This window comes from Lithobates pipiens, unplaced genomic scaffold, assembly GCF_037356315.1.
Source record: "Lithobates pipiens isolate NorthernLeopardFrog02 unplaced genomic scaffold, aLitPip1_a1.2 Scaffold_19, whole genome shotgun sequence".
NCBI lineage: Eukaryota > Metazoa > Chordata > Amphibia > Anura > Ranidae > Lithobates > Lithobates pipiens.
The window spans coordinates 115,668,411-115,812,589 of NW_027507764.1; positions in this window are offsets into that span (position 1 = coordinate 115,668,411).

The window sequence follows — 144,179 nt, forward strand, 5'->3', positions numbered from 1 at the left end:
AATTCACTAGAAAATTTGGGAAAATCCAATGAATCCTGAAATGGTTCTATTTTATTTTTAAGGTCTACAATTTGTTTAACCAATAGTTTTATTTTCCTTTACTTCCGAACTAGTAAAAGATCTATTAATTCCTGACCTTTGTTTCAAAAAAATGTTGCCATTCTTGTATGGATTCACCATTGACAAGACCATCATTAGGTGGGAGACCCCAGCTCAATCTTCTGGGAATTAGTTTGCACTTTGTGTATTGTTCAAAAGATGCAATGTTCCACCAAGCTTTAGTTTTCTTTTTGAAAATATAACCCAACTTCTTAAAACTGATAGACAAATCATCTGAACTATTACAAGTACTCATTGACTATAATCCATGACAACTTGGTCTTCACCAAGTCAAATGCATTTGTGGGGGACCTCCATGACCTGGTAATAGAGATTCTGGCTGCCCCAAAAATAAATGCTATGAGTCTCCTAGCGTGTCTCCGAGCCCCCTTCACCAGATGACCCAGTAGTGACTGTCATGGCAACTTAATGAGGTTCACTTGTGTGAGGGAGTAGATAAAATTGTATATGCGATTCCAAATCGCTTCACTTTTGGGCAGGTCCACCAGACATAAAACATTGTGCCATCCATATCACACCCTCTAAAGCATAACAGGGAAGCACCCGGGACACAGGAGGCCACTCTCGCTGGCACCACGTACCATCGTAATAGCACTTTATAGTTTGCTTCGATCAGAGATGTATTGTTGTATGATTTCGAAGCGAGTTGTGCCAATTTAAACCAATCAGCCATCTCAAGTGTTTCGCCTAAGTCTTGTTCCCATTTGTCCACTTAGAACAACTTATTAGTGCTAGAAGTCAATATAGCATAGGGCTTAGATATATGACTGGTAGTCCCATCAAAAGTCCTACAGAGGTATTCCATCACCATGGAGGAAGTAAGATCAGAGGCGTGGCTTAGAGTTGCTAATAAATGTGTGATCTGAGCCTATTGATAAACTTCTAAGTTGATACTTTCCCTCTAGGAATTTGCCTCGATAGGATACCTCTATGATCGCACATATTGCCTATGCATAAGAGGCCTTTGTCCAGCACATAAAAGTTTGGGGATTGAGACCCTAGGTGAAGGCAGGGTTATGAACCAAGGGTGCCAATGGAGTGTGGCATGATTTGAAACCATACGTGGTTGTTAATCGGTTCCTTAATTGTATAGGGATTAGGGGATAGCATACATTTGGACACACAGTATCTATCTTTAGGTCATAACCACATCAAATGATTTATCGGTCTAGTTGGATGAAGAGAAGATTCTATTTTCATCCACAAAGGATGAGACTTTGTTGAATGATATTTTATTAATTGTGCCAGCTGCGCCACATTATAATGTTTTTTCTAGGCCACCGCTCAACTTAGGTGTATATAGTGTACGTTTGATTCACACTAGGTCTCTTATGCCCCCAAGATATATTTGAGCAATTTCTATTGAAACATTTTTAGATCAACCAAATTGATTGATATAGGTAAGGTTCTATATAAGTATAAGATACTCAACAAAAGATTATTTTTTTTTCGAGTACAGTCAGCCCAACCATGAGCATGGGTTGTTTGTCCATCTGTTGAGTTCCTTTTTTTGTATAAAGGAGGATAATTATTTTGATACAGTGTGTTTAGAGAGTGGGTGATGAAGATTCCCAAATAGGGTAGGGCTTCCGTTTGCCATTGAAAAGGAAAAGAGGTCTGTATGGTACAGACTGTGCATACTTCAAGATTTAAATTTAGTGCCAATGATTTAGAAAGGTTGGCCTTCAGGCCTGAAATGGCTGTAAAATGCCTCAATGTCAAAAAAACGGTTGGGTAATGAAGTGATTGGACAAGAGAGGATCATCAAGATATCATCCGCGAATAGGGCACATTCACGATCCTCACAAGAAATGCCTTTGATGTGGGGGTTACATCTGAGTTTGATAGCCAGAAGCTCCAAGATCAATATAGATGGGATAAGAGATAGGGGTAAGCCGTGTCATGTACCTCTATGTAAAGTAAAGTGTTGTGAACTGCAGCCTTTTACAAATGGGGAGTCAATAACTCCAAATATTTCCTATAATAATGGCCTGTAAATCTGTCATACCTGGAGCTTTTGATGGATGGAGATTTTTGATGGCCACTTTAACCTCTCCCTCAGTAAATTGTCCTCCATTAACTCTGCATGGGCTTGTACCACTTTCGGAAGTGGGAGATCATGGAAAAAGTTTTCTGTTCGGGTCGTGGTTAATAGTTCAGAAGGAGCATAGAGCTTAAACTAAAAAGAATTCCCACAAAATTAACTTCAGATTTTGGGTTGTTTCACAAACGTAATTTCGGCAACCCTGGATTGTACAGTCATGGGGTAAGTTCCTTTGCCAATAACGTAGGTATCTTTCCGCTTTTTAATTTGTCTTTTCATTCTGAAATATTCTAGGTAATAGTTTTCTAGATAACAGACCCACTATCTATTGAATACACAATGTTTGGCATAAACTGATTGTTTGTATTGAAGATACTTTCAGATAGCATTTCCCTGTACAGCGCAAAGATGGAATACAACAATTAATTAAAACTATTAGCAGGTGATACAAAAAGTTCATCCTCATAATAATTCCAAACACATTCAATATTTTCTAACCTGAATGTATTAAATTTGAAGCAGCGAATGTATTAATGCTGTTAAATCAAGCTTATGTGCAATGATTGGTATTTGACATTAGTTTCAACAATACGTTCATTTGAATGCTCTGTGGTTAAGAATTCATTTAAATAATAATGATATGAAATTGTAAGATAATTATTAGCAGTTTAATGTATCTGAATTAAAGCTGACTTTACAAAACAGTAAAGAAAACAGTGCAGATATATTACAAATTCTATTAGAACTCACGTGTGTTGCTACAAAATTCAAAAGGTCATCTATCCGAAATGAATTTTAATCAGAGGAGCAAAAGAGCAAGAACAAAGAGTCAGACAGGTTGAATATAGCAATTAATAAAATAAGATGTGGTCTACTTACTACTTGAGAAGGATAGAGCTGGGTAATATATTGCTACAGGAGATGAAGACTAAGGCCAGACCCAGGTGCTAGGTGGTGTAATATTGGTCAATGGTCAGATCAAGCCTGATAGTGTTGTCAGCCCATGGTGCTGCATGTGTGGACATTCCCAGCAACTTCTATACTTCCCCAGGATGCTCTCAGCTATGTATGTGGAACTCCAAATTTTTACTTTCGGAGCATTATGTGTGATAAGATATGTGTGAGCTCCTGTCAGAAATCATGAAATCAGACCAACACAGAAGTACAGTTAAATCACACTTGTGTAATATTAAAAGTAAAAAGAACAAACATGGTCAAAACTTAGCCAAAGTTCAGTAACCGGAACAGATAGTCAGTCAAGCCAAAAGTAAGGGATCAATGTAGTGGAACAGCAAGCAGGATCTGGTGCCAAAAGGGATGTCAGCAAACCAAGTGTTTAAACAGAAATGCAGGAGATGTCTATGTGATGTTGACCAAGGCGAAGACAGAGATCAACTGGGCTGAGCGGCTTAAGTAGGCAGGACTGACGAGCAGGATATCATCAACAGCTCAGTAACTGTGGAGAGATAGGAGCTGGCAATTAGCCGACAGCTGAGCGGCCAGCTCTGAGAAGGAAGGGCTAAGCCCAGTCCTAACAGGACCATTGTAAGGCTGGCCATATATGGTCAAATTTTGAAAGTATTTTCTTTTGAAATTCAGAAAATTTGTGCATTTTGTGATCCAATGGTGCCACCATTGATTTTGAAATTCAGCCAACCAAGCCTTCAATTTCACCTCATGTTGCTACAGAAAATAATTTTCATGGCTGGGAATCTTCTTTTCTTTCCGGGAATTTTCTTTTCTTGCACATGCGCATTTCTTTTTTGATTACATTTCTCGCACGATTCTCCCATCATTAATTAGAAAAAAAAAATTGTTTTTCAAAAAATTTCCAACATGTCCAATTACTCAAATTCAATGGCCACACGAAAATCGGCTGTTGTTGCAGCCCACTAATGGTGCAAAATACGAACAAAAATTCTTAGATACGATTTTCGAATGAAAATTCTTTCGAAATTTGACCCATGTGTGGCCTGCCTAGAAGTCTAGAAACAGCTGAATGTCTTCATCTGCAACAGTTTATTAGCTGACTGAAATTGTGCTTGCAATCAACTTTTAATTAGAACTATAGGCAAAATAAAAAATTACATTTATGATGCAGTCTGTCCTTAGCATTGACACAGCAATTTTTGTATTCTTACTTATTAAAACTGCTAGTACATCCATTGATTTTCCACTTTCCACTTTTCTTTCATTTTCCACTTAACATTGTAACAGACCAAGCTGTCAAGCAAAAGTGTTAAAGTTATAGTTTGGAAAAAACTGTTGATGTAATTACATAAAAGTGTCAGCTGTGGTTAGACTTTAGTTTGTTTATTTACTACATAAAGTTCCTTTAAAAGTACAGCAAAGAAATCACCCCAATCCCCAAAAGAAGAATGTGGGGAGAGGCATGGGAGAGAGTACATAAAATATAAAGTAAATTACAATAAATCTTTATTCATAGCATTCAAAACAAGACAAAAGCTTTTATATGTTACGTGCATGTATACCTTTTTATCGTAATTAGGGATGAGCTTCGTGTTCGAGTCGAACGCATGTTCGACTCGAACATCGGTCGTTCGTGCGTTCGCCGAATTCCGAACGTTTGGGAAGTTCGCGGCAAAATTCGTGTGGCCCACAATGCACTGCGATGGCGCAATGCATTGCTGTCTCACGATTGGCCAAGCATGCACTGTGACCCCGCATGCTTGGCCAATCGCAGCGCCAGTAGCGAGGAGAGCAATGGTTGGCCACAGGCATCCTGCCTGTGGCCAATCATAGCTCAGACTGTGTAGTGCACGCCCCACACTATATAAAGCTGCCTTTTAGGCGGCCTCGTGTAGTGTTTGTTAGCATCTGAAGCAGTGGGTGTTCTGTGTACCTTCAACACAGTTACACACCAATCGTTTTTGGCTGATTTACTATTTTGCTCTTGTGTAGTGGTTACTGTCTGTGCCCGGACCGCAGTATACACCACTATATTCACCTCACCTATATAGCTAGTGATCTAGCTTTAATAATAGAGCTTGCAGTCAGTAGTGTTAGTGCGTGCTGTCTGCGTGCTCTGTACCCAGTACATACCGCTATTATCCACCTACATAGCTGTTCTCTATTTGGGCCCGATTGACATCTGCTGGAGTTATTGGAAGTTGTGTGTGCTTCCAGCACAGCACAGTATACATCTGTATATACCCCTTTAACTCTGCTGTTTTCTTGTTATTGTCTGCGTGCCCTGACCGCAGTATACACCGTGATATTCACCTCACCTATATAGCTAGTGGTCCATCTTTAACAATAGAGCTTGCAGTCAGTAGTGTCACTCAGGAGATAGTGCGTGCTGTGTGCCTGCTCTGTACCCAGTACATACCGCTATTATCCACCTACATAGCTGTTCTCTATTTGGGCCCGATTGACATCTGCTGGAGTTATTGGAAGTTGTGTGTGCTTCCAGCACAGCACAGTATACATCTGTATATACCCCTTTAACTCTGCTGTTTTCTTGTTATTGTCTGCGTGCCCTGACCGCAGTATACACCGTGATATTCACCTCACCTATATAGCTAGTGGTCCATCTTTAACAATAGAGCTTGCAGTCAGCAGTGTCACTCAGGAGATAGTGCGTGCTGTGTGCCTGCTCTGTACCCAGTACATACCGCTATTATCCACCTACATAGCTGTTCTCTATTTGGGCCCGATTGGCATCTGCTGGAGTTATTGGAAGTTGTGTGTGCTTCCAGCACAGCACAGTATACATCTGTATATACCCCTTTAACTCTGCTGTTCTATAAAAAAGGCATCTGCAGGAGTTAGTGGGTGTTGTGTGCCTCCAGCACAATATAAACTTCCCAACTACTGTTTTACCCAACTCCCTTCAGGCCATTACCATGTCTGGAAGGCCAGCAAGGAGAGGCAGACAGGCGCGAGCCGATAAAAGAGGGCAAGCAGGCTCTGTGTCTAGAGACAACAGTGCTGGTCGTGGACGCGGTGCATTGTCATCAGCACGTGGCCATGGGACATGCTTGTCCTTCTTTTCTGCAGCTGGACATGTTGAACCGCAACATGCCAACGACTTGGTAGAGTGGATGACCAAGCCCTCTTCATCCTCCTCATCCTCTCTCACCCAGTCTCAGGGTAGTAGAAAAGCAGCTGCCAACACATCGTCGTCCCTCCTCTCAATGTCATCATCAGTGACTCCTTCCCTAGACCCACCACGTCCTCCTGAGGAGTCTCCTGAACTCTTTGAGCACAGTGTTGGGTACATGCTCCAGGAGGATGCCCAGTGTTTGGTGGGCTCTGATGATGACACTCAGCTAGAGGAAGGCAGTAGCGTGAGCACAGAGAGAGGGGATGCTCAAGAAGGACAGCAATCTGGCAGTCATGTTCCACAAGCTGCAGCATACTGCCAGGTTTGCTACAGCGATGAAGAGGGAGGGGATGATGAGGGCACTGACTCCACGTGGGTGCCTGGAAGGAGGGAGGAGGATGAGGAGGAGGAGGAGGAGGAGGCACATGTCCAACGAGGCAGGATGCCCTCCGGGGGCCAGCTTAGGGGCAGCACACCGACTGAATCACACCGCAGAGCTCCGCCTGCGCAGAGCGCTTCCTCTGCGCAGAGCGCTTCCTCTGCGCGTTATTCTAAAAGTTCTTTGGTGTGGGCCTTTTTTGAGACGAGTGCATCAGATCGCACCGCTGCTATTTGCAACATATGTCTCAAGCGTATCTCACGTGGCCAAAACATCAGCCGCTTGGGCACCACATGCTTGACCAGACATATGTTGACCTGCCATGCAGCTCGTTGGCAAGCATACCTCAAAGACCCACACCAAAGAACAAAGCGGACCTCTCCTTGCTCCTCATCAGCTGGCATCTCCAACCCCACTAGACCTTCAGTCCTCTCTGAAACCTGCTCTGAGAGGAATGAAGGTGTAGAATTAGGTGTGTCACAGCCAAGTGCTTCCGGGAACTCTGCTAGTGGTACATCCACGTCCGATTATAGCAGACAAATGTCCCTGCCCCAGCTGCTGGACCGGCGGAAGAAATTTACTCCCAGCCATCCACATGCCCAGCGGTTGAATGCTAGCTTGGCTAAATTGCTAGCACTTCAACTGCTGCCTTTTCAGTTGGTAGACTCGGCCCCCTTCCGTGAGTTTGTACAATGTGCGGTTCCTCAGTGGCAGGTCCCCAAACGCCACTTTTTCTCACGGAAGGCAATTCCGGCTCTCTACCGGCATGTGGAAGGCAATGTCCTTGCCTCGCTGGACAGGGCGGTCAGCGGTAAGGTGCATATTACCGCTGACTCATGGTCCAGCAGGCATGGACAGGGACGTTACCTGTCTTTCACGGCCCATTGGGTCACTCTTCTGGCTGTTGGGAAGGATGCAGGACAAGGTGCAGTAGTATTGGAGGTTGTTCCGCCACCACGCCTCCAAAATGCTACTATTGGTTGTGACACACCTCTCTCCTCCACCCCCTCCTCTTCTTCTTCCTCCATGGCCTCTTCCAGTGCTCTGTCCTCAGAACCAGCGGTGCTCCGTAGGCGTTGCAGGGGCTACGCAAGTACGCAGGCAAAACGATGCCATGCCGTGCTTGCGCTGGTTTGTTTGGGGGACAGGAGCCACACTGGGGCGGATGTTTTGTCAGCTCTGCAGGGGCAGGCCGAGAGGTGGTTGACGCCACGCCAGCTTAAGCCAGGAATGGTGGTTTGCGACAATGGCACCAACCTCCTCTCCGCCCTCCGACAGGGACAACTGACCCATGTGCCCTGTGTTGCTCACGTCCTTAACCTGGTGGTGCAGCGGTTCTTGGGCAGGTACCCCGGCTTACAGGATGTCCTGAAACAGGCCAGGAGAGTCTGTGTGCATTTCCGCCGATCATTTAATGCCTGTGCTCGGCTGGCTGAGCTCCAAAAGGAGTTGAACCTGCCCAAGAACCACCTTATATGTGACATGCCCACCAGATGGAACTCAACATTGGCCATGCTGCAGCGGCTGCACACGCAGCAGAGGGCCATCAATGAGTACCTGTGCGACTACGGCACCAGGACAGGGTCAGGATAGCTTGGTTTTTTCTCACCACGCCAGTGGGGCATGATCAGGGATGCATGCACTGTCCTGTCACCGTTTGAGGAGGCCACAAGGATGGTGAGCAGTGACAGTGCATGCATCAGTGACACTATACCTCTTGTCCACCTCTTGGAGCATACGCTGCGTGGAATAATGGACAGGGCACTTGAGGCAGAACAGAGGCAGGAAGAGGAGGACTTCCTTGCCTCTCAAGGCCCCCTTTATCCAGACAGTGTTCCTGCTGTGCCACCCATCACACAGGAAGAGGGTGAGGAGGAGGAAGAGGAGGAGGAGGATGATTGTGTCAGCATGGAGGTGGAGGCTGGCACTCAGCAGCAGCAGTCTTATAGGGATGATTTACAGTCCCAAGAAACACGTGGACTTGTACGTGGCTGGGAGGAGGTAGCTGCGGATCATGTTGTCCTTAGTGACCCAGAGGACTCCGGACCGAATGCCTCAGCTAACCTACGCTGCATGGCCTCCCTGATCCTGCAAAGCCTGCGGAAGGATCCTCGTATTCTTCGGATCAAGGAGAGGGACCATTACTGGCTGGCCACTCTCCTTGATCCACGGTACAAGGGTAAGGTTGCCGACCTTATCTTGCCATCGCAGAGGGAGCAGAGGATGAGACATCTCCGGGAGGCCTTGCAGAAAGCTCTGTGCAACGCGTTCCCAGAGACTGGGAGGTCACAAACTCCTGGTCCTGGACAACGTGTTGCTGAGGCATCAGTCAGAAGGAGCGGTGGAGAAGGTGGCCGTCTGACTGATGCTTTCAGACAATTTTTTAGTCCGCAGCCCCAAGGTATGATTGGTTCCAGCACCCATCGCCAGCGTCTAATTTACATGGTGCAGGAATACCTAGGGGCAAGGTCAGACTTGGACACCTTTCCCACTGAAAATCCTCTGGCTTACTGGGTCTTGAGGATGGATCACTGGCCAGAGCTTGCACAGTATGCAATTGAGCTACTGGCCTGTCCTGCATCCAGCGTTCTTTCGGAACGCACCTTCAGTGCTGCTGGTGGCTTTGTTACCGATCACAGGGTGCGCCTGTCCACCGAATCAGTTGATCGACTGACCTTCATCAAGATGAATCAGTCTTGGATCACCCACAGCTACCAAGCACCTGAAGCTGATGTAACCGAATAATTTTTTTTGAAATACCACATCCCTTCAAGACTGCCTATGCTGATGCTGAGTGACTGTCCTGTTATGTTGATTGTCTATCCTCTTCCTCCTCCGCTGATATGTTGGAAGAACATTTTTGGTTCTGGGTGATGCCAGCAGCCCAATTTTTCTGCCCCTGTTTAACAGGGGCGTTTAAGTACAATTTTTGATGCAATGCTTTGCAGCAGGGCTAATTCCTGCAAAAAAACTAGAGTGTATGGCAGAGGTTGCAGTGTGATGGCACCAGTGCCTAAGGCCCAATTTTTCTGCCCCTGTTTAACAGGGGCGTTTAAGTACAATTTTTGATGCAATGCTTTGCAGCAGGGCTAATTCCTGCAAAAAAACTAGAGTGTATGGCAGAGGTTGCAGTGTGATGGCACCAGTGCCTAAGGCCCAATTTTTCTGCCCCTGTTTAACAGGGGCGTTTAAGTACAATTTTTGATGCAATGCTTTGCAGCAGGGCTAATTCCTGCAAAAAAACTAGAGTGTATGGCAGAGGTTGCAGTGTGATGGCACCAGTGCCTAAGGCCCAATTTTTCTGCCCCTGTTTAACAGGGGCGTTTAAGTACAATTTTTGATGCAATTCTTTGCAGCAGGGCTAATTCCTGCAAAAAAACTAGAGTGTATGGCAGAGGTTGCAGTGTGATGGCACCAGTGCCTAAGGCCCAATTTTTCTGCCTCTGTTTAACAGGGGCGTTTAAGTACAATTTTTGATGCAATGCTTTGCAGCAGGGCTAATTCCTGCAAAAAAACTAGAGTGTATGGCAGAGGTTGCAGTGTGATGGCACCAGTGCCTAAGGCCCAATTTTTCTGCCCCTGTTTAACAGGGGCGTTTAAGTACAATTTTTGATGCAATGCTTTGCAGCAGGGCTAATTCCTGCAAAAAAACTAGAGTGTATGGCAGAGGTTGCAGTGTGATGGCACCAGTGCCTAAGGCCCAATTTGTCTGCCCCTGTTTAACAGGGGCGTTTAAGTACAATTTTTGATGCAATGCTTTGCAGCAGGGCTAATTCCTGCAAAAAAACTAGAGTGTATGGCAGAGGTTGCAGTGTGATGGCACCAGTGCCTAAGGCCCAATTTTTCTGCCCCTGTTTAACAGGGGCGTTTAAGTACAATTTTTGATGCAATGCTTTGCAGCAGGGCTAATTCCTGCAAAAAAACTAGAGTGTATGGCAGAGGTTGCAGTGTGATGGCACCAGTGCCTAAGGCCCAATTTTTCTGCCCCTGTTTAACAGGGGCGTTTAAGTACAATTTTTGATGCAATGCTTTGCAGCAGGGCTAATTCCTGCAAAAAAACTAGAGTGTATGGCAGAGGTTGCAGTGTGATGGCACCAGTGCCTAAGGCCCAATTTTTCTGCCCCTGTTTAACAGGGGCGTTTAAGTACAATTTTTGATGCAATGCTTTGCAGCAGGGCTAATTCCTGCAAAAAAACTAGAGTGTATGGCAGAGGTTGCAGTGTGATGGCACCAGTGCCTAAGGCCCAATTTTTCTGCCCCTGTTTAACAGGGGCGTTTAAGTACAATTTTTGATGCAATGCTTTGCAGCAGGGCTAATTCCTGCAAAAAAACTAGAGTGTATGGCAGAGGTTGCAGTGTGATGGCACCAGTGCCTAAGGCCCAATTTTTCTGCCCCTGTTTAACAGGGGCGTTTAAGTAAAATTTTTGATGCAATGCTTTGCAGCAGGGCTAATTCCTGCAAAAAAACTAGAGTGTATGGCAGAGGTTTGCAGTGTGATGGCACCAGTGCCTAAGGCCCAATTTTTCTGCCCCTGTTTAACAGGGGCGTTTAAGTACAATTTTTGATGCAATGCTTTGCAGCAGGGCTAATTCCTGCAATAAAACTATAGTGTATGGCAGAGGTTGCAGTGTGATGGCACCAGTGCCTAAGGCCCAATTTTTCTGCCTCTGTTTAACAGGGACATGTAATTACAATTCTTGATATAATATTTCACAGGAGGGCCCCTTCCTGTGCCCACCCAGAGTAACTGTGAGGACTTATAGTGTTGTGGCACCAGCACCACAACCACCAAAGGTCAATTTTTCTACCACTGTTCAACAATGGCATGTAATTACAATTCTTGATATAATCGTTCACAGCAGGGCGCTCCAGCGCCCACCAAGAGTCACTTTGAGGGCTTACAATGTTGTTGCAAAACCAACACCTTGTTCCGCCATTTCTGCAGAGCATATAGGGCAGGCCCCTACTTTCAAACATCCAACTTACAAACATCTCCTACTTGCAAACGGAAGGAGACAACAGCAAGTGAGATGAAAAAAGATGGACGACAAAACAAATTATACAGGGGTGATAACCCTTCCCTATGTTTTCCAAAAAACTTAAAAATATTTTTTTTGACTGGAGCTACACTTTAAAAATGTACCAGTTGAAAATTACAAACAGATTCAACTTAACACAACAAACCTACACAGTCCCAGTCTTGTTTGCACCGCCTGTATACTGCTGTTCTGAGTATATAGGGCCTGGGGGCCACACGCATTTCCTTTTTTTTAATATGGGTACAGGGTTCCCCTTAATATGCGTACAAGACCCAAATAGGCTGGTAATGGGCAGGGAGGGATACCCATGCCATTTTTCTGAATGATTTTCAACCATATTGCAGGAACCAGATATAACATTAAAACCGCAAGCAGTTTTAAATGGTGTTATTTCCGCTTAATGTCATTTTGTGCAGGGACTGTTCTAAACACGGGAAACACGTGGCACTTCACAGGCATACTACAGACACCCACCAGGCACCATATTTAAAGGAATATTTCACTTTTTTTTTTTCACTTTAATCGTCATTAAAATCAGTACTCCCACCAAAACGGTAGTTTTTAAAACTTTTTTTTGCAGTGACCCATGTCCCCTGAGGCAGGAGGCAGGTCGCCAAACCCTTTTTAGGACACTATCTTGCATATTAGCCGTTAAAATTAGCACTTTCCAATTCGAACGTTCGAGTCCCATAGACTTCAATGGGGTTCTAACGTTCGTACCGAACGCGGGGGTCGTTCGCAAGTTCTGGTGCGAACCGAACCGGGGGGTGTTCGGCTCATCCCTAATCGTAATTAGCGTAATGTGGATCAATGCTTTTAGCAAGAGACTTGTTTCATCAGGATCCACGCTACTTGTACATGTTGACAGAGAAATGTTTTCATCTCAGCAGAGCTAAGATTTCTATTAGGCATGTTTAGACACAATAACTAAACAATTTAACGTCCTATAAAGGACTAAAATGTTTCTAAAACATGAAAACAAGAGTATCACTGTCTCCTTTTGGAGGTGCTAGATTTTGGGGTCCCCCTACCGCTCTATAAGTTGACTCTTAACTCTTAACCTTAACTGGATTCACTAATACACCAGTACTGATAAACTGGGCTTTATTAGAGTAGGAATTACCCCTGCAAACAAGTTTAACAATCACAGGATTAACCCGATATCAAACACTGAAGCAATTATCTGAGCAATAAAGTAAGTGCCATCCATTCCTCTGGCTGCCTGTGAAGCCCCACCAAAACATACTAGGATAGCAAATAAGGAACAACTTTAGCACAGTAATAACAATGGTACATATAAAGAGAAAATCCTCATAATATAGGATAATATAGCCTAATTATAGTTTTCAAGTCCTGTCTAGCTACTAGTCAGAGGAATAATAAAGCCCATCTGCTGGCAGTGGAGTTGTTCATCTTGTATTGGAGGCATCACCCTCAACGAGAAGGTTTTATAATTCACTGACTATGGAGGGAAAAATTTGCAAAGTTCATCAAAGTTCCAAAGTCAGCAAGCAAGTGTAATTTAAATATAGGCAGCCAAAAGGCCTTTCACCACATCAATGCTTATGTCCTCTTGACGGCATTGTAAAGCTCTCACTGCTGAGAGGTTGCTCTGTTCCTGAGTACTTCTATATTGCTCACACCTCTTCTGGAGCCAGCCAAGAAGGCCTTCATTCTCAAGCCTGCAACTATACATGGCACTCTGCCTTCGTACAGCCGTTCTACAAGATCAGTTGCTTTAGCAGTAGTGGAACTACCACTGACCAGTAGGAAAAGTACGCACGTAGTCACCCTCGTGAATGAGGCAGGCTCACCTGAAGTGCAGAGTCTAAGTACTAATGGGTGCTCCACTCTGTCCATATTGGAGAGTCTGTTGGATAGAAGTGTTCCACAGGAATTTCATCTTCTGCTCCCTCCACTGAAACAGAAAGAGAAATTAGGGTAGCTGAGTTCATATGCCCAAGCAGCATTCAAGTCCATTGTTCCACTGAAGAGTCAGTGGTGCTGGGGACATTTACTGGAACTCTTCCTCAAGCTCTCTGTAGCATTTTCATGAAGATGATTTTGAGGATAAGCTCTCTCCCAGAGTCTCCTCTGTCGGGTCTGCTTCTAATATGACAAGGAGTCCTGCCTGTTTACAACTTAACTTCACTGATGCCTTTCTCCAGGCTGTAAAACTCTTTCTGTCTTTTCAGTCACTATAATCTTCCTGCCCCTTCTGCCAGAGCCTTCTTCGTTTTAACTAAGTTTATACATGGCAGAAGCATGAATCAATACCCCTTCCACCTTCTAAGACTATTGGTCAGCAAAGCCACTCATTACAATAATGGGTCAATTTTAAGGTTTATTAGGCAGGAACGGTGGGTGGAGCAAGGCTATTTTAACCATAGACGTAGGAAGTATGCTCATATCAAAGCAGTTTAGAATTCCTTCCTCTGAGTCCTCTGACATGTGCCTGCAATGCACCAACTGCACTGGATTGCATTCAGGTTGTAAATGTTACGTTTAACCAAAAACAAAATCTGGGTTGCTGCTTTCCATAAATAGAGAGGCTTGACTTTTATTTTTTTTCACTTATCAAGCCAGAAATAGGAAGATAGGAATGTTTTTATTGCCAACAAAATCAAATCCCTAAATGTGTAGGGCTGTGAAGTACAGGCAAATTTACCTAGGATAGCCTGCCCATAATATTCAAAACTAATTTAGACGTTTACACCAAATAATAAACATATGGTTTATTTAAATATTTTTACCCAGTTGTGGGAAATCCATACAGATAGTACATAGTATAGGATGGCAGATCTGAAAGGGACTTGCTACCATCTGTCCTGCAAATAAATTCGGACTTATATTGGGGCGTAGCGTGCTTCCAATTAATATAGTAATAAAAAGAAGGAAGCTAACAACCAGTACATACTGTGACGAAGCCCACACCAGTTTCGCGCCATCACTTTTTTGTTATTTGTTATTTTTTTTGTTTTTGTCACAGGACATTTCATTAACGTGATTGTAACGCTTCAGTTTTTTCCCCTAAAATAATAAACATGTTGTAAATAGCTGCTCTGTGCAATGGTATTGCACAGAGTGGACCCTTTTCTCTACTTCTGGGTTTCCCTGTGGGCACTCTTATCTCATCCTCCTTTCCAAGTGTCCCTATAGCAAGCTGATTGCCTCAATCCCAAGCCAGGCTGTCTATTGACACACAGAGCAGCTTAGCCACGCCCTCTGCTTCCTCTTCACAGGATTTGATTGACAGCAGCAGAAGCCAATGGCTCTTGCTGCAGCCTCTGAATCCTGTAAAGAGAGAGAGAGCAGCACAGCTGCTCTTGGGTACAGCGCTGGATCGAGATAGCACTCAATTAAGTATTTAGGGGGTCTCTAGGGGGGAAGTGATCATGGAAGGTTTTTCACATTCATGCATAGAATGTATTAAAGTAGATGTAAACCCTCTCCTATATCCAGTGAATTGAACAGCCTCACATGATACACAGGGGTGAAACAAATCTCCCTATATAAGTTTTATATGCATATCTGCTGTCTTCAGTTTGCTATATTCTTTAGAATTCTTACATGTTAGAATTTTTATTTCCTCATTCTGCAGTAGGAGTGTATTCTTGGCTTACACTGTGACAGCTGATTGGAGGATAGGCACACACCCCATGAATCAAGTTTACATCCACTTTAACCACTTCAATACAGGGCATTTTCACCCCCTTCCTGCCCAGGCCAATTTTCAGTTTTCAGCGCTGTCCCACTTTAAATGACAATTGCGCGGTCATGCGACGTTGTACCCAAATAAAAATGTGATAATTTTTTCCCCTCAAATAGAGGTTTCTTTTGGTGGCATTTGATCACTTCTGTGTTTTTTTATTTTTGCACTATGAACAAAAAAATGAGTGACGATTTTGAAAAAAAAGACAATATTTATTACTTTTTGCTATAATAAATATCTCATTTTTTTAACTATTTTTTTCCTCAGTTTAGGCCAATATATATTCTTCTACATATTTTTGGTAAAAAAAAATACCAATAAGCATATATTGATTGGTTTGTGCATAAGTTATAGCATCTACAAAATAGGGGATAGATTTGTCATTTTTATTATAATTGTTTTGTTTTTTTACTACTAATGGCAGCGATCTGTGATTATTATTGTGACTGTGACATTGCAGCCAGATCGGATACTTTTGACACTATTTTGGGACCATTGACATTTATAAAGCGATTGGTGCTATAAAAAATGTACTGATTACTGTATAAATGTGACTGGCAGGGAAGGGGTTAACACCAGGGGGCACTGCAGGGGTTAAATGTGTGTCCTAGGGAGTGATTCTAACTGTGGGGGGAGGGGACTGATGAGGGGAGGAGACCAATCGGTGTTCCTCTGTACAAGGAACATACGATCAGTTCTCCTCTCCCCTGACAGTACATGGATCTGTGTGTTTACACACACAGATCCACGTCCCTGCTCTGTGATGAGCAATCGTGGGTGCCCGGTGGACATCGTGGCTGCCGGGCACGGGCATCAGGTCCCTAGTGATGCGGCGAGTCCACAATGCGAGTCCACAATGCTCCCCACAATGCCAGGAAGCCGAGGACATCATTTGACGCACATCCGGAGGGAGGAATGGTTCCTGTAACCATCATTTTACTATACGGCAGTAGGGAACAGGTGAAAGTAAAAATCCTTATGCCTTTACAACCACTTAACCACTTCAGCTCCGGACCAATAAACACCTTAAGGACCAGAGGTCTTTTTCCAATTTCGCACTGCGCTGCTTTAACTGGTAATTGCGCGGTCATGCAATATTGCACCCAAACGAAATTTGCGTCCTTTTCTTCCCACAAATAGAGCTTTCTTTTGATGGTATTTGATTGCCTCTGCGATTTTTTATTTTTGCGATATAAATGGAAAAAGAGCGAAAATTTTGAAAAAAAAAGATATTTTCTTCTTTTTGTTATAAGAAAAATTGAATAAACTAAATTTTAGTCATACATTGAGGGCAAAGTTTATTCAGCCACATGTCTTTAGTAAAAAAAATGTCAATAAGCGTATATTTTTTGGTTTGCGCAAAAGTTATGGCGTCTACAAACTAGAGTACATTTTCTGGAATTTACACAGCTTTTAATTTATGACTGCCTATCTCATTTCTTGAGGTGCTAAAATGGCAGGGCAGTACAAACCCCCCCCAAATGACCCCATTTTGGAAAGTAGACACCCCAAGGAAATTGCTGATAGGTATGTTGAGCCCATTGAATATTTATTTTTTTTGTCCTAAGGGATTGAATAATGACAAAAAAAAAACTAAATGATATATTGCTCACACATGCCATGGTTATATGTGGAATTGCACCCCAAAATATATTCCGCTACTTCTCCCGAGTATGGGGATACCACATGTGTGGGACTTTTTGGGAGTCTAGTCGCGCACGGCACCCCGAAAACCAATCACCACCTTCAGGATTTCTAATGCCCCGTACACACGAGCGGACTTTTCAACATCCAAAGTCCGAAGGACCGAGTCCGTCAGACTATCCGATCGTGTGTGGGCTGCAACGGACTTTTGATTCGCCAAAGTCTGACGGACTTTAGAAATGAAGCATGCTTCAAATTTTCCCGAAGGAACTCCGCCGGACCCGGTCCCCTTCGAAAACTCCGCTCGTGTGTATGCTACTCCGACGGACTAAAACCGACGCTAGGGCAGCTATTGGCTACTGGCTATGAACTTCCTTATTCGAGTCGGGTCGTACGTCATCACGTTCGAATCCGTCGGAGTTTAGTGTGATCGTGTGTGGCCAAGTCCGTTCGGCCGAAAAGTCTGTCAGAACTCCGTCGGAACTCCGGCGGAACTCTGGCGGAACTCCTTTGGAAGTCTGTCGGACATAAGTCCTCTCGTGTGTACGGGGCATAAGGGTGCAAATTTTTGATTTAACTCCTCACTACCTATCACAGTTTCGAAGGCCATAAAATGCCAAAATAGCACAAAACCCCCCAAAATGACCCCATTTTGGAAAGAAGACACCCCAAGCTATTTACTGAGAGGCATGTTGAGTCCATGGAATATTTTATATTTTGCCACAAGTTGCGGGAATATTACAAACTTTTTTTTTTTTGCACAAAGTTGTCACTAAATGATATATTGCTCACACATGCTATGGGCATATGTGAAATGACACCCCAAAATACATTCTGCTGCTTCTCCTGAGTACGGGGATACCACATGTGTGGGACTTTTTGGGAGCCTAGCCGCGTACGGGACCCCGAAATCCAAGCACCGCCTTCAGGATTTCTAAGGGCATACATTTTTTATTTTACTCCTCACTACCTATCACTACCTATCACAGTTTTGAAGGCCATAAAATGCCAAGATGGCACAAAACCCCCCCCAAATGACCCCATTTTGGAAAGTAGACACCCCAAGCTATTTGCTGAGGGCCATGTTGAGACCATTGAATATTTTTTTTTGTCCCAAGGGATTGAATAATGACAAAAAATAAAAAAAAATTTTTTTTTTACAAAAAGTTGTCACTAAATGATATATTGCTCACACATGCCATGGTTATATGTGGAATTGCACCCCAAAATATATTCCGCTACTTCTCCCGAGTATGGGGATACCACATGTGTGGGACTTTTTGGGAGTCTAGTCGCGCACGGCACCCCGAAAACCAATCACCACCTTCAGGATTTCTAATGCCCCGTACACACGAGCGGACTTTTCAACATCCAAAGTCCGAAGGACCGAGTCCGTCAGACTATCCGATCGTGTGTGGGCTGCAACGGACTTTTGATTCGCCAAAGTCTGACGGACTTTAGAAATGAAGCATGCTTCAAATTTTCCCGAAGGAACTCCGCCGGACCCGGTCCCCTTCGAAAACTCCGCTCGTGTGTATGCTACTCCGACGGACTAAAACCGACGCTAGGGCAGCTATTGGCTACTGGCTATGAACTTCCTTATTCGAGTCGGGTCGTACGTCATCACGTTCGAATCCGTCGGAGTTTAGTGTGATCGTGTGTGGCCAAGTCCGTTCGGCCGAAAAGTCTGTCAGAACTCCGTCGGAACTCCGGCGGAACTCCGGCGGAACTCCTTTGGAAGTCTGTCGGACATAAGTCCTCTCGTGTGTACGGGGCATAAGGGTGCAAATTTTTGATTTAACTCCTCACTACCTATCACAGTTTCGAAGGCCATAAAATGCCAAAATAGCACAAAACCCCCCAAAATGACCCCATTTTGGAAAGAAGACACCCCAAGCTATTTACTGAGAGGCATGTTGAGTCCATGGAATATTTTATATTTTGCCACAAGTTGCGGGAATATTACAAACTTTTTTTTTTTGCACAAAGTTGTCACTAAATGATATATTGCTCACACATGCTATGGGCATATGTGAAATGACACCCCAAAATACATTCTGCTGCTTCTCCTGAGTACGGGGATACCACATGTGTGGGACTTTTTGGGAGCCTAGCCGCGTACGGGACCCCGAAATCCAAGAACCGCCTTCAGGATTTCTAAGGGCATACATTTTTTATTTTACTCCTCACTACCTATCACTACCTATCACAGTTTTGAAGGCCATAAAATGCCAAGATGGCACAAAACCCCCCCCCAAATGACCCCATTTTGGAAAGTAGACACCCCAAGCTATTTGCTGAGGGCCATGTTGAGACCATTGAATATTTTTTTTTGTCCCAAGGGATTGAATAATGACAAAAAATAAAAAAAAAATTTTTTTTTACAAAAAGTTGTCACTAAATGATATATTGCTCACACATGCCATGGTTATATGTGGAATTGCACCCCAAAATATATTCCGCTACTTCTCCTGAGTATGGGGATACCACATGTGTGGGACTTTTTGGGAGTCTAGTCGCGCACGGCACCCCGAAAACCAATCACCACCTTCAGGATTTCTAAGGGTGCAAATTTTTGATTTAACTCCTCACTACCTATCACAGTTTCGAAGGCCATAAAATGCCAAAATAGCACAAAACCCCCCAAAATGACCCCATTTTGGAAAGTAGACACCCCAAGCTATTTACTGAGAGGCATGTTGAGTCCATGGAATATTTTATATTTTGCCAAAAGTTGCGGGAATATAACAAACTTTTTTTTTTTTGCACAAAGTTGTCACTAAATGATATATTGCTCACACATGCTATGGGCAGAAGTCAAATTACACCCCAAAATAAATTCTGCTGCTTCTCCCGAGTACGGGGATACCACATGTGGGGGACTTTTTGGGAGCCTAGCCACGTACGGGACCCCGAAAACCAAGCACTGCCTTCCGGATTTAAATATAAAATGCTACCAAAAAAACTGTTAGCGATCGCAGGGATCAGGCCTGACTCTGCGATCGCTGCAGTTATGTGTTTAGTGTTTTGTAAGTGACAGTGATCGATCAATACTGCACTTGGGTGGGCTGGCCAGAGGGGCAAAACGCAGGTGCTAGCAGGTATCTGGGCTGATCCCGCTAACAATGCGTTTTTTGGAACCCTGAACTGCTGGGGACGCTACTATAGATCTGATCAGATCAGATATTGATCTGTTCAGATTCTATACCACTACGGGAGGTGTATGCTTTGCGCGTGGGTGTTAGCGGTACTGACACTAACCTAGCGCTGCCTGGGGCGACGCAGACCCTGTCCCTAAAACCTAATTGATATCACCCGCCGGGTGATCAGGGGGTTAAACCTTTATTGGGTAATAAATGGTGGGTGCCCTGATGCTATAAAAAGCAAACTAACCAGAGTCACCCGTAACACTTATACGGTGATCAGTGGTGAAAGGGTTAACTAGGGGCAATCAGGGGGTTCAAATTTTTATTAGGTAGTATATGGGGGTCCCTGGCGCTATATAAAAACCTGACAGGGAACCTAAATAACTAACTGGCTAACCAGCGTCACCAGTGACACTTATACTGTGATCGCTGGTTAAAGGGTTAACTAGGGGCAATCAGGGGGTTAAAACCATTATTGGGTAGTATATCGGGGTACCTAGCGCTATAAAAACCTGGCGGTGAACCTAAAAAAATAACTAGCTACCTAGCGACAGTAGCGACACTGATGCAGCGATCAGAAAAATGATCGCTTAGTGACACTGGCAAAAGGGGGTGAAAGGGTTAACTAGGGGCAATCAGGATGTTAAAACCATTATTGGGTAGTATATCGGGGTACCTAGCGCTATAAAAACCTGGCGGTGAACCTAAAAAAATAACTAGCTACCTAGCGACAGTAGCGACACTGATGCAGCGATCAGAAAAATGATCGCTTAGTGACACTGGCAAAAGGGGGTGAAAGGGTTAACTAGGGGCAATCAGGATGTTAAAACCATTATTGGGTAGTATATCGGGGTACCTAGCGATATAAAAACCTGGCGGTGAACCTATGTGTACCTATGTGTCAGTGTAGTGTTTTGGTGCACTTACTTTTAGTCTTCTCCTCGTAGTCCGGTCAGTCAGACAGCCCCCCGAGGAGAATGACATCACTTCCTCCTTCCTGTGTAAACAATACACAGTGGGAGGAAGTTCGTCATTGGCCAGGAGCGATCGAGAGGGGGTGGCCAGAAACCAACGGCCATCCTCTCATCACGGATCGCTCCCGGAGGGAAACGGACCGCCGTATCCAGCGGGAGGGGGTCCGATCGGACCCCCCACCCGCTGGAAGGCAGGCACGTACATCTACGTGCTTGTGCCTGCCTGTGCCATTCTGATGACGTATAATGGCAATACGGCGGTCCTTAAGTGGTTAAAGTTCAATTGCCTGTCGTATGGTGAGAGGCAGTAGACTGCCTTCCACTACACTGCGCTGGAAAAAAAGTACTGCTCACAGTATTTTTTTCCAGCACACACCATCCACACACCACTGCAATGCAGTCATGATAACCAGGAATACCAGAGATGAGGCATTTTGCCTTATCATGTGATGGTACTGCTCTGGAATAGCTGCTAAATGCAATCCCACCACATCTGGTGTGACTATACCCTAAACATTTCGAGCACCCAGTTATATACCTCGGTAGACCCCACTGTCCAGCAGTAGAAAAAATTGCAGACCCAGTTCACTAAGCCATAATACAGGTGCTATTTACCATGACAATTACTATTTCAAGCAATTCGATTGCTTCATGCCTCCCAAGGTATGACAAAAATAGCAAAATAATATGAGTTTACAGGCCCCAGAGTGCCTGAGGGGCAGTTTCCTTGGAGGAAGCATCTAAATTACTGGGTCACCCTGATATCCTCAAAGACATTGTAGTTTATCTGGCTGATGGTGGGAGACAGTTCCAAGAAAATGGCAAAAGATATACCCTACAAGGGGAAACCTACTCTTTCCGTCCTGGTCAGGTACATTTACTTAACACTGCTCCTACTCTCTCCCTAAGTTAAGGACTTTTTCCTTGACCTACTCCCACATTGCAGGGGCTCCAAATGATGCGGAAACTGCACTTTAAGCACTTCTGTGTCAAAATGGCTACCCAAATCTCACTGGATTTTGGCATCCAATAGATGTCTGCCTCTAGCTCATAACAAGGGATAAGTGGTTTCCCACCAGCCTGAGAAAGCAGCATAGTCCCACCTTTTGGTTGGCAGACAAACTGCAGCCCAACAACTGATTATTAACCGCTTAAGGACCAGCTGCCCTCATTATATTGTGGCAGGTTGGCTCTCTTGGGTGAATCGCAGTAGTGTACTTCAGCCACTTTAAGAGCGATAGGGGGTGCAGCACCAGAGCTGATGCATGTAGCTGGCGGCCGCTATATTCACTGGCCACCCACATTTGCTCCACAGAGAGTAAAACAAATAGATCCCCTTTCTGACAGGGGAAGAAAGACAAATCTGCTGTTCCTAGTGATTAGGAACAGCGATCTCTCTCCTCCTCCAGTCAGTCCCATCCCCCCCACAATTAGAAACACCTCCCAGGGAACACATTTAACACCTTGTTTGCCCCCTAGTGTTAGCCCCTTCCCTGCCAGTGACATTTACACAGTAATCAGAGCTTTTTTATAGCACTGATCGCTGTATAAATGTCAATGGTCCCAAAAATGTGTCAAAAGTGTCCAATCTGTCCGCTGCAATATCGCAGTCCTGTTAAAAATCACAGATCCCCACCATTACTGGTAAAAAATAAAAATAATAATAAAAATGCCATAAATCTATCACCTATTTTGTAGACGCTATAACTTTTGCGTAAACCAATCAACATACGCATATTGCATATTTTTTTTACCAAAAACATGTGGAAATTGTTTTTGGGAGGATATTTATTATAGCAAAATGTAAAAAAAATTTTTTTTTTTTTTTTAAATTGTCGTTTTTTTTTGTTTATATCGCAAAAAAATAAAAACTGCAGAGGTGACCAAATACCACCAAAAGAAAGCTCTATTTGTGGGGAAAAAAGGACATATATTTTGTTTGGTTACAACGTTGCATGCAATTGTCAGTTAAAGCGACGCAGTGCCTTATCGCAAAAAATGGCCTGGTCATTATATGGGCAAATCCTTCCGGTCCTTAAAGCGGTTGTATAGTCTTAATTTGAACTTTTACCTACAGGTAAGCCTATAATAAGGCTTACCTGTAGGTAAAAAAAAAATCTCCTAAACCTTACAATGCGCCTTTGACTGCAGCGGCGCATGCGCACAGGGGATTCTGGGCTGGAAGCCCGGTAGACACCGGACCCTGCCGGAAAGAAATCTCCCGCGTGCATGTGCGGGAGTGACGATATCGCTGCTCCGGCCACTCACAGCGCCGGAGCCACGATATCCGGAAGACACGCCGAGGGAACGTGTCAGCTCCCTCGGCATGTATTGGGTGAGATGTCAGGGGCTCGTTCTAAGGTAATTATTTCATAATGAGCTAGTATCCGGTGCATACTAGCTCATTATGCCTTTTGCCTTGCAAGTGTGAAAAAAAAAAAAAAAACATGTCAGCATGTTTACTACTGCTTTAAGTGGTTAATTGTCCCACGTTTTAGTCAGATGGATAGAACTCTATTCATAGATGTTAACGTATATCTAAACCCAAAAACAAAACCAACATTTAATGCAGCTAAGCCATTTTTAAATGTGGTGGTTGCATTGCTTTTCTTTTTCAAAATTTTTTTTTTCAGATTTTTACCTGGTGAATCTGGATATGAAAGTCAGCAGGTGGCAGGTGGCTGCACAACATTGAAACAAAATTATGGATGTTAATTAAATTGTAATGGGTGCTGGGGATGGGATGGACGCATTTGCATTCCATTTCCTCTATGATTTATTTTTATGTACTGTACTGTTGAGTTTTATCTCAACTCAAATATCAACACAAGTGAACAAGTACCTTCACCTTCAAAATAAACGTGAAGCATTTTTTTTTTTTTTTGTGAACAGATATAGTGAGATAGTACAACATTCGAGTTCTGTGTATCTTCTCTTTATTTGATCTTCCTTTGAACCTTCAATAGAGCGGAGATCGCATTGCTGTTGTGTATGAATTACTCTCTTACTCATAAGAGACTTGCTATCACTCTGAAGTTTTTAAAGTAGAACACAATATTCCAAATAAATATGTCCAGTATTAGTTCCCCCCTTGAAAATTGTTGGCAGTCATGAGCATAGTAAATTAAAAACAGCATGTCCAAATAACCCACAGCTCCACAGAGGCTGCATCTGAATTAAAGCTGAACAAAAAGCAATTAAATAAAAGTGCAACTCTTTATTAGCGCAATTTGTAGAGACTTCAGGTGAAAAGAAATAATGAAAAAAAAAAGAATAAATAACAAACACAAAATTGCTCTTGATAATTTTGTTACAGAGATTAATGCAGATGAGGTCCACAATGAGGAAATTCAATTTGGCTCAGCCAAAGCTCACAGTTTGAAGTGATTCTCTGCAAAGAACAAGATGCTAAATGCGGGCAGTATACTGGAAAATGGGGCTAAATTGTGGATTAATTAGTGTGTAAGTTTTATTGTTTTTCAGCGGCCAAAATCTTAACACATGCAGCGACAGAGAAAGGGGCTAAATAGCATTCAGACATCACACAGGCATACTGAAGACCATATTCAGAGATCATACAGCTCTACATATGTGTGGAATAGGACACTTATTAACCACTTAAGGACCAGCATCGTTTTGAGATTGAGGTGTTTACATGTTTAAAACAGTTTTTTTTTGCTAGAAAATTACTTAGAACCCCAAACATTATTTTTCTAACAATGGCGGTCATTGCAATACTTTTTTTCACACCGTATTTGCTCAGCGGTCTTACAAGCGCACTTTTTTGGGAAAAAAATTACAATTTTTTGAATAAGAATTTTTAAAGCGGGAGTCCGCCGGGACTCCGCGTTTTTTTTTTTTTTTTAAAGTCAGCAGCTACAAATACTGCAGCTGCTGACTTTTAAAATAGTGACACTTACCTGTCCAGCGCGCCCGCGATGTCGGCACCCGAAGCCGATCTCTAGATCGACACTCGAGTGCTGCCGCCGCCATCTTGGGTATGGGAATCAGGAAATGGAGCCTTTCGGCTTCATTTCCCGGTTCCCTACTGCGCATGCGCGAGCCGCGCTGCGCAATGAGGACGGTCCCCGCTGCCTCTGGGATCTGTGTGTTTCCCAGCAGGCAGCGGGGCACTTGCGGAAGGGGGCGGGCACTTGCGGAAAGGGGCGTAATGTACGCCCCTTTTCGCAGAGAGCTAGCCCGGAAGTGGGTGCAGTTACCTGGATTATCCAGGTAACTGCACCCCCCTCCCCCCTGAAAGGTGCCAATTGTGGCGCCGGAGGGGGGGAGGAATCCGATGAGCGGAAGGTCCATTTTAGGGTGGACCTCCGCTTTAAGAATAAGACTGTAGTAAAATTAGCCCATTTTTTTATATATTGTGAAAGATAATGGTTCGCCAAGTAAATTAGTTCCCAACATGTCACGCTTCAAAATTGTGCCTGCTCGTGGAATGGCGACAAACATTTACCCTTAAAAATCTCCATAGGCGACGTTTAAAAAAATTCTACAGGTTGCATGTTTTACGTTAAAGAGGAGGGCTAGAATTATTGCTCTCGCTCTACCGATCGCGGCAATACCTCACACCATTTTCATATGCAGACGCTACACACGTATGTATCTGCTTCTGCGTGTGAGCTTGGCGGGATGGGCACATTTAAAAAAAATTATTATTATTTATTTTACCTTTTATTTTATTTTTTTACACTGTTTAAAAAAAATGTCACTTTTATTCATATTACAAGGAATGTAAATATCGCTTGTAATAGAAACAAATCTGTCAGGTCCTCTTAAAAATGAGATCTGAGGTCAAAAAGTCCTCAGATCTCATATTTAGACTAAAATGCAATAAAAAAAAATTGTAATTTTAAAAAATCATTTAAAAAAAAATTGGCCCTTTAAGAGCTATGGGCGGAAGTGAAGTTTTGACATCGCTTCCGCCCAGCAATTGTATGGAGATAGGTGGGGGCCATCTTCCCCTCACTTGTCTCCATACTGAACAAGCAGAAGGAGGTGATTGCCTCCGTCACGGCTGACAGCTCCTGTAAGCAGCGGAGGGCACCAGATAGCGGCGGGAGGGGGGGGCCTCTCCCGCCATCGAAAAAAGTGATCTTGCGGCGAATCCCCCCCAGGGACCACTTTTATCTTGTAGCGGACTGCCCGCTGAAGAAGAGGATACCAGGGTTATGGCAGCTAGCTGCTGCCATAACAAACGATATTCCTCTTCAAACAGCTGCCGTAAAACTGTGGCGGGCAGTCTGTAAGTGATTAAGAAATGCCCCACTGATTCTACAGGTTTTCATGTTTGGCACAGCAACAGTACAAGTAGTTGTCTCTCTGATAAACCTTAAGTGGATCTTCCATGGAAAATGAAAAGTCTTATGTTTTTACCAGCCTGCTGTTTACCCAGCAAAAATGACTTTAAAAAGCTGTAAAAACAGATGTAAAAATGTGTACTCAAACTGTTTGCCCTGGAAAAAAACAACAACTTGGCCCCAGTCTCAGATACTTCCAAGAGGCACAGATGATTTCACCATGTCTCCCAGCAGAGCTGTAAGCTTTAAATCCCCATTCTGCCTGACGTAATTTTTTGGGGGGTTTGGGGGTTGCACAGTTTGTTTATAACTGTCTTTTTAGGAAGTATACTTTAGTGAATTTATAACCGTTCATATCAAAATGAACAACAGATTCTGAGATATAGAAAGTGGGAGTTACGTGGAAAGCCAAACTTTTCTTGCAAAAGTGAAATTTGGTCCCCTCCTTTTATGCCTTTTGAGACTGCCTATTTGTCACTGAGCCTGTGCATTACATTACAGGGCAAATAGGAAGACATGAAAAGTAAATATGAAGTTAGGTCCACTCATAAGGGGATGATCCACTTATATGCCTCTTCCTCCCCCTCTGGTTCAATATTTGGCACCTTTCAGATGGGAGGGGGGAACGGGTACCTGGTTTTGACAGATACCCACTGACACTTACAGAAGATCTCACCACGACAAGCTCTCAGAAGTTCGGTTCCCCTCCTCATCCCCCGCCGATGGGCCATTCAGAAAGCAGCGTGCTTCATGCATGCGCAGTGGGGTACCAGCAGTGAAGCCGAAAGGCTTCACTGCCAGTTTCCCTTGGAGGCAATGGTGGCGATAGCACCCAAGAGCCAGTGGAAACATCGGCTGGGGTGCTGACTGGATTCCAGGACAGGTAAGTGTCCTAATATTTAAAAGTCAGCAGCTACAGAATTTATAGCTGCTGATTTCAACATTTTTTGTGGGCTGTGGACCTTCTCTTTAATTTCTATCCTTCAATCCAACTCCAAAATCTATCCCAATCCTCATCCTAACTGTACTCTTTTATATGGTATCAATTAGTTCCCTTAAACTTCTACCAGAGGAGTAAACTTTTCCTGAATGAAATGTGGTGGTTGCCATTACTGACTTCTTGAAACCCAGTTTGTCTTTGCTTCAATCCTCTGGCTTCAATACTGCATTCCCAAAGTCAGGGTTAATGGTGAAGACTTGGATAAGTCACCGCATCCTGGGAAACGCACCATACTTTGTGCTTGCTTTCTCACTCTGAGGTGTCACTACTTCAACTTTCTGTCCCGGGAATCCAGGCTGGGTCACTTTGTGCCAGAAAGTGGGGAGCCAGTCGCTAGTGAAGGTGCCAAGCACTTAACCCCTTTCACTACCAGAGTAAATATCACCTTGCCATGTCACCCATCTCCTGGCTGGTTTGCTACATTAGCATGGGGCACAGACACTGTAGTCATTAGCAATGACATACTAGCTTCCTCTGGACAGCATTCTGCTCGTTAGACCCATGTGTATCTTCTCTAACCCTAGTCCCATTTTGTTATAAGTCCTGTCCTTTTGATATGCTGTGCATACACCCTTTTAAGGGACTTTATACCAGGCAAAACAGGTGAATAAACAAACATCCTTTACTGAGGTCATTTGCAAATAACAAGTAACAGTTCTCAAAGACATCTTTCACAAAATTTCCTAAGAAAAGAAAGTGTAAAAAATGGTTAAATAAAACAAACACACTTTTGAAAAATTCCTTTATTAAAAATAAAAAAATTAAAAAAAGATTCCAGCGGCGGTAATCCACTCTTGCTATCCAGCGACGGACGATCATCTCTCCAGCGATGTCTCATGTCATCCAGCGCAGCGATCCATCCTTCTTCTGTCTCCGTGGAGGAGACACTGCAAGGATTCCGGCGGCTGACGTTTCTTATATACGAAGGGCGGGGCCACCCGTCACCTGACCCCGCCCCCCTCTGACGCAAGGGGAAACCCGGGGTTCCCCGTGACGTATAGGTGACCCCGCCCCCTCTGATGTAACGGAAACCTGCCTGTGTTACATCAGAGGGGTGCGGGGTCACCCATACGTCACAGGGAACCCCGGGTTTCCCCTTGCATCAGAGGGGGGCGGGGTCAGGTGACGGGTGGCCCCGCCCTCCGTATATAAGAAACGTCAGCCGCCGGAATGCCTGCAGTGTCTCCTACACGGAGACAGAAGAAGGATGGATTCGCTGCGCTGGATGAGATGAGACATCGCTGGAGAGATGACCGTCCGTCGCTGGATAGCAAGAGTGGATTACCGCCGCTGGAATCTTTTTTTTATTTTTTTATTTTTAATAAAGGATTTTTTCAAAAGTGTGTTTGTTTTATTTAACCATTTTTTACACTTTCTTTGTGAAATGGTAGGGGTACTTTTGTACCCCCTTACCATTTCAAACAGGGGGGGGCTGGGATCTGGGGGTCCCCTTGTTAAAGGGGGCTTCCAGATTCTGATAAGCCCCCCGCCCGCAGACCTCCACAACCACCGGCCAGGGTTGTGGGGATGAGGCCCTTGTCCTCATCAACATGGGGACAAGGTGCTTTGAGGGGTCACAGACCCCCAAAGCATCCTCCCAATGTTGAGGGCATGTGGCCTGGTACGGTTCAGGAGGGAGGGGGGGCCGCTCTCTCGTCCCCCCCTCTTTTCCTGCGGCCTGCCAGGTTGCGTGCTCGGATAAAGGGTCTGGTATGGATTTTTATGGGGAACCCCACGTCAATTTTTTTTTAAATTTGACGCGGGGTTCCCCTTAATATCCATACCAGACCTGAAGGGTCTGGTTATGGATATTTAGGGGGAACCCCACGTCAAATTTTTTCTTAAATTTGAGGCAGGGTTCCCCTTAATATCCATACCAGACCTGAAGGGCCTGGTAATTGAATTTGGGGGACCCCCACGCTTTTTTTTTTAATTTATTTTTTTATTTTTTTATCAATGACTTTCAATGAGTGTTCTCTGTATTACGGGAGCCGACAATTCATAATAGCTGCGAGTGATTTTAAAGGACTTTTTTTCCTGCATAAATGACACTTTGTGCAGGGACAATTCTAAGCACGGGAAACATGCGCCCCTTCACAGGCATACTATAGACAACCCCCCCCCCCCCCCACGAAATTTAAAGGAATATTACACTTTTATTGTTTCACTTTAATCATTATTAAAATCACTGCTCCTGAAAAAACGGCCGTTTTTAAAACTTTTTTTTGCATTGATCCATGTCCCCTGGGGCAGGACCCGGGTCCCCAAACACTTTTTAGGACAGTATCTTGCAGAATCTTTTCTCTCTGTCAAATCTTTTTTCTCTGTCGAATATTTTCTCTATATAATCTTGGACTAATAGACGTAAGGTTAGGCACATTCGAACACAGGTTCTATAGACACAGATTGTTGTCAGAGTCATGTCGAATCTCCTATTCTATATCGAACTGTTGTAACAATGAAAACGAAAATAAAGCATTTATTTATGTCGGATCTTTCGTTTTTCGGATTTTGTGCTTTCGTTATCGTTTGTCAAAACGAAAACGAAAATAGCTGAAATTCGGACGAAAATGCATTCGGACGAAAACTAATGCACATGTCTAATGATATGTCAAAAATCCACAAAGACAATAAAGTCCATACTGGCAGTTATAAGTCCATGAGGATCTTCCCCACTGGGAACCCCCTGACTGGGCTCCATCACCCCCCCCCCCCCCAAAGGGGTTGATCACTCCAACATAATAACAGCTATTTTGCCAATATTTTGACCCAGAGCCCTCCTAAGGCATTGGTGAGCCAATTTTATATGGTATGACCTGCAGGGGTTGGTAACCTTGCTGAAAAGTGCCGAAAATTAACCTTTTCTGTTCAGAAACCCCCAGCTCAGAAGGTCAAACCGAGGACACAGTTTAACATTAAGACATTGTAACAATTCCCACCTGGCTAGCCCTATTGACTCAAGGGCATGAACACAGACAGGAAAAACACATCAACCCTTCAGAACCCCCCCACACACACACACACACACACATACACACACACACACACACACACACACACACACACACACACACACACACACACACACACTCACACACACACAGACTGCTCTCTTACCATGTGGGAGCAAGGAGATAAATACCAACCTAGGAAAGTGGGCAGAAATGGCAAAATGTCCGGAAACCAAGCAAAATCCTCCTGGCTGGTTGCTAGGGGTGGGTCCTACCCCATGCTTGCACTAACAGCCAATCAGTGCTCAGTCCTTCCTCTTCGTGCCTCCAGCTGACGCTCATACAGGAAAGAAAAATTGGATAAATGTTTAAAGGTATTTTAGGCAAAAAACTTTATTTATAGTTTTGGAAAGAGTGAGGAGGTATTATAACTTGTCAAGTTTTTACTGCTATATGGAGCTCCATTAGTGAGGCTCCTCACTTCCTGTCTAGTGGTCAACATCTTCACCAGATGGGAAAATCCACAACATAAACAAAGACAGAAATCCAAATCTGACTGGAGTTTCAGCTTTCCCACTCTAATAAAATGAAAAGCATTTTTATTTTTGTTTATGGTGTTGTAGAGCTTTACACACCTATGTGGTAAAATAATGTCAGCAGAAAAGGGTATTGAGGGTATATTTCTCGAATTATCAATATTACAGAATGCCCTGTGCTTAGCTACCTACACCAATTATAAATGTTTTCTCCTTTTTCATAAGTGATTACATAACCTCTGTTCTCAGCTGCATAGAGAGCTGGGGGAGAAGAAGCAGCAGCACACTGGTCTTCAAAGTGAATGGCTGTGCAGTGAAAGTGAAAGTCTGATCATTGGAGGGGAGCAGACTGAGTTCTCAGCACAGTTAGAGAACTAATCCTGCTGTGCTCTCATGCCTAGTGTGGGTATTTTGCAATTGGAAAGCAGAGGGACTGGCAGGAACACCATGTATTTCGCACAAAGGAAGCAATACAAAGAAAACAAGGTACATTCATACAAGTACATGGTACAGCAGGCACATATCAGGAATGTGAATGTTGGGTTTACATATTCCTAAAATCCATCTAAATCTTCTAGCACCTAACACCACCCTTTCCCCAGTTTGACAATGCTGTTGTCCTAGGGTGGCTCTTTTGCACCTCCATAGAGTGGATCCACCCTAAGCCCTTGTACACGCGGTCGGACATTCCGACCACAGAATCCATCTAGTGTTGCATACACACGGTCTGACAAAGTTGTCGGAAAATCTGATCGTTCCGAACGTGATGACATTCGTTCATTATGGCGGGACTACGTTCAGGCTAGTAGCCAATAGCTTTGGTCTCGTAATTTGATCTGAGCATGCGTGGCACTTTGTCCAATCGGAATTCTCAGAATTTGTCCGAACGGATCATGTTGTCGGAAAATTTTATATCCAGCTCTCAAACTTTGTTGGTCCGACATTCCGACGGAAAAAGTCCAATGGAGCCCACACACGTTGGATTATCTTCCGTCGGAATGTCTGACCGTGTGTACAAGGACTAAGACAGGAAGTGTGCTACTGGCCAAATCACCAGGTCAAATAAAGAAAAAAAGGCCTAAAACAAAAGAAATAAAATGTATCCACCACCTCTAAAGTGATATTACATTTTTCTTATTTTTTTTTGTTTAAAAATAATAAACATGTCATACTTACCTGCCCTGTGTAGTGGTTTTGCACAGCTTCTGCTTTTCTCAGGTCACCTGCCGTCCCTCCTGGGCCCTCCCTCCTGCCAAGTATCCCCACAGCAAACAGCTTGCTATGGGGTCACCGGAGCCAAGCTGATGGTTTGTGTGTCCATTCAGACACAGAGCCGTGGCTCGACCCTCCCTCTCCTCATTGGCTCACTGACTTTGATTGACAGCAGCAGGAGCCAATTGCACTCGTTGCTGTCTCAGCAAATGAGAAGGCAGAATCCCGGACAGCTGTTGCTCTCATGCAACATTGCTGAGTCAAGATGGGGCTCACTTTAAGGATCAGTAAGCTGCACTATATTCAATTTTTGTTTTTGACTTTAATACCATTTTAATCTGTGCGTTTACTCTACATTGACCTAACACCCTAATACTAAGGGCCATTTCACATTGCCTTTATGTGCGTTATTTTGCATGTTATCATGTTTTGTAATAAGGCAATGCCTTCATCTGAATGAACAGCTAGTGGAACACAATGACAGACATGCACCATTCTTTTCAATACAGAACTCCACAACAATGCCTTGCACTGCAGTAAAGGTTCATTAGGATTCATTGGCATGACAATGCAAAAATGTGCTTACTTTGCATTACAACATTGCATAGATGTGAATGGGCCCTAACACCTCAAAGCTGAATACTGACTTTATTTAAGTTAACAATGCCCCGCATAGTACTTACAGTGGCGGCAATGAGATCTCACAGCACCAAAACCCCTTCACCAATGTGAAATGGCTAAAAAATAAATATTTGCTAATTTGTGGCAACCCTTATGCCCTGTACACACGGTCGGAAATTCCGACGGAAAATGTCCGATCGGATTATATTGTCAAAAAATCCAATCGTGTGTGGGCTCTATCTGACTTTTTCCATCGGAAATTCCAATGGAAAAAATTTGAGAGCAAGACCTCAAATTTTCCAACAACAAGATCCGATTGGACTTTTTCCAATCGTTTGTAGAGAATTCCGATCGGAAAAAGTGCCACGCATGCTCAGATCAAATTACGAGACCAAAGCTATTGGCTACTAGCCGCAACGTAGTCCCGTCGCAATGAACGAACGTCATCGCGTTCCGAACGATCAGGTTTTCTGATATCTTTGTCCGACCGTGTGTATGCAACTACAGTTTCGGACAAAATCCGTCTGGAAAAATCCGACGGATTTTGTTGTCAGAATGTCCGACCATGTGTACGGGGGCTTAGACCCTTCATAAGGGCATTACACATTTACCTTCTAAACAATACATTTGCATGTTGCGCTGTCTGCTTTCTTCTCTCTTTTATAAGGCTTACAAGCTTGAGTCACCTCCTCCACTTCTGTTTTCCTGCAGTAACTACAAATATTATTTACACATAGCTGCAGAAGGTACTGTTGTTCATTGCATAAAAAAATAATGTCGTCCCTTAACCAAAACCGTTGGATGAATTCATAAACAGATCATTAAGATTACAGATTGAGAATGAGCACTGTTTACACTCATCTCTGCCCCCTCCCGTTACTCCTTCTAAGGTGGAAGCTTTTATTTCATAACTTTTTTATGTGAATGTTTTATCATAACACATCCCATCACAAGGTGTCCCGTAAAAGTGATAAAACCGTGTCTGAGCTAAGAGCAGCATTTGGATAATGACAACATTAAGTTCCATGTGAAAACAAAGTGCCAAAAATGTTTTCAACATCATTAGCCACCAGCACACAAACTGTGTCAAGAGAATTTTCTTCTAATTGTAGAACAAACCCATCTGTATTTTCAGAGATATGATTCATTATGTTGGCTAGCTTAGAACATAGAATTTTTTTCCTTCAATTAAAGAAGTTCCAGAGATGAGACACATATAATTATGAGCACAGAACTTAGAACTCATAAAATATAATGAATACATTAAATATGATATAATGAAAGCTGAATTGTTGCCCTCCTTAACTCAGAAGTGCCCAGTCAGTATCTCAGCAGCTGCTTACAGCTTGACCTTCTTTCATTTTATATTATAAAATATCCAACAAAGGTTTAATAACAAAGTCGGTCATTTATTTACAACAGCATTTTTGGATAAATGTTAAAAGTATATTGTAAGCCAAATTTTTTTTTCTAATTTTGGAAAGAGTGAGGGTCCTTTGACGTGCGCTAACCTATCAGGTCCATCTGTCAGTTTTTCAGGCGGACCTGATTGGACTCTCCATTCATTCCCTATGGAGCACTGTTATCTGATCTGCTACTGTCTGCAAAATCCAGACGGATGGTGATCCTATTTTCCATCCATCTGGTGGATCCAATATGATTGGATAAAAATGGACAGGCAGTCCGTTTTCATCCGATCTCCCCATAGAGAAGAGCGGGACTGGGTTTGTCTCCGCTTACTGAGCAGAGAGCAGAGACAGACCCTGTTATCCGCCTGCTCAGGAGGGATCAGTGGAGCAAATCCCGGAAAATGGAGGTGCCCCACATGAAAGGCGCCCGAGGGAAGATTAGCACTCGTCAAGTTTTTACCGCTTTAGGGGGCTCCATTAGTGAACCTTTATTTTCTGTCCAGTAGTCAACATCTTCACCAGACAAGAAAATCTACAACATGAACACAGGCAGAAATCCAAATTTGACTGGAGTTTCAGCCTTCCCTACTCTACTAAAAAGAGAAAAAAAAAAATTATATATATGCTGTTTGCTCACCTGTCTGCTAAATTGTTGTCAGCAGAAAATGAAGGTAAATCTCTCTACGTATTATATTTGGGTAGGGAACCTGGGAAATGTAAGCATCAATGCAGAGGATGCAGGCTATCCAGCATACTTATTATTTTCCCTAAAGAAGTAAAGCATTACGATAGAATGGGCCCCTAGGCAAGGAAGCAGCTTTGCCACCCCCCCCTTCCAATTCTTCAACTATCTTTGAAGAAGCTCATTTGCACTGTCTGTACTGGCATGGCTCTCCCCATCAGACACCAACTACCTACAAGTACGTTTTTCTTGAAAAGTTACAGGTAGCGGCACAGCTTTGATCAATTTCACTGTCCCCCTAATTTGTTGCAGATGCATAGTTTCTATAGCTGGCCCCCCTGTACATTTACTGGGCCCTAGACTCCTGTCCAGGATGCCTTGTGAATAATTAGGCTCTGGCCCTAGGTGTAGAATTTCCACAAATCCAGGTCTAGTCTAGTAATGCAGAAGTCCTCATATGGTCAGGACCAGACAGAGGTTTATCGGCCTGTCCGGTATCACAGTAGGACATAAAATAGTTTTCCTAAACTACTTTAAAACTTTTTTTAACCACGCACACATTTTCTGCATATATATTTAATCATTACGGTTGCAGTGTTTGCCGCATGCTGTTTTTACAATAGAGGCTCAGAAAGCTATTCAGATTACATAAATATCACATATGGTGCGTTCGTGGGAGTCTACAAATGATCTCAATCGAGACAAAGTGCTCTTTTTCATAAACCATTTCACTTTTCAGCTTTGAGTTATAACTTGCCACACTTAACATAATGCGTGATTACACACTTGCCTGCCTCTCTAGTCTAGAATGCACCTTATATTTTAGCTAAATTGGGCTTCTAATTTGCCTATAAATTCCTGCATACCTAATGTTGAGCAGTCTGACATAACGAGCAAACCTCGGGGTGCTAATATATATGTATAATACTTGGTGAATGAATTTAAATTTATCAGAATCATGCTGTGCCAAATGATACAAAGAATAGCTGCTCATTTAATGAACGGCTCAAGAAAATGGAAATGGATAGTCCCATCTTTGATTTAACATTAATTGGAGCTTTTTTTTCTTTTTATCAGTAAACTTTATGAACACTGAAGCAACACAAAATGAGGATTATGCAAATCTTCAATTGATCTTTTTCTTTAAAATAAGCTGTAACAATGTTTCATAATGTTCCCAGTCGTCTAGGATAATTTTGCTCATTAGCTTGGCCGCTGATTAGATATATTATACCGTATAATGCGAAGCAACAGAGGCAGGATATAGCGGAAAAATCTTGAAATTCAGCGTATATAATAGCACAATGTGTAACCTTATAGGCTCTGCTACAGCTGTAAATATCATGAGTAGGAAGAGAATGAATTTCATCTGGAAGTAATGAGCACACTAAATATCAAAGAATCCATTAGAGGGAACCTGTAAGGAATAGAGCGATCTATGAATATCAGTCCTATTGAGGTATATTGCTAAGGTAAGATGTCTCTTCAAATTTAATCACTGACCTGATTTAAGAGCAACTCAAGGTAACAAGTAAATTAATTTGATTACTTGCAAATATTATCCTGGGAACATGGTGTGCCAAAGACAGGAAGCCCACTTGGTGTACTTTAATTAGAATTTTACACAATCTCCCTTTTGCTATTTTGGAGTTCCACAGTGCCTCTGGGAGGGGGTACAACATCTTTCCAGTCCTTCAATGATGAGCAACCTCTATGCATCTAGAGGACTGTATTGGAGAAGATTAGAAGTACAATTTATGTCTAAGCAGCGCGTTGGACTGGGAGTATCCTGGGATATCCTGTAGGGCAGCAGCCCCAAAGCTGTTTGGCACCAGGGACTGGTTTCATTGCAGCCAATTTTCCCAGGGACCGGGGGGAGTGGTATGGTTGTGTTTGGTGGATGGGTTGGGGAATGGGTTTTCAAAGAGCCTGCCCTCAGCCCCCTTCACACCACAACCCATCTTTATAGCACAGTCCTCCCTTTATATCAGTGTCCTCAGTTTTACTTCACAGCACAGCACTGTGATGTAAAGGTGATTTCTCTGCAAGGGGGCCAATGCAGACAGAACTCTGGCACCAAATGTTTTGGAAAACTGTTTCTTCAGAAAGTCTCATTGTAACTAAATAATTTTCAGATATCAAAAAAACTTGAGCCAGTGCAATCAAATCAATTTATAATACGATAATACATATGATTATGTTTAAGGTTTAGGTGTTATTTAACCCTTTGATTGCCATATAAGTAATACATCGATCATGGCTGTATTCTCTTTCAGGGGGCCAATGTTAAGTTGTTTTAACAATCAAAGAGTTAATACAAACTCACTTTCTTGATCATGCATCACGGGACACAGGTGCTCATTACATAGTGGGTTATATAGGCACCTCTGGTGATTGGACACTGGTTAACCCCAATTAAGGAGAATTCCTCCTCTATATAACCCCTCCCATATGGGAGGCACCTCAGTTTTTTCGCCAGTGTCTATGGTGGTTGGTCACGTAAAACATGTGCTATGAAGAAAGCTCTGTGCAGGTCCCTGCGGAGGCCTAAGGGCTACAACAAACCGGATCCATATCTCGGATCAATATTTTGACTCCCAAGATGGTATGGTACCCGGGCCTCATCATCCGAAGAAACGAGGTTTGGCCTGTAAGTCCTCTCCTATTGGAAGACTGGGCTCTGGGAAAACCAAACTTGGTGTACTATTTACATAGTGGCACGAAAGTTTCTGGCAGAGTCTTTTACATGGTCCAGGTAGGAGGTTCTTCTGAGAAAGAACCCAAAAAAAACCTGAAGGTTGGCACAACTCTGCCCGCTGTGATGGGTGAAGGCTGGAATCTGTCTGTTTTCAGCAATTCCTGCGGCGAGGACAGGTAAGGGAAGTTAATCCTATATATATTATGGATTTCTTCATTGAGTAGTAGTATGTCTTACCTGGTATCCACCACTAGAGGGAGTAAGAGCAGCCTGATGCATACTTTTTTTTATTTAATTACTCTTTATTGAAAAGAATCTTTTCTCTTTTTTTCCTTTTTATAACATAGGCATAGTTACAGAGAATTAACATATAGAGCAACAAAAAATACAAATTCTGCCATCATAAAATTTACCAAAATACGCAGGTGTAGCCGTATAGTAACATACTAATTATCCCTGACCCGCCTGCTAAGCCTCCCCCCCCCCCAAAACCCTATTCTAGGAACACGTGCTACTGGCGCCGGCCAGACCAATTCAGGCCGACCGGCTGGGCGGATGACAGATCACTTCGGGAGCAGAAATAGAGAGCGCCAAAGAGTCCTCAACCTACGCCAAGCCCAAACCAAGTGGGTACTCGCTAAGTCTTATCGTCCTCTGTCTCATCCAGGGGGTAGCCAATATCTCTCAACCATGGATTCCAAAGCGCCCTAAATTTTTTTATATTATTTTGTCTAACAAACATTGTTCGTTCACACCAAATTGTGGAGTTTATGGCGTTTACCCATGCTTGTAATACTGGAGGGCTTTTTGCCTGCCAGTTCAACGCAATTAGTCGTCTGGCCTGGTATAAGCACCTTAGTATAGATTTCTTTGTTGCAGCAGATATTCTACCCCCTTCCATAATCCCTAGTAGACAAGTCTTAGCTTCTGGTTTCAGGGCGGCGTTAAAAATCCTATTAATTCTATGTACAATTTCTATCCAGTACTGATATAGTTTTGGGCACTTCCATGCCATATGGAGAAGGTCCCCTAGTGCCCCACATCTGGGGCAATTGCCATTAGATTTTCTACTTATTTTCCACATTTTTTTAGGGGTATAGTATGCCCTATATATAAAGAGCTTATGGGACATGCGTTGTGATGGGGAAATAGATACCAGGTTCCCCTGTGCTAAAGTCTCGTCCCATTGCTCTTGCTTAAGTGGTCCCAAATCTGCCGCCCATCCCCTTCTACTCTTATCGGGTCCCTCTCCTTTCAACACTTTATCCTTAAGTTTTATATATAGCCTAGAGATCTGGCCCTTTGTTTGCCTTCGATCAAGGAGTTCCTGAAGTAGGGGGGACTTTGTCCTCTCAATAGTAAGTGTGCTATACTATGCTTGTATCCCATGCCTCACTTGCAGGTATGTGTAGAACGTTCTATTCGAAATGCCAAATTCCTGCCGAAGGGCTTCAAAAGATTTCATAGAATTCCCCTGATAGAGATGCACTAACCTACTAATCCCTCTTCTCTCCCACTCCAGTGGTCTACCTATACTGTTTAATTCAGCCAAGTCTCCGTTATTCCATAGGGGTGTATACTCAGTTACTCCATCATAGTCCAGGAGTTGCTTGACTATCTGCCATACCTTCCTCGCCAGTACGTTGGTAGGGCATTTACATGCAAATGAGTTGGCCTCCAAAACGTCAGCTAATGTTTTATGATATGCTTTGTCGATCATCAATTTATGGTTTGGGCCATCAATTTGTTCTTGGATGTGGTATCGCTACTCCTCCTTTTTCTGCAGAAAGCTGCAGTGTCTGCAAGCGAATGCGAGGCTGTCTCTTCCTCCATATTAATTCACGGATCAATACCTCCAATCTGGTGAACCACTTCTGGTTAATCCAGATTGGGGAATTATGGAGAATATATAAGATCTGTGGCTGCCAAATCATTTTTACTAGGTTACAACGGCCTGCCACAGACAGGGGGAGGCGACACCAGCTATTAACCTTTTGCTCCAGCTTCGCCAGTAATGGTACCAAATTCTCCACGACATACTGATTTATATCTCTAGGAATCCAGATACCCAGATATTTTAGCTTGGGCACCACTTCTAATCCCAAAACTGCCGATGACATTAAATCTCCAGATCCCGACAGTGGCATAAGGGCTGATTTACTCCAGTTGATGACCAAACCTGATTGTTGCCCAAATTCCTCCATCAGCTGCACTACATTGTTCAGAGTAGAGCCCGTGTCACCAATAAAAAACAGGACGTCATCTGCAAATAGGGCCACTTTCTCCTCCTCTGGTCCGCGCCGGAACCCCTGGATGTCCGGGCGCGATCTTGCCAGCACAGCCAGGGGTTCCATGGCCAGCACGAACAGGAGGGGAGACAGCGGACACCCCTGTCTCGTACCTCTTTCTAAATGAAATATATCGGAAAATCTGGTCCCCATTTTAATCTTTGCCCTAGGTCCCCCATAAAGTAACTTTACCCATTGGATAAATAACGGGCCAAAGCCGAAACGTTCCAGTACACCCCAGAGGTAACCCCACTCCAGGCTGTCAAAGGCTTTAGTAGCATCCAGGGCCAATATGGCACCTGGGCTTTCATTATCTCTGGGTATTTGTAGATTTAAAAAGACCCTCCTAATATTAGTGCTAGTTGTTCTGCCCGGGATAAACCCGGACTGGTCTGGATGTATTAATTTATGAATGTAGTTATTTAAGCGAGTTGCTAGGGCCTTGGCTAGAATTTTTACGTCTGAACATAGCAGGGATATCGGCCGATATGACGAGACCTCTTGTTGATCCTTCCCCTCCTTTAAAATGAATGTAATATTGGCCTCTAGCATTGAGGCAGGGAGCTTTCCCGCTTCTAGTGCATGGTTTAATGTCTCCAGCAGTGCCGGCATCAGCTGTTCGCTATAGCGTTTATAAACTTCTACTGGCAGCCCATCAGGGCCAGGGGATTTATAGTTAGGCATACTAGTCATCGCACTTTTTAATTCTTCCAACGTAAGTGGCAGATCAAGATTCAATTTGTCCTGATCTGAAAGCATGGGAATCGCTGCTTGATGTAGGAAATTAGTGGCCAGATTTCTGTAATAATCACTGAGTACCTTCATAATCTCAAGGGGTCTGGAGACGAGGTCTCCATTCTGTGTTTTAATTGCTTGTATTACTGTAGAGGGACCATTAGGTTGAACTAATAAGGAAAGAACTCGGCCCACCCTCTCTCCTTCACCAAAATAATATTGGCGTTGGAAGATGTGCTGGTATTCTGCCTTCTTTAAGAGGGCCATTCTATATATCTGCTGGCAGTCCACCCAGGCCTGTTGCTTCCCCGGCTTTGGGTCCTCCACAAACGCTCTCTCAGCCTGAATAACATCATTTCTAATTCCTTCCTCTTGCTCTCGAGCTTCCTTTTTGGTTATTGCAATTTTTTGTATAAGTATTCCTCTGAGAAAGGCTTTTAGGGAGTCCCAAACAATTCCGGGCGCCGCTGTCCCTCTATTGATTTGGAGAAATTCCCCTATCTGTGTCCCTAAGAGGTTAGAGCTATCAATTAGTTCCAACCAAGCAGGGTTTATTTTCCACTCTCTCTGTGGGGCACTCTCTCCCGTATTGAAGGTTATAACTAAGGGGGAATGATCTGAAATCCCGCGTGCCCCATATTCTATATCTACCACCAGACCTGATGCCTCTTTATTTCCCAAACCCATATCTATTCTCGATAGCGTCTGGTGGGTACTAGAGAAGCAAGAGTACTGCCTGTCCTCGGGGTGTCATATTCGCCAAATATCCTTTAATCCAACTTCTAATAAGAATTCGTGTAGCCGGCCGGTTCTGTTCCCCCCTGGGCAAGGAAATCTGTCCAGGCTCTTATCTATAGTTTCATTAAAATCTCCGGCTATTATCCATGGGGCACCTAGTTTACCCAAGCTGAACATAAGGAATTTGTACATAACCTCTAGCTTAAAGGGGGGAGGTATATCGATATTGGCCAAGACATATTCTTGCCCATCAATCAAGCAATGTAAAAAGACAAATCTCCCCTCCCCATCGATCTGGGACTCTTTACATAAAAAATCTGTACCCTTCCAGACTAGCATACTCACGCCACGAGAGTATGATGAATAAAAGGAGTGATAGTATGCCTGAAAATTCCGGTTGTGTAGATGGGGGGCCGTAGTTGGAGTTAGATGGGTTTCCTGTAGGAAAACCAAACCAGGTCCCTTCCTCTCCATCTCCAACATCACGGACCCCCTCTTCTTAGGATCTCCCAGGCCCCTCACATTCCATGAGATTATGTTCCACCTACCCATTGGTTCCAGTGATTGATATGCCCATGTAAGGGAGGAGGTGAGGGGGGAGGGAGCCGCTTCCTCCCCCCAACGCCGCCCCCCATCTCAACCTGCTCCCCGTCACCACCCTAATGTCAACAGCACATGTTCGAAAACTCACCCCCCTCCCCCCTCCCTCCCAACCCTGCCCATCAGAGCAACCCCTAGGGGTCTCGACTGTAGCCGGTATAATCTTACCCCATTCAAAAATACCCGTGCTCCCCGCCCCCCCCACATAATCCTACCAAACCCATTTGACGTAGATTCAAAGTGGGATCATAATCCCTCCATGACACCAGTTATGTCCCTAAAAAAGAAAAAAAAAAAAAAAAAGGGAGAGATGCTGATATGACTTCAAAAGCTCAATGGTTATAATAATATATACCCCTAGAATATAATTATATCCCCACTACTCCCACCCCCCCTCGAGTCTCACCCTCCCAGCTCCACTATAGGACCTTGTTTGCCACACCTAATGTAAAATGATATAGTATTTAATTTGTCCTTACAATGTCATAGTGCTCTGTGACCCATAGTGCTTGTCCAATCCCTATACCATTTATTATATCTTTATCCCTCTTCTCTCGGGTAGCAGACAGTGACATTATAACTTCCCATCCGTTCATTAACATAAATTCATAAATGAAATATTACTAATGATATTTATACTCAATTTTGTATTCATTCCCTCACACCCCCCCCCCCCCCCCACCCTCTCGCCCCAACTGTGGCTATGCCTTACATATACTTTATACACAGTGTAATTCACCATATGATGCGCAATAACCCGTGATACATTAATCCCCATTATAACCCCCTACTCATCCCCCTCCCTTCCCCACCCCATCAACCATTGGTAACATGTGACAAAAACAGTGCAGAGCAAAGCAGAACAACCAAAGCCCAAGGGGGAAAAAAAATAAAAAAAGGGGACCCACCCCTGCCCCCCCCCCCAGGAGCTGATACAAGAGGTAATACACAGTGGCTCTAGGTGCCACTAAAGAGACCCTTTATGTTCCTCCAGCCAGTTCATAGCCTCCAGTGGAGAACTGAAAAATAATATTGAGCCCAAGGCGGACACACGGAGTCGGGCTGGATACAATAAGGCGTAGGTTATCTTGTACTTTTGCAGGGTACGCTTAACAGGTACAAACTCCGCTCTCTGTTTCTGCAAGTCCGATGAAAAATCTGGGTAGAATGACACTCTAGTCCCTCTATAGAAGATGTCTCCCAATCCCCTAACTCTCTGCATCAAAATCATTCGATCGTTATAATTGATAAATTTCAGTATCATTGGCCTGCAGCGTCCCTCTGCTAGATACGATCTAGCAGGGACTCTGTGGGCTTTTTCAATGCAAGAGAGCGAAGAGAAGGAGACGTCTCCCAGTAATTCCTTAAACCAGTTCTCCAAGAAGATTATAGGGTTGGAACCCTCGCTTCCCTCTGGAAGACCAATTAGTCGCACGTTATTCCTGCGGCTTTTATTGTCCATATCGTCAATTTTAGATGCTTGTGCGACAATTTGTTTCTGGTGCGCAACAATTTTTTCCTGTAAGGGGGGTAGTTCATCTTCCACCATACTTAATCTTCCCTCTAAGGCATTTGTTCTATCAATGGTATTGCTTAATAGTCGGCTCATAGAGTGCAGTTCATTTTGGATATTTTTTAATTGGCTGTCAAGACCCAAGATAAAGTACCAGGGTCTGTTGCCAAGTAACCCGCACTTCTCCTATCCCCCAGTGTCCCCTGGGTTTTAAACTGGCCTGCTGACGGGTAAAGTTGTGTTTTCCTGCCTGGTGAAGTCGCATGTGCAAAACGTTCAAGTTTTGAGGCCGCAGAGGCTTGGTGTAGTTTTTCCTTGGCAGCGCGTGTTTTTTGGTTCCCCTCCCCTTGTGACATGTCCTCCACAGCTCTTTTGCTGAGCATAGTAGTACTTACAAAAAAAAAAAAGGGAGAAGACCGTGAGCCAGTGGGAGATAACGTATCTCCCCAAAACTTTCCAGCAAAAGAAATACACTTGTTACTAAAGGCACTTGGGGAAAAAAAAAAAAGCTGCTAGTCTATAAGTCCCGCAATGCCAGGGAAGCGTACACCAATTGTTTTGTGAAACCAAGCTCTTACCAACTGGCAGTGCATCCAAAAACAGTAGGGGGGGAACAGGCATTCCGTCAGGGCAAGGAGCGCCAATATGCTGCTGCGCTAGCAAATTTTTGCAAGCCTGCAGTCACCGTCCTCAGAGCTCTTAAGCATGCAGATCTTGTCCAGTTTTTTTTTTAATAACTTCCAGCAAGCCCTGCTGGGCTATACAGCATACCCAGCATACACAGCATACCTCAAGGTGCCTCAAAGCTCTAGGGACTCTAGGGAAAGGAGTTCCGTTTGTCGAAGCCCGGTGATATACTCTACCGGATTCTGACGATAGTGGCGTCCCGGTCCGGGTCGATCGCGGAGCCTCCTTGCTGTATCCTCGTGCGGCGTCGGATGAGAGCATTCGGATCTCCTCTCCAAGGTCTCGCGATAACCCGAGCCTTCCACGAGACCGCTATTCGGGTAGTCTCGGCGGCTCTCGGCACTTTCCCGGCTTTTCCGATGGTCTCAGCAAGCAGGGGGAGAGTGGGGGTGGCATACGATCTTCGGAGCCAGCCGCTCAGAGCAAAGCCTCATCAGAGGAAGATGGCTCGGATACCTCGGATCTCAGGGTGGAGGCAGGGAGCACGGGCATTGCTCACACTCTCACTCACTCACTCCCACCTCCATCCGGCCACACCCCTCTCCCACTGGAAGCCTGATGCATACTTACATGCCTTTCAGTACACACGCTCAGTGAAGCCTGGTTCTCCAGCTGTCTCACGTCTCCACTGCAATCCCTGCCACAATAGAGGTAATACAGGGGTCCCACGTAGTCTGGGGGTCCCATGCAGCTCCGATGGAGATTCCCCCCCCCCCGGATTCCGCAGTCCTCATGCACGCGCGCGCACGCGCGCCCGGGTGCGCTCCCGGGCTAATGGAGGAGGGGGGAGTGTGGTTGTGAGCCGTGCACGTCAGTGTGCACGGCGCTGTACTGCGCAGGCGCCAGGTGGCAGATTTAAAAAGCCCAGAGCGTCAGGGGGCTGTAAGTGGAGACACAGGAGCTGTGGGCAGTAAGCATCCCAAGGGATTGGATCCAGGCAAACCTTAGACACCTACTCAGCATCAGGTTGTGCAGTTTAAGCATATATATATTATTGTGAGACTTTAAGCACAACAGTGATTACACTTTGTACTAGTACCTCTGCTTTGTAGCTTAGGACTATGTCTCCTCGTAAGAGGGTCTCAGGGGGAGGTAACAAGGGCACTGCTAAATCACCGGCTAGGTCCAGGGGTTCTAAAAATGCCTGTAAGTTACCATCCCCCCCTGCAAGACTGGAGCCAGCCTTTTACAGGATGAGTCAATGCCCCTGTCAGGTTTTGCAGCCTCTCCTAATGTTTCAGCCCCGGTATATGTCACTGAGGACTCCCTTAGGGCTACATTGGAGGGTTTTGAAGGGAGAATAATGAATTTTATTTCTGCTTCCCTGAAAGATAGCAGGAAAAGGGGTAGATTCCCTCCCTCTGCTGAGATTCCTCTTTCAGATGACTCTTCTGACAATGAGGAGAGATCCCTATCTTGGGACAGGGATCTTGAGCAGTCAGAGGAATCAGAGGAAGAGGAGAGAGTCCCCTCCTCCCAGGCGCTCAGAAAACAGGTACAGTATTATACTGAATTGGTGCGTACCACATTCAGAATGCCTGCTGCTGAAGTCGCTACGTCCTCTGTTTCTTCCCTGGGAGTCAGGAAAGTCCCACAGACTGCCTATTCCTTCCCAATTCATCCCTTAATGGATAAATTGTTGTATGAGGATTGGGGACATCCCTATAAACTGTTTGCTCCTTCTAAAAGGTTTTCTATGCATTATCCTCTGGAGGAAAGTTTCACCAAGAAGTGGGGGGTCCCATCTGTCGATGCGGCTGTTTCTTGCGTGAATAAAAACCTGACCTGTCCGTTGGATAATGCGCAGGTATTTAAAGATCCAACTGATAAGAAGCTGGAAACATTATTAAAAGCCTCCTTTTAATGACTGGCGCTGTAGTGCAACCTACAGTCGCAGCCACGGTGTTGTGTCAGTTCTTCAAGGAACAAGTTAAGCAGATGCTTGGCCTCCTTCCCAGTGAGGAAGTGGAGAATTATGCAGAAATACCTCAAATTCTGTGTTTCATGATTGATGCGATTTTGGATTCTGTCCAACAAGCATCTTGTTTGTCTCTCCTGTTGGTACACATGCGAAGGGCCCTATGGCTAAAGAATTGGGTAGCTGAGCTGTCATGCAAGAAGCATTTGATTGGGTTCCCGTTTAAAGGGGAGCGTTTGTTTGGAGAAGAATTAGACAAATTCGTCCAAAAAATTTCAGGGGGTAAATCTACTCTCCTTCCAGTCAAAAGGAGCAAACGTCCATCATTTAGGCGTGCTCTCTCTCCCGGAGCATTAAGCTCTAAGCAGTGGCGACGCCCTTCTCAACCCTCCTCTACAGGAAAGGCTCAGGGCCGGGCCCAGGGGCAGAAAAAGACTTGGGGGCGAAAGCCTGCCAAGCAGAGCCCAAAAACGTCCTTGTGAAGGGGCGCCCCCGCTCGGCCGAGTGGGGGGAAGGCTCCTGCAGTTTGCAGAAGCCTGGCGGGAAGAGATCTCTTCGGTATCTCTGGGCTACAGGCTAGATTTTCCGGAGATTCCACCTTCTCGCTTTCTAAGGTCAAGGATCCCCAGGGATCCAGTAAAGCAAAAACCGCTATTTCTGGCCTTAGATCACTTACTATCCCAGGGGGTGATAGTAGAAGTGGACCCAAAAGAACAGGGTTCAGGGTTTTACTCGAATCTCTTCACCGTTCCGAAGCCAAATGGAAGTGTTAGACCTATCCTGGATCTGAAGGATCTGAACCGGTTTTTATGCATCTGGTCCTTCCGAATGCAGTCAATTCGCACTGTGGTCTCCTCGCTGCAAGGGGGAGAATTTATGGCATCAATAGACATCAAGGATGCATATCTCCATGTGCCAATTTTTCCCGCACACCAAAAATATCTAAGTTTCGCGGTTTTCAATTTGTGGCCTTGCCGTTCGGGCTTGCTGCGGCCCATCGAGTCTTCACAAAGATTCTGGACCCTCTCTTGGCAAACCTAAGAGCTCAGGGTATAGCCATCATGGCTTATCTAGACGATTTGCTTCTCATGCAGAAAACAGTAGCATTCCTGAACCGCAGCGTTACCAGAACGCTAGAACACCTGGAACGCCTAGGTTGGATTATAAACCTAGAAAAGTCATCCCTACAGCCTGCCACCAGGTTGGAAAACCTGGGTATGATTATCGACACCGCTCAGGGCAAGGTGTTTCTTCCAAGGCCAAAAGCCTTGGCTATTGGGGATCTGGTGCGCCTAATTCTGGGCAGGAGATCTTCCCCCGTTCGGTTTGCATGAGACTGTTAGGGAAAATGGTCGCCTCCTTCGAGGCCGTCCGATTCGCCCAGTTCCACTCAAGGCCTCTGCAAAGATGCATCCTTGCGGCTTGGAACAGGAAGCCCCAATCCTTGGATCTTCCTATGCATCTATCCCCAGGGACACACAAGAGTCTCGTCTGGTGGTTACAAACCAAGAATTTGCTGAAGGGCAAAACTTTTCTTCCTCTTCCATGGAAGATTATGACGACAGATGCCAGCCTGACAGGCTGGGGAGCAGTGTTGGAGGAGACGTGCTCGCAGGGGAAATGGTCTGCGATCGAGAAGCTATTGCCCATAAATGTCTTGGAGATCCGGGCAGTTTATATGGCTCTCATAAAGCGGTCTTACAGACTATGGGGTCTCCCTGTTCGGGTTCAGTCCGACAATGCCACAGCAGTGGCCTATATCAATCACCAGGGTGGTACCAGGAGTCTGGTTGCGCAAAAAGAGGTGAATCGCATACTTGTCTGGGCAGAAAAGCATGTTCCGTGCCTTTCTGCAGTCTTCATTCCAGGAGTGGAAAATTGGCAGGCGGATTTTCTGAGCCGCCAGCAGTTGTGCCCAGGAGAATGGGCTCTGTACCCCGATGTGTTTCGGAACATATGTCGCAGGTGGGGTACTCCAGACGTAGATCTGTTTGCGTCCAGGTTCAACAGAAAACTGGACAATTTTGTGTCAAGGACAAGAGATGCACTTGCTCAGGGGTCAGATGCTCTGACAGTTCCCTGGGATCAGTACAATCTGATTTATGCCTTCCCCCCATGCCCGCTTCTGTCGTGGTTCCTGGGAAGAGTCAAGAGGGAGACAAAATCGGTTCTTTTGGTAGCCCCGGCTTGGCCCAGGCGACCGTGGTATGCAGAGATCATGAAGTTGGCAGTAGGCAGGCCGTGGATCCTCCCTCTCCGACCAGATCTGCTCTCACAGGGTCCAATTTACCATCCTGCTTTACACAGTCTGAATTTGACGGTTTGGCTGCTGAGACCCACAATCTGAGAGACCGGGGCCTTTTCGGGGCCAGTCCTTTCTACTCTGGTCAATGCCAGAAAGCCAGCCTCCAGGCTTATTTATTACAAAATCTGGAGGGCATATGTTTCCTGGTGTGAACTTAGGGAATGGCATCCTAGAAAGTATGTCATTAGCAGGATCTTGGCCTTCCTCCAGTCAGGCCTAGAAATTAATTTGGCCATAAGCACTATCAAGGTGCAGATTTCGGCCTTGTCAGTGTTTTTTCAGAGCGCACTTGCATTGCATTCCCTGGTGCGGGCTTTCATCCAGGGGGCCATGCGATAAGACCGCCAGTCAAACCTCCGGTATGCCCATGGGATCTGAAATTGGTTCTCTCGGCTTTGCAGGGGCAACCATTTGAACCTTTGCATCTGGCTTCATTATTTCTCCTGACTAAAAAATTGGTTTTCTTGGTAGCCATATCCACGGCTAGAAGAGTATCAGAACTAGCAGCTCTTTCCAGCAAAGAGCCGTATCTAATTATTCATAAGGACCGGGTAGTCATGCGTCCCAACAGGTCCTTTCTACCTAAGGTGGTTTCGGGATTCCATTTGAATCAAGATGTAATCCTAACATCCTTTTTTCCTGACCCACAGTCTGCAGAAGAAGAATCTTTGCACACTTTGGATGTGGTTAGGGCAATCAGTATATACTGTATCTTCAAGCAACTGGTCAGATAAGGAAAACTGATTGCTTATTTATTTTGCCGGAAGGCCCTAGGAAGGACCAGGCGGCGTCAAAATCCACTCTCTCAAGGTGGATTAGACAGATTATTTCTCAAGCCTATAGTGTTAAAGCGAAAATCCCTCCTTTTCAAGTGAAAGCGCACTCTACTAGGGCTGTAAGTGCTTCTTGGGCAGTGCATCACCAGGCCTCCCTGGCTCAGATCTGTAAGGCTGCAACTTGGTCATCAGTCCACACATTCACCAGATTCTATCAGGTGGATGTCAGAGGGCAAGAGGATATCACCTTTGGGCGCAGTGTACTGCAGGCTGCAGTTTAGGTCCTCCGGTCCCTGGCGGTCTATAATTATGATCTGTGTCTCCCTCCCCTCAATCTGAGCATTGCTTTGGGACATCCCACTATGTAATGAGCTCCTGTGTCCTGTGATGTATGATCAAGAAAATAGGATTTTTTTATCACGGGACACAGGGCTCCCGCCCCTCTTGGGTTTTACGTGGTTTCTTATTGCTTTGCTACAAAACTGAGGTGCCTCCCATATGGGAGGGGTTATATAGGGGAGGAATTCTCCTTAATTGGGGTTAACCCATGTCCAATCACCAGAGGTGCCTATATAACCCATTATGTAATGAGCTCCTGTGTCCCGTGATGTACTCTCAAGAAAAGGATTTTACAGGTAAGCTGTATATAAAAATCCTATTATTGTCTGCTATCTGTGACTTAGGCTGCTGCATAACCTCTAACCCTTATCACTATTGCCTGATCTCCAGAGATGATTCTGGCATCTTTTCCTCTACATAGTTTTATCACAAGCATCTATGGTAAGGATGGCAAAATGGGTGAACGATGAATGGGATGGGACCCCATGTTAACCTTTGGGCTTTATTTATAACCTTGGGGTTGACATGAAGTAATGGGTATAGATTTCATTTCAAGTTTTGCAAACAGATGTCAAAAGGTTGTAATGGTCACAGGTCAAAGTATGCGAACAGGAGGGGACTGCCTCCAGTCATTCTAGTCATGAGTTAGACTACTATGAGAAAGCTTTATCTTTGGGATGAAATGTGTGAAGTCTGGGCCACAACTTCTAGGAGAACACCACAATTGAAAATTGACTGCATTCATTTTGCCACCCCAGACAGATCATATGTACAACACCTGGGCCAGCTGCATGTCCTCTTGTAGGAATAACTTGTCTTCCCCATGCCTAAAATGGGCAAACTGAGACTTTTGTCTCAGGCGACTCTTTGTGCTGTCATGTGCAGAGTGGCATGTTGGTTGCGCTTTATGCAATATGCCTGCCTGTTGCCACCTTCCCAAGTAAGGGATGGAAGCTGAAGCAGAGCAGCATGTCTGCATAGCATAGCATAACAGCTGTGTCTGCCTGTGCATGTGTGTTTGTATGTATCAAAGTGTGTGGATCTGTGTGTGTTAGACATGTGCACACTGAAATATTCTGTTTCGGAATTTAGTTTTCGTCCGAAAAATAAATGTATTTAGTTACTCCCGAAATTCATATTTTATTATTTAGTTTTGTTAAAAAATGCATTCGTCTGAAAATACAAAATAATTAAGGTTGAATCTGTCATTAAAGGCTTATGGTCTCTGTCGAATGTTCTAAGAAGATTCGATGGAGCAGCTAAACTGTACGACGCCACAATCGTACATTTCTGGTCGAATGTTCCGCCTACAAGCTATAGTAGAATTCTAATGTTGTATGACACTAGTAATAATTATATTTATTATTATTACTAGTCAACCAACATTAGAATTCTTCTATAGCTTATGGACGGAGACTTTGACCATAAATGTCCGCTCGCGGTGAATGCTTCATCTAATATTTTCTCTCTATGTCGAATAATCTTGGACTAATAGAGTTAGGTTATGCACATTCAAACTTTTTTGCTATTATCTCTAAAATATCAAATGTTTTCTCTCTATGTCAAATCTTTTCTCTCTATGTAGAAAAATCTTGAACTAATAGAGCTAAGGTTAGGCACATTCAACCACAGGTTCGATGGACACAGATCTCTATTGTCAGCGTCATGTCGAATCTCTATCTATATTGAACTGTTGTCAAAAAGAAAAATGAAAATGAAGCATTTGTTTATGTCGGATCTTTCGGTTTTCGGATTCTGCACGTTCTTTATCGTTTGTTAAAACGATAACGAAAATACCTGAAATTCGGACAAAAATGCATTCAGACGAAATCCAATGCACATGTCTAGTGTGTGTACACAATATATAGATCTGCAATGGTCAATGTGGAGATCTACACTGGTCACTACTGGGCACAATGAGATGTGTACTGGTCACTGCTGGGGGCACTGAGATCTATAATGGACACTGCTGGAAGCACAGAGGTCTGTACTGGTCACTACTGGAGACACAAAGATTTACAGTATACTGGTCACTTCTGAGGGCATTAAGATCTATACTGGTAAATGCTGGGGCTCTAAGGCCTGTACTAGTCACTATTGGGGCCATGAGATCTATAAAGGTCACTGCTGGGGGCACTGAGATCTACTGGGGACACAGAAATCTGTATTGGTCAATGCTGGGAATCTAAAATTATCACTGCTGGGGATACTGAGCTCTATACTGGTCACTGTTGGGAGCATGGAGAGCTATACTGGTCGCTGCTGGGGACATTGAGACTGGTCACTTCTTAAAACACTGAAATAGTTACTGATCACTACTGAGGATGCTAAGATCTATACTGGTCACTGCTGGGGACGCTGAGATCTGTACTGGTCATTGCCAGAGACACTAAGGTCTTTATTGGTCACTGCTGGGGACACTGAGATCTGTACTGGTCACTACTGGGGACACTGACATCTACACTAGTCACTACTGGGAACACTAAGATCTTTACTGGTCACTGCTGGGGGTATTAAGATCTATACTGGTCACTTCTAGGAGACGGGAGGTCTATACTGGAATCTGTCTGGGGACTGCCGGGGACATTGAGATCCAGCAGCGGTGCGTGCATATGGGATGCAGGGGCATCTCTATGTGCCCAGCCCCTAATCTCCATGCAGGGCACTGGACACATAGAGTTCTATGGGGGGGGGTTTGTGAAGCACTTAATTATAGCCGGAGGCTTCAAAAAGGGTGGGCTCGGGCACAGAGCACTGCACCCTGAGCCCAGCCATTTTACCAATAGTGAATCAACATTCGCTATTGTCTTCCTGCTTTTCCTCTTGGCCAATCATGACAGGAAACAGGTCCTGGGGCCGGATTGGCTGGGAGAAGAAGTGACAGAATTGGCTGGGAGGAGAAGCTGGGGAAGCTGGGACCTGGATGGGGTAAATGTGGGGGCTTGCGAGTGGGGCTGCTGTGCAGGGTTGGCGGGGGTGGGTGGGGGTTTTGTTTGCTGCCCCCCGCCCAAAAAATGGAGCTCCACCGCCAGATCTATATAGGTAACTGCTGAGGACACTGAACTATAAACACTAATGTAGTCACTGAAATCTGCACTGGTCACAGATGGGGACACTAAGACCTATACTGGTCTCTGCTGGGGACACAAAGAGCTATACTGGTTATTTGAAACCCTGAAATTTTTACTGATCACTACTGGGGACCCTAAGATCTATGCTGGTCACTGTGGGGGGCATTGAGATCTATACTGGTCACTGCTGGGGCACTGAGATCTATACTGGTAACTGCTGTGGAAACTGAAATCTATATGAATCTCTGCTGGGGACACTGATATTTATAATAGTCGATTCAAGCAACATACCCGAATTTGTACCAGCATGCAGCAGTCAGTGATGTCACAAAGGGGGGCGGTGCCACCAGGTGACATCATCAGGTAGCCCCATCGCTTACCCATTTAAGAACTGTCAATCGGGTATTTGGCTAGCCTTTTTCGTGGGCGGAGAGTTTTTTTGGGCCCAGCGGTGCAGCAGGCATTGTGATTAACGATGCATATACATCAGGGAAACTGTCAGAAGGGGGCCCAGCATATTTAAGAGCTGTTAAAGCGAAGAGAAAGCAGTCGGCAGGAGGCCTGCCATGGAGGCAGAGCATTTTCATTTTTGCTATTTTTCTGCGTCCGCTGCGTGATTGATGGTGAACTTACAGCATGGGCACTTTTTATTTTTTAATAAAGAATTTGTCAAAAACACTTTTTTGGTGAATGGGTAGGGGTACCATGTACTCGATACCCATTCACATAGGGGAGGCTGGGATCTGGGGGCCCTCTTGTTAAAGTGGGCTTCTGGATCCTGATAAGCCCCCTGCCCGCAGACCACAACAACGACAGGCCAGGGTTGTTAAGAAGAGACCCTTGTCCCCAAAGTACTCTCCCCATGTTGTGGGCAAGTGGCCTGGTATGGTTCAGGAGGGGATGGGGGACAAGAGACCATTCTGGCCTGCTAAGCTGCTTACTCGGATAAGGATCTGGTATAGATTTTGGGGGGCTTCCACACTTTTTTTTTTGGTGTGGATTTCCCCTTAAAATCTATACCAAACCCAAAGGGCCTTGCATTGATTTTGGGGGGCACCGAATATTGACAGATCCAGATCAGATGTCAGATGAATTGGCAAATACCTCAACGAAAACAGCCGTTTTCGTTGAGGTATTTGCCAATTCATCTGACATCTGATCTGGATCTGTCAATATTCGGTGCAATGGATCCAATTGTATTGATTTTGCCTTTGATCAATACTCGTTTGTGAGTAGCCATTTTGCTATTTGTTTTGGTTTTAATAAAGCTCTTTTTATGGTAATGCACTAGGTATCTCCAGTATCTGAACACCCAATGTTCTAAAGGAGGGCTGCAAGACCTTTTGACACTACCATCCTAAACTGTCGGTATCACACTTCAAAGACCAAGACACCAGAGCGCAGGAGAAGTTGTTGTTATTGGTTTTGGGGGGAGCTTGTGCAATTTTTTTCTTAATTCTGTCATAGGGGTCCCTTTACCACTTCAATACACTGTATTTTATACTCTGCACTATATTATATATACTACACTGACTGCACTATATACTCTGCACTGCGTTATATACACTACACTTACTGCACTATATACTCTGCACTGTATTATATACACTACACTGACTGCAATGTATTATATATTCTACACTGACTGCACTATATACTCTACACTGTATGATTATATACACTACACTACAATGACTGAATGCTCAATCCACTAGCTAACCTGCCTAATCTCTCTCCATTCATAAACACTATACACGGCCACCGTGTAAGCAGCCTTTTATGGTGTGGGGCGTGGACTTGGCCAAAGGCACCCTGCTTTGATTGGCCAAAGCATGCAGGTCAGGTGCATGCTTTGGCCAATCAGCAGCCTTCAATGCATTGCAATCTCGCAGTACATTATGGGGCGCATCATGGCGGGCGAACTTCCCACGAGTGCCCAATATGTTTGTTCTATGGGGGTAAATCCATCTGAATTTACTTAGTGCTGTTTTCTCTGACCCTAAAAAAGAGTAGTTACATAGAATGTATAACGTGTTTGTACTGTATGTACATTTAAAACCATATTTTCTTTTTTTTTTTATATTGCATATTAATATGGTGAAGTTTTATATCCAACCTGCAAGTAAAGCTCAAGTATCCTATGGACATATTCAGCTTATATATTCAGTGTCAAGCGTTTTGCAACAGAGCTGGAAAAAGTAATCATAACAGTGATACATTCCTTATTAAACTGCTCAGTAGGGGGTTTCAATTATCCAAAGGGATAAACCAAAGCAAATTTAGTATGCCGTAATGTCTCATTAGTTAACACAGGGTGCTATGGGAATCCTTTTTCATAAATTACATATTTATATGTAAAACATACAGTAGATTGCTACATAGTAAAATTAAACCTAAACATAAAACTGTTAGCCCTGAGGAAGAAGGAGTCTAGTTCCCTGAAACATGTTAGTTGTATCTGACATTTCTTTAAAAAAAATAATAATAATAATAATAATTTAAATGAGCCTCCAAGCAAGATGACTGTTTTTTACTAGGTGCTCCTAGCCACACATCCAAGATAAATAACAAATACAATCTTTGAACCCATGTTGATGCTTTCCTTTCACTGCAATTTCCATTTAGTCAGGACAGGGATGCATCTTCAATAGATTTTCAATAGATGGTACATGCATGGGTTAAATATACTACGGTAAGACTTGCTCCTGGAGTGCAGGAAGGAAGTATGTAAAAACATTTTATCCCCTCAGGTTTTAGAAGTATGGGACTTACAAAAGACAGTGTGCCAGAACTCCTGGTTCTTTTGGCAAAATATAGCCAACATTTAGCCCATAACTAGGTGATAAAACTTCCAGAAATGTTATATACTTTCAATCCTACATCTAGGGTCCCCTCTCTTCTTTCTATACGAATCTGACTACAGGTTGAAAGCATGTGAGATCTCTAAGAAAAAGTATCCCACTCCCTTTGCTTTTTATATTATTAAACTTTATTCAAAATAGTATTCAATTGGTTTCATTGTTTGGCATTTTTTCTTTAATTTGCATGTAGATCTTAAAGGACTTCAAGTATAGGTTGTCACTATAGAATTAATGCCCCCTGTGGACTCAAATCTGGACACCATTTAGTAAGCCAATAGCTTGGAGTCCACAAGACACCACCGGACATCACCAGACACAAGCACCATCAGAAAGGGACATGAAAACCAGAAGTAGATGAAGGATGTCCCGTATATGGGTACAACACTAGATTTCTATAGCCAAAAAGGCAAAAAAAGATTTAAATAAAAAAAACTTACAAGATTTAAATTAAAAAAATAAATTTGCACATAATTTAAGGAAAGTGTACAGCATGATTATGGAGGTTAAGATTAGGGTTTACTTATATTTTAAGAAATGTAAGTGCCTAAGGGATCACCACTGTTAGTTTGTTCTTAGGCCATAAATTGACCTTAATCCAGCCCTGAACCCCCACCACCCCCAAACCATGTATCTGTGTTATAGCATCTCTTTGCTCCACCCATATGCAGTAGAAAGTTCACAGAATCCTGCACAACACCAACGACGTTTACTACAGTGAAATACAGTAAGTATTACTACACAATGGCCTTCTAGTTAAAGAGGAAGTAAACTATCATTTTTTTTATTATCTTAAAATTAAAGCCATAACGTGTTTGCAATGCATACTAGCACATTATGTGAAACTTAGCTGCAAACAAAGCCCTCGATCGATGCCTTGTCCCCACTGCAGGCCACAGCCATCTTCACCCATTTTCTTTCTAGGTCCGTGGACTTCGACTGCGTTATTGGGGGGAGCTGCCGTTCATGGCACAGGAATCTGAAGGAACAGCACAGGCGGTCATTCCTTCAGCGCGCATGTGCCAATGTATGCTAAATATCTCCTAAACAGTGCCCGTTTAGAAGATATTTACCTATAGGTAGCCCTTATTACAGGCTTACCTATAGGTACAAGTAATGGATCAGAGTTTACCTCCGCTTTAACCACCTCAGCCCCGGAAGGATTTGGCCCCTTAACGATGAGGCCATTTTTTGCGATACAGCACTGTGTTACTTTAACTGACAATTGCATGGTCATGCGACGCTGTGCCCAAATAAAATTGACATCCTCTTTTCCCACACATAGAGCTTTCTTTTGATGACATTTGATCACCTCTGCTTTTTTTTTTCTTTTTTTTTCTGCACTATAAACAAAAACAACCAACAATTTAGAAAAAAATATATTTTTTTTACATTCTGCTATAATACATACCCAAAAAATATGTATTAAAAAAAAAATGTATTCATTAGTTTAGGCCAATATATATTCTTCTACATATTTTTGGTAAAAAAAAAATTAGCAATAAGCGTATATTGATTGGTTTGTGCAAAAGGTATAGCGTCTAAAAAATAGGGGATAGATTTAAGGACTTCTAATTTGTTTATTGTTTTTACTGGTAATGGTGGCGATCTGCGATTCATAGCGGGATTGCTACATTGCAGTGGACAAATCTGATCCTAAGTGACAGTTTTTGGGGACCAGTGACAGAAATACAGTGATCAGTGCTAAAAAAAAATGCACTGGTCACTGTATAAATGACACTGGCAGGGAAGGGGTTAACTACAAGGGGGATCAAAGGGTTAACTGTGTCACCTCAGTGTGCTTCTAACTGGGTGGGGGAAGTGCTGACAGGAACAACACAGAGATCACTGATCACTAGGAACAGCAGATCTCCATGTTGCCCTCTGTCAGAATGGAGATCTGCCTTGTTTACATAGGCAGATCCCCGGTCTGCCTCTCTGTACCACGAACGCGGGTAGCCGGTGGGCATTGGCTCCTCCTCCACACAGCGGGCGTGCATGCACCCACACTATCTATTACATGAAACGACATACAGGTGTTTTTGTTGGATCTTCACTGAATCTGAGCACCACAAACCAAAAAAACGATTTAATTCATTTTTAATTATTAAAGCAAATTCTCCCATTCGTCCATGTCTCCATCACTTTGAATAACAAACCCCTAGCACTTCCGGCTATGGTCATCTTGAGTAAGGGCAAATTATTCATGTAGCATTTACTTTCTGGAATCAATCTGCCTTTAGATCAAGCATGCATGCAGGAGAGTGTGCTTAGCTCAGAAAACCCCTGCTCCTCTCCTCCCCTCCTGAAGACTCCTGAAATGTATGACATAATTTGCCTAGGCAAGAAACCAGAAAGTAGCTAAAGAAATGTAAAAACAAAAATGTAACACAAGTAAACAAAATATACTTTCCTAACAATTTACTAATGCTAGCAATACAAGGATTAAAATAAAAACCTCAGAGGTGATCAAATACCACCAAAAGAAAGCTCTATTTGTGAGGGAAAAATTACATAAATTTTGTTTGGGTACAACGTCACATGACCGCGCAATTGTCAGTTAAAGCGACGCAGTGCTGTATCACAAAAAATGGCCTGGTCAGGGAGGGGTTAAATTCTTCCGGGGCTGAAGTGGTTAAAATGTATACCAGCATACTTTTTTAAATCTCCATGCAGTTGCTTGCTGAACATTGTTGATCTTCAAACAGAGGAATAATCCGAAAGAAAGACTGAAAAAACTTTAATAAAGATCACCAGTCAATCCTGAAGCAGAGGCCCGGAAAATGTATTCATTCCACATAAAACCAACAAACATCCTCAAAGCCGGGCAATCAGCTATGCTGTTTTCTCTGCATGTTTTGTTTGCTGTTTTTTTTTTTTTTTTATCACCTTAACTTTAATTAAAGATTTTATCACAGGACACTGCCATTAGTTATTACTTGACTGCCTTTAATGTTTATTATCACCTGTTTAGTGTGCCTGAAATCATTAATTGCCTTTGACTCCTGGAGTGGTTACATGACTGCTTAGGGTAATTTCAGAGTTCCGATTAGATGAGAGTGTTTGCTGCGGATTGTTTACAGAATTCACCATGCAAATTGGGTAAACAAGCATGGGTGCAATCCAGTGCTTCAAAATACGGTAGTTCAAAAAGATTTTTTGCAATGTGACAAAATTCAAAAGAGTGATTTCTGCAGTAGCAAAGCAAATATCTATTAATGCCAATGATATTACTAAATCAATGCGATTATGAAATACAGCTTACAGTTCATATCCGAGGAGCTCTTCCCTTTCTAACCCAATACTGTTAACCGAAAATTCTGATCAAACTAATCTTTGGTTCTATGACTTCCAAAAAGGCAGCATCCAGTTCAGATCCATGGTAATCTTTAATGATCACATACTAAATAAAAGACATCAATGCTGACCCAATTTTGGCCATTCCTGATCTCCAGAAGGTTTTACCACCTTCATGACCAGGCCATTTTTTGCTATTCAGCAGCTCCTTTAACTGTAATTTGTGTGGTCACGCAACACTGTAACCAAATGAAATGTGGATAATGTTTTTCACACAAATAGAGCTTTGTGTTTTTCATTTTTTGCTATAGAAATGGAAAAAGCAGACAATGTTAAAAAAAAACTATAAATAAAACATATCCAATAAAATCAAAATTCTTCATAAATGTGGGCCAAAATGTATTCTGCTACATGTCTTTGGTAAAAGAGTAAGTGTAAAAAGATGAAGCGTATACAAACTATGATATATATATTTGAAAATGTATCAGTCCTGATGTACTGACGGCCTGTCTCATTTCTCAAGGCCCTTAAAATAACAAGATAGTACAAATTCCCCCAATTGACCCCTTTTTGGAAAGTCGACAGTATGAGGTATTTAGTAGACATGGCAAGTTTTTTGAAGTTTAAACTTTTGGTCAAATTTTTTGGAAAATGAAGAAAATAAAAAAAACATTTCTACATACTGTCGCCCATGCAGAACAGCATCATCATATAACTGGTGTGGCAGTGGTCAGGGATACTTACTGGTGACCCACTGTCATGAATGGGTTACATTCATACCAGCTTTGAATACTAGTAATCTGTGATTGGCTACAGATAAACACATGGTACAGGCTGCAATGTTGGCATTGTGACATGACCCCCTGGCTGCCGCAGGCAGCTGGGTACTAGGATCGCCAATCCGCTGTGGCCGCTGGATACAGCAGTTGTGGGAACAGTGTGCTGCATGCCCCTAACCCGTAACAGGCTGGATCACATACAATGTACTGTGGGAGGTCGGCGAGTGGTTAAAAAAAAAAAAATTGCTGAATCTAAAGTCACATGATGTGCCTAGTTCCAAGTCTCCTTTCTTCTAGAATAGAAGGCTCCTTCTTTTGTCTGGTGCTCACACTGCTGCCTAGGTGACATGGACAACTTCCAATGTCTGTATAGTAGTGAGTGCCTCTTAGACTCCACAACAATGTAGTGGCAGGATAGTTTTAGTGCATACCCTACAGATTTGACCGACATTAATACGGGGTGCTGTACAGGGCTGGTGTAAGGATTTTTGTCTACACAGGTAAAGGTGCAATTTACCACCCCCCTACCGCCATATGGAGTCCTATTAACACCCCCCCCCCCCCCCACACACACACACACACGCACACACACACACTATTGCAATAACGGGAGCTGTCAATGTGCATGCCAAGACAAAGACTTCTCCAACTTATTAAAATGATCAGTGCTGAGTGTATGGGGGAGTCTGAACTGTAACATATCAATATCACCAATATTACTGAGATCACTCCATCACAATATTAGGGTCACTGATAACATTGGGGTGACTAATATTTAGGTCACTGCTAATACTGGAGACACTGACTCTTCTGACTATCAAAGATAACACTGATTAAGCGATGACCCCTGTTATACCTAATACTTACAATAGTGAAATATCTGTAATACGTTAAGTGTGAATACAGCTTGTTGAAAGAATGGTTGCTGCAACACCTAATGTGTTCCCACATACAACAGAATAAACAAATCAATACAAATGGTGTTGCAAAGTTTGTAGCATAAATTAAAACATTATGTGACATATACACCATAAAACGTGATTGTGATAAAACATAGAAATTAAGACATAAAATATATATGTGCCCATTTGATTCCAAGTGCATCAACACTAAGTGCTGTTGCTGCAAGACAGTGTCCAAGTGAAGTAGAACAGGAAATACATTTCTGAGTTCTTTTATCATTCAATGTGATCTGTTTGAGCTAATGTTGTGAGCTTCCACCAATGCTGGTCCCCTCTGTGCTCACATAGCTCTCACCTTAATCCAAATTATTAGCCTTAAAATTGGGTTCTAGTGGATAATTTAGGTATTACCTAGTGGAATATCATCCCCCTTTGTCTCCCAGATGAATGCTCGACTAGAGGGTGTTGTTCCCCTTTAAGGTGTCATTGGCTGCATGTATCCATATGTCAGGGTAATGCAAAATAGAATGTCTCCCATAGTGTAATATGTTAAAATCACAAATTTATTAAAATGTTAAATTTTTATTAAAACCGTATAAAACTTTGGCAGTGCTGCCTCTCACGTTACTTTCGGTCCGCCGTTCACTCTAGAAGACCCAAACATATAATATCGCTGCCATGTCATTATGGATATTGTTGTGATGCCTAATATGAGATAGGGTACTAGGTAGATCTTAAAAATATAATTATATGCTAAGACCCTCAATAATAAATAAAACAAAAATAAAATTACAATTGTTAATAAGGAGAGTTACTCTGCAGCCTGGAAATGATTTGTAAGGTAGACTAAGTTAATTATATACAATCGTTCCTCACAGTAATTTCTTATCTCAAGAAAATATTAAAATGTAATGAGTATCCAACCGGCACCATATTGTAAAAAGCCAGTTATTTAAGACTTAAACATATCTGCTCTATTCTATTCTTGAATAGATGGGATATGCATAATAAACTTGTGAATAAAACTGTGGGGGAGGGGAGGGGAGAGGGAAGGGGAAGGGAGGAAAAGGGGGGGGGTAGAGGAGAGGGGGAAGGGAAAGAGGAAGGAAGGAAAATAGGAGAGGAAGAATGGTTATGGAAAATTAAGAAGGGGATGACAGAGGGGAGGGGCATACGTCCAGAGAATCAGTAGTCACTGATGAAGCAATTCAAATTGAATTCAACATTTAAACCTTCTGGAGTGAGGGTCCTAAGAATGTATATCCATTTTGATTCCCTCAAACTGAGGGACTGAGGGTTCTGATTTTATGACTACCTCTCCAAGTTTTATTATATTTTTCTATGCTCCAAAATTTTAAATTCACTGGGTTTTAATTATATACTATAGACATAAAAGGAGAACCTCCAACCATACCAATTTGAGGTTGCCAACATCCCTTGTACAGTTAATTAAGAAAAGGAGATACCCCGAAAAAAACGGTGACTTTAACAGCAACGAATTACAAAAATACAATATATTTTATTTAACAAAATATACATATATACAAATATGAAATATCAAACCACTAAAAATAGATAACAATGATGATGAATTCCAATACAGTCCAGATGGCCCAACACGTTTCAGGACACAAACGTCCCTTCATCAGGGGCAATAGTGAGGAAGGAATCACACTGCATGATAAAGATCAAATACATTAATGAATAACAATAATTTCAATAATTTACATCAGTTGCTTATAATAAAGAACATACAGCATAGAAATTGCATAAGAAGCATACCCTGAACGGTCCCCATGTAAGTTCAATGCTGAGCTGGGGACAGCAATAGCATCGCAGACAGACACCACTGATGTCACAAGGACATTATTGTACCGGGTCGGTCACCAGACATCCACACAAGTCCCACACTGGGGCGCACAAGTGACTGTACACTGAAATTTTATAGAAAAACTCTCCAGAGTGTATGATCTAACAAAAAAGGTAAAGAGGGTATTTCATATATATAATGTATACCAGACTGCTCCACGTCCAGAGGATTTCTCCCTTTAACAGACATGGGTCAAATGAAAGAGCGAAATACAATTCCATTGATCTACATAAAAAAGCATCATACCTTAATTGAATCCACAATGGGGATACCGTGGAAAAAACAAAGTGGTCAGAGACATACATAAAAATGTGTCAGTCTTCAGGTTTTGGTATAAATCTATAAAAATAGAAAAAGGGCATCTCACAGTGACCAAACACTTTTGAAAAGCAGACCATGTCAGAGGGGTTCTTCCTCTACAGACATAAGGTCTGCTATATAGGAAAAAAGGGGGATTAGCCCATAAAGGGCTTGGTGAAGCCAAAAAACATACCTTTGGGTGTATTCGTTTCAAAGATCAAACCTGTAATAAGCCAAAGACTCCCTCCGTGTGGGTCCTCTGGCGTCAGATGCATGCCCCCGCCATCATATACAGTAACAGGGCACACACAGCTGGCGCCGGCTTTTTAAGGGATACAAAGGCGACGTATGGCCGAGAATGGAGAAAGAATTGAAAAAAATAAGCACTACAGTCTACCTCAAACCAACTGATCGGAATAGTTTTTTGTCTATTAGAAGTGGGCACCATCCGGGGTGGATAAAGAATATCCCTAAGGGACAGATGCTCAGGGTAACTGTACTGAACAGGAGGACTACTATAGACAAGCTAATATCCTTAAAGAGAAATTTGTCTAAAAAGGTTATAGGGAAAATAGGATTAACCAAATTATTCAAGAGGTAGCGATTGTACCTAGGGAGCAATGCCTGAAGAAAAAGGAAGATACACAAGCATCTAGGGACCAACATCAATGGGGTTTTATTTCAAATTTCCATTACCAATATAAGGAGATAGAAGCCATATATAAAAAATATTAGCATATTTTATGTCATGATAGGCATTTGGGAAGTATATTACCCAATCAACCAAAATTTATTTATAGGAGAGCACCAAACTTTGGTGACCAGGTGGTAAGGAAAATTGTGGATTCACCTGACCAGCAAACAATTAAAATAGATTTAAAATTCTTCTTTGCATGCAGGAAGTGCATATGCTGCAGAACTGTGACTGTAAGTAATAGGGGTATGACACAAATTACAAATAGTGATTAAGAAGTATTTGAGATAAATTAATTTGTCACATGTAATTCCTCATATGTGGTATACCTTTTATGGTGCCCCTGTGGTTTATTTTATGAGGGGAGAACTAAGAGGCTTCTGAGGGTGCGGGTGGCTGAACATTTAGCGAACATCAGAAATGGCTTCAAGCATCACAGTGTCTACACACATTTTAAAGAAAAACATAATCAGGACCCCACCCTGTTAAAGTTCTGTGGGATAGATTGTGTGTATCCTGCATGGAGAGGCTCAAATAGGGTACGCAACCTGTCCCAAAGAGAAACTAGATGTATTTTTCTTTTAAAATGTCTTTTTCCCGGAGGTTTAAATATTGAGCTTGATCTTAATTGTTTTATCAGTCATTTTTCAAATTTGCTGTTTTATGTAGAAAATATATTAATAAGCTGACTAATAGAACCATTAGAGTTAATCTAACATGAGAGAGTTGGATCTGTCGCTTTAAATTAATTGATTCACAGATTAATGTTAGAGATACATTTTTATTGTAGGGATTAGATTTTTAAAGTAGTTATGATTTATTGAACATACTGGTGGCGTGGTGGTAATAATGACTAACATCTCCTACCAGTGGATGGTGTCGATCGCATCAGATGTCTTCCATGCGCCAGCCAGTGCGTTTGAATCGTTTGCTATAAGAATTTTGTATCGCGCTAAATTAAATCAGCCATTTGTTTATATACAGCTTTATTCATAATTATCTAGAATGAGTTCATTATCTCATTATTTAATTCTAATTTTAGTTTTTTTTTTTATCTGCCAAATCCTATTTGACTTATGAATAATCATGTGTGCTGTCTTACTATATTTTCGCGGTAAGCCCAGAAGTTTTTATAAGAAGTCATAGCAATATTTGTCAAATAGGCTTGTGAAGGTTATTGTTTGCTGGTGATAGTATGCAGAGCGAAGTAATTTTCATGTTCTCTGTCCACTGATGATAACTTTTTGTAGGATCGGGCTATTGTGGCCATGGAGACACGAGGTAAGCACATGCGCAGTAGAGTCACTTCCACCAGCAAATGAATGGGTGGGTATAATAGAAGTGATTGCCATGCCATACAGCCAATCCCATGAATAAGTCGATAATGACAAAACATGTCGGGGTGTGGCTATACAGCGGTCGCGTGTAACGTTTGACACTGCACATTGAACGAGGAAGTGGAGAGCTGTTTTGAACCTGAGGGGCTGGTGACATTGAACCTGCTTACTTACCTTGGGTCCACCGTGACCATTACACACCGCTGCTACAAATCATTTGGAGAGTTACTGGGCATACATTGGTTTGCTTTTAAAGATTTTATTTGATGTGAGTTTAATGGATGATCCTTTCTCTGATTTTTTTTATTTAAACTGGTTTACGTTACTACACTATTGGAAGCACTTCTTTATTTACATGTGGAGCAATTTTGATTGATGTTCATGGTTGGAGTTTGAAAATCCATTTAACCCCTTGGATGTGTGGTTGAAAGCGCTGTTGCCGAGCACGAGATGGACTTTTTATAAGATAATAAGAAATCACTTTTTCCATTATATAGTTTTTTTCACTTCTGTCACAGGGTGATTTATATTTAATTATTTGATGCAAATGGATTAATTCACATGATTGTTTCATTATAGTGTTAAGCACTACTGTATTTTTTTTCACTGTTAGAGGTTTAAGAAATATTTTTTCACATTCAATATAAACAAGTGGAAAAAGTCATAAAAATATCTGCACACCCTGAAAGCTGTCAAACGTTTACAGAGCTATTTACCAGAAAAAAACGAGCTTCATCAATAAAAGAGCCCTCACATTGAAATATATGATTGTTAGGTGTTGTGATGTTGTGATGTGATTGAACCACCACCTAAGAGAGAATTCACCTTTTTCACAGAAAATGTTTATTCTCCATGTAAGCATTGTTATGCTTGTAAATAGTCAAATAAACCAAGCACAAAAAGAATAGAATTAATAAAAACGGGAGATACCTACCCAATCAGAGCCATCATTAGTTGTTACACAGAGGGAGCAGACCCCTACTGAAGAAGTCTACAATATACAATATTTGGCAAATGGGTTGGGGATCAGACACAGCTGGCTAAACATATATGTAGATGTATATGTGGATTGTACAATATTTTAAATAATTAAGATACCCCCATCCCCCAAAAAAAGAATCTAGCATAATATCCTTGAATTAATCATGTCCAGTTTTGTGTGGATTGCTGCTTCTATGGGAACGGTAATTCATTCATAACTGGACACAGTGAATACTAGAGGTACAAGCCCTTGGTGTGGACCCTAACTGAACACTTAATTGCTTTACTGCCTGCAAAAACATGTGCCAAGGCATAGGGGGGTGGAAAAGAGTTACGTGAGAGACAGATGTGGCCCATCTCCATATAGAAGGCAGCAGAAGACTTAGAGGCAGAAAGAGATGGAGGGTCTTGCCTTGGAAGAGGGAGAGGGGAACAGAAAGGGGGAGGGGAAATTGGGGAGCCCAAGTGGTCCCACCAGGGGGCCTCAGGATTCATAATCAATAGAACTCACAAGGAGTGTCTGTTTTGCTGTAATACGCTCATGCGAGGGTATTCGCACATACAGACACTGGTGGAAGACCACTGGATGTGGAAACCTTCCCGTGGACACGGCAGATCTGTTTGCTCTTTTAAGGATATTTGTTTATGTCTAACCAGGGAACTGGCCACTCCATGGTGACTGCATTTAAAAAGTAAGCAGATCTGCGTAGTTGGGAACCATAGTATAACCATACAAAATTATGCCCCACTTGGCCATAGTAGAGTATGTTGGGATGCAGTGGGTAGCAGTGGGGATGTGCACACAATCGTGTTCAGAACCATGTGCTTGCTGCATGGTTTTGCACATGGCCATTTCCACACGTCACTACTGCATTTCTATTTGAATATATACATGTGTGTGTGATTGGTTCTTTTGAATGAATACAAGTGTCTAATTAGCTATTTCTGAAGCCACCATGCTCTCTTGTTATCCATGTGTTTATTATAAATAAAGGCAGCCTGGCCATTTCTATTCAGGAATTATACTGAGCTCAAGGTGATATCAGCATCTGTTTGTGTCACTTGGTGAGATAAACAAGTGCGCTTTCCCGGCATTATATAAGAGGGCTGTATTTGTGCTTGTAAGCGAAAAGGAATGATATGCTTATAGGGAGAAGCTTAGTATTTCCCTGACAGGGACACCTACCAACAAAAGTATACAGGCATAGGAAACACTCCTTGCCACGCCACCTTAAAGGAGAATTGTGCAAAAAAAAAAAACAAGATTGGTTAAACCCATGAGTGCTTTTTTACCACTACCATTCCTTTACATTGGCCTTTGGCATTTACAAATGCAGCAATTTAGAATTCAGATGAAAGGTTTAGCACTGGGAAAAACGTTTTGATAGATAAAAAGTGCATTTTATATACAAATATGTAGATCAAACCAAAACGAGGGACAAATGTTGGTAATGAGGGACAGAGGGACATTGCTCCAAATCAGGGACAGTCCCTCAAAATCAGGGACAGTTGGGAGCTATGAATAAGTAATGCATTCCTGTAAGTGTCTAAAGAAGTAAACAGAAATCAGTACAGGCAATTTCGCTGATAACCAGGTCTGTCAGCATAGCTGATTTTAGCCCTCAGCTGCCCTATGAAAGTTAGAAACACTTTGAATGAAAACCTTTGTTAGTTCAAAATGTGGCTGGTTGCTTCTAATCTATATACTGACAACTTTTAAAACCAAGATATTTGAGGCTTTATCAAATCTGAGTAACATTGTCCCTTTCTGCTAGAGATAAGTGACTACTTAGGTGTTGGCCTGGGCTTGGATGCTGGAAAAGGACTTTATGGCTGTTCATATGATTAGCACTTTGTTCACTGCAGAAACACATCATAGCTATCCTGCAAGCCTTCAGTGTACCCTGCATGCTGTCGCTACAGCAATGTTAGATGAGATAAGCGAAGAGCTTTGGCAAGTTTTAGTGTCTATGAATATCAGCATTCAGCAGCTGGACCGACCAGCATTTTGTAAACATGGACTCAGAAAATGTATGAGAAATATTATAAATTCATATATAGTGCCAACATATTACCCAGCATTCTGTAGCACTGAATGTTTTTTCATCTTCATCTATCCCTGCATTACTGAAGGCTTCAATCCAGTTCCTCTATCAGAGGCATAGGAATTGACATACTTATAAACATGGTGTGATGTAGTGAACTAAATTAGCAATTAGCATGTAAGAATTGGCTATCAAAAGTTGCCTAATTGTTAAAAGGTATAAATGTAAAAGGGATGTGTTGTCATTGCCCAGTCTGATGTCAGATATGGGAATACAGTAAGAATATAATGCAGAGAATGGCCTTTCAAATTGGGGTATTGGGACACCTGCCTTTGCACACACATGAACTTTAATGACATCCCCATCCTAATGCGTAGGGTTCAATATTGAGTTGGCCCACATTTTGCAGCTATAACAGCTTCAACTCTTCTGGGAAGGCTGTCCACAAGGTTTAGGAGTGTGTCTATGGGAATGTTTGACCATTTTTCCAGAAGTGCATTTGTGAGGTCAGGCACTGATGTGGACGAGAAGGCCTGGCTCGCAGTCTCCACTTCATCCCAAAGGTATTCTATGGGGGTTGAGGTCAGGACTCTGTGCAGACCAGTTAAGTTTCTTCACCCCAGACTCGTTCATCCATGTCTTTATGGACCTTGCTTTGTGCACTGGTGTGCAGTCATGTTGGAACAGGAAAGGGCCATTCTCCAAACTGTACCCATAAAGGCGTCCTAAAACTTTCGGTACTATAGTGTATATACAACTTTGACATATTCATCATTGCTGATTAAAGTGGTTCTAAAGGCTTAAGATTGTTCACCGTAATGCATTCTATGCATTTAGGTAAAAAAAAAACCTACTGGATGCAGCCCCCCCCATCAGTTTCCTTAATGCTTACCTGAGCCAAATCTCAATCCAGCTATTGTGGACAAAACAGTGGCTTTCCTAGGTCTCTCTCTCCTAAAGCCCCATACACACTATCAGATTTTCTGCTGATTTTTGTCTTCAGATTTACCAAAATCATGTAGTGCAAGGGCCTGCCTGATTGCATACACATTGAAACTCCTAATTTGACCTCATATTATATGGTTTTGGTAAATCTGAAGGAAAAAATCAGCAGAAAATCTGCTAGCGTGTATGGGGCCTAATAAGCTCACACAGCAGCGGGAGCCATTGGCTCCCACTGCTGTCAATCACAGGCAGTGAGCCAAAGAGTGGGGGGGGAAGCCATGCTCATGTGTGTGAATGGGCACACAGAGCGTGGCTCAGAAGTGAGCCTACTCAAGTGCCTCCATAGCAAGAGGCTTGCTATTGAGGGCAATTGACAGGGGGAGGAGCCAGGACCCCGGCAGCGGACCTAAAAAGAGGAGGATCGTGGCTGCTCTGTGCCAAACTATTGCACGGTGCAGGTAAGTATAACATGTTTGTTTTTGTTTTTTAATTCTTTACTTTAGAATCACGTTAATTAGTTGCTGTTCTTATTAAATTATGTGATTCTGTGGATTAGAGTGCAGTAGAAATTGAATTAAACAGTGGTCGGGGACAGCGGTAAAAGGGGCCTGATGCTTTCCAAATGTTTGATTTACATATGAACAGCAAGTGATCAAGTGATCAAGCACAAGACTGACTCCAGTGACAGCTACATATTTCTACTAAGCAAAGAATGGTTTGCATGTAGGTGGTAAGTACTTAGAGACAATAGTCAAGGGGACATGATAAAGTAAGGGCTCTTTCACACGAATGATCCATTCAGGTCCGCCTGTCAGTTTTTTAGGCGGACCTGAACAGATGCTCCATGGACCTCTATGGAGCGCCGGATGTCAGCGGTGACATGTCCACTGACATCCAACCCGCTCCGATCCGAAAAAGTGTGATGGAGGAAAACCTACTTTTCCATCCGTTTGCAGATGGGATCCGTTGATGACGGACTCTACGGTCCATCGTCATCCGATCTCCCATATAGGAGAGCGGCGTTCTGACAGGTCCATCACTGCACAGTGTGCAGAGACGGACCTGTCATCTTCCTGCTCAGTGGGAATCGGTGGAGCATCACGGATCCGCCCCGTGTGAAAGAGCCCTAAATCAGTGGATGTTACATAGAAAACGATTGTATAGGTTACATATCTGCAGGAAAATATAACAGAAAGTAGTGATAGAGGCAATATGCTGTTGAGTAATGAAGGTCAGATTTGTATAGTCAGTGATTCAGGACAGCAGTAACAAGGTTGAAATGCCACTCAGGAATGGATATTAAATATGTATGGTAAGTGATAGGAAACAACAGTTGCAAGGACTTGGTGCTGAGGAGCAGTGAACATTATAAAAGTGTAGGAAGAGGTCAGAGATAGCAATGCAGAGATATCTTGCTGTAATGTTTTTTTTTTGTACATTACAATAAGAAGTATTGTGGAGAGATAGTATGAATCATACTTATTGTGGAGAGATAGCAGCGACAGGGTACAATATGACTAACATATAGTATATAAATGTACAGCCTGCATTCTGCCGCTGTGTGTGACTATAATTATTACTATTATTGTTTCTGCACCCCCTAGTTCCAAAGGAGCTCCCAGTGCCTGTAGTAAAAGTACTCTGCTCTCTACTTCTATCAATATGCTTTCTGTCAGCAGCATCACATGTGCATGCAGCAGATCCCAATTGCATGTCTGCCCCTCCCTCTGTCAGTCTGAGTTCAGTTCTGCAAAGTATGATAGACCTAAACAAGGTAATATAGAGCCCAGGGCAAAGATACCAAACTGAACCCCCCAAGAAGTATGAGAATTGTGTCAGAAAAAATCCCCCCCAAAAAAATCTCCCCTGCCAGCACTAACCTTTGCTCACCCCCATCTCCCCTCCAAGCTCAAATACTCTCTCCAAATCAACCAAGCACAAATCCCGCCCCCCACCGAAAAAAATCACCTACCTAGCACCAATCCTCTACCCCTCAAATTTCACCTACAAGCACAAATCCTCTCCCCCCACTCTAAATCTCCCCTCTTGGCACAAATCCCCCCCCCCCCCAGATTTCCCCTCCTAGCAAAATTACCCCAGTTATACCTACTAGCACAAATTCTCCCACCACCCCATCCCCCCCCCCCAAAAAAAAACCTCCTAGCACAAATTCCTTTCCCCCTCTACCATATCACCTCTTCTAGTGCAAATATCCAAATATCCCCTCTTAGCATTAATCCTCTTCCCCCATCCCCACTCCCAACACAAACCCCCCCCCCAAATCATCATTCCTAGAACAAACCCCTAATTTCCCCTTCTAGAACAAGTCTTATCCCCTGCCACCCCCCAAATTCTCGCTCCCAACTAGGGATGAGCTTCGAGTTCGAGTCGACCTCATGTTCAACTCGAACATTACCTGTTCGCCAAACAGCGAACAATTTGGGGTGTTTGCGGCAAATTTCGAAAAGCCACGGAACACCCTGTAAAAGTCTATGTGAGGAATCTAAAGTGCTAATTTTAAAGGCTTATATGCAAGTTATTGTCCTAAAAAGTGTTTGGGGACCTGGGTCCTGCCCCAGGGGGCATGTATCAATGCAAAAAAACTTTTAAAGACTGCCGTTTTATCGGGAGCAGTGATTTTAATAATGCTTAAAGTGGAACAATAAAAGTGTAATATTCCTTTAAATTTCGTACCTAGGGGGTGTCTATAGTATGCCTTGTGCTTAGAACTGTCCCTGCACAAAGTGTAATTTCTGCAGGAAAAAAAGTAATTTAAAAGCACTCGCGGATATAATGAATTGTCGGCTCCCCGTAAAACAGAGAACAGTCATTGAAAGTCATTGGTAAAAAAAAAGCATCAAATTAAAAAAAGAATGATGTCGGGTTCCCCCCAAAACTCCATACCAGACCCTTTATCCGAGCACACAACCTGACAGGTCGCAGGAAAAGAGGGGGGGACAAGAGAGCGCCCCCCTCCTGAACCGTACCAGGCCACATGCCCTCAACATTGGGAGGATGCTTTGGGAGTCTGTGACCCCTCAAAGCACCATGTCCCCATGTTGATGTGGACAAGGGCCTCATCCCCACAACCCTGGCGGGGAGCTTATCAGAATCTGGAAGCCCCCTTTAACAAGGGGACCCCCAGATCCCAGCCCCCCTGTTTGAAATTATAAGGGGGTACAAAAGTATACCTACCATTTCACAAAGAAAGTGTAAAAAAATTGTTAAAAAACGCACACACACCATTGGGAAAAGTCCTTTATTAAAAATAAAAAAAAGATTCCAGCGGTGGTAATCCACTCTTGCTATCCAGTGATGGCTGATCTCTTCTCTGAAAACATGTGGCGCTCTGGTCAGATGAGATCAAAATGTAATTTTTTAGCCTAGAAGCAAAACTCAATGTGACACTATCCCCACTGTGAAACATGGTGGTGGCAGCATCATGTTCATGTTATGGGGATGGTTTTATTCAGCAGGGAGAGGGAAGCTGGTCAGAGTTGATGGGAAGATGGATGGAGCCAAATACAGGGCAATCTTGGAAGAAATCCTGTTAGAGTCTGCAAAAAACTTGAGACTGGGTCAGAGTTTCACCTTCTAGCAGGCCAAGGACCCTAAACATATAGCCAGAGTTATAATGGAATGGTTTAGATCAAAGAATATTCATGTGTTAGAATGGCTCAGTTAACCACCTCAATACAGGGCACTTTTACTCCCTTCCTGCCCAAGCCATGTTTACGCTTTCAGCACTGTCACACTTTGAATTACAATTGCGTGGTCATGCAACACTGTACCCAAATTAATTTAAAAAAAAAATCTTCAAACAAACAGAGCTTTCTTTTGGTGGTATTTAATCACCACTGGGTTCTTTATTTAAAAAAAAAAAAAAAAGACTGAAAATTTTGAAAAAAAGAAAAAAAGTTTTTCTTAGTTTCTGTCAGTAAATTTTGTAAATAAGTAGTTTTTCTCCTTCACTGATGTGCACTGATGAGGCGGCACTGATAGGCACTGAATGAAAGGCTGCACTGATGGCCACTGATGAGGTGGCACTTATGAGCTCTGATGAGGTGGCACTTATGGACACTAATGTGGTGAGGAGAGCCTATTAACGACACTTCCTGTATTTACATGTGACCGGCTGTGATTGGACACAGCCGATCACATAATTAAAGAGCCACGTCAGCAACACGGCACCATGTCCTAGCAACACGGCGCAGATGCGGTCTCCGTGCTGTGTGCCTCCCAGGCCTTTGGGAGCAGACTTTCGGGTGCGCCGTCATATGACGTCCACCCAGAACAAGAGCCACACCGTTCCTCCGTCATTTGACGGTAGGCAGGTGGCAAGTGGTTAAAGTCCAGACCTAAATCTAATTGAGACTTGAAAATTGCTGTTCACAGGCGCACTAAATCCAATCTGACAGAACTTGAGCTATTTTGCAAAGAAGAATGGGCAAAAATGTCACTCTCCCCAACAGGATTTTCAGCTGTAATTAAAGCAAAGGGTGGTTCTACAAAGTATTCACTCAGGGGGGGCTGAATACAAATGCATGCCACACTTTTCAGATATTAATTTGCAAAAAGTTTGAAAACCATTTATTATTTTCCTTCCACTTCATAATCATGTGCCACTTTGTGTTGGTCTATCATAAAATGCCAATAAAATACATTCAAGTTTTTGGTTGTAATATGACAAAATGTGGAACATTTCAAGGGGTGTGAATACTTTTTCAAGGCACTGTATATGTATTAGATCTGTGGATTTAGCTGTGTGCCTAGAGCAATCTTTTTCAACAAGGATGCCTTCATATTTCATTCATGGGTGCCTTGGCAAAATGCCTAAAAATTGGCTACAAATTGTATACAAGCCAGTGGGTGGCTCAAGCCTGCTCTTTAGTTACACAAAGCCACATGTTTTCATTGTACACCATTACAACCTTCTAGCACCGGTGTCCTAATAACCAATCATATCACTGCTTTGATGAGGGCATCGGGAGTCACATTAGCTGAGTGAGGGAGAGAAACTGAGGGAGAAGAGTAACATTGAAATACTAGTCAGTAACAATGTGCAAAGGTGTATTTGCTTTGATAGAATAAATCACCTCCGAAGTTGGGTGTTCTACGTGTGTGGATGTTGTTTCAATACATAAGACTATTCGTTTCATTTTACATTTTGGAATGGGGTGCTTCAAGAGTGTGCAGAATTTTGAAGGGTGCCTTGACTGAAAAAAGGTTGAGCAATATTGTCCGAGAGTTCAGCTACAAATATGAACTTCAGCTCTGGAACAGACAACCATTTTGGGGTCCCATCTCTCTTGATGCTAGCCCAGCATAGTGCTCTAGCTGACCTGTGAGTATAGATCCCTTTCTCCCCATGAGGTTTTTTCTCCTCTTACGGGTATAATATATTAACTAATACTACATTTACTTTTGTATTTACAGTTTATTTCTGTAACCAACTCCTGATGAATGGCATATAGCCATGAAACGCATTGAGTTTCCATGGGACGCTCAGTCAAGCCTGGCTCATGATCTAGTTACTGGCCCATACATACCTTTCATACATTCAAAATTCATTGAGTACTATGTAACTATCTATGTGTATGTGTATCTTTGTTTTTATAGCAGCTCTGTCAGAACCGCTTTCCGACCGCCTCACGCAGATATACTGTGGCAGAAGGGCACGCACAGGCAGAACCACGTACCTGTATGTTGCTCTTTACGAGGCCAGGAGCTTCGTGAGTGCAATCGCGGGCCCCGAGAACTTGAAGTCCGCAGGGATACCCTTGATTGTCTTGCAGAGCGAAAGAACAGGAGAATGCTGATGTAAACAAGCATTTCCCCGTTCTGCCTAGTGACACTGTCACTGATCAATGCTCCCTGTAATCGGGAGCTGTGATCAGTGTAGTGTCACATGTAGCCCCTCCCCCTCACAGTTAGAATTACTCCCTAGGACACACTTAGCCCCTACAGTGCCACCTAGTGGTTAACCCCTCCATTGCCAGTCACATTTACACAGTAATCAATGCATTTTTAATTGCACTGATCGCTGAATAAATGTGAATGGTCCCAAAATCACACCAAAAGTGTCCTATCTGTCTGTCATAATGTCTCAGTCATTATAAAAATAGCTGACCACCGCCATTACTAATAAAAAAAAAAAATGCCATAAAACCATCCCCTATTTTGTAAAGGCTATAACTTTTGCACAAACCAATCAATATACGCTTATTGCGATTTTTTTTACCAAAAATATGTAGAAGAATATGTATCGGCCTAAACTGAGAAACATTTTTTTATATTTTTTAGGGGATATTTATTATAGCAAAAAAAAAATTTTCACGAAATTTTCACAATTTTTTTGTTTATAGCGCAAAAAATAAAAAACCGCAAAGGTGATCAAATGCCACCAGAAGAAATCTCTATTTGTGGGAAAAAAAAGGATGTAAATTTTGTTTGGGAGCCACGTTGCACAACCGAGCTATTGTCAGTTAAAGCAACGCAGTGCCAAATCGCAAAAAGTGCTCTGGTCTTTGGCCAGCCAAATGGTCCGGGGCTTAAGTGGTTAATAGGAAATATCCTGTATTATATCTACAATTAATCATGCTCAAGATTGATACTGTAGCCTTATGAGTTTATGTGAAATCTCCATTAATACCTGTACAATATTGTAATTAGAAATATATTTCCATTAGATTTAAATATATATTTAAAGTATTGAGTGTTTGTGTTGGTGTTACTGTAATTGGTTCAACTTCAAAGCTTGGCCTTTTGTTTTCCCTGATAACATCTCACCTGGGAAGTAAACAACAGCTTTCGTTGACTCATCCAATCAGGCTGTTCCCAATATACATTGACTAGGTACAGTGACCAATTAGGGAGAATGTATTAGCCACACTACAGAAAGTAGGGGGGGGGGGATATAATGCTTTGTGAGCAAGCCAAGACACACTGGTGTGGGAGCACACGGCAGTCACCATGGGCTGACCTGAAGTTAACAGGTAACCTAACTCTGAACTTGCACCTTATATTGTATTGTAAATACGATTCTGTGAGTAATTTGTAAATATCATGTAAGCCAGGGGACCTACACTGTATATTGTGATGTACATACTGTCTGGTGTGTAATTTGTATATATTATGTAACCCTATAAATGAATGTGTATTGCTGATTGAACTATCTCTTTTGTACAAGATCTCTCAGATCTAGATATGTATATGTCCATACTACTACAATGATTGAGGGGTATGTACATAATCATAAATACTAGTCAACAAATGGCGACCGACGAAGGGACAAGAAAAATTGGTGGTCTCTTTCAGCAATATCTCAAGGGGTTGCAATATCTACAAAAGGCACACTATGAAAGGGTTTTTCATCTGAATGCTAAAAAGTAACATTGGGTGCTCTATGTGCTCAATATAGAAATAGGCTATAAAAAATAGCTGTGTTGTACAGTGTGTGATAATTAGGAAGCCTACTGTTAGTATACTAAGGAACACATCACTTATGTTAAAAGCTAAATATAATATAGAATTTGTACATGAAGAGTCCAGATACATTAGAAGGAGATGAAAACAGCTGTTGCCCAATGTTTCTATGCATGAAGATTTAGTCGATTAAAAAAAAAAAAAAAAAAAGTTTGAAAGATGTTTCCTGCAGTGGATGAAGTGCATGTAACAGGAATTGAGAGTACAGCACAAAAGATGGATAGGGAGGACAGACAGTCTTTAGAAAATGTGCTACTTGTAGCTAACAATATTGGCAAACTATTGCCAGGAGTGCACATAACATTTCATGCAGATAATGTCTTGCAACAATGTAAATTGCTGGGAGTTGCCAACTCCAGAGATCAGGTTAAAGTTTTACTATTAACAGTCAACTTAGACACATGGTCTTCCTTACCAGATCATGTTAAAGAAGGAAGAGCAGATTACAATGAAACTGTAGATGAACTGCTAAAAATATTATATCCCTTTGACCTAGGCTTAATAGCAGCGTTTAGAACAAAACAGGAAAATAATGAGAATCCACTTCTTTATGCAAACAGGCTATGGTCAGCTTACTATGTAGGCAAACGGAGAAATGTAAACAGAGAGGACCCAGAGTACAAAACCCTCCTAATATCTAATGCCCATCCAAAATTTAAAATTCAATGTGGATTTTTTATAAATCCTCTTAAAGATTCATATCAAAGTATCATGGATTGTATGCACAATTATTTTCATGTAGCCAGAAGGTCTAATTCTGTGAAATCAAAGATTTATCACCAGCGTACAAACAAAAATACCTATTTAGCAAGTCACACTACAGGAGAATTGGCCACCTTTTCAAACAGAAAGAGACATCATTACAATTACAATGCCTCCAAAGATAAGATCTATAGGCATGGCTCCACAGTTACTAGTCAAAGGCAAATAGCCTCATGCTCCCCTTTGAATGTAAATACCATGGAAAGCGATCTCAGATTACAGCACAGGAGATCAGTTCTGAAAGAACTTACGTTAATAACCACAATTACGTCTCTTGAAAATGAGATTAAGCTACTGAAGGCACATATTCATAATTGGGAAAATACCAATAAAATAATGGAAACATCACAACATGTTCTTAAGGAAAAATATGAAGCATGCCATGCAGATGTGGTACAGTGTAATAAAGAACTGAAAGAAATAAAACAATCTTTTGATCAAATTGTTAAGACCCCACAGAAAACTGTCTATTCCATTCAAACAGAAAATACAGGAGGGAGGCCCAATCTATCTATATTATCTGCTAGGACTTCCTCTTACGGGGAACAAAACTTAAATATAAGCAATGTAGACACAGCGAAAGAAATACCAGATCTAATGTGTCATTCAGATGTCTATGATCTGAGTAATTTATTTTCACCAGATCCAAGTGCGGATGTCAGTGAACATATACCAATGTAAATGTAACAATGTGGTAGTGTTTGCTTTCTTTGTGCCAAAGAAAGGGAAAAGGGTAATAACTTTTGTATAAGTTATATTTTCCAGGTGCAGGGAGCTCATGAAAAAGTATTTACATGTTAAGAAGATGTATCAATATAGATGTATATACATAAATACATACACCTAAGGTAATGTATAGTAGGCTAGGTATTCAAACATGGTTATTAGTAATATAGGTGTTTATCTTCCCCAAAGGATCAGAAGACTGCCATAAATATTCAAAGGTATAGGGTATAAGTGTTGCTTAGTACAGAAACTTACTCTTGCTTCAATTTATTTTTATTTTTTGTTTTTGGTTGCTGTTCTTGGTTGTTGTTTTTTTTTTCTCTCTCTCCCGTTTGCAGAAACACATAACAATTCATTTGCAAATACCAAAGTGCTATCCAGGATGTATGGGATGCAATCGAAATGAATGTGTATGTTTGAGCGATGGAATGCATGGGTATGAACTGTCCATGGGTAAACAAAGATTTTCTTATGGAGTGTACTCAACATTGCTTTATGGCCATAAATAAGTGTGATCACACTAATGCGCATGCGTTGTACTGTTTATAATTTTTTTTTTCATTGGAAATGAGCTCAATACTGGTACCAGTTTAAATTTATAATTTTTTTTTTACAAGTTTAAATGTACTTGCGAATAAATAACCTGTGCAAAAATATGAAATTTCAATCCCTATAACTATGAGGAACTGTAGGGATGTTGTGTATATCTTGGTTTTCTCCTTTCCTGTGGTTTAGAGTGAAGGTTCTTTCACTCTGACACTCGGAAACTACCACGATACATTACTTTGCACCTTGTGGCATCTTATGGATTCAGTAGGTCTTGTGTTTTGTTTTGTTTTTCCTTCCAAATTAACTCATGTGATGCTAATATGTGTGAAGGTTATAGATCTACATGTTGTCGTTTAGAATTTAAGTATTTACAAACCCTCCCAGTTTTTCCATAATTTTTGGTCTGTCCGAGTATAGATATGGGGGTGAGTCCTGGACATTATTGACTGTACTTACGGTTAATGGACCCATTACCTTGGCTGGAAGTCTGTTCCAAGCATCCACTACTATTGTAGACCATTATGAACCTCTCAGAGAGGTACAGTGAGGTGTTATTAATGATTTTTAAGTTTTGTATTTTAGGGTAATTGCCCAAACAAGGATGGATGATCGGACGCAGATGGGGCAAAGTATTGTGAAACACAGATGAGGACCTTAAAACTATTTTATGTTGGTTTTAAGGAGAAGCCTTGAATGGAATTAATTACAGTCAGGCCTTACTAAATTCTAACTTCTTTAGGGCGGTCTGTTTCAATAAACAGAGGTCCTGCTCTCTCTAATACAAATTTTTGTGGCCTGCTTGACTTGCAAATTGTTTTGCACTGAGAGTCAATTAATATGTTAATCACCACCGAGAGAGGGTGTTGCGCAATGTTTGAAAACAGATTCAATCATTTCGTTTAACACAATTACAGATTCAAGGCTCTTTAACAAATTAAAGGTTGAGGCAGCATTCAATCTGAATAGTTTTTTTTCTTTATTGTTTTTTTCTCCTTCAACTTTTTCTCTTAAAGAAAACTATTTTTTATTTTTTATTTACTTCCTATATCACCTTATTTTAATTTTTTGGGTGATTCTTCAGTTTGGCTTGCCTATGGTGAAAAAAAAAAAAAAAAAAAGAGGGGAGTATGGGGAACATTATATGGAGAAAATTTAAAGCAATTACAAATGTTGATATAGAATATTAAAAGCTTCCCTTTAGCATTTTGGGGATGGGTCGAGTATCCAACAGTTTTTGTTTTTCTCTTATGACAGTGGATAATTGTTTTATATAATCTTAGGTCATTGTAGCTATTATCATGACAATAGTAACATAAGGCTTTAGCAACAGCCATGTGACTATTTTCTGTGTATATGTGACATACAATCCTCTCTACAGTTCTAATGTTGGGCAGTCATCAGATGTGGTCATTGATTTTTTTTTTTTTTTTAATGTTCATTTCTTTCTTTTTGTGCCATAATAAGTTCAAAGAGCATTGCGTCAATATCATATAGATATACTGGGACTGGTGAGACTCATAGTGATTGGCAAATAGCAGGGAGTATAGTACATTTGTACTTAAGAGTATTTTATTTAGATTTTTCCTGAAGCCACTAGTGACTGGTGACATCACACCTATCTGTATTCTGAAATCCAGTCATGTTTGTCTGCGTAGGCGACACTGCCTAATCTGCAATGAGAACTCTTAAAGTGATGACCTCTTCCGTAGCCTGCTAAAGGCAGGGCTCGTGCAGTAGCTACACATGGTAGCCAAGGACGGTGCCCAATGTTTGGGACCAGCACTGAACATAGCTTCAGTAACAGGAGGTAGTGGTGAGTTGCGATGGCAACAAGAGCCCCCTGGACACTTGAAGGGTCATACACAGACACACAGTGGTATACAGCAGAAGGCAGAACAGAGTTACTTGCAGGCATATGACCATGGAGGAAGAAAGATGGGGGGTGGAAATCAGACACCTGGCTGAAGGGCGTAACCAAATTGTTACACATGTCATTGAGAAAGGGGTCTTATTAATATGTCGCAGTATATCTATGGTAATTCTAATAAAAGGTCCTAACTGCTCAGACTTACCAGACAAGCATTAATTTGAATGCATGTGTCTCAAATGTACTTGTGGTGTTCTTTCTCTACCTCTGTCCACATTAACAAAGTATAATCTTAGCCGGGAAAGCTGATCCAAAGGCCATTACTGTACGCGGTATCCAACGGGAATCACCATGGAAGGCTGTCCCAGAAGCAAGGGCAACATGACCAGATTGACATTATTGACTTTCGCACTAACATTATTGGACGGTTGAGAACAAGGATCCTCATGTTTTTTTTTTTTATCCCTCTTGTTTTTTTTATTGTATTTTGTATCCTATGATTTTTATTATGGACTTATTACATTCAGAACAAGTGAGGACTACCGATACTGGGATCCAGAAATGTGAACTGTAGAGATGGGGATTTTAAAAGTTTTTTTTTCTTCTCAAAGAGTTTTATTTCATTTCAGAGGGCAAAGCCAAACGTTCAAAATATTAAAGAAGATTGCACATAAACCATTATTCTATGTGTGGCCAAGTCTCATATTCTCAACTGGCCACAAGGGGCCATCTGTAGCCTTATGAGTTTATGTGAAATCTCCATTAATACCTGTACAATATTGTAATTAGAAATATATTTCCATTAGATTTAAATATATATTTAAAGTATTGAGTGTTTGTGTTGGTGTTACTGTAATTGGTTCAACTTCAAAGCTTGGCCTTTTGTTTTCCCTGATAACATCTCACCTGGGAAGTAAACAACAGCTTTCGTTGACTCATCCAATCAGGCTGTTCCCAATATACATTGACTAGGTACAGTGACCAATTAGGGAGAATGTATTAGCCACACTACAGAAAGTAGGGGGGGGGGATATAATGCTTTGTGAGCAAGCCAAGACACACTGGTGTGGGAGCACACGGCAGTCACCATGGGCTGACCTGAAGTTAACAGGTAACCTAACTCTGAACTTGCACCTTATATTGTATTGTAAATATGATTCTGTGAGTAATTTGTAAATATCATGTAAGCCAGGGGACCTACACTGTATATTGTGATGTACATACTGTCTGGTGTGTAATTTGTATATATTATGTAACCCTATAAATGAATGTGTATTGCTGATTGAACTATCTCTTTTGTACAAGATCTCTCAGATCTAGATATGTATATGTCCATACTACTACAATGATTGAGGGGTATGTACATAATCATAAATACTAGTCAACAATACTTCTTACCTTATTGCCAAATGCCGTTTCTATGACATGTTACATATTTGTATTTATACCTTTTTATCAATATTCAATATTTCCCATGTGATGCCATGCTGAAACATTTGTATCCATCATGTTAATGCCATATGTGTATGTATATATATGAAAATACCTTTTCACTTGTTTAATACTATTGTTACTAAATAATAATAATAATAATGTTTACTACTCTACCTCCACAAGTCAATTGCCTCCTTTAAAGTCCCACATTCCTTTCTTATTTACCTAAATATGAGTTTCAGGTGGAAATGACCTTCCATATAATAGCAGAACACACGGCAGATACACTAATAGTAATTTTAGTCATTTTCAAACTTTTGCCTGTAAGGGGTTTTTCACATTAAAGTGTCTTTGATCTGCTATTTCAAGTTGATCAAATATATTTCTCACTGCGAATGATGCAGGTTAAAATTTAAGTGATGAAAAATACATGAAAACTTGATGAAAAAACATAGATGAAGGCTGCGTTATGAAACATGCTGTGTGAAATATGAGGTTCTAATACAAACATATGTTTACTTCCATCTTATTTTATGGATATTGAACAGATGTGTTGAGGCATACAAGTAGTGCTTTGCATGCTTATTACAGCCTTTACTGCACATTCCATGAAGCCTAGTTTAGCAACTTTTTAATAGCAGACACAATGGCCAATTCCTCAGCAGGCTGAGACAGAGCAAAAATAGGAAACCGGAGGTATGTAAGGGCTTTGTCCGCAGACTCTGCCTCTTCAGGTAACATCATTCGTCAGGAACATGTTTCAGAGAAGCTACAAATGTCCTTCATCAATGTCACCTATAGGATTACTTCCTGCCTATCTCTATCTATCCCACAACCAAAAAGGACAAGATCAATTGCAGTAAATGTGAGCCCTGCTTGCAAACTTTATATAGAATCAAGGAAAACTAGTAATAAAATGAAAAACATTGTAAGGGTAAGATTAAGATGTTTAAGACCCTACATCCACTATATCTGGTCTTCCACAGTACACAGAACATGGAAATGCAATTATTTTAGTAAATATAATCTGCTAAATACCTTTTCTCATCAGCAGTATATAGCAGTCTTGTGACTTCTATCAGTATACAGCAGAGCACTGGGTAAAGCTTGTAGGAGGAGTGTCTGATTGTCCTATGAGGCTGCAGGACCCCTGACCCTCTGTCTGGACAGTGCTGATTGGCCCTGTGCTGATCACCTGCACTCTTCTAATGCTGTGTTCACACGACCGGACTTTCCAGCAGACTAGGTCCGACGGTCTTCCTGACGGACTTTCGGCTGAGCTCCGACGGTCTTCCTGACGGACTTTCGGCTGAGTTCCGACGGACTTTCTGAGCGAACGGACTTGGCCACACAAGAACGGACTAAGTCCGTTCGAAAGACTGTTCGTTTTGAACATGATGACGTAAACGGGACTAAACAAGGAAGTTCAATAGCCAGTAGCCAATAGCTGCCCTTGGGTCGTATTTGGTCCATCAGACTAGCACAGAGGAACGGTTTTCCCGATTTTTAGTCCGTCGGAATTGAGTCCGTCAGATTTAAAACGTTCTATTTCTAGGTTCGTCTGTTTTTTTTTCCTGAAAAACGATCAGACTAGCCCACACATGATTGGATTGTCCGACGGACTGATCCCGTCGGACCTAGTCTACCGGAAAGTCCGGTCGTGTATACACGGCATAAGAAAAAGAAAGATATCTAGCAATACACACTAAACTGAGCATGTGCAGCTTGCCCCTAAGGCTTTGTTCTATAAGAATATGGGTTTGGGACACTAGACGGAGGGGAGGATCAGAGAATACAGGATCAAACAGCCTTTTTACACAATGCAGAGGATTAACCCCTTAGGTTCCACAGAGAGTATGACAAGCATGCTTTACTGCATATAGAGACTGATTTACTGTTGTGGGTTTAGTAACACTTTAAGTCACCTTAATAAATAAAGGTTAAAAATACCAAACTAAAATACGATGAACTGAATAAATGAACTGATATTCAAGTACACAAAATAAATGGGTAAAACAATAATGAAGTAATGGTAAAATGATGGTGGTAATCATCCTGTGGTGGGCCCCTATATTGTGGTGGTCCTCCCCTTTTGAGGTGTCCTATATTGGTATCCTTGTGGATTTTGACCCCCTTAATGGTTACTCCCTTGATAACCCCTATTCCAATTACCCCCATTTTGTGGATACCCATGGTACGGTGTACTTCCACTATTAATTGCTGTAATAGGGCTTCCTATTGTTGTGTGGCAGTCCCTGAGAATTCTCTTGTTCCCTTTCTGAATAGTGTGATGGGGGTTGATCCATCTTTGTTTGCATGGCACTCTGTTGGTGTTGATTATGCTGCCTGGGAGCCTGAGGGGTTTTGAATCCCCACATTCTTATCTCCTTCACTCCCTTAATACCAGGATGGATATGATGGTATCCCATTAATTTACCTCTATGGTTTTGCACATACAATTATATGTTATATATGGTGAATCCAAATATATTATCTACTAATTATATATATATATATATATATGTATGTATGTATGTATATTTTTTATTTATTTATTTTTTATTCTGGTTCCTGGTATGTATAAATCTGTGCAACTACTCGTGAATTCTAATATTTACTATTAGAACACACTTTTATTTGGTTAGCATATGTGTTCAACCATGTGTCATATTTGGGATTTTAAATGAATTGGTATTTGATTAGTACATTTGTATGTTAACATTCAGTGATTTTTTAAGATGTATTGGTTTAATAAATGGTGTTTTTTATAGCTGGGAAGAGGCAGTAGGCCCGCTCCACAGCATCACCCTGAGATCAATTGTTATTATAGTATTGCGGCATATTTCTGTTTGTGGGACTATGGCAAGATGGAGTAGGTATTAGATCCATGTTGCTGGGTGGTGGCCGTATGTTATCTAGCTGTGAATAGCAGCACAGCTATCTGATCACACTAAGCCTATGGGCAATAGAATGCCCTTAGGCTGCAAGAAAATGGCTGACAGACAATTATTTAACAGACAGACTAACCGTCTAATCAACATCTCCCTGAGGAAGATACGTAATTTCCCTTGGGGAGGGGACAGAACGGTGTAGGAGACAGCTGGTCTGTCTCACAGTGGAGAGGAACTTACGACCTCAACATGTTCCCAGCATTTTAGGCTTTGAATAGAGTGGTGCAGTGCCGCACTAGACCCATGTGAGATTGTGAGTACCCCGCATTGGGGCTTTTTTTATACAATAAATATGTGATTTAAAAATTATATCACACTATCGAGACTTCTTTCCTATCATTTATATATGAGTGTAGCGGCGGGCCCCTAAAGAGCAAGTGCTATGCGTTTTTCAAAGTTAAACTCCAGTTAGGTTTGGGTTTATTTGTCTAAATTTGACTTCGGCATCAGTCTGACTGGACTGTGAGATGTCCAGCCTGGCCACAGGGGGCACTGTCTCTGGTGGCAGGAGTGGAACTATGGTCTAGTCGGGTACTTAAATTACTCTCCCTCAGAGTCAGGTCAGTGGGAGTGGCCCTCTCGCTGTGCCCACTGGGAGAGGGTATTTAAGATGCGGACGTCACGTGGTTCGGGGTTCCGGTCCAGTATGATGTGCTGATTACATGGTCCTGGTCCTCCTGGCCAGCCCCCGGAAAGGTTATGACCTGGGGTACCGGTCCACCTGACTTCAATGCCTCGGGGCTGGCTAGCCCAAGGCAAGGAAACTAAAGGAGGATTCTGAGGTGGTTGGGTGCCGTCTCCGGTTCGGGAGAGACCCATTTTACTTCAAGCATTCCGGGGGAGGACTCTTTAGAAGAACACCACGTACGGGCTGGTTTTCTTAACAAGAGCCTGGACGGGCTGAAGTAACCGAGAGAATCCGGTCTTGTAGATATTGCCAAGCAGGCTGAAAGATCCAGGTATCCTACAAGTGTTCTAAAGCTTAGTTTCCATATGTGTTCTGCAACAACGTCTGTGACAAAGACTTTGTTCCTGAGTAAAGCACCTTGCTGGCTGCTAGGCCTTGTGAGAGAGGGACTGTCCAACCTGAGTGCTCATCCAGCTGCGAATGGCTATTCTCTGGATGCAGTCAAAGTAAGCAAGTTCTTTAATGTTTTTTGGACTTTGACATTTAGAGTACCTGAACTTCCTTTTCCAACCCTCTGATCCCAAGTTGAAAGACTGTTCAATGGTTTGAATTTTGCAAATAAAATCCCTTCAAGTGGATTTATTGTCAGTCTCCAGTTACTGGGTCATCTACCACGGGACATCCCCTGGACGTGCCACAAGGAGAACGGAAGGTAACGGTAACCCCAAAAATAGCCAGCAGCTCCTTCGGGGGTTAGTGCTACATGAGGAGCAGCCCAGGATCCCACAGTTATCTTAGAATCCAGAGGTGATTCATATGCGTGTTTTAACCAAGCTTAAATGTGAGATCACACACTCAGAGGTATTGGCTATAACCTGAGGGGGGAGCACCTCAACACGTTTTTGATCACTTCAATGAAGGGAAGTCATTTTACACACTACAGGAATATATCACTTTATGTTTTTAATATATTTTATTATTATATAAGCAGTTTATAAATTTGATGTATGTGATTTTGCATGTGAGTACATTATACGATATAGTATCATATTGAACTATTGACACTTTATTTGATTACTGCTCTAATAGCAGTACAACATATAGATAGTGCAGCACATTTTATTTTATTTTTTTATTATGCACACAAACGACTATATGGGTCGTGATTATTGCAGCTGTCCATATAATTTTAGCTTACTTTAGGTAGCTTCCAACATCTTCTCATTTTAAATGATTTACAAGTCTGCCATGTATATAAGAAAAAGTATGTTAGCTTGTATGTTATACAAAATTGACTAGATTTAGAATTATGTATCAATAGAAAAATAAAATGTTATGAATGTAAAAAAAAAAATTATTAAAATACCATTGCTGGGGGCGTGGCCTGGCGATCCGGGGACTGAATCTCGCATTTTCGGGGAACCTATACCCACCTCCACACCATGAGCAGATCCACTAGAAGCTCCTCTACCTCCCGAGCTACCACCGACCCAGGTACGCCATTACACAGGAACATACCGGAGTTGTTCCGCTCCCAACGCGTGGCTGCGCTGGCGGCCTCACAGGCCCAAGCCCCGGTCTTGCCTGACATGGATCCTTGCGCTTCTTTATCTGGACACTCTTCCTCGAGCGCGGGACGCGCGCACCCCCCAGCCTGTTTGACCTTGAGACGGTAGCCACCGACATCAAGAACACGGTCACCGCGGCTATTGCCGACCTCAAGACAGAGATCCATGCGGTAGCCCACCGCATTGATGGGGTGGAACAAGCGACCCAGACGCATGCGACCGCCATTAAACAGGTACAGACTGCCTTTGACTCTCAGCTCTCCCAACTGCTGGACATCCATAGGCATGTCGAGGACCTCGACAACCAAGGCCGTAGACATAATATTAGGGTACGGGGGGTGCCCGAAGCTGTGGAACCAGGCTCCCTACAGCAAACCATCTGTGCGATCTTTAATGACCTGATTGACAGGCCGGCGGACTCCCCCATTGACATGGAGAGAGCCCATCGAGCATTACGCCCCATACCCAGGGAAAACGAACCACCTAGGGACATTATTTGTTGTGTGGTGAACTTTCCGCTTAAGGAGGAAATCCTTCGTAAGGCCAGGGAACGGGGCCGTATCCTCCATAATGGAGTAGAAATCAAACTATTTCAGGACTTATCACAAATTACACTTCAGAACAGGCGTGCATTGTGCCCCCTTCTGGAAGCGTTGAGGGCCAGGAACATTCAATACCGCTGGAAGTTCCCTTTTGGTCTCTCGGCTTCCGCTAGAGGTCGCTCGGCTCTCCTTCGCACTCCCGAGGACCTGCTGGGCTTCTGCGAGCAACTTGATCTCCCACGCATCGAGCTTCCGGCCTGGTATGCCTCATTCTTCCCCACGGAACCCTGGCTTCCTGTTTCGCTCCACCAGTCACCGAAAGCCCAAAGACACCGTTCCAAAAGGAATAGGACCGACCCGTCTACACCAAACACCCACTCAGCGCGCCGGATTGCGCGCAGGATTGTTCATTTTGTTCTGAAGTTTACACTTGTTTTCTGTTTTTTTTGTTGTTGTTTTTGCTATGCACTGGACTTGGGCTCTAGAGCCCGTACTTGCTCTGATATTGTTGTACCAATGATTGTGGAGTTGCTTTAACCATAGGTTCCCCACCCACACTTATTCTGTTTCAACCTACTTACGATTCCTCCTCCCCGGATCGCAACCCTCCTGAGGTTTCCGCCCTTTCCTCCGCTCCCACACAGCGGTCTCATTGAGATCCTGCTGACCTTCCAGATCTTTCTCCCCCTTTAGGTGGTCTAGCTGGCTAACGCCACCTCTGGTTGTTTCTCCTTTTCCCCCTGAACCTCTCTTTTCCCCCTGAACCTCTCTTTTCCCTGCTCCCTTTCTGGACTTGTCCCCTCACTTCTTCTTTGTCTGTCCCTTCCCTAGATTCTCCTCCTCCACCCCCCTTCCAGTCACCGCTCTTGCTCCCCCACTCTCTTTTTTTTTATTTTTATTTTTATTTTATTTTTACCCTGCCTTCCCCTCCAATTTTGTTATACTACCCGGCTTGGATCTACCCCTGCCCTACTTGGGGGCACCCAAACTCAACCCGTTTTAATTGCAAGCTTTGGTGCAAAGAGACGACTTTTGGACATACGTTCTTGAACCGTTTACAATAGAGTAGTTGTGTGCATTAACCATGCCTCCCCTGACTCTGAAGTGTATTTCTCTCAACGTTAAGGGGCTTAACCTTCCTGAGAAAAGATCTGTCATCACTTTCTAAAAATAGAGCGCACTTTATACTGTTGCAGGAAACCCACTTCCGCTCCGACGCCATCCCCAAATTGACCAACCACATGTACCGAACGGTGTTCCACTCCACCAACCCCACTTCCAAGACTAATGGTGTCTCCATTCTGATATCCAAACATGCTAACTTTCAGGTTTCAGACTCCCTCATTGACCCGGAGGGCAGATTTATCTTCCTCAAGGGGTCGTACGCCTCCAGACCAGTTACTATAGCTAATGTTTATTGCCCCAACGATCACCAGGTCGCCTTTTTTAGGAAAACTTGTGATCTACTGGCCTCTTTCCGGTCCGGTGTGGTTCTTCTGGAAGTTGATTTCAATGTACCTCTGAATCCCTTACTGGATTGCTCCACAGGCTCCTCTACTCTACCCTACAAAGCACTCCGCCAGATCCACCTACAATTACAAGCATTGTCCCTGCACGATACATGGCGCACCCTGTCTCCCTCGGACAGAGACTACACTTTTTACTCGGCCCCCCATCAAAAGTATTCTAGGATCGATTTATTTTTTCCTCTCTCAATCTGACCTCCCCTGCCTTCAACATGCCACCATCCAACCAATGTTTTTATCGGATCACCACCCGATTACAGTTACTTTAGCCTTTCCTGAATCCAACTCCAGAACTAAGACTTGGCGATTGAACCCTTCTCTTCTAAAAGATCCCATGGTCCAAGATTGCATTCGCACTAGGATACAGCAATATTTCGCGGAAAACTCGAACCCGGAGGTCTCTCCTATCTCCTTATGGGAAGCGCACAAGTGTGTGATCCTCGGCGAACTAATAGCCCTGGCCACGAAAGCCAAAAAACAACAACAGGAGTATGTGAATTCCCTTATCAGGTCTATCAAATCTCTGGAAGCCTCCCATAAACTGACCCAAGCGCAGGCCACTCTTCAGGCGCTAAATTACAACCGAACCTTATTCCTTCAAAAACTAGGTAGACGATCTAAGAGACGGTACATTCTTGGCCAGAGGATCTTCTACGAACAAGGCAACAAATGCGGCCGTCTTTTGGCCCGCGCAGTCCAAAACTCAAAACTCTCCTCTGTAATCCACCATCTCCGTACGCCTCGGAGAGATCTTCTGGTCAAGAATCAGGATATCGCCAAGGAATTTGAGCAATTCTATTTCAAACTCTATAACTTGGAATCCCCCAACCCAACACAGCAGACAGTGGAAACACGAACCGCCCGCATTAGGGAATTCCTCTCTACTTATAGCCCGAAGCCACTATCCCCCCAGCAGTCATTGGATCTAGAAAGACCTATTTCTCTTCTTGAACTAACCACTGCTATGAAGCAAATGAAACCCGGTAAATCCCCAGGCTCGGATGGGTTCTCCCTCCAATATTATACAGCCTTTATGGACTCACTGGCCCCCAAGCTCTTAGACACCCTCAACGCACTTTCCAATCCCCAGTACATGCCAGAGAAAATGCTAGTAGCTCACATCACTGTGATTCCTAAGGAGGGTAAGGACCCTTCTCTAGCTGCAAATTATCGCCCGATCTCCCTTTTGAATGTCGACATCAAAGCGTATGCAAAGATCTTGGCCAATAGACTCCTCCCCTTGATTCCCGATCTAGTCTCCTTAGACCAGGTAGGTTTTGTCCCTGGCCGCGAGGCCAGGGACAACACCGTTCGCACACTTAACCTACATCACTGGCTCACTTCCACTAACACGAGGGGTTTCTTCCTCTCGCTGGACGCTGAGAAGGCGTTCGACAGGGTGGCCTGGGACTATATGCAGGAGGTCCTTGCCGCCCTTGGTTTGGGACGTCAAATGTTATCAAACATAATGGCCTTATATTTGGGTCCCACCGCGGCGGTGAAAGTAAATGGCCACCTGTCGGACGCCTTCACCATTAGCAATGGAACGCGCCAGGGTTGCCCGCTCTCCCCGTTGATCTACATACTTTCCCTGGAACCCTTCCTCAATAGACTAAGAGACAACCCGAACATCCAGGGCATTAGGGTTAAGGACAGGGAATTCAAGGTTGCAGCATTCGCTGACGATATCTTACTGTCCTTGCAATCTCCCCGCGTCTCACTACCCAACCTTCTCAAGGATTTAGCTCACTTTGGCGCCCTGTCCAATCTCAAAATTAACCACGCCAAGTCGCAGGCTCTCAATGTCTCTCTCCCGACTCAAGAGGTGACTCACTGCCAGGAATCGTTTCCCTTTAGATGGGAACAGGATTCACTCACCTATCTCGGCATCCGTATTCCAGTCCGCCTGTCAGATTTGTACTCCAAAAATTTTCATCCAACTTTGTTGCAGTCTCAACAACTTGTCAAAGATTGGATGAACTTGAACGTCTCATGGTTTGGTCGTTCGGCACTACTCAAGATGATAATTTTACCCCGCTTCCTTTACCTTATGCAGACGATCCCTATCTCCCTACCAGCGAGTTTTTTTGCAGCCTGCCGTAAAACTTGGTCCACTTTTCTATGGAGAGGCTCACCGCCCCGCATTAAGTTCACTAGACTCACACTTCCTAAATCTAGAGGGGGTATAGGATTACCAGATCTTCAAAAGTACCATACTGCCTGCCTACTTACGAGGATCACGGACTGGAATATCCATGCCTTGAAAAAATTATGGGTGCCCCTGGAGAGTGCCTTTTCCTCTGGCCCACTTCACCTACTCCCGTGGCAGCCCCCTAAGAACTGGCCCAGCGCCCTAGTAGCTCACCCTCTCATTTACCCTACGTTATCAGCCTCTAGGAAGCTGGGGTCGCAGGACTCTCCGGCCCTCCTTCCAGGCCCCCTGACTTCCTTGCGGGGAAATCCTGACTTCCCCCGGGGGACTCCGAGGGTTTCTTGCGCAAGGAATGGCCGCACAGCGATTGAACCCTTCTCTTCTAAAAGATCCCATGGTCCAAGATTGCATTCGCACTAGGATACAGCAATATTTCGCGGAAAACTCGAACCCGGAGGTCTCTCCTATCTCCTTATGGGAAGCGCACAAGTGTGTGATCCTCGGCGAACTAATAGCCCTGGCCACGAAAGCCAAAAAACAACAACAGGAGTATGTGAATTCCCTTATCAGGTCTATCAAATCTCTGGAAGCCTCCCATAAACTGACCCAAGCGCAGGCCACTCTTCAGGCGCTAAATTACAACCGAACCTTACTCCTTCAAAAACTAGGTAGACGATCTAAGAGACGGTACATTCTTGGCCAGAGGATCTTCTACGAACAAGGCAACAAATGCGGCCGTCTTTTGGCCCGCGCAGTCCAAAACTCAAAACTCTCCTCTGTAATCCACCATCTCCGTACGCCTCGGAGAGATCTTCTGGTCAAGAATCAGGATATCGCCAAGGAATTTGAGCAATTCTATTTCAAACTCTATAACTTGGAATCCCCCAACCCAACACAGCAGACAGTGGAAACACGAACCGCCCGCATTAGGGAATTCCTCTCTACTTATAGCCCGAAGCCACTATCCCCCCAGCAGTCATTGGATCTAGAAAGACCTATTTCTCTTCTTGAACTAACCACTGCTATGAAGCAAATGAAACCCGGTAAATCCCCAGGCTCGGATGGGTTCTCCCTCCAATATTATACAGCCTTTATGGACTCACTGGCCCCCAAGCTCTTAGACACCCTCAACGCACTTTCCAATCCCCAGTACAAGCCAGAGAAAATGCTAGTAGCTCACATCACTGTGATTCCTAAGGAGGGTAAGGACCCTTCTCTAGCTGCAAATTATCGCCCGATCTCCCTTTTGAATGTCGACATCAAAGCGTACGCAAAGATCTTGGCCAATAGACTCCTCCCCTTGATTCCCGATCTAGTCTCCTTAGACCAGGTAGGTTTTGTCCCTGGCCGCGAGGCCAGGGACAACACCGTTCGCACACTTAACCTACATCACTGGCTCACTTCCACTAACACGAGGGGTTTCTTCCTCTCGCTGGACGCTGAGAAGGCGTTCGACAGGGTGGCCTGGGACTATATGCAGGAGGTCCTTGCCGCCCTTGGTTTGGGACGTCAAATGTTATCAAACATAATGGCCTTATATTTGGGTCCCACCGCGGCGGTGAAAGTAAATGGCCACCTGTCGGACGCCTTCACCATTAGCAATGGAACGCGCCAGGGTTGCCCGCTCTCCCCGTTGATCTACATACTTTCCCTGGAACCCTTCCTCAATAGACTAAGAGACAACCCGAACATCCAGGGCATTAGGGTTAAGGACAGGGAATTCAAGGTTGCAGCATTCGCTGACGATATCTTACTGTCCTTGCAATCTCCCCGCGTCTCACTACCCAACCTTCTCAAGGATTTAGCTCACTTTGGCGCCCTGTCCAATCTCAAAATTAACCACGCCAAGTCGCAGGCTCTCAATGTCTCTCTCCCGACTCAAGAGGTGACTCACTGCCAGGAATCGTTTCCCTTTAGATGGGAACAGGATTCACTCACCTATCTCGGCATCCGTATTCCAGTCCGCCTGTCAGATTTGTACTCCAAAAATTTTCATCCAACTTTGTTGCAGTCTCAACAACTTGTCAAAGATTGGATGAACTTGAACGTCTCATGGTTTGGTCGTTCGGCACTACTCAAGATGATAATTTTACCCCGCTTCCTTTACCTTATGCAGACGATCCCTATCTCCCTACCAGCGAGTTTTTTTGCAGCCTGCCGTAAAACTTGGTCCACTTTTCTATGGAGAGGCTCACCGCCCCGCATTAAGTTCACTAGACTCACACTTCCTAAATCTAGAGGGGGTATAGGATTACCAGATCTTCAAAAGTACCATACTGCCTGCCTACTTACGAGGATCACGGACTGGAATATCCATGCCTTGAAAAAATTATGGGTGCCCCTGGAGAGTGCCTTTTCCTCTGGCCCACTTCACCTACTCCCGTGGCAGCCCCCTAAGAACTGGCCCAGCGCCCTAGTAGCTCACCCTCTCATTTACCCTACGTTATCAGCCTCTAGGAAGCTGGGGTCGCAGGACTCTCCGGCCCTCCTTCCAGGCCCCCTGACTTCCTTGCGGGGAAATCCTGACTTCCCCCGGGGGACTCCGAGGGTTTCTTGCGCAAGGAATGGCCGCACAGCGATGTCCTACCACTCCAGTTCTATTCTAACAATAAGCCCTTGGCCTATGAAGATATAAAATCCGCCTCCAAGACGTTAGCGTTTTCTCTCTGGACCTATAGACAAATCCGACACTTCCTCTCAACCCACTCCGACCAGACAGCATGGACGTGACCCCTCACGCCCTTTGAGTCCATATGTTACCGCAAAACGCCACAGAGACACTTGATCTCTCTTCTCTACACCCTTCTCTTGGAGACGCCAATGCAGACTTCTAACCCTGCCCAGGATTCCTGGAACAGGGACCTACATCCACCCTTATCGATGGAGGAGTGGAACACTGTTCACGAGTACTCACACAAAGGCTCATTAAATGTTGCTATTCAGGAAAATGGATATAAAGTGATCACGAAATGGTACAGAACCCCATCACTTCTTCATAAATTTTCCCCCAATATCACAGACAGGTGCTGGCGGTGTAACTTGGAGGTGGGAACGATGCTCCATGTGTGGTGGGACTGCGGGAACATTCAGCCCTTCTGGAGAGAGGTCCACAGTCTCATCTCACATGTCACGACCTACACCCTGGACTTTACCCCACACCAATTTCTCCTGCATCACACCTCCCTACCCAAAAAAGTATAGTTTAAATCTCTGGCCATGCATATGGTGAATGCAGCTAGGCTCTGCATACCCAGGCATTGGCGCTCCGCAAATGCCCCGACGGTCAGGGAATGGTTTGCACAGATTTCCTCCATGAGAGAAATGGAAGAATTAATCTCTACTGCACATGAAAGCATGCACAAATTTTACTCTACTTGGGCTTGCTGGTCCCATTTTGTCACCACAGCTCATTATCGTCAGTATGTCCCCCTAGGGTTGCCCAGAGACTGCAGCCCGGCTCTCTCTCCCCACTGGGGGGGGCAGGGGCGGATCCACCAGTATCCCCCCCCCCCCTTTATATATATATATTTTTTTTCTCTTTTTTCTTTTCTTCTATCGGTCTTACCCCCCTGGCTTTGGCCCTCTAGCATTCTGCTGGATACCTCCTGAACCCCCCTCGACCCCCTGTCACCCTTCCCATCCCTCACTCCAATCCTTCCTCTGTTCTCTCTCTTCCTCTCTCTTTGCCCCTTCCCCCCTCTATGCCTGTTCTCCGGAGAAAAGGGTACCTGATCGGACCATAACTTGGGTGCCCCGCTACCCCTTGGAGGTACGGGACTGCTTTGCTATACCTCCCCCCCACCTGCCATAGCTTCAGGGAAAAGAAGGGGGAGGAGCTTTTCATTGCTTACGATCCTCCACCCGGTTATGTCTACCTATCGTTTTACCTGTTGTAGGTGTTTGTTTAATTTCGCCAAACCGATTTTTGTTATACATTGTCACAGGTACCCTCCATACTCGGATACTCTGTAATTCTGTTATGTAATGATCTGTGTTATGCTTACTCTGTTGTATTTTCTCTAAACTAAATAAAATACTTTATGGAAAAAAAAATTACCATTGCTATGGATAAATTCAAAAACAACTTTTGAACCAGTTACGTATCAATGAACTTACTAACTTGTCAAAATACATACCGTACTTACCTGCCTGATCATAGCTTAATGTACATTCCAGGGAGGCACGGAAACGCAGGCAAAGACGGAGGTGCAGGGCTGGCATGACTGATGCTAGGGTAAACCCCTGCAGGGTTAAATTAAAAGACAGATGAGGAGAAGGAGGGAGGAGCTGAGAGTCAGGAGGGAAGGGGGCGGAACATTATTTAAATGAGGGGAGGAGTCGAGCGGCAAGCGTGGGTCACAACGTGCAGGAAGTTGGCAGAGAGAGGTACTCAGCGGTGCACAGCGCAGACGGACCGGGGACCAGAGCGGGGGTGTATTTGCGGCAGGGCGGGGGTTAAGTGACATTCTTCTCGGCCTTAGTATAGTCAATCGGGCGGCATGGCGGACGTGGCGGAGTTACTGGACAGGCTGCGCGCGGCGGCTGCAACAAGGGGGACTGACTGGCTGCAGTTACAAGTGACGGCCATCACGCGGGAGGCGGCGGGGGGGCCTGCAGCAGGGGGGATTGCACACCACGCACTCGGCGGTCCAGGCCACCGGAGCGCTTTTCACCTGGCCCCTCCACCAGAGCCCAGCGCCTCCCAAGGAGCCCGAAAGCGGAACCGCCGCCCCCCCCCCCTCCAAAACGGTCTTCAGCAAGGGCGCATGGGGGTCCGGGCGGAATCCTCCTCTTGGGCGGGGCTCCAGGAGTGGGTTATTAGGGACGGATGCCACCCCCTCCCCACCGGCGTGGACAGGAGACAAAGGGAGAACGGTCCCCCCGGCCACGGCAGTGTTGTCACCGTGGGGGAATATCCAACGGCGGAGAAGCAGTGTTATGCCTGCGCGGCAGCTACCAGACGCTGCTGGGAGGCCGGTGAGGGGTGGAAGTGGAGCCGAGAGGGAGAGCAGAGGCAGGCCTGCAGGGCCCGCACGGGGACGCCGTGCGGGTGCCTTGCACAGCAGAGAGGCTGAGGGGCAGGCCTATGGCAACGGCAGAGCGACTACTAGCACCGTGGACACGCCTCCGGGGCGCCCAGCGACCGGAGGGTTACCAACGCCTATGCTATCTACGGCAGATGTGCGATCCGAAGGGGAGCTGTCGGGTTTGGAGGAAGAGGTCCATGGACGCGATGAGGTGGCGGGAGCATCCGGAGTGGCGGCTGAAGGGAGCAGACCCAGGCAGCCAGGTAAGGTGTTACCATTATCTTCACATGTTTTACAAGAGGCTTTGGGGGTAATGCTGGATGGGGATGTTGGGGGTACTGCGTGACGCCATAGGGAAGCTGGGTCGAGGGCGGGGGTGCCCCCGCAAGTTATGCCCTGGGTGGGGGACCTGGGGGCAAGGTCGGGGTTGGGTTCCCTGCAAATGGGGGGGTGTCCCACGTGGTGGGCGTGCCTCAAGGGGCGGAGGCAGGGCCAGGGACGGTCCCGCCGCAGGTGGATAGCGCGTCGCCTGCTCCGGGCGCACAGCAAGCGGCCACAGGGGTAAGTTCACAGCAAGGGGCAGCAGCGCCGGCAGCTGGAACGAGTTCGGTGTATACGGCAGAGGAGAAGACATCGAAGGAGTCTGCGGCACGGGTCGATCTGGTTCGGCTGGCTGACGCCGCGAAGTGCGAAGTGTATGTCTGTTACGAGGGACCCTTGGGGGCACATCTCAAGCAGGACGTGAGGGACAAGATAAAGAAGGGTGAGTATGTGGAAATCTTTTCGCTACTGCCCCTTGAGAAGTTCAATCTGGATAGGGTCAAGCTAGATGATTCTAAGAAAGACGATGAGGAGAAGAAGAGGTATCGGCTTATACTGCAGACTTTCACCAATTGGCTGCAGGCGTTTGCCATAATGGCGAGCGTGATTGGTGAGACAGCGCCAGAGCACTGCTCGGCGCTGTTCTGCTATATGGACGCTATCGGGGAAGCGCATAGAGTGTATGGGGGTACGGCTTGGCTGCGCTATGACGAGCAGTTTCGGCAAAGGAGGGCCGTGCGTCCTGATATTCGGTGGGACCACAAGGATATCAGCCTCTGGATGCGCTTGATGTGGTCGGCGAGGGCACCTCCGCAGTTTTTTCAGGGGGGGGCCGGGGGAACTCCCGCCTCTGGACTTCCGGCCGGGAAAAAATTGGGGGTGTGCTGGCAATTTAACGAAGGGTCCTGCAAGTTCGGTGGGTCCTGTCGTTTTAGGCACGAGTGTTCAGGGTGCGGGGGAAATCACTCACTCTCCCGTTTTAAAAAAGGCAAGCGTGCCGGCGAGCCTACGTTCAAGAGGGATAAACCCGGTGAGAGTGGAAAAGATGCGGCCTTTCCTAAATAGGTATCCGGACAGGGGGGCTGCGTGGGTGTTAGGGGAAGGGTTCACAGAGGGTTTTAGAATTCCGTGTTCATTGCAAGTGGTTCCTCCGATGGTGCGAAAGTAACAGTCCGCCTAGCGGAATCCGGGGGTGGTCACAGAGAAATTTGCGAAGGAGGTGTCCTTGGGGAGAATGTGTGGCTCCTTCACAGAGCGACAGTTGCCGGATTTAGTGGTGTCTCCGTTGGGGGTGGTGCCTAAGAAGGAGCCTAACAAGTTCCGGCTTATTCATCACCTTTCCTTTCCCAAAGGGGGTTCGGTGAACGATGCCATAGATCCGGAAGCCTGAACGGTGTCATACACATCGTTTGACGCTGTGGTGGGCTGGGTTTGGCACTACGGACGAGGGGCCCTTATGGCAAAGTCTGACATCGAGTCGGCGTTTCGGCTGTTACCGGTACACCCGGAGAGCTTTCATCTCTTGAGGTGTTGTTGGCAGGAGCAGTTCTACGTGGACCAGTGTTTGCCCATGGGCTGTTCCGTATCGTGTGCCTTGTTTGAACTTTTTAGTTCATTTTTGGAATGGGTAGTGTGATGTGTCTGGCTGGGCGTCAGTGATTCATTACCTGGACGACTTCCTCGTTGTGGGCCCCCCTTCTTCCAACGTGTGTGCGATCCTCTTGACCACGTTGCAGCACATTGCGGAAAAGTTCAGGTTCAAAAGTGCCGCTGGAGGCCGACAAGACGGAAGGGCCGGCTACGGTTTTAAGTTTTTTGGGCATTGAGATAGATACGGACGCCATGGAATGCCGATTGCCTATGGACAAGGTGGAAGGGCTCAAAGGGGAGTTGAGGGAGTTGGTGGGCCTGAGGAAGGTGCAACTTCGGAAGTTACAGTCGGTCTTGGGTAAGTTTAATTTTGCTTGCCGAATCATACCGATGAGCAGGGTTTTTTGCCGACGGCTGTCGGCAGCTACGCTGGAACTCAGGTTCCGACACATTTCATTCGGTTAACTAGGGAGTATAGGGAGGACTTACGGATTTGGCAGATGTTTTTGGAAGGGTTTAATGGACGGTCGGTCTGGATGAGAGGGTAACTTCGACCTGGAGTTGATGACGGATGCGGCAGGGTCCACGGGATATGGGGCCTTTTCCCAAGGACAATGGAGCGCAGAAGCCTGGCCACGGACGTGGGTGGAGGCGGGGTTCACGAGGAACCTGGTGCTGCTGGAATTGTTTCCAGTGGTACTGGCAGTGGAACTGTGGGGAGAGACATGCCGGGATCTGAAGATCAGGTTGCACTGCGACAACATGGGCGTGGTGCAGGTGATTAATCGGGTTTCGGCATCTTCTCAGCCGGTGATCACGCTGTTGCACCATCTGGTGCTACGGTGCTTACAGATGAACATTTTCTTGTATGCCGTCCATATTCCAGGGGTAGACAATAATGTAGCCGATGCCTTGTCTCGATTTCAGTGGCAGAGGTTTCGGGCTCTGGCTCCGGCCGCGGCGAGAGAGGGGAACCCCTGCCCGGGGTGGCTCTGGGAGGTTGTGTTGGAGTCGCCGCGGGATGGATCAGGGGGTCAGTGAGCAGTGCAACATGGGCGGCATACAGTAAAGTGTGTAAGGAATGGTTGGAGTTTACACGGCTGGCGGACGCCGAGCTGGGGGGGGAGACCATGGATTGTTTGTGTTGTATTTCATTTCTAGGGTTATGGAGCGCTTAGGGTCAGTTGCTTCTATTGAGCGTAAGATAGCAGCGCTGGCCTTTTGGTTTAAACTGCGAGGCAAGGAGGATTTCACTAAAGGGTTTTGGGTGAAGTAGGCGCTGAAAGGGTACTGCAAGGGCAATCCGCGGAAGGATATGCGAAGACCTGTGACATTCTCTATCTTGCAGGTCATTTGTGATCAATTGGTGGAACAATGTACTTGACGTTATGAAGCGCAGTTGTTCCGAACAGCATTTTCGCTAGCATTTTTTGGAGCTTTTCGGGTGGGGGAATTGGTGAGTCCAGCGAAGAAAGTTGGGGGAGGTCTGTTGGGACTGATGTGGCGTTGTGGGCAGATAGGGTGATGTTGAAGCTGCGTAGGTCTAAGATGGATCAAGGGGGCAGAGGGGTGGATTTATGGCTATTCGCCCTGCCAGGATCAGGGGTATGCCTGGTGCGGGTGGTGTCGGAATTTCTGGGGATTAGACCTCGGGGGGGGGGGGGCCCTTTGTTGGTACATGAGGACGGGACCTTTTTATCCAGATTTCAATTTGTGGAGGTGTTTCGGAAATGTTTACGGGCCGGGGGTTTGGACTGCTAGCAATTTGCCTCCCACTCCTTCCGCATTGGGGCAGCCACAGAGGCTGCCAGATGTGGGTTGGATGAGGCGGCGGTCAAAAGGATTGAGAAATGGGAATCAATGCGGTTTAAGTCCTATGTGAGGCCGCAACTAGTGTAGGTGGGTGCTCGGAAGCGGTCTGAATGGGGCGGGTGCTGGTTACGGTCCATGGGGGAAGAAGGGGTTTAGCTGGACATGGGGGCACAAGGGGGTGTACACAGTTGTTGTTAGTACTTTGTTTTGTCATTTCAGAAGGAGGTCGCGAACGCCTTGTCTGGATATTAGGGCACTCATACGTTTTTTGGGGTGCCAGGAGAGTGGATGTCAGGCCAGAAGGAAGGCAGCTGGGGATTTCTCGTAGGGAAGCATGCATACGGTGGCGGGGGATCCCTGGGATGAAATGGAGCAGGGTTGTGAAATTCATCGGTACGCCAGACTGGATAGGTCCCCGGGTGTGTTGGTGCTACATGTGGGGGGCAATGACTTGGGGGTCCGGTCAACCAGGGATCTCATCGCAGACGTCAAAAGGGATTTTTTGATGCTTCGCAGAGATTTTCCTGGTATGGTATTAGTTTGGTCCGACATCATTGCACGGACTGCGTGGCGTATGGCCCGATCGGTGGTCAGGCTCAATAATAAGGCCCGGATAAAAGTGAATAAGGCCTTGGGGAGGTTTATAAAGAGGAATGGTGGATTGGTGGTACGGCACACGGAGTTGGAGGTGAATGTGGGCATGTACCTGCGGGGGGATGGCGTGCATCTCACGGCTGTGGGGACCGACCTTTGGGCCCTGGGGGTGCAGGATGGGATTGAGCGGGCCCTGCGGGTGTGGAGGGGCCCTTAAGGCTAAGGTGGTCATCCTTGCGGGCTGTGGCGGTGTCTTTGGTCTTTGACGGGGTAAAAAAACTGATGTGATGGAAGTGTGGGGGGGGGGCTCATAGGTGGTATGTGCCCCCTTTTGGTGTATCCCAGCGGAAGGGTAGGCTGGGATACGGGTTTGGTGGCACTGCGGGAAAGTGGGTTGTCTTCGGGCTGATAAACGGCCGGAGGCCTGGTATGGTAAAAAATTTGGTCCCGCAGTGGAAAGGGTAACGTTAAAAGGAAAACCGAGGTACCGTCAAAGACCAAACGACTGGGAGTTGTAATTGCTGTTGCAATATAAGTATTTTTCTATTATAGTAATAAAAGTTATTTATTTTATTTTGGTTGAAGATTTGTTAAAATAAAGGCTGCTATGGCCATTTTATACTCCAAACTCTGTGTGGTCTATTTATTGGGGGGTAAGGTAAAGGGAAAAGGTTAAGGGTGAAGGGGTAGGGTAAATGGAAGGTTTCTAGGAAGGGGTGTATTACCGGATGCATGGGTCATGGCACACTCTGGCTATGCTGCAATGACTGACTCCCGTGCACATGGAATGATGTCACCCCCACCAGCCAATCAAGAGGCAGAAAATCAAGTACCTAGGGAGAAGATGACAGCGGCCCGTGAGGGATGTAACTGCTGCATCATTGGAAGGTGGAGCCGACTATATTCTGGAGTTAAGGTAGCCCATAGATGAATCAGTTTTTTTAACATTCAACCAGCGGGTTGCTGTTTCAGCAGGGCTGGGGGAGTATTGACAAACCAGAGCATGGTAGTACAGGTACACTGTGCGTCAGTACAGCTAGATCAAGCACGCAAAGTGACCACCCCAGAACAGATCTGCTTCTATGCTAGGTGTGGTCAGATGAGAAAGTGAGGAATTGCCAGGTATTTCATAGCAAAATGGACAACAGAGACACAAGATGCAACATCATGTCGCCTACATGTCAGTGACTGTTTAGTAATAAAGGAATGCATTAATGAAATTTCCTTGCTAAGGTTTACTGTAACTTTACAAATGCTATAGATATGTCCAACTACTTAATATCAAAGAAACATTGTTTTTATTAAGCTCTGACCAGAAATTTTAATTTAATAAAAAAACTTGAATCATAGCACCATCAAGTGTCCAGTTTTATTATTGCCAAGCGAAATTGTAACTATCTGCAAAGACAAGTCTCAGTTCTTAAAATGGAACGTAAGAAGAAATACACAATTAAATAACAAATATGGAGTTTACAATCATTTATAATCAAACATTGTGGAATACCCCAAGCAGTTGCATTTATTTTCAACTGGGTCACCCAGGGGTTTAGAGGTCCAAGAGGGGGATCTAACTATAATGAACTTTCCTCAATTTTGAAAAAAAACAATATTTTTAACTTTTTGCTATAATGATAAATATCCCGCAAAATGTTTTTAAAAATACATTTTTCATCAGTTTAGGCCAAAATATATTCTTCTACATATTTTTGGTAAAAAAAATAAGCATATATTGATTGGTTTGCGCAAAAATTATAGCATCTACAAATTATAGGAAAGATTTTTGGCATTTTTATGGCATTTTTTTTTTCTTTACTAGTAATGGTGGTGATCTGCGATTTTTAGCAGTACTACAACATTGCAGCGGACAGATCGGACGCTTTTGACTTTTGACTCATTTTTGGGACCATTGACATTTATACAGCGATCGGGGGAAAATTTGGACAGCAGCATTGTCAGTGTGGGTGGAGAGGAGTGTTAAGAGTACTAGCAGATTTAAATACAATAGCAAACTGAAGCTGAATTCCAGCTAATACTTTATAATCCATTAGGGCAAGCAGTTTTTTTTTTTTCTTTTTGGGATAAAGGTTTTACATAAATAAATAAAAGCTGAACAGGACGCTACAGACTTATGATGAGCCTTCTTACCACATATATTTTGTAAGTATTTTTTAACCGCTCTTTGTCATTAAAAGTTTTTTATTACTGCACTTAGAAGCATCTTCTCTTCTGCTTTGTTTCTTTAGAGTGAGCTTTTCTCTCCTGAAGTGCTGCTGAGGTGCATTATTTTACCATATCTGCATATCTCCATCTCCTCGTCATCCAGAGCACATTATCGTCCATATTCTAATAATTTAACTGATAACAGGCAGAAAGTACAGAAAGTTATCCACTAAAAAGATTACTGGCAGAATCAACAAATATTTTTGCATTTAAGCAGAGCCTTACTTCCTGGGCCGACTTTAGGTCATGACACAGGAAGGAGGTGACCAGGTAGGAAGGGGTAGATGATACAGGGTGTGTGCTAATAAGGGCAGCCAGTCAACTCCTTCCTGTGCCATGACCTCTAGTCAGACCAGTAAGGCAGAAGTAATTGATAAGTGTTTTGAAACAGCCATGAAGACAGTGAAGTAAGCGTATGTAGAATAAATGGAAGTTGTTTTATTTTTGCAAAAGAAGTATATTATTGCTATATTGGTACATAGGGGAGCTGGAATTTAGGGAACAAAGGTGACCTTAGCCTTTAACCACTTGACCACTGGGCACTTAAACACCCTTAATAACCAGACCAATTTTCAGCTTTCAGTGCTCTCACAATTTGAATGACAATTACTCGGTCATGCAACACTGTACCCATCTGAAATTTTCGTCCTTTTTTTCCCACAAATAGAGCTTTCTTTTGGTGGTATTTGATCACCTCTGCGTTTTTTATTTTTTGTGCTATTAATGAAAAAATACCGAAAATTTTGTAAAAAAAAGCATTTTTCTTCATTTCTATTAAAATTTTTTGCAAATAAGTAATTTTTCTTCATAAATTTGGCCAAAAATGTATACTGCTAAATGTCTTTAGTAAAAATAACCCAAATTAGTGGATATTATTTATTCTGCGTGAAAGTTATAGGGTCTACAAGCTATGGTGCCAATCACTGAAAATGTATCAATTTGATCACAGCTGATGTACTGACAGTCTATCTCATTTCTGGAGACCCTAACAAGCCAGTAATGTACAAAAACCCCCCAAATGACCCCTTTTTGGAAAGTAGACATTCCAAGGTATTTAGTACGTGGCACGGTTAGTTTTTTGAAGTTGTAATTTTTTCCCACAATTCTTTGCAAAATAAAGATTTTTTTTATTTTAATTTTTTTTCACACCAAATTGTCATTTTACCAGGCTATTTCTCTCACACGGCATATACATTCCACAAATGAAACCCCAAAATACATTCTGCTGCTCCTCCTGAGTACGGTGATACCACATGTGTTAGACTTTTACACAGCCTGGCCACATACACAAGTCCAACATTGAAGTAGCAACTTCAGGCGTTCTAGGAGCATAAATTACACATCTAATACCTCAACCACCTATTACACTTATGAAGGCCCTGGAGCACCAGGACAATGGAAACGCCCACAAAGTGACCCCATTTTGGAAAGCTAACACCCCGACGTATAATCTATGAGGCATAATGAGTCTTTGGAACGGTTCATTTTTTTCCCAAAGTTTTTGGAAATTGTGGAAAAAAATGAAAATGCATTTTTTTTTACTAAAAGTTGTCCATTTATAAGATATTTCCAACACATAGCATGTACATAGCAAAAATGACACCCCAAAATATATTCTGCTACTCCTCCTGAGTATGGCGATACCACATGTGTTAGACTTTTACACAGCCTGGCCACATACACAAGTCCAACATTGAAGTAGCAACTTCAGGCGTTCTAGGAGCATAAATTACACATCTAATACCTCAACCACCTATTACACTTATGAAGGCCCTGGAGCACCAGGACAATGGAAACGCCCACAAAGTGACCCCATTTTGGAAAGCTAACACCCCGACGTATAATCTATGAGGCATAATGAGTCTTTGGAATGGTTCATTTTTTTCCCAAAGTTTTTGGAAATTGTGGAAAAAAATGAAAATGCATTTTTTTTTACTAAAAGTTGTCCATTTATAAGATATTTCCAACACATAGCATGTACATAGCAAAAATGACACCCCAAAATATATTCTGCTACTCCTCCTGAGTATGGCGATACCACATGTGTTAGACTTTTACACAGCCTGGCCACATACACAAGTCCAACATTGAAGTAGCAACTTCAGGCGTTCTAGGAGCATAAATTACACATCTAATACCTCAACCACCTATTACACTTATGAAGGCCCTGGAGCACCAGGACAATGGAAACGCCCACAAAGTGACCCCATTTTGGAAAGCTAACACCCCGACGTATAATCTATGAGGCATAATGAGTCTTTGGAATGGTTCATTTTTTTCCCAAAGTTTTTGGAAATTGTGGAAAAAAATGAAAATGCATTTTTTTTTACTAAAAGTTGTCCATTTATAAGATATTTCCAACACATAGCATGTACATAGCAAAAATGACACCCCAAAATATATTCTGCTACTCCTCCTGAGTATGGCGATACCACATGTGTTAGACTTTTACACAGCCTGGCCACATACACAAGTCCAACATTGAAGTAGCAACTTCAGGCGTTCTAGGAGCATAAATTACACATCTAATACCTCAACCACCTATTACACTTATGAAGGCCCTGGAGCACCAGGACAATGGAAACGCCCACAAAGTGACCCCATTTTGGAAAGCTAACACCCCGACGTATAATCTATGAGGCATAATGAGTCTTTGGAACGGTTCATTTTTTTCCCAAAGTTTTTGGAAATTGTGGAAAAAAATGAAAATGCATTTTTTTTTACTAAAAGTTGTCCATTTATAAGATATTTCCAACACATAGCATGTACATAGCAAAAATGACACCCCAAAATATATTCTGCTACTCCTCCTGAGTATGGCGATACCACATGTGTTAGACTTTTACACAGCCTGGCCACATACACAAGTCCAACATTGAAGTAGCAACTTCAGGCGTTCTAGGAGCATAAATTACACATCTAATATCTCAACTACCTATTACACTTATGAAGGCCCTGGAGCACCAGGACAATGGAAACGCCCACAAAGTGACCCCATTTTGGAAAGCTAACACCCCGACGTATAATCTAGGAGGCATAATGAGTCTTTAGAACGGTTCATTTTTTTCCCAAAGTTTTTGGAAAATGTGGACAAAAATGAAAATGCATTTTTTTTTACAAAAATTTGTCCATTTATAAGATATTTCTAACACATAGTATGTACATAGCAAAAATGACACCCCAAAATATATTCTGTTACTCCTCCTGAGTATGGCGATACCACATGTGTGAGACTTTTACACAGCCTGGCCACATACAAAGGCCCAACATTGACGTAGCAACTTCATGCGTTCTAGGAGCATAAATTGTGCAGCCAATTTCCTTACAATCTATCACATTTTTGAAGGCCCTTCATATTTCTAACATAGCACGTACATACCAATAATTACACCCTAAAATACATTCTTCTGAGTAAGGGGTAAACAAAAAAAATTACCTGTGGTTTTAGTAGTCCAATTGTCCGCAGGAGAGCCCTGATCCAGGCAGCAGGCAGGGACATGGTCAGCGACAGTAAATGGAATTGTCCAGGTAGCAGGCAGGAATATTGTCCATCCTGGGAGTAAGCAGGGACATGGTCCGAGTAGCAGGCTATGAAATAATGGGGACAGGGGTAGAGGCTTCTCCCGCCCAAATCTCTTTGAAGCCTCCGAGTCTCCAGACCCTAATCCGGGAATGAGAAAACTAAAAAATTAGTTTTCTTCACCCAGAAAACAATTCTGGAGCCCCTCACATATGTGAGACCCCTTTGTTCCCACTAGCCTAGCAGGGTAAAAGATCAATCCAAGAGGCAGGCAAAAAACGTGGTCAAACAGTCCATGGTCAGTTCCAGAGCAGGCAGAGGTAGGTACAGTTTAGCGTTAGGCAGAAGCATGGTCGTATAACAGGCCAGGGTCAGTTCCGGAGAAGGCAGAAGTATTTTAGCGTTAGGCAGAAGCTTGGTTGTATAACAGGCCAGGGTCGGTTCCGGAGAAGGCAGAGGTACGTTTAGCGTTAGGCAGGAGCTTGGTCGTATAACAGGCAAGGGTCAGTTCCGGAGAAGGCAGAGGTATGTACAGTTCAGTGCAGTGGCATAAAGGGTGTGGAGGAAAATGACAGGAAATGAGAATTACGTTTACCATACTTCCCTAATAATGTAGAGAAGTATGGTAACGGCGGAAGCATTCACCTATACAGAGGCCTGGTTGGGAAGGACAATCGGGACAATAAAACGTGGTGTCTCTTCTAATTCCTCCTCTGGAGCACACCCGGCATTTCTTCTGACGCCTGTGGCCTGTTTCGGGGAGGGGGATTTTGTCAGGAAAGTGGCGCTCGTGGAGTCTGCTCACACAATCAGAGCGAATAGTTTCTGGTGGGCCTTCAGGGTACAAAAGGGCGGAAATAACTTCTTCTTGGTAGTACAGATAGGATACGGGGTTCACTGTAGATTTTTGGTAAAGGACATAAGTATTATACATGGCCAAACTGAAAAGATAAATGGACACTTTTTTATACCAGTGGCGGGATTTTCTTGTGGGAAGGTAGGGTTCAATCATCTGATCGTTAAAGTCCACTCCTCCCATAAACAAATTGTAATCATAGATGCAGGCTGGTTTCTGGATTGGGCCGTTTCTTCTGGAGACTTCTATGTAGGTGTCGTCAGCATGTGGACGTTTCGTTTGTCCCTCCACTTGACAGCCAATAGCTCCTGGTTCCGCAAAGATGCTGTCTCCCCTCGTTGTAGCCTTTCATTGACTAGTTTTTGCGGGAAGCCCTTTCTATTGGCCCTCACTGTACCACATGCTGGGGTGTCTCTCCGGTGAAGATTGCGGAAGAGGGGCAAGCTCGTATAAAAATTATCCACATAAAGATGGTATCCCTTTCCAAGGAGTGGATAGACAAGCTGCCAGACCACTCTTCCGCTGGCTCCAATGTAGTCTGGGCATTCAGGGGGGTGCAGTTGGGAGTCCTTTCCTTCGTACACCAGGAAGGAGTAGATGTACCCCGTGGCTCGTTCGCAAAGTTTGTACATTTTAACCCCATATCGGGCCCTTTTGCTGGGGATAAACTGTTTGATGCCAAGCCTGCCTGAGAATTTTACAAGGGACTCATCCACGGAAATGTTCTGATCGGGGGTATATAATTGGGGAAATTTTTCAGAGAAATAATTTAGGAGTGGCCGAATTTTAAATAATTTGTCAAAAGCTGGGTCATTTCGGGGAAGGCACTGGGTGTTGTCATTGTAGTGGAGGAACCGCAAAATCATTAGGTATCGTGATCTTGGCATAAGGAATGAGAAGAGTGGAATGTGGTGGACAGGTTTGGTAGACCAATAGGAGTACAATTGGTTTTTTTTTGAAAGTCCCATTGAAAAAGTTAGGCCTAAGAAAATTTTGAATTCCTCTACGGTTAGTTCTCTCCACTGAAAGGGACGGGCATAACTAGAGCCAGGGTTGCTTACTATGTGCTGCTGTGCGTAGAGGTTGCACTGGGCCACAATGGATGATAGTAAGTCTTCGGTGAAAGCCAAATGAAAAAAATCTAGCATTGAAAAATCATCGGTGTTCACCTGGACACCTGGCTGGGCGGTGAAGGGGGGGATATTTGCTTCTCCGGAATTAGAGGGCAGCCACAGGGGGTGTTGAAGGGCATAGGGAAGGCTGGCATGGCCCCTATTCAAGGTGGACGGCACTGCTCTCGGGGTGGGCGGCACTGCTCTCAGGGTGGGCGGCACTGCTCTCGGGGTGGGCGGCACTGCTCTCGGGGTGGGCGGCACTGCTCTTGAGGTTGACGGCACTGCTCTTGAGGTTGACGGCACTGCTCTTGAGGTTGACGGCACTGCTCTTGAGGTGGACGGCTCTGCTCTCGAGGTGGACGGCTCTGCTCTGCCGTCCATGGTAGTAGGCTGCGGCTCCACACCAGAACGCCTTCTTTTCACTGGCACACATTCCTCTTCTGATTCTGTATCAGACCCGCTGCTTGTAACGGGTTCATAGGCCGAATCCGTATCAGACTGAGACTCAGAGAGCTCCCCGCTGCTCTCGCTGGTCATACTTAGAAGCTTGTAGGCTTCCTCACTACTAAAATATTTTTTTGCCATTCTTGTGGCTGGTGAGGCTGCACTGCAGAGCACTGTCGTGGCACAGGCGGCACAGGTGGGCACTGATGGACACAGGCGGCACAGGTGGGCACTGATGGGCACAGGTGGGCACTGATGGGCACAGGTGGGCACTGATGGACACAGGCGGCACTGATGGACACAGGCGGCACTGATGGACACAGGCGGCACTGATGGGGCACTGCAGTGGCACAGGTGGCACTGATGGGCGCAGGTGGCACTGATGGGCGCAGGTGGCACTGATGGGCGCAGGTGGCACTGATGGGCACAGGTGGCACTGATGGGCACTATAGTGACTTTGGTGGCACTGGTGTGGCTCTGGTGGCACTGATTAGCACACAGATGGCACTGGTGGGCACAGGCGGCACTGGTGGGCACAGGCGGCACTGGTGGGCACAGGCGGCACTGGTGGGCACAGACGGCACTGATGTGGCACTGCAGTGGCGCAGATGAGCACTGATGGGCACAGATGGCACTGATGGGCACAGGTGGCACTGATGGGCACAGGTGGCACTGATGGGCACAGGTGGCACTGATGGGCACAGGTGGCACTGGTGTGGCACTGGTGTGGCACTGGTATGGCACTGGTATGCACTGTAGTGGCACTGGTATGCACTGGTATGCACTGGGGTGGCACTGGGGTGGCTCTGCTGGCACAGAGGTGGCACAGAGGTGGCACAGAGGTGGCACAGAGGTGGCACAGAGGTGGCAAAGGTGGCACAGGTCGCACAGGTGGCACAGATGTGGCACAGGTGATAGATGGCACTGGTCTGTCACTGGTCTGGCACTGTTCTGGCACTGTTGTGGCACTATTTGGGCACTGCTGGGCACTGCTGGGCACTCACGGTTATCTTTTATTTTCACTGGGATGTTCTCCTCTCCTCTCACGCTGCATCGGTGTGAGGAGAGGAGACTGATGACCTTAGCTTGACCCGGCAAGCCGAATTGTTTACATTTGTGATCGCTCCGTCATTGGACGGAGCGATCACGTGGTAAAGGACCGCTGCCATTGGTCCTTTACCGCGATCCGTGTTGCGCCGGGTCCCGTGAACTCGGCGAGCACGGATGTTCCGGCGTGCGCGCCCCAGGGGGGCGCGCACGAACGATTCTCCGGGAGGCCGTTAATTAACGGCCTCTTAGAGATAGCAAACCGACCTATAGCCGTTAATCGGCTATAGGCCGGTTATTAAGTGGTTAAAATACAGCAACAGGTTTCTTTTAGTATAAAGCTGGTCTCCTGGGCTCTATACTTCTCCCAGCTGCATTTCAGGGAGTAAATGAATAAAGCTGTGGACTCATCAAAAACAAAACAACTTACCTTGCTTCTGGCTTCTTTTATTGATTGTTTCACTGGCTCCGATGTTGCTATTTCTCTAATTAACCCTAAATCTATATGGAATTAAAGTGACATTTTTGTGAAGTCCAGTAAAGTTAAATTTCATCTTTAACCACTTGGGATCCGCGCTATTGCAAAATGACGGCAACAGCGCGGACCCACATTTCCGGGACTACGTCTATTGACGTCGTCCCGGATACGAGCGGCCTGCGCGCCCCCTGAGGGGCGCGCGCGGCGCGCTCTGTGATCGGCGAGTCCGTGAGACTCGCCTGATCACCGATCCGTGTAAGGGGTCGATCCCGACCCCTTATCACGTGATCAGCTGTCAGCCAATGACAGCTGATCATGTGATAAAACGGAGCCGGTAATCGGCTAGTATTCCTCCTCGCGCTGTCGCGCGAGGAGAAAAAAAAAGAGCCGATCGCCGGCGGCCGTGTTCGGGACATCAGTCCCGATCACGGCCAGCAATTTAAGCGGACACCTGCCCCCTGCCAGTGCCCACCTGCCACCCGCAGTGCCATCCTGAAATAAAGTAAGTGCCCCCCTGTCAGTGCCACCCAGCAGTGCCCATAGTGCCCACAGTGCCACCCAGCAGTGCCCACAGTGCCACCCAGCAGTGCCCACAGTGCCACCCACAGTGCCACCCACAGTGCCACCCAAAATCTGCCTCAAAGGTGCTGCACCCCAGTGCCGCCCATCAGTGCCCAGCAGTGCCGCCCATCAGTGCCCAGCAGTGCCGCCCATCAGTGCCCAGCAGTGCCACCTATCAGAGCCACCTATCAGTGCCACCTATCAGTGCCCATCAGTCCCATCTATCTGTGGTACCTATCAGTGCCCATCCGTGCCACCCATCCGTGCCACTTATCCGTGCCACCCATCCGTGCCATCTTATCTGTGCCCATCTTTGCCCATCAGTGCCGCCTTATCTGTGCCCATCGGTGCCGCCTTATCTGTGCCTATTAGTGCCGCCTTAACTATGCCTATCAGTGCCCACCAGTGCAGCCTATCAGTGCCCACCAATGCAGCCCATCAGTGCCCACCAATGCAGCCCATCAGTGCCCACCAATGCAGCCTATCAGTGCCGCCTAATCAGCGCACTTCAATGAAGGAGAAAAATGACCCGTTTGCAAAATTTTATAACAAACTATTAAAACATGATTTTTTTTTTTTTTTTTTTTGCATCTTTTTTTGTTTGTTTAGCAAAAAATAAAACTCCGAGCTGTAACTAAATACCACCAAAAGAAAGCTCTATTTGTGGGAAAAAAATGATAAAAATTTCATTTGGGTACAGTGTTGTATGACCGCGTAATTGTCACTCAAAGTGCATCAGCGCTGAAAGCTGAAAATTGGTCTGGGACTGAGGGGGGTTTAAGTGCCCAGTAAGCAAGTGGTTAAAGTGGTTCTTCACCCTAAAGGGGAAGTTCCGCTAATCTGATCCCTCCCCCCCTCCGGTGCCACAATCGGCACCTTTCAGGGGGGAGGGGGGTGCAGTTACCTGGATAATCCAGGTATCTGCACCCACTTCCGGGCAGACCGCAGCAGACCCCCGCAGACGCCCCCCCAACTCCCCCCCCCCGTTGTGTTCTGGGAAACACACAGTTCCCAGGACACAGCGGGGGATCTGAAGAGACGCGCAGCGCGACTCGCGCATGCACAGTAGAGAACCGGGCAGTGAAGCCGCCATGCTTCACTTCCCGATTCCCTGACAGAGGATGGCGGCAGGGGCAGCAGCGAGACGAGCGATCGATCATCATCTGCCGCCGACATCGCTGGACCCTGGGACAGGTAAGTGTGATTTTATTAAAAGTCAGCAGCTGCAATATTAGTAGCTGCTGGTTTTTAATATTTTTTTTTTTAGGTGCAGAACCACTTTAAATAAGCTCAATAAATATACCCCTATACACATATTATTATACAATGCTGCTCATAAATATGATCCCTGGGAACCATACCTGGAGAGCTGTACACCTTATAGCCTGATTAGGCGAATGCAGTGAGCACCTCCATTCTGGATGTGGAGATGGCCACTTCATTTTCGCATGCATACCTATGATGCTGTTTTATTTATAAACTCGTTTTGGGAGATAGCGTTTGGGTGTACACGTTTTCTTTCTGTTGTACTTTTCTTGAATTAAGTTCATAGCCAGAAAAGCTTGCACGATTGGTAACATGGTTTCACCTAGTTTATTTGTCTCTAGAAGACCCACCGACACATGGTTACACACCACGGGCATGTTCAGATGTGGTGCTACGAGGTGCTCAAGCTGCAGATATCCATGTCATTATTTCTTGCTCTAATGGTTACTCTTTTACCAGCAAACAGTTGGTTTATTGTCAAACAAATGTAGCGCACTCCCTTAGGAACCAAAAATAGAAAGGGATCCCCCACCTTTCACGGCCAGACATACCGCATTTCCACAGCATATGAGGCAAGGAACAGTCCAGTGCTTTGTTTTGTATTTTTCTTAGGGGGTTTAACTTGGATAGGGAAGAGGGTAATATGGGATGCCTACTTGACTTTTAGTAGAACTTTTTAAGGACAAACTTCTTCTGTGCAGCTCTTTACACTCCTCAGCTTCCTCCAACACAGCACTTGCTTGAAGCACTACAATTCCCAAGACCAGCTGACACTGTTGGATAGGTATCAAATGCCATTTACAGGCAGGGGACTGCAGGCTCCGTGTTTGTGTAGCAAAGTTCCAGTGCCCAGCTGTCCTTCTGTGGCTACTGATCCCAGCACCACCTCTTCAGGCACTACCAGCCCACTTGGCTTTAGCTGCCTTTTTCTTCAGCCCTGCTGACTTCCACAGTCCTCTCAGGTTGACTCTGCATCCTTCTCAGACCGCTCTCACCCAGTCCTCTCAGGCTGCCTCTCAGTCCTCCCTGACTGTAACACTCACCAGCCCACCTGATTGTCTTCCTCCCTGGACATTTGGCTGGCAGTGTTCTCCTCCTGCTGTCCTTATGCTCCCTTGCCTCCGGTCAGGACACCCCTGTGTGTTGTGAAGAGAGTCCCTTCCGTACCAAGCTACTAAACCTGAAGACACCCAGCCCAAGACTAGGGGGTTACCCGCAAGGGTTTCAGACAGCATCTTAATGCCCCATACACAGGATGAGATTATCGGATGAATCATCGTCCATTTTTTTTTGCATGTTAATCTCACGTCGAATATGATGAATTTACTAAAGTCACAAAAATTCTCAAATGACAGAATAAAAATTCGGAAGTGATGTCATGTGTTATAATGCATTTGTATTGCATTTTTGAACAGCAGCTGTACTGATTAAACATAAATCGTACAATCTGGCATTGTACGAAAAAAAATTCCTTGCATATCCTATAGAATAATATCAGATGAACTGTCCTGATCGACTCTCGAAAGCTCTATACCAACAATCCGATTATCGTATGATCGATTCGAATGCAACATTTTTTGTACAATTTTCGGATCGTGTGTATGGGGCTTAACACTCTATCTCCAGCTTCCACCTGAACTCCACTGCCCCAGCTGGGCTGTCCCTGAGTATTTGAGGGGGCTTGTCCCCAGCCAATTGATCTGTTGAGGATTAGTCAGGGCCCTCATGAATACTCCAGGCAGCTCCTCCTCACCTCCAATCCCATTCTTCTGGAAGTTTCCAGCAAGTTCTAGAAGTAGGGGAAGGTCTCAAAAGTGCTGCCTGTGAGTCATCCAGCCCTCCCTGAGTCACTCACTCTGACCCAGAAAAAACACACAGGCTTGGCTGCCAGCCAGGACTAAACAATTTTCCTACAATAACAAAAACTTATTCTAGCACACTAGAGGTTGCTAAACAAGATTTGTGGTAAGCCTAGTAACATGCATTTCTTGTAACATCCAATATGTGGATGCTTCATTAAGGATTCACTTGGGCTTTGCCGATGTGCGGTGACTGGAGGGATTTTTCTTTTCACTTATTGGCATGCATCTTTTCCATACCAGCACCCTCCTACTTCCTTGACCGGTACCCAAAGTTTCCCTAACATATGTTCACAGTGAAAAACACAAGGTGCAGGTAATAATGTTTATAATGCCTTTAAGAACTGACACAGTCACAACTCTCAGCAGACTGAGAATTGATTCCTCAGCAGTCATGTGATCTCTCTGTTTTCAGGCTACAGCCAGCGGGGGGCAGCTTCCGACCAATGCTGCAGCACAGAGGTGAGCATGTGTGTTTGTTATTTTTCTGTTCCCACACTTCTCCTTTAAGGTGAGTTTACCCTGTACTTTACATCAATACCAGTTTGCACATAGAACTAATGAGTCTACTGAAGATGCTGTAGCTGTGTCCTTACATATGGCACTAAGTCACTAGGGGAGCCTTTTTAGGCATGCTATCTATAGAAGATAGTTCAACAATAAAGGCAAAACTTTTTTTGGGGGTTGAGATAGAGTGGTGAGGGTTTAGAACCTCTGTCAGATTATATTGATGTTTGTGTCCCCAACAACTACGCACACTGACAATATGGCTCCTGTGAATTCACCCTTTTATAAAAGGTTTATCCATTTCTTCAAATTATTGCCTTATGACTCAGCTGACCACAGGCAAAGGCTATGTATTGCATAACAGGTTGTTTCTTATTTGTAATAGAGAACCTGCAAAGTTCGCAATCAAGAAACACAGAGATTTGGCACAAACCCAAGGTATCAGCAAACTGAAAACTCATTTAAGCAAGACTTTTACTTTTAAAGTAATAAAATTATATAGGTGCCCATTTCACTGATAACATTCCACTAAACAATATGCAATAGTATATATCAAGTGTAGATGCAGTAATGGCTAGTGTTTTTTTTTGGGGGGGGGGACTATGCCCCCCCCATTGGCCGGGTCAATTCGCTATTGTCACACCCAAGCCCACCCTTTTTTTAAGCCTATTAGAGCCTCGCATGCTTCAAAAAAAATGATTTGGAATCCAAACATCTGGCGCCCCACATGTATATTAGGGGGCTGGGCGCATAGATAGAGGGGCGGCGCCACCTGCACCCTGCATTATGGGCCGCCACTGTGTAGATGGTACTTCTGTGGGAAACTTTAGATCATTTATTTATGCTAAAGCATGTCACAATACCCGACACATCACATCACATATTGTGAAATCTGCATGTCTAAATAACGTACGGAGAATTCCACATTTCAAGCGGAATTAAAGGCTCTAAACTTACCTCCTATCTTACAGTCTAGGTCCCTCGCCAGCACCACTATCTTCTCCCCAGGTGCTGGTCTTCATGCATTTCCACCAGACAGCATGGGATGATGTAACTCCTGCGCATGCACAGGAGTCAGTCTTCCGAACATACTGAGACTATGCTGGTAATGAAAGATGAGCTACGCATGAATGGCTCAGTTTACATGCATGCCTCAGAAGACTGCAAGCAGGCAAATAGGTGTATTTAATTGCAGAAGAGGCATTGTATGTCTCTTCTGCAATAATAGCCTGCCTGCTCACAGTCTTTTGTTCAATGCCTTCAATTTTGTTTTGCTTGACATATATACTTATGCTGGAGTATACATGCTCTCATACAAAATATTACGACATTATATAACTTGTTGTTCATCTTACTAAATTTGGCAAATCATTGAGACATACACATCTATGTTATAGCTGATACCTATCAAGTTACATACTGAGACAATTAGGACCATTCACCTTCACCTATGCCATGTCTGTCGCCTGGCATCCTCCTTTGGGTTACCCGTGTTTGTCTTCTCCCCCTCAGCTCCCGTGCCATACTCTGGCTGCTGACGTCCATTTGGGGGTTCAGTGTAAGCATTGGGCCGTTTTGCTCTGGCCCATTCTGCCATTGTTCTTACATTTATCACTGTGACACATCTTTTTTGTCTATTTAGATACATCTCACCCGCATCCACCCCGATGAACGAGCAATGATCTCGCGAAACGCACGTCGGGTTTTCTGATACGTGCATTTGTATATACACTGCATTGTATAATGTTTGTATCAACTTTATTTATTCTCTTTATTATGTGCAAATCCATTGGCTGAGTTAATATGCTATATTATCCATGTATGTAGATTAATTTTAATAAACATTTATACGACTATTACTCTTGTTACTCAGTGGCTAACTGTGACCACCTCATTTAAAGTCCCAGGGTGACTCTTCTTTCTTTGTATATAGGGATGGAGGTGTATCACTGGTGCCAGCTAGGGATGAGCCGAACACCCCCCGGTTCGGTTCGCACCAGAACTTTCGAATGGACCTAAAATTCGTGCGAACTTTAGAACCCCATTGAAGTCTATGGGACTCGAACGTTCAAAATATAAAGTGCTTATTTTAATGGCTAATATGCAAGATATTGTCCTAAAAAGGGTTTGGGGACCTGGCTCCTGCCCCAGGGGACATGGGTCAATGTCTAAAATGTTTTTAAAAACGGCAGTTTTTTCGGGAGCACTGATTTCAATGACGATTAAAGTGAATAAAAAAGTGAAATATTCCTTTAAATATCATGCCTAGGGGGTGTCTATAGTATGCCTGTGAAGTGCCACGTGTTTCCCGTGTTTAGAACATTTAATAGAAAAAAAAAGTCATTTAAAACTGCTTGCGGTTTCTAATGTAATATCTGGCACCGGCAATATGGATGAAAATCATTGAGAAAAAGGGCAAAGGTAGCCCCCCTGCCCATTACCAGCCCCTTTGGGTCTTGTACAGATGTTAAGGGGAACCCCGTACCCATATTAAAAAAGGAAAGGCGTGGGGCCCCCAGGCCCTATAGACTCAGAACAGGAGTATACGTGGTGCAAACAAGACAGGGACTGTGTAGGTTTGTTGTGTTAAGTAGAATCTGTTTGTAATTTTGAACTGGTACAATTTTAAAGTGTAGCTCCAGTCAATAAATCTATTTTTAAGCTTTTTGGAAAAGATAGGGAAGGGTTATCACCTCTGTATAATTTTTTGGGCCGTCCGTATTTTTTCATCTCACTTACTGTTGTTCCCTTCCATTTGCAAGTAGGAGACGTTTGTAAGTTGGATGTTTGAAAGTAGGGGCCTGCCCTATATGCTCCGCAGAAATTTGCGCTTAAGGTGTTGGTGTTGCCACAACACTGTAAGCCCTCAAAGTGACTCTTGGTAGGCGCCGGAGAGCCCTGCTGTGAACAATTATATCAAGAATTGTAATTACATGCCATTGTTGAACAGTGGTAGAAAAATAGGGCCTTTGGTGGTTGTGGTGGTGGTAGTGGTGCTGGTGCCACAACACTGTAAGTTCTCACAGTTACTCTTGGTGAGCACAGGAACGGGCCCTGCTGTGAAATATTATTTCAAGAATTGTAATTACATGCCCCTGTTAAACAGGGGCTGAAAAATTAGGCCTTAGGCACTGCTTGCTGGTGCCACAACACTGCAACCTCTCCCAGATACTCTAGTTATAGTGCAGGAATGAGCCCTGCTGCAAAGCATTGCATCAAAAATTGTAATTACAAGCCCCTGTTAAACAGGGGCTGAAAAATTAGGCCTTAGGCACTGGTGCTGGTGCCATGACACAGCAACATATCCCATATACTCTATTTGTAGTGCAGGAATGAGCCCTGCTGCAAAGCATTGCATCAAAAATTGTAATTACACGCCCCTGTTAAACAGGGGCTAAAAAATTGGGCTGGTGGCATCACCCAGAACCAAAAATGTTCTTCCAAGATATCAGCGGAGGAGGAAGAGGATAGACAGTCAACATAATAGGACAGTCACTCAGCATCAGCATAGGCAGTCTTGAAGGGATGTGATATTTCAAAAAAAATTATTCGGTTACATCAGCTTCAGTTGATTGGTAGCTGGTGGTGATCCAAGACTGATTCATCTTTATGAAGGTCAGTCGATCAACCGAGTCGGTGGACAGGCATACCCTGTGATCGGTTATAAAGCCACCAGCAGCACTGAAGGTGCGCTCCGAAAGAACGCTGGATGCATGGCAGGCCAGTAGCTCAATTGCATAGACCTCAAGACCCAGTAAGCCAGGATTTTCGGTGGGAAAGGTGTCCAAGTCTGACCTTGCCCCTAGTTATTCCTGCACCATGTAAATCAGACGCTGGCGATGGTTGCTGGAACCGATCATACGTTTGGGGCTGCACGCATCGGTCAGATGGCCACCTTCTCCCCCGCTCCTTCTGTGACTGACCGAAGCCTCAGCAACACGTTGTCCAGGACCAGGAGTTTGTAACCTCCCAGTCTCTGGGAACGGGTTGCACAGACTTTTCTGCAAGGCCTCCCGGAGATGTCTCATCCTCTGCTCCCTCTGACGGCAAGATAAGGTCCGCAATCTTACCCTTGTACCGTGGATCAAGGAGAGTGGCCAGCCAGTAATGGTCCCTCTCCTTGATCCAAAGAATACGAGGGTCCTTCCACAGGCTTTGCAGGATCAGGGAGGCCATGCACCGTAGGTTAGCTGAGGCATTCGGTCCAGAGTCCTCTGGGTCACTAAGGACAACATGATCCGCAGCTACCTCCTCCCAGCCACGTACAAGTCCAAGTGTTTCTTGGAACTGTAAATCATCCCTACAAGACTGCTGCTGCTGATACTGAGTGCCAGGCTCCACCTCCATGCTGACACATTCATCCTCCTCCTCCTCCTCTTCCTGTGTGATGGGTGTGACAGCAAGAACACTGTCTGGATAAAGGGGGCCTTGAGAGGCAAGGAAGTCCTTCTCTTCCTGCCTCTATTCTGCCTCAAGTGCCCTTCCGCAGGCTTTGCAGGATCAGGGAGGCCATGCACCGTAGGTTAGCTGAGGCATTCGGTCCGGAGTCCTCTGGGTCACTAAGGACAACATGATCCGCAGCTACCTCCTCCCAGCCAATTACAAGTCCAAGTGTTTCTTGGAACTGTAAATCATCCCTACAAGACTGCTGCTGCTGATGCTGAGTGCCAGGCTCCCCCTCCATGCTGACACAATCATCCTCCTCCTCCTCCTCCCCTTCCTGTGTGATGGGTGTGACAGCAAGAACACTGTCTGGATAACGGGGGCCTTGAGAAGCAAGGAAGTCCTCCTCTTCCTGCCTCTGTTCTGCCTCAAGTGCCCTTCTGCAGGCTTTGCAGGATCAGGGAGGCCATGCACCGTAGGTTAGCTGAGGCATTCGGTACGGAGTCCTCTGGGTCACTAAGGACAACATGATCCGCAGCTACCTCCTCCCAGCCACGTACAAGTCCAAGTGTTTCTTGGGACTGTAAGTCATCCCTACAAAACTGCTGCTGCTCCACCTCCATGCTGACACAATCATCCTCCTGCTCCTCCTCCTCCTCGTCCTCTTCCTGTGTGAAGGGTGGGACAGCAAGAACACTGTCTGGATAAAGGGGGCCTTGAGAGGCAAGGAAGTCCTCCTCTTCCTGCCTCTGTTCTGCCTCAAGTGCCCTGTCCATTATTCCACGCAGCGTATGCTCCAACAGGTGGACAAGAGGTACAGTGTCACAGATGCATGCACTGTCACTGCTCACCATCCTTGTGGCCTCCTCAAACGGTGACAGGATGGTGCATGCATCCCTGATCATGCCCCACTGGCGTGGTGAGAAAAAACCGAGCTCCCCTGACCCTGTCCTGGTGCCATAGTCGCACAGGTACTCATTGATGGCCCTCTGCTGCGTATGCAGCCGCTGCAGCATGGCCAACGCTGATTTCCACCTGGTGGGCATGTCACATATAAGGCGGTTCTTGGGCAGGTTCAACTCCTTTTGGAGCTCAGCCAGCCGAGCACAGGCATTAAATGATCGGCGGAAATGCACACAGACTTTCCTGGCCTGCTTCAGGACATCCTGTAAGCCCGGGAACCTGCCCAAGAACCCCTGCACCACCAGGTTAAGGACGTGAGCCACACAGGGCACATGGGTCAGTTGTCCCTGTCGGAGGGCGGAGAGGAGGTTGGTGCCATTGTCACAAACAACCAATCTTGGCTTAAGCTGGCATGGCGTCAACCACCTCTCAGCCTGCCCCTGCAGAGCTGACAAAATATCTGCCCCAGTGTGGCTCCTGTCCCCCAAACAAACCAGCGCAAGCACGGCATGGCATCGTTTTGCCTGCGTATTTGCATAGCCCCTTGAACGCCTACGGAGCACCGCTGGTTCAGAGGAAAGAGCACTGGAAGAGGCCATGGATGAATAAGAAGAGGAGGTTGTGGAGGAGAGAGGTGTGTCACAACCAGTAGTAGCATTTTGGAGGCGTGGTGGCGGAACAACCTCCAACACTACTGCACCTTGTCCTGCATCCTTCCCAGCTGCCAGAAGAGTGACCCAATGGGCCGTGAAAGACAGGTAACGTCCCTATCCATGCCTGCTGGACCATGAGTCAGCGGTAATATGCACCTTACCACTGACCGCCCTGTCCAACGAGGCAAGGACATTGCCTTCCACATGCCGGTAGAGAGCCGGAATCGCCTTCCGTGAGAAAAAGTGGCATTTGGGGAACTGCCACTGAGGAACCGCACATTGCACAAACTCACGGAAGGGGGCCGAGTCTACCAACTGAAAAGGTAGCAGTTGAAATGCTAGCAATTTAGCCAAGCTAGCATTCAACCGCTGGGTATGTGGATGGCTGGGAGTGAACTTCTTTCTATGGTCCAGCAGCTGGGGCAGGGAAATTTGCCTGCTACAATCGGACGTGGGTGTACTGCTAGCAGAGTGCCCGCAAGTACTTGGCTGTGACACACCTAATTCTACACCTTTCTTCCTCTCAGTGCAGGTTTCAGAGAGGACTGAAGGTCTAGTGGGGTTGGAGATCCCAGCTGATGGAGAGCAAGGAGAGGTCCGCTTTGTTCTTTGGTGTGGGTCTTTGAGGTAAGCTTGCCAACGAGCTGCATGGCAGGTCAACATATGCCTGGTCAAGCATGTGGTGCCCAAGCGGCTGATGTTTTGGCCACGCGAGATACGCTTGAGACATATGTTGCAAATAGCAGTGGTGCGATCTGATGCACTCGTCTCAAAAAAGGCCCACACCAAAGAACTTTTAGAATAACGCGCAGAGGCGGCGCCCTGCACAGGCGGAGCTCTGTGGTGTGATTTGGTTGGTGTGCTGCCCCTAAGCTGGCCCCTGGAGGGCATCCTGCCTTGTTGGAGATGTGCCTCTTCCTCTCTCCTACCAGGCACCCACGTGGAGTCAGTGCCCTCATCATCCCCTACCTCTTCATCACTGGAGCAAACCTGGTAGTATGCTGCAGCTTGTGGAACATGACTGCTAGATTGCTGTCCTTCTTGAGCATCCCCTCTATCTGCGCTCACGCTACTGCCTTCCTCTAGCTGAGTATCATCATCAGAGCCTACAAAACACTGGGCATCCTCCTGGAGCATGTACCCAACACTGTGCTCAAACAGTTCAGGGGACTCCTCAGGAGGACGTGGTGGGTCTAGGGAAGGAGTCACTGATGATGACATTGAGACGAGGGAAGAGGATGCGTTGGCAGCTGCTTTGCTAGTACCCTGAGCCTGCGTGAGAGAGGATGAGGAGGATGAAGAGGGCTTGGTCATCCACTCTACCAAGTCTTCGGCATGATGTGGCTCAACACGTCCAGCTGCCGAAAAAAAGGACAAGCGTGTCCCATGGCCACATGCTGATGATGATGCACCGCGTCCACGACCAGCACTGTTGTCTCTAGACACAGAGCCTGCTTGCCCTCTTTTATTGGATCGTGCCTGTCTGCCTCTCCTTGTTGGCCTTCCAGACATGGTAATGGCCTGCAGGGAGATGGGAAAACCAGCAATTGGGTAGTGTATATTGTGCTGGAGGCACAAAACACCCACTAACTCCTGCAGATCCCTTTATTATAGAACACCAGCAATAAAGGGCAGATAAAGTTGTATATTGTGCTGTGCTGGAGGCACACAGCACCCACTAACTCCTGCAGATGCCTTTATTATAGAACACCAGCAATAAAGGGTAGATACAGGTGTATATTGTGCTGTGCTGGAGGCACACAACGCCCACTAACTCCTGCAGATGCCTTTAATATAGAACACCAGCAATTAAGGGTAGATACCAGTGTATACTGTGCTGTGCTGGAGGCACACAACACCAACTAACTCCTACAGATGCCTTTATTATAGAACACCGGCAATAAAGGGTAGATACAGGTGTATATTGTGCTGTGCTGGAGGCACACAACACCCACTAACTCCTGCAGATGGCAGATGGCTCAATTAGAGAAGAGCAATATAGGTAGATACAGGTGTATACTGTGCTGGAGGCACACAACACCAACTAACTCCTGCAGATAGCAGATGGCTCAATTAGAGAAGAGCAATATAGGTAGATACAGGTGTATACTGCGCTGAAGGCACACAGACAACACCCACTAACTCCTGCAGATGGCAGATGGCTCAATTAGCCAACAGCAATAAAGTGTAGATACAGGTGTATACTGCGCTGAAGGCACACACACAACACCCACTTACTCCTGCAGATGGCTGATGGCTCAATTAGACAACAGCAACAAAGGGTAGATACAGGTTTATACTGCGCTGAAGGCACACAGACAACACCCACTAACTCCTGCAGATGGCTGATGGCTCAATTAGAGAAGAGCAATATATGTAGATACAGGTGTATACTGCGCTGAAGGCACACAGACAACACCCACTAACTCCTGCAGGTGCCAGAACACTACACAAGGCCACCGCGCTGGTGGCCTTATATAGTGTGGGGGGTGTACTACACAGCCTGAGCTATAATTGGCCACAGGCATCCTGCCTGTGGCCAATCATGGCTCTCCTCGCTGCCGGCGCTGTGATTGGCCAAGCAGGCGGGGTCACAGTGCATGCTTGGCTAATCATGAGCCAGCAATGCACTGCGATGGTGCAATGCATTGTGGGCCGTGAGCGCCACACAAATTTGGCGCGAAGGGCCCATAATGTTCGGTATTCACCGAACGTGCGAACAGCCGATGTTTGAGTCGAACATACGTTCGACTCGAACACCAAGCTCATCCCTAGTGCCAGCAGACCTTATATTTTTTTTTTTTTAGGCACTTGACCCTTGCTGATCTCTGCCAAAAGGTTTATTTTAATTTCTTTACCGTGTTACATGTAATGATAGGCCAAACATACCTGGACTCGTTTCAAGGCAGGTTTGGCAAACATTGCTAAAGTTTGGGTGCTAAATTTGAACCCTATTGAAGCCAACGGGAGCCAAATGTTTAAAGACAGTAATGTTATTTTTCTAGGCTAACAGGAAAAGGACTGTCAAACAAATGGCATTGGGGGCTGGACACTGCACTAAGGGACATCTATCAAAGCAAAGCATAGCCCTGAACATTTCTGTGAAGTGACGCAGTTGTGCAATGTATACAACCTACTGCAGCAAAACTGAAAAGGAAAATTGTGAGGTCCGAGAAACTTTATACTAGACCCTTCAGGCCTAGTATGGATTTTTGCAAAAGAGGTTTTCACCATGTCAGATAAGTGTACTGTTGCCACATTCCTATATTTGTTAAGAAAAAAGAAATTCCCCCTTTGTTGGGACTTTGTAGGTAGCAAACACACAGGTCAGGGGCGTAACTATAGGGGGTGCAGCAGTCGCGACCGCAACCGGGCCCTGTGATGCAGGGGGCCCATGCAGCCCCCTCTACATATGGCCGGCAGCAGCATAGGCAGCTAGGGGTACCAGTGCACCATGCACATGGGTGGCTGGAGGTGGAGGGTGACTAGCAGAGCTCCATGCTCGACTATCCCCCCCCCCCCCCCCGAGTCCGGCCCACTCTGCACTGCATACTTCTCCCAGGTAAACAAACTTTAAGCACACAGATGCAGTGCAGCCCTATGAGAGCCGGCTCCCGGAGAACACTGCAGGCTTGTCTGCCAGCCCCCCTCCTCCCCCGTCATACACAGATGATGAAAGGTCTTTCTGGGAGATATGCTGATCGCCTGTCCAGCACACTGGATGGAGCCCAGACCAACATGGATGAGTGCGCGGCCTGCAGCTTGGTCATGGTGAGTGAGAGGATCCCATCCCCCACACACCATTACATACCCCTCCATCTCCCCCTGGGGACAGGGACCCCTTTTCCCCTGGGGACAGGGACCCCTTCTCACCTGGGGGCAATAACTTCATCTGCCCTGGAGAAAAGGACCTCATCTCTTCTGGGGACGGGGATCCCATCCCCCAATGGGGCACCTAAAAAAAATAAATAATAAAAAAAACTACTGATACCAGTGGTGGAACTACAGAGCTCACAAAGGTCATACCTGTGACCACGCCCTGGAGTTCCACCGCAGGACTCGGAGGGAAGGGCCCTGGCTGGGGTTCAGGGGGGCCCTTCATGGTTTCTTGCATCGGGGCCCTGAAGGTTCTAGTTACGCCACTGACACAGGTAAATATGAAAAATGTACTTTATTAAATATTCATAAAATTATTCAGTCACACAATGAGCGATGATTAAAAAAGCATTGAAAAAATGCTATACAAATTGTGAGGGGTTAGCTCGGCAGCGGGTGTGTGTGACCCCCTGGATGGGTTCACAACACAAAATCAGGCACAGGAGACAGCATTGTAGGTGCAAAAAAACAAAAGATGCTGTTTATTTATGCTACATGCAGTGATACATATAACAGCCAAACAAAAATAAAACATGAAAATAAATCCTGGTCAGCTTGACCTCTAACTACACACTTAGATTCCCTGTCTAACAACTGAGTGCAGCCTTGTGCTGCACCAGTCCCTGTCTCTGTTGTAGAGGTTTGCCACACAGGCGTTAACTCACCGCACAGAACAGATATCACACTCCCCAGTCTATACAACACAAAACTGGTTCCAGGATGGAGCATCTCCCTAAGCATGCTGGGGTTTTTTGTAGAGGTCTTAATGAGCCCACTTACTTCAGCTGGGCTCCTTAACTCTTCCCCTCTAATTGTACAAGTCTGCATAAAGCCTGAATCTAGGGCACACATATTTCCCATCCTGGATACAACCAGGTGATTTTACCTGCGTGTTGCCACAAAATGCACAAAAAAAGGATGAACAAGACAAAAAAACACAACAAGTTACATGAAATGTATGACAAAGAAATTGGTTGTTACTCTCAGGTAGTGTAATGATCTCTGTACCCCAGAGATTATTACACTATATTAGTATGGATTACATTATTCTCATTACATGGATTTTATGGGTGAACCCCATACAAAAAAGAAAAAAAAAAAATAATGCATAAATTCATAATAGACAGTTTGGGGGGGGGGGGGTAGGAAAGGGAGGGTGAGAATGCATCCCCCTCCTGAACCATGCAATGTGCATGCCTTCAACATGGGGATTGGGGAGTACCCCTGGCAAGAACTTGTTGACTCTGTGTTAATAAGGACAAAGGCCTCTTTCACACAACCCTGGCCCAACAGTTTTGAAGGTCTTCGGGAAAGGGGCATTATCAGAATCTGGAAAACCCCCTTTAATAATAAGGGGGGCCCCCATACTGGCCCTGTTTTCTGACTTAGTAAAGGAGTACATAGTACCCCTACTCATTCACAAAAATTGTAAAGTGTAAATAAAGAGACAGTTGTACATGCACTGTCAATCACATTGACAATCGATGCAGATCTACTTTAATCATGATGTTCAATGCCTGTTGAAAGAATAAAAACAGCTGATTGCTGACACACATATGGACTTGTCACTTCACTCCCACCAAATGACAGCTCCAGCAGATGACAGCTGACATAAACAAAGCGGTGGGATCTTCCAAATTACCAAATATGGTTATGTCCAAATATATGGTCAATGATGTCACCCGTTTGTTTATATCAACTCTCATCTGCCAGAGTTGTCACTTATATTTCATGTCAGCAGTAGGTTTTTTGTTTTTTTTGTTTTTTGATGGGTTGGCGGGCATCAGGTATTGTGATTGATGTGGATCTACGTACATCACTGAATGACTTGATTGATGATGGATTTACATCCTAGGACACTTTTTTTATTTAAAAAGAACTGTGTCTATGTTTATTTACACTTTATATTATTTTCTGAATTAGATGGGGTACATTGGGATATTTACATGGGGGACAGGTATCTGGGGGCTCCCTTAATATTAAAGAGGGCTTCCAGTTTCTGATAAGCTCCCTACCTGCATACCCCCACAGTTACTGGGACAGGGTTGTGGGGAAGATGCCCTTGTCTTTATCAACATGGAAAAAAGGTGCTTTACCAGGGGGGTCTAGCCCATCTAGCCCATGTTGAATGTATGTGGCCTTGCATGGTTCACCCTCCAGGCTGCATGCTTCAATAGGGGTCTGGTACAGATATTTGGGGGGGCCTCATGAAAAAAAAAACATGAAGTCCACCTGATATCTATACCAGATCCTTATCCAAGCTTACCAATGAAGCCAGGAAAGGGGCAGGATGAGCATGTGCCTCCCTCCCCTCCCCAGAACCACACCAGCCCTCAAAACCTTAGTATGGGGGGTACCTTATCAAGGGGGATTCCTCTGGCAAAGCACCTTGTGTTGATGAGGGCAAGTATCTCTTTCCCACAAATCTGGCCCACTCAACATGATATGAGAAAATATGGTCATTAGGGATGAGCTTCGTGTTCGAGTCGAACGTACGTTCGACTCGAACATTGGCTGTTCGTGCGTTCGGCGAATTCCGAACGTTTTGGCCGTTCGCGTCAAAATTCGAGTGACGCGCGCGCGGACCATAATACACTGCGTTGGCGCAGTGCATTGCTGCCCGATGATTGGCCAAGCATGCACTGTGACCCCGCATGCTTGGCCAATCGCAGCGCCGGCAGCGGGGAGAGCCATGATTGGCCACAGGCATCCTGCCTGTGGCCAATCATAGCTCAGGCTGTGTAGTGCACGCCCCACACTATATAAGGCCGCCTTTGAGGCGGCCTCGTGTAGTGTGTTACTTAGCATCTGAAGCAGTGGGTGTTCTGTGTACCTTCAACACAGTACACACCAATCGTTTTTGGCTGATTTTCTATCTTGCTGCTGTGTAGTGGTTGTTGTCTGTGCCCTGACTGCAGTATACACCACTATATTCACCTCACCTATATAGCTAGTGATCTAGCTTTAACCACTTAACAACTGCCCATTGCCGATTAACGGCTTCAGGGAGGTTGTTTAACTCTGAGAGGCCGTTAATTAACGGCCTCCCAGAATTCTGCTCTCGCGTGCCCCGAGGTGTGCGCACTCGAGAGCATCCGTGACTGCCGGGTCGCATCACGGATCACGGTAAACGGCCGCTCATAGCGGCCGTTTACCACGTGATTGCTCCGTCAAATGACGGAGTGATCACTTGGAAACAAACCGGCATCATGTTATGACGCCTGTTCCTCCCTCCCCTCTCTGTACCGATCGGTACAGCGGAGGGGAAAGAGATCGGTGTCAGCAGCGATGTGGGCTGCATCTGCAGTGCCCACATCGCTGCTCACCGAATTTAACCCCTCAATTCCCTGCCAATACTCTGCAATACCAGTGCATACTCTGCAGTACCCTGCCATTACTCTGCAGTACCCCGCCATTACTCTGCAGTGCAGTACCCTGCCATTACTCTGCAGTGCAGTACCCTGCCATTACTCTGCAGTACCCCCCATTACTCTGCAGTAACCCCCATTACTCTGCAGTACCCCCCAATACTCTGCAGTACCCGCCATTACTCTGCAGTACCCGCCATTACTCTGCAGTACCCCCAATACTCTGCAGTACCCTGCCATTACTCTGCAGTGCAGTACCCTGCCATTACTCTGCAGTACCCCCCATTACTCTGCAGTAACCCCCATTACTCTGCAGTACCCCCCAATACTCTGCAGTACCCGCCATTACTCTGCAGTACCCCCAATACTCTGCAGTACCCTGCCATTACTCTGTAGTACCCCCCAATACTCTGCAGTACCCTGCTATTACTCTGTAGTACCCCGCCAATACCCCGCCAATACTCTGTAATACCCTGCCATAAATTACCATACCCAGCCATACTCAGAGATACCCAGCCATACTCGGTGATACCCTGAAATACCCAGCCATAGACGCCCCCCACCCCTCACCGCCCTCCGGTGCTTCTACCAACTCGCCAGTACGATCAAAGCCAGAATCTTTTTTTTATTTTTTATTTCAGGCTTCCCAGCCTAGAGGTGAGATGTGGGGTCATATTGACCCCCCAGATTTCACTGTAAAGAGGACCTGTCACCCCATATTCCTATTACAAGGGATGTTTACATTTCTTGTAATAGGAATAAAAGTGATCAAAAATATATTTTTGGGGAAAAAAATGTCAAACTAAAATAAATAAAGTAAAATGAACAATAAAAAAATAAAATAAAAATTAAAGCGCCCATGTCCCCATGTGCTCGCATGTGCCACACATGTGAGGTATCGCCGAGAATGTTAGAGCGAGAGCAATAATTCTAGTCCTAGACCTCCTCTGCAAATCAAAACATGTAACCAGTAAAAAAAAAATTAAAGCGTCGCCTATGGGGATTTTTTAAGTAGCGACGTTTGGCGCCATTCCACGGGCATGTGCAATTTTGAAGAGTGACATGTTTGATATCTATTTACTCAGCATAACTTCATCTTTCACTTTATGCAAACATTGGGCTAACAAGTGGTTAATAATAGAGCTTGCAGTCAGTAGTGTTAGGAGATAGTGCGTGCTGTCTGCGTGCTCTGTACCCAGTACATACCGCTATAATATAGGGCAGGCCCCTACTTTCAAACATCCAACTTACAAACATCTCCTACTTGCAAACGCAAGGAGACAGCAGCAAGTGAGATGAAAAAAGATGGACGACAAAACAAATTATACAGGGGTGATAACCCTTCCCTATGTTTTCCAAAAAGCTTAAAGATAGTTTTTTTGACTGGAGCTACACTTTAAAAATGTACCAGTTGAAAATGACAAACAGATTCAACTTAACACAACAAACCTACACAGTCCCTGTCTTGTTTGCACCGCCTGTATACTGCTGTTCTGAGTATATAGGGCCTGGGGGCCACACGCATTTACTTTTTTTAATATGGGTACGGGGTTCCCCTTAATATGCGTACAAGACCCAAATAGGCTGGTAATGGGCAGGGAGGGCTACCCATGCCATTTTTCTCAATGATTTTCAACCATATTGCAGGAACCAGATATAACATTAAAACCGCAAGCAGTTTTAAATGGTGTTATTTCCGTTTAATGTCATTTTGTGCAGGGACTGTTCTAAACACGGGAAACACGTGGCACTTCACAGGCATACTACAGACACCCCCCAGGCACCATATTTAAAGGAATATTTCACTTTTTTTTTTCACTTTAATCGTCATTAAAATCAGTGCTCCCGCCAAAACGGCAGTTTTTAAAACTTTTTTTTGCAGTGACCCATGTCCCCTGAGGCAGGAGGCAGGTCCCCAAACCCTTTTTAGGACACTATCTTGCATATTAGCCGTTAAAATTAGCACTTTCCAATTCGAACGTTCGAGTCCCATAGACTTCAATGGGGTTCTAACGTTCGTACCGAACGCGGGGGTCGTTCGCAAGTTCTGGTGCGAACCGAACCGGGGGGTGTTCGGCTCATCCCTAATGGTCATGTTCATATTTGGTCAATGACATCACATAAATGCTTGGGTAAAAGTAATATAAGTGTAGCACTGCCCCCGTAGGAGTTGCTGAAGTTCTCCGCTGCTGCACATCCAATCACACAGCATTTCCTTCATTCACTCAATGCAGAAACCTGTCCTTTGGCTTGTTTTGTTGTTTTATTAGGGGGTGATAACTTGAATAGGGTAGGGAATTATACGATGTCCAGTGTGACAACATACAAAATTTCAAAACGTAGTTCAACAAAGGCCCATTACAGGAACTTTCAACCCCTTTGACAAAGTAGCACAGATAGAGTGAACAGCATAACACATCTACTTCTGCCTTCCTGTGGCCACTCCTTACAGTTCAACTTGCTTTCAGAATGCTATCCCACCTGGCTGCCACTAGCTGCACCTGGCAGCCTCCCTTCCCAGTCCTCCTGACTGGCTCTCTGCCCCAGTCTTGCCCGACTGACACACACACACGTGGAGATTCCCCAGGGCAAGGTTGGATGAAAACTTGGCACAAGTCTCCATATTCCACCCGACTCTCCTACTGGCATGGCCCATGTCTAATTATTGGTTTTCCCAGTCCCCGCCAGGCCCACTACCGGGGATTGGCTGAGGGCCTATACATTTTCAAGGCCCCTCCTAGCCTCCACCTACTAATTTCTAGAACATTCTCAATCATTCTAAAAACAGTGGGGGGCACCAGAGAGCTGGCTGCCTGAACTCCTATACCCTGACCTAATTACAAACTCATCAGGTAAAATGAGCCACAATATAGTTTGCCTACTCTTACTACTAGTAGCACACACTAGAGGGTGCTACATAAATCATATCCATGCAACAGACCTGAAGTGCATGGAGGATGGGTAAATAAATACAGTGCCTTGAAAAAGTATTTATACCCCTTGAAAATGTACACATTTTGACATGTTACAACCAAAAATGTAAATCTATTTTGTTGGGATTTTATGTGACAGACAAAACAAAGAGGCACATAATTGTGAAGTGGAAGGAAAATGATAAATGAGTTTTCAATTTTTTTTACAAATAAATATCTGAAAAGTGTGGCGTGCATTTGTATTCAGCCCCCTTTACTCTATTAACCCTAACTAAAATCTAGTGGAACCAATTGCCTTCAGAAGTCACCTAATTAGTAAATAGAGTTCACCTGTGTGTAATTTATTCTCAGTATAAATACAGCTGTTCTGTGAAGCCCTCAGAGGCTTGTTAGAGAACCTTAGTGCACAAACAGCATCATGAAGACCAAGGAATACACCAGACAGGTCAGGGATAAAGTTGTGGAGAAGTTTAAAGTAGGGTTAGGTCTTAAAAAAATATCCCAAGCTTTGAACATCTCACAGAGCACAGTTCAATCCATTACTTGAAAATGGAAAGAGTATGGGACTGCAAACCTACCAAGACATGGCCGTTCACTTAAACTGACAGGCCTGGCAAGGAGAGGAGAGGAGAGCATCAATCAAAAATAATACAATTATTTTTTAGGAATTTTTGGGCTATCGTGGTTAACACTTTATCATCCGTATTTACATGCGGATTTTCCTTCTGAGCCATTACAAGAGTGCTCCTTATGACTGAAAATTGATGCTAACCCATCCATATACTGCTTAGAATACATGCCACAATAGGAAATTGATTGTATATATTTAATATATATATATATTTTGCCAAATTATTGATTACGTTTTTTCTAATATGAAAAATAGAAAATAAAACATGCTGCTACTACAGTTTTACTGTAAATTTATTTTCAGTTAGCTAGGAAATACACTAGGTGGTGCTGTTGCACCAGATTCTAAGCAGATGGCCCCGTATTACTAAGATTTGAGTACCACTTTTTTTGTTTTTTACATATCAGTATCAGTGAGCCAAGTCTTTATAAAAGGAAAAATAATCTGCATTCTCAAGGATTGTCAACTGCTTTTTAGACTGCAAATGCACAATAACATACATTGATTTGCGCAGCCTATTGCCTTAGGGCAGTGTTTCTCAACTCCAGTCCTCGAGGCGTCCCAACAGGTCATGTTTTCAGAATTTCCCTCAGATGAAACAGCTGTGGTAACTACTAATGCCCCGTACACACGTTCCGATTATCGGACCACAAAAGTCGCTTTCGGACAGATCGTTTGATAATCTGATCGTTAGTACGCAGCTTTCGACAGCCGATCACGACAGTCCGTCCAACTAAATCCGAAGGAACAAACAGGAAAACTTTGGTCGGATGACAGCCCATCGTACGACAGTCATGTAGTCAGTACAGTATGCGTCCGATAAAAGTCATTAGACAAACACCACGCATGATCGGAAACATGAAAATAAACCAGAAGGACACACAGGTCACACGTTTTTGACATCATTTAAAATACGTAGCTACGCACGACGGAAGATTTTTCCAGAATCGTACGACAAAAGTCTTACACACATTTTGCACTGTTGTATTCAATCTTAGTTGTATACAACAAAATGTGAACGATCGGTCTTACGATAATCGTAACGTGTGTACGGGGCATAAGGCAGTGAAACTGATCAAATCACCTGTGCACATTAATGGAAAGCCTGAAAACATGATGTGTTGGAGCGCCTTGAGGACTGGAATTGAGAAGCACTGCCTTAGGGTGTGCACCCCAGAGCACAAACACACGTGTGTATATCAGCAGAGCAGTGCACGGTGTCTATAAAGCAGAGATTGGTGTCAGTAGGGCAATGAACAGTGTCAGTATTCTTAATCGTATTATTTTTTAAAGTTTTCTTTTTCTAAGAATTTTGAAGTATGTTTATTTTTTTTATTATTATTTACAATTTTTTTTAGGAGCCCCTTTGGGGGATTTTGGTGAGTAGGGATGAGCTCGGTGTTCGACTCAAACGCATGTTCCACTCGAACACGGGCCGTTCGCCTGTTTGACGAATTCAGAACTTTTTGGACCGTTCGCACCATATTCGTGTGACGCGAACGGCCCACAATGCACTACACCATCACAGTGCATTGCTGGCTCATGATTGGCCAAGCATGCACTGTGACCCCGCATGCTTGGCCAATCAAAGTGCCGGCAGCGAGGAGAGCCATAATTGGCCACAGGCAGGATGCCTGTGGCCAATTATAGCTTAGTGGGGTTTAGTACACGCCCCACACTATATAAGGCCGCCAGCGGCCTTGTGTAGTGTGTTGGCGTGCAGGGAAAGAGCAAGATAGGCAGGGACAGTGTCTTTTTGCTTGGGAACCTAGCGCTGTTACAATGGGTGTTGTGTGCCTCAGTGGCGTAACTAGAACCTTCAGGGCCACGATGCAGGAAACCTTGGAGGCCCCCCCCCCCGGCTCTTTTCTCCGAGCCCGGTGGTGGAACACCGGGGCCCAGTCCCAAGTGGGTGGCCGCATATAAAGTAACCGATTTAAAAAACATCAATTACAGCCACTGTGCCATCAAATGTCACCACTGTGCCCATCAAACTCTGCCGCTGTGCCCATCAAACTTTGCTGCTGTGCCCATCAAACTCTGCCACTGTGCCCATCAAATGCCACCGCTGTGCCCATCAAATGCTGCCAGTGTACCCATCAAATGCTGCCACTGTGCCCATCAAATGCCGCCACTGTGCACATCAAATGCTGTTGGTGTGCCCATCAAATGCTGCCACTGTGAATCCCCACCACCCACTCGCTGTCTGCCCGCCACTTACCCTGTCTTGGTGGGGCAGTGGGTAACGGCCATGAGCGGGGTCCTCCATGCATCTCCTGCCATCCTCATCTCCCGTCCTCTCCTCCTGATAGGCGTCCAATAGCTGCGCCTATCGTTTCAACCAATCCGGCGATGGGTAACAGACCCGCACACCTGATTGGTGGAGAGGCGGTTCAGTGTTAGGAAAGTGAATATTAATTCACTTTTCTAACACAACTGGGTAGACTGTGTGCGTCACTCGTCGCTCGCAGTTCACCTATTTTGAAGCCTATTAGAGCCCATGGCTCTAATCAGGTGCTGCAAAAACACCCCCCGCCGCTGTAATTCAGGTGCTCGGCACCCCAAAAGGGCCCAGACACCTAAATATGGGGGTGGCAGCGGTGGCCATGGATAGATTCATGCTATGCTATGCATGAATCTATCCATTGGTCATAGAGGGGGTGGCTGGAGAGAGGGGGCGGCACCTGTGCACCCTTTTGGATGCACCGCCACTGATAAACGCATGCACATTCACATACATACATATGCATACATGCACACTCACATACATGCGCACACACACATGCATACATACACATACATATATGAACACACACACACATACAAGTATGCTCACACACACACACACACATACAAGCATGCTCACACACACACACACATACAAGCATGCTCACACACACACACACACATACATGCATGCTCACACACAAGCATGCTCACACACACGCACATACAAGCATGCTCACACACACACATACATACATACAAGCATGCTCACACACACACATACATGCATGCTCACACACACACGCACATACAAGCATGCTCACACACACACGCACATACAAGCATGCTCACACACGCACACATACAAGCATGCTCACATGCACACATACAAGCATGCTCACACACACACATACAAGCATGCTCACACACACAAGCACATACAAGCATGCTCACATACACAAGCACATACAAGCATGCTCACTCACACACACATACATACAAGCATGCTCACACACACACATACATGCATGCTCACACACACACACACACACATATAAACATATACAGTAGCTAGAAAACGGCAGACATTTACCTTGGCTCTTCCTGCCGGGTACTGCACTGTAGGGGGAGACAAAGAGCGCACACGCTTTACTCTAATGTGAGGAGCTCCCGCACAGTGCCGATTTCAGTTCGGCTGATGATCGGGGAGCTCCTCTCAGCCTCCCCTCCTATCGAAGAGTACAGGGGGCCCTCAAGGCCCCCCTGCAGCAAGGGGCCCGGTCGCCATGGTGATCTTGGCGACCCCTATAATTCCGCCACTGGTGTGCCTCCTACACAGTATACACCTGAAGCTACCCTTTATTACTGGTGTTCTGTTTCTGTAATACAGGCATCTGCAGAAGTTAGAGTGGGTGTTGTGTGTCTCCTGCACAGTATACACCTGAAGCTACCCATTATTGCTGGTGTTGTTCTGTTTCTGTAATACAGGCATCTGCAGCAGTTAATGTGGGTGTTGTGTGCCTCCTGCACAGTATACACCTGAAGATACCCCTTATTGCTGGTGTTGTTCTGTTTCTGTAATACAGGCATCTGCAGCTGTTAGAGTGGGTGTTGTGTTCGGCTCATTCCTATTGGTGAAATATCAAGGGTCTAAACAGAGAGAAAAGGACTGAGGACAGAGCTTTCCCAGTCCCTTTCTCTGTAGCCTTAGCTGCACTGGACAGTAAACAAATGGGAAGTGCTCTTTGCTAAGCAGCTTCCTGTTCATTCACAAACTGAATCATAGCAAACTTAGTTTACTATACATTCTTAACTGAAGCATAGTAAACATAGTTCACTATGCTTCAGTTAAGAATGAACACAGGAACGGTCAGTACAGATCACTGTGTTCACTCATTTATCCAATCTGAATTGGATTACTACAGTACCATGTGATTTGGTGCTGTGTATTTCTGAAAAGTAGTGCATGCACTTTTTGTGGGATTCAGTGCGATTTCAGTGGACTTTGTTCCTGTGTGATTCAAGTGTGAAACGGCCCTAACAGTAATTTTAGGGGAAAAAAAGTGTGTATATACTGTATAGTATGCAGTTTTCAGTATACTCTACTATGAAATGTACATAATCCATTTATAACTGTGGATTCCATTTCCTGTTGTTCAGAGACATAAAGCTTTAAACGGACAGACAGAAGCTTTAAAAATAGGAGCCACGGCAGCTGCTACAACGGCCTCCATGTTTTTGACCAGAATATTCTGTCACGGTCTGGAGTCAGGCTCAGAGGTCAGTACCTATAGCAGCAGAGCAGGTATTTATACAGGTCACCCTGGCTGATGTAACGGGTTCTCCTGAGGTGCGGGGTCTAAGCACTAACCGGTATTCACCAGAGCTCCTGATGGTGGAGATGGGCTTTGCTGCGTGTTAGGGCCAGGTCGCGGTTCTCAGGATAGCCCCACCAGGAGGTGAGCAAGCCGGGGTCTGGTAGCAGATATAGTAGGTAGGAATCAAGCAGAAGCGTAGTCGAGAAACAAGCCAAAAGTCGGTAACAAATAGTTGCAGGTTGGGATTCAGCAGAAGTGTAGTCGAGGAACAAGCCAAATGTCGGTAACGAATGGTAGAGAAGATACGGTCAGCAGCAGGAGAGACAGGAGCTGGTGAAGGCACAATATTCTAGCAACCAGGAAGTGCAGAGACATGGCTTAAATCAGGAAGTTCATGCGAGGAGCAAAGGGTTCAAGGTGCAGAGTCACCGCCAGACACACCAGAGGTCCCAGGTTCAAGCCCAGGTCCTAACACACCATTTGAGTACATCTTAACAGGGGATCTGAAAATAGTAAAAAGGAGAGAGCATCTTTAACCTGAAAAGTTTGAGCTATAAAGCAAATAAGAGGTAATAATGTGGCACTTACTCAATATGAAATGAACAACATAAAGTACCTATACACCAAGAGGGTATTTAAAAAAGTACACATAAATGAATAATAAAAAATGTGTAATAAAAAATTTGCAAAAGTTGTAAGCACACCACAAACTGTATCAAACGGCAATATTAAGATTAGGATGAATAACGTGATCAGTCAAAAAAATATAAATATTCAATCCAAAAAATGAAATGAATAAAGTGCTTGTGCAAACATCATTGGTGAAGAATGTGACATCAAGTGCAAAAAGTTCAGTTTAATTAAGTGATAATAACTTCCACCATCCGTAGTACACCAATACTGTGCCCCAGCCTCTCACCTCAAGTTGAGACCCCTACAGGTCTAGTAACGCCTCTGTTGTTAGATATCCTTGATGGGCAAAACAGCAGACTATTTTTCTTGGAGCATCCAGCCAGACAAGGTATATTTCAATTGTTGGAAATTAAACTCCACTGTCAATGTTATCCTCCTTGATATCCTCCACTCTCCTCCATTCAAAAGCTCACATAGAATAGAAAGAGATCTCCAAAGTGTTGTAATCAAATAAAAGTGGTTTATTGAGCAGGAGCAAAATTACAAACTTAACCACTTTCAGACCGGACCATTTTGCTGGTAAATGACCAGAGGTCTTTTTACACTTTGGCACTGCGCTGCTTTAACTGGTAATTGCGCGGTCATGCAATGTTGTACCCAAACGAAATTTGCGTCCTTTTCTTCCCACAAATAGAGCTTTCTTTTAAAGGTATTTGACTGACTCTGCGATTTTTATTTTTTGTGATATAAACGTAAAAAGACCGCAAATTTTGAAAAAAAATGATATTTTCTACTTTTTGTTATTAGAAAAATCCAATAAACTCAATTTTAGTCATACATTTAGGCCAAAATGTATTCAGCCACATGTCTTTGGTAAAAAAAAAGTCAATAACTGTATATTTATTGGTTTGCGCAAAAGTTGTCACATCTACAAACTAAGGTACGTTTCCTGGAATTTACGCAGCTTTTAGTTTACCACTGCCTATCTCATTTCTTGAGGTGCTAAAATGGCAGGGCAGTACAAAACCCCCCCAAATGACCCCATTTTGGAAAGTAGACCCCCTAAGAAAATTGATAAGTGGCATGTTGAGCCCATTGAATATTTTATTTTTTTGCCTCAAGCGATTGAATAATGACAAAAAATTATTATTATTTTTTTTACACAAAGTTGTCATTAAATGATATATTGCTCACACATGCTATGGGCATATGTGAAATGACACCCCAAAATAAATTCTGCTGCTTCTCCTGAGTACGGGGATACCACATATGTGGTACTTTATGGGAGCCTAGCCTTCAGGCTTTCTAAGGGCGTAAATTTTTGATTTCACTTCTCACTACCTATTACAGTTTTGAAGGCCATAAAATGCCAAGATGGCACAAAACCCCCACAAATGACCCCATTTTAGAAAGTAGACACCCCAAGCTATTTGCTGAGAGGCATGTTGAGTCCATGGAATATTTTATATTTTGCCACAAGTTGTGGGAAAATTACAAACTTTTTTTTTTTTTTTGTTTTACACAAAGTTGTCACTAAATGATATATTGCTCACGCATGCCATGGGCATATGTGAAATGACACCCCAAAATAAATTCTGCTGCTTCTCCTGAGTATGGGGATACCACATATGTGGGACTTTTTGGGAGCCTAGCCGCGTACGGGGCCCCGAAAACCAAGCACCGCCTTCAGGCTTTCTAAGGGCGTTACAGTTTTGAAGGCCATAAAATGCCAAGATGGCACAAACCCCCCCCCAAATGACCCCATTTTGGAAAGTAGACACCCCTAAATTTACGGGTACACTAGTGAGACTAGGTAATAAATGGCGGGTGCCCTGAAACTATAAAAAAATAACTAACCAACCAGCGTCACCTGTAACAGTTATATGGTGATCACTGGTGAAAGGGTTAACTAGGGGGCAATCAGGGGGCTTTATGCGGTAGTATATGGGGTCCCTGGCGCTATAAAAAGCTGCGGCGAACCTAAATACCTACCTGCCTAACTAGCGTCACCTGTGACACTAATACAGCGATCAGAAAAACGATCGCTTATTAGGCTGGGTTCACACTGGAGCGATGCGGGAACGCCACGAATCCGCGGCGGGTTCCCGCATCGCATGCCTCCCGGCGGCAGTTCACACTGCCCTATGCGAACTGCTGGGAGTGTCAGTGAAATGTTAATGACACCCCCAGATCAGTTCGCATATCGCAGTGCGATCTGCAAACTCGGATCGCATGGTGTGAACACCCATGTGATCCGATTCTGCTGCGGACCAAAAAAAGGGTCCCGTGCGAGTTTGCGGCGGGTGCGGCGGTTGCAACGCGAATTCAGCCATACTATCTGTATGGCTGAACTCGAATCGCACAGAGATCGGATGTGATTTGCACTGCAGTGCGGTGCGAATCACATCCGTTCTCATAAACCGCTGCAATGTGAACCCAGCCTTAGTGACACTGGCGACGGGGGGTGATCACGGGGTTAAACCTTTATTGGGGGGGTTAGGGGGGTACCTTAGAACTAAAGGGGGCTAACCCTAACTGCCCTAACAGTTATTACAGTCACAAATGACACCCGCCGTGTGATCAGGGGGTTAAACCTTTATTAGGTAATAAATGGCGGGTGCCCTGAAACTATAAAAAAATAACTAATCAACCAGCGTCACCTGTAACAGTTATATGGTGATCACTGGTGAAAGGGTTAACTAGGGGGCAATCAGGGGGCTTTATGCGGTAGTATATGGGGGTCCCTGGCGCTATAAAAAGCTGCGGCGAACCTAAATACCTACCTGCCTAACTAGCGTCACCTGTGACACTAATACAGCGATCAGAAAAATGATCGCTTATTAGGCTGGGTTCACACTGGAGTGATGCGGGAACGCCACGAATCCGCGGTGGGTTCCCGCATCGCATGCCTCCCGGCGGCAGTTCACACTGCCCTATGCGAACTGCTAGGAGTGTCAGTGAAATGTTAATGACACCCCCAGATCAGTTCGCATATCGCAGTGCGATCTGCAAACTCGGATCGCATGGTGTGAACACCCATGCGATCCGATTCTGCTGCGGACCAAAAAAAGGGTCCCGTGCGAATTTGCGGCGGGTGCGGCGGGTGCGGCGAATGGCTGAACTCGAATCGCAGAGATCGGATGTGATTTGCACTGCAGTGCGGTGCGAATCACATCCGTTCTCATAAACCGCTGCAATGTGAACCCAGCCTTAGTGACACTGGCGACGGGGGGTGATCACGGGGTTAAACCTTTATTGGGGGGGTTAGGGGGGTACATTAGAACTAAAGGGGGCTAACCCTAACTGCCCTAACAGTTATTACAGTCACAAATGACACCAATGCAAAAAATAAATAAAAAAAATGCATTGGTGTCACTGTGACTGGGGGGGCAGGGGTAATTGGGGGGGTGATCGGGGGGTAAAGGGGGGGTGTGAGTGTGCCTGGCATGTTCTACTGTGTAGTGTAGTGCTTGTGCAACTCACCGATGCTCTCTCCTCGGTGCCGGAACGAAAAATACCGACACGGAGGAGAGATTACATCACTTCCTCTCCTGTGTTTACATTACAGGAGAGGAAGTGATGCAATGCTTCACTCCCATTCGTCAGGAGCAATCGCGAGGGGGTGGCCATGAATGAATGGCCGCCTCCTCATCACCGATCGCTCCTGCACGGATACCAACCGCCGCAGGCACCGGGCGGGGGGCCCGATCGGGCCCCCGACCCGCGGGAAGGCAGGGACGTACATGTACGCCCATATGCCTGCCTGTGCCATGCTGTTGGCGTACATCGTCGTGCGGCGGTCGGGAAGTGGTTAACCTCACATAGATCAAAGACTTCCGGATTTGGCCATGACCAGAAGTGACGTCACCCGGCTCCTCCCAAAGTGTTGCATCTGTCATGGTTATGCAGTAATGTTTGTCTGCCAGCTTACCTCTCCATGTGGATCAGCCACGTAATCTCTACTCAAAGCAGGGCTCCACCCATGCCCCTATCAGGGAACAATATATTAACCTATGCACTGCAAGCCAGCTCTGCTGATCAATATTGTGTGTTTTTGCTTCCGAGTGCTTATTGCTCTGTGTCCTATGTCTGATCCTGTTTACCGACCATGGCTTGTTCTTGACTGTCCTCGTCTGCTTCATATCCCAACCTTTGGCATGTTTTTTGACTATCCCTGTCTGCTTGTTGCCCTGACCTTTTGGCTTATCCCCTTTGTTGATGCAGTCTCCCAGTGTGACCTGTGTTGGTGCTCCAGAGTACCTGCTTTCCTGGACCATCCATGGCTCCATCCGCAGCAGTCAGCCGTAGGGTCCACTATCATGCCATGCACTCCAGACCCTAATGGGGTGCATCTGTCATCTGGACTTAGGTGGCCTGACAGTATCTCAGATCACATGACTTTATCAAGCCTTGTGACATTATGGCGGCTCCGGCCAATCACATCGCCAGAGCCCGCAAACCCGGAAATAACCGGGAGACTTGTTGCCGGTCACAGCAGTGTGCGGGGACTGCTGCAACATCTTCAATCTAAGGTAAGTATTTCATAATGAGTTAGTATGAGATAGTAAAGGGGGACCACGGATTCCGATAAGCCCCCCGCCCGCAGACCCCGACAACCAATGGCCAAGGAAGGGAGGTGCCACAGCGCACCCCCCTTCCACAAAGCACCCACCCCACATTTTGAGGGGATGTGGCCTGGTACGGCTCAGGAGGGGGGGGCGCTTGCCACCCCTTTGCTGACTGGCCGGGCTGTGTGCTCGGATAAGGGTCTGGTATTGGAACCTCAACTTTCATTAACCAGAAAGAAAGGTTCCAGCATAACAGCAAAAACAGAAAAAAGAATGAAAAACAAAAAAAAGGGAGGGGGAAAACAAAAGCCTTTGCATCCTGACAAAAATACAGGAGCACAGTTCCCTTGGGTTTGTCCTCACAGGACTGTTGTAAGGGGGGGTCCCAGTATCTCAGTTCAGCTGATCCAAAGGGACTTGCAGATCCTCATCTGTGGAGTGTGGTAAAAACCAAAGTGTTTCATAACTTTCCACCTTATAGGAGGAAAAAATGGAAATGTGGTCAAATTTCCTCCTTCCTGCCACCAGAAAGGGCATGACAGCTGGAGCAGCAAACAAAAAAAGGGGCTGCAGGAGAAGACAAACACAAAAGTTAGGTACAGGATAGTCAATCCCTGGAAGTTGCAGCTTTCTAAAGGGTATGCTCTGCTTGATCCAACCAGTGAGATGCATTAGCAGGGTTGTCAAAGAATTGCGTCTCCCCATTCGCTGTGACTCTGAGCTTGGCCGGGTACAGCATGGCGTATGCGAAATCATGTTTTCAGAGGCGCTTTTTAATTTCAGTGAACTTGGCCCTCTTACCTTTCAATTCTGCGGAGAAATCCGGATAAAATGATATGCGGGCATTATCAATTTTCATAAGATCACCTTTGGTTCTGGCTTGGGTCAGGGCAGCATCACGGTCTTTGTAGTTCAGCATTTTAAACAAAAACGGCTGCGGAGGTTCCCTGGGCTTAGGCGGTCTCAGTGGGACTCGGGCCCTCTCCACTATAAACATGGGGGAGAAGGTGCCTTTGTCAAAGGTGGTGAGCAGCCAGTTCTCTATAAATGCCACGGGTTCTTTCCCTCTGCCCTCTCGAGTATGCCCACTGCGCGGACGTTATTACGTCTTTGCCTGTTCTCCATATCTTCTAAGCGGGCAGAGTGACCAGTAATAGCTGATTGCATATGGCACATTGCCCTCTGTAATGGTGCCACTTCATCTTCCACATTGCTTACTCTGTCCTCTAGGGCAGCTGTGCAGTCCCGCAACTTCTGCATATCCTGTCTGACTAGATTTAATTCCAGCTTAACCCCTTTGATCTCTGTGGTCAATGTGGTAATGGACACCTTACAGGAGGTAACTGCAGTGAATATATCTCTGAGGGTAGGCTCTGGGGCATGTGTCTCCTGGCCTGGTGCAGCTGCACCATTACTGACAGGGCCTAGTGTACTCACTGCGTCCCATGCAGATACATCTGGGATGTCCTCAGGCCAGCCATTCTCCGGAGCATGAGGGTCATTGTTGTGCTCTGCGGAGTCCAGGAGAGGAGGTGGAAACATGGAGGGGGTGTTTTTCCCCATGGCCCCACTGAATATCCTTATAGCTGCTTCTTTGGCTGACCGCTGTGACCGGGCGCCATCTTGCCCGCCGTGCTCTGCTGCCTGCATGAGGTCTTTACCTCCTCTGCGGGACATGTCCGTGCGCTGGAATGCGGCAAGAAGGCTACTGCTAAATTGGGGATCGTGCGGAGAACATTCCGGTGTGCTGTGGTGGCAGAACGGGTATATCAGGATGGGTCAATCAGTATAATAGCGCAGAGTCTCGGCGGAGTACTCTCTCCACACTGCCTACTCCATCCACCGCAAGCCACGCCCCTCAATTTTGTGTTTCTACGTAATCCATTAAAGCCAGCCATAGACGTTCAGCAGGGACCGGCCAAGATTCGAACCATGTATGGGCAGACTGATTGAAGCCAAGTCAATCGATTGATCAACTTGGGTACAACCAGCATGTTGGATTTTTCATGCAACTATTGCCAGTGGCTATAATCACTGTGTGTTCTCCTGGTAGGGACAGCAACCAAGAGATTAATGTTCCAAGATAAAGGCCTGACAAGATAAATGAGTCCTTCCAAGTTACACATACCATGAGGAAATAATTTTAGTGTTAATGGGAAATACAGATATTTGTTGTAAGAAGTGTTTCATGTGTTTTCAGTCCCAAAAATTAAGGAAACGTTTAGCATTTTCCTTTCCATGAGTAATGTGTAAGGCTACTTTAACACTGAGGCGCTTTACAGGCGCTGCAGCGCTAAAAATCCTGTGTCTCCAGTGTGAAAGCCCGAGTGCTTTCACACTGGAGCGGTGCGCTTGCAGGACGGTCAAAAAAGTCTTGCAAGCCAAATCCTTGCAGCGCTATAGGAGCGGTGCTTTGCGGGCACTTTTAACCTTTTTTTCGGCCACTAGCGGAGGTTAAAAGCACCCACTAGCAGCCCACTAGCAGCCGAAAAGCGCCACTGTTCCAGTGCCCTTAAGGAAGCTTTCACACTGCCCCTGCTGTGCTTTGACCACAGTGTGGGTGCAGCAGTGTACCCTTGGTTTTTGTGCGTTTTATCTGCACTTTCCCATAGATTTCTATTATATCCCGGGGTTTTGTTGCACTTTCTGAAAGTGCACCAAAAGTCTTGCATATATGAGAAACTCAGTTTTATTTGATGAAATTTCACAGGCAAAAAATATCCAGAAACAATCTAAATAATATTTTTCTGTATGAGAATGCTAGGATAGCTTGCCAAGAGTATGAGTAGGCTTTTAAATGTAATCTATCATGAGGCAAGGAAGATGAGAGAGCCATTCTAAAACTCCTGAGGGATATTTAGCATGATCCTAATGTTCTTGCAAAAATTTATTTTTTCTAGCAATTGCCTGAGATGACATATTTGAGTCTGACAGCATATTGTCCAACTTATTGGACCAGAGGGAGATAGCTTTTAGCTTATGGTTTTCATTATATGGCATACTTTAAGAGAAATCACAAAAGTGTTGTCTTAAAGTTATCCTTTTAAAATCAGTTTAAGCTCCCTGAAATTAAAGTATCTGTTTAATAAAAGGGAATTAATTGATATTTGCACAACCAAGTAGCTATTTGTCCTTATGTAGCATAGAAAACAAGTCAATATCACTGATTATGGTATTTATACGTTTATATGGTATTGTGAAAACAAATTTTTAAGAACTTGAGAAGGACTAAAAAATAGTATAATACCAGTTTGTGGAAAGTTTGTGCCCATCTGGTTTGATGCCATATTCTAAATCCCACCATAGCATGACTCTAGACCAAGAGACAATAAAATGATTTCATATCATTGGCGGTAAGAAATATTGGTAATTTTTTGAAAATATTAAAAAGGCTTGGAAAGACAATAATTAAAACTAATATAAATAGGAAAAAATACCATCATTTTATTCTGTGGATTAGGGGTATGGGAATGCCCTTAAATTGCAGTAAACCACCTAATGGTCTGTGGGGGGTCAATTGATAAGCAGTTTTATATCAAATAGAGATATACACTGTAAGAAGCAAAGGAATTACTGAATTCTCTGTTCACCAGTTTGTAGTTTAAAAAAGGCCAAAAATACACCCACAGTTTGCGCATCACTTTACAATATAAAGGGAGAAAATACAGCAAAAATACAGGTTAGGAGGGCCCTGCTCCCGGGAGCTTACAATCTAAAAGGCAGGGACTGGTAAAAGGTAATAACTGGGAGGGATGG